The 105,421-nt window shown below is 42.5% G+C and overlaps 3 protein-coding genes across 4 annotated transcripts; all 3 read right to left on the reverse strand.

Moving 5' to 3' along the window:
- Window positions 1-3,772: 3,772 nt before the first annotated feature.
- lin52 (lin-52 DREAM MuvB core complex component) lies at window positions 3,773-14,276 on the reverse strand. The gene is made up of 6 exons (XM_068580849.1): window positions 14,249-14,276; window positions 13,222-13,296; window positions 13,095-13,132; window positions 12,915-12,981; window positions 12,670-12,753; window positions 3,773-4,171 (listed from the first exon to the last, which is right to left on the reverse strand). The coding sequence occupies exons 1-6, from the start codon at window positions 14,265-14,267 to the stop codon at window positions 4,116-4,118; spliced, it is 339 nt and encodes a 112-aa protein (XP_068436950.1). The 5' UTR covers window positions 14,268-14,276; the 3' UTR covers window positions 3,773-4,115.
- Window positions 14,277-15,377: 1,101 nt separating this feature from the next.
- On the reverse strand, window positions 15,378-22,630 carry pomt2 (protein-O-mannosyltransferase 2). Of its 2 annotated transcripts, XM_068581145.1 has the most exons (22): window positions 22,388-22,630; window positions 21,827-22,048; window positions 21,656-21,740; window positions 21,465-21,569; window positions 21,213-21,321; window positions 20,955-21,063; window positions 20,394-20,553; window positions 20,181-20,287; window positions 20,015-20,097; window positions 19,584-19,693; window positions 19,418-19,484; window positions 19,258-19,318; window positions 19,088-19,166; window positions 18,747-18,898; window positions 17,981-18,072; window positions 17,806-17,882; window positions 17,641-17,712; window positions 17,480-17,539; window positions 17,274-17,379; window positions 17,044-17,184; window positions 16,360-16,471; window positions 15,378-15,901 (listed from the first exon to the last, which is right to left on the reverse strand). In XM_068581145.1, the coding sequence occupies exons 2-22, from the start codon at window positions 21,889-21,891 to the stop codon at window positions 15,796-15,798; spliced, it is 2,058 nt and encodes a 685-aa protein (XP_068437246.1). In that variant the 5' UTR covers window positions 21,892-22,048; window positions 22,388-22,630; the 3' UTR covers window positions 15,378-15,795. The 2 variants fall into 2 exon arrangements, with proteins under 2 accessions (XP_068437246.1, XP_068437245.1); XM_068581144.1 differs by having other exon boundaries at window positions 21,827-22,630.
- Window positions 22,631-23,974: 1,344 nt separating this feature from the next.
- On the reverse strand, window positions 23,975-100,518 carry LOC137787476 (latent-transforming growth factor beta-binding protein 2-like). Its single transcript, XM_068579956.1, has 42 exons — window positions 100,503-100,518; window positions 97,482-99,476; window positions 94,803-94,876; window positions 83,975-84,236; window positions 69,836-70,092; window positions 68,718-68,909; window positions 65,639-65,842; window positions 64,057-64,340; window positions 62,820-62,922; window positions 55,502-55,576; window positions 52,083-52,205; window positions 51,833-51,997; window positions 50,126-50,422; window positions 49,346-49,365; window positions 49,084-49,120; window positions 48,545-48,619; window positions 47,604-47,729; window positions 46,947-47,075; window positions 46,621-46,740; window positions 46,249-46,368; window positions 43,834-43,953; window positions 43,536-43,658; window positions 43,295-43,420; window positions 43,075-43,200; window positions 42,762-42,887; window positions 42,455-42,580; window positions 41,820-41,945; window positions 40,751-40,876; window positions 40,361-40,480; window positions 40,064-40,189; window positions 38,221-38,343; window positions 37,430-37,558; window positions 32,039-32,167; window positions 31,651-31,785; window positions 30,424-30,630; window positions 30,223-30,315; window positions 29,789-29,917; window positions 29,500-29,640; window positions 28,999-29,172; window positions 28,639-28,908; window positions 27,822-27,971; window positions 23,975-26,128 (listed from the first exon to the last, which is right to left on the reverse strand). Exons 2-42 carry the CDS (start codon window positions 97,940-97,942, stop codon window positions 25,953-25,955), a joined length of 6,225 nt encoding a protein of 2,074 aa, XP_068436057.1. The 5' UTR covers window positions 97,943-99,476; window positions 100,503-100,518; the 3' UTR covers window positions 23,975-25,952.
- Between the last annotated feature and the right edge of the window lie 4,903 nt (window positions 100,519-105,421).

Below are 105,421 nucleotides of genomic sequence, written 5' to 3' on the forward strand. Positions count from 1 at the left end.
TTGCTCACATAGCTTGCATGTCAAAGTAATAATGCAACATACTGCAATAAAATCTCAATAGAGACATGCATATAATGTAAACTAAAAAAAAGTAAATCAAGAACAATCTGTGCAATCCTGTGCATTATTAACAAGCATTCAGTCCGACTTTATAATTCAAAATATATATATTTATACCATATTGAATGATTTCGTTGTTATACTTGTTTTGATCTTGTTTCGCTTGTTGGTCCGTTTGCACTGCAGTCTGCTGCTGTAATCCTCCAAATTTCCCGCTGTGGGTATAATAAAGGATTATTTTATGATCTTATGACTAATGTAACCTACAAATAGACAAATTGTGACCTTATAGGCACACAGTGCCTCAACAGATCTGCCTTGCCTTATCCTTTTTCATATCAGTGTGAAATGAGCTGATTGAGAAGGAGAAAAATATTGCTGCTGCAATTAGTGGCTGGCCAGTTAAAACTAATTAGGGTCTATTTAGTGGGAATTCTAATGAAGAAATCAATGTTATTAGGATATGCTAATGACACATCAGCCTGTTGGGATCAAGTCATTTATTAACGAGGAAGGGTGTGAGTCAGGATGACCCGTCTATTACAGGCAAGTCACTGCCCCCTTCCACTCCACTCATCGCTCCTGCTGCAATCTATGCAGGCCTTTTTGGTTTGTTGATATTGCAACACGTCTCCTCTGTGTATGGCTTTTAATAATCCATCTCCAATGAAAATGGCTGCACGCTGATTTATATGCAGCAGCGCGGCTGCCTAATAAGGCTGTAGATTAAGGGAAGATCTAGTTCAGTCATTCGTGTAGATTGGGTTGCCCATCAAAGACCTGCAGGATCTGACGGCTGCAGATTAAAAAGCAAACAGCTGTTGGACATTTTTTGTTTATCTGCACCCCCCATCCACCTCCTCCACCTCCCATCCTTTCTCTGCTCCCTTCACTCCTCCTGATTCTGCATGTGTCATTTTCGGGCGTATAGTGCAACATGAGAAACAAAGTGTCCTCGGACCTTTAGAGATGATGTTAAGGGCCTCATAAGCAATGATAAACGTATGCAGCCAGCCTGTAACCTTCAAACGGGTATACCTCTGCAGCAGGTCAAAAACTGATAAGCAGCTCCAAGCAAGAGCCGCCCACTGTAATGAATATCATATCCTGCTGATGTGACTGCTAAAGCTAAAAATGCATTTGTGAAAAGGAATGAGAAGACAACTTTTTCAGGAAGGTCATTGCAGCGGCACTGGAAATACAACTGAATGCATTAACTTAGATAGATTTTTGCACATAAATGAAATATTTCTCATACAGAAACTTATGCAACACGGCTGCACTCAATGTTTCTTTTTTATTGGGTTCATCAAAGTGGCGTACAACTCTGCTTTCTAAGACTAACAGATTGCAAGCAAATGTTTCCCCTGAAACTTAAGGATAGAAACCTCTGCGGCGAGACGCTGGTGGGATTCAGTCTCTGGTGCTGAATCAAACTGTGTCCTCGGTGTTGAAACCGGCTGCAGGACAACTTGATGACAGCACACATGTGGAGCCGAGTCAGGGGAAAGACTAAAGCACAGTCAAAGCCTCTGCTTTCCCAAAGCACTGGTATGATGTGAAGCGATGCCCCCACCTCCCTCTCCCCAGTCCAAGAGTTTGCAAACCCCGCAGCTTTCTCATGGCTCCTCCACAATGGCATGTTTGGTAGCTGCCCGTCGGCATTGCTTAATTAGGCGAGGAGTTGATTAATTTGCACTAATTGACAGCTAATTTAAGGACTCGGGGCACATCGGATTGACGTTTGTCGGGGCACTGAGGCTATGTAAGGTCACGGCAATGCACCGTGGATGGAGGAGCTCTGATTTCTCTCTCTCTCTCTCCATATGGATGACCAGCTCCGTGGGGACTGACCCGTTTCTTGAAAAAGCTGTCTGGCTGAGGGAGCATATTGTGGATGTCAGGTCGCTTACACGTCAATGCTCAGCAGACTGAATGTTCATCAAGTCAGCATCAACAAGTGTGCAACCAGTATAGTGACAGCAGTCACCTCCATCACTTAACAATTACCAAAACAAACCCCTTGGAACTGAAATGTACGTTTTAAGAATGTGCATAGGCCTGCACATCATATGATACACTGTTATGGACTAAACTGCCCAGTGGCCTTTATGAAATATTTCAAATCACATACATCTCAACAGTAACATATATATGCATGAGTAACAATCACACTATTTAATAGGTCTATTCTATTCTGACATAGCCATTTTCCTACAAAAAGATTTTTTGCTACGTAGCCTACATTTTGCTCATAATCCACTTGAGTAACATTTTCAATGCAGGACTTTTTACTTGTCGGCCTAACAGTGTATACTGAATGTATATACTGCCCTGGTAAATTGTAAGTTATGTTTTCACAACCTAAAGAACATGTGGGTTGCCAGGTTTCGATTTTGATGTTTTTGCTTTCCACCTGGTTACAAGACAGTTATACATGTTTGCAATGCATCAATACCAAACTGGGCCTTCACGCTTATTGGCTACAAGACTGCAGTTGAATGCAGTCATTCATAACAGTTGTGTTGATTGTTAACAAATGCCTTTTTGTTCCACAATTATTTTCCAGAGGGAAGGGAGGCTATATAACCATTTATTATTGACATATTATTGATCTACAAAGCATCAGTGAAGGCTTAAAAAGCCAATAACAGAGCCCTTAGTTATTAACTATGTTAAAAAAAAGGGTGCCTGAATAGAAAGTGGTACATATTGTCTCATTGTAATCTCCAGTTTGGCAGTTAAAATGTATAGACATGATTTTGGGGGTGGTATGATATTTTGATCACCTCCAGTATTCACCATGTAAAAACAACGACAACTATGAATACCAATAGTTGCACAAAGCTACAACGAAACGTAACTTCCGGCCCTGATCTTCCTGCCACAGGTGCTTCATTCTTTTCCGGCTCATTAGTTCCCACAAGGTGATCGATATGCTCCTGACCTGGGGTCAAGAAAGAAAGCGTCCAAGGCTCAGACACGGAGAAATCCTCTCTCTCTCTCTCTCTCTCTCTCTCTCTCTCTCTCTCTCTCTCTCTCTCTCTCTCTCTGAAACCCACACAACTGAAAATACAGGCTTTCTTCTTCTTCTTTTTTCCGGAGGGGTGAGCCAGGGTCCGCGTGAGAGGCAGGGGGCGAAGCCACAGAGGCAATGGCGGCCTCTGTCCGTGTGAATCGGAAAGACGATTAGGGGCTTATTAGCGGCCCGGGGAGAAGTGTAGCTGGTTGGGAGTGAGCGGCCAGAGCCGCAGCGACATCTCCAGCTGAGAACAGTCCGAGGCATTGTCCCACCTAATTATGGCGGATGGACTTCTTTTTGTTTCCCTCTCGGCATGCCTGTCTGATTCTCTTTCGGCCCGGCCGCTCGCTCCGACAACGCTGAAGTGTGCTAATTAGAAAAGAAATGGTCCTAGTACTCACGTCAGCTCTCATTAAAGGCGATGACAATGTGCAATATTATTTTTACGCAATGTTTTGTGTGAGGGGACCCTGCTTCAAACGCTCATTAAATGGAAAGCCGGCTGAACGCTCTCACGTCGGGTTTCCTTACGCGCTGCACTTGGAGGAGCAGCAGCGGCTCGACGTGACGTCACCGCCCTAATTAAAAGTTGACCGGTCTCTAAAAGAGACCAAAGTCCGTTGCTTTGGCTGCGAACTTAATTATGCAAAAAAATAATAATAATCGTGAAATGAAAGGCAATCATCTTAATTATATGTTTTAAAACTTTATTATACAACTTCACACATTGCAAAGAAAAAAATGAAAATCATGTTAAAAACTGAACAAATAATAAATAAGGAACATTTCATCAAGGCAGGTCTACAAGCAACAGAGAAATTCAACAAGAAGAAATAAATCATTCTACATTTTCTGTAAATGTAAAGGCATCTATGAGGACAGCAGGTGCACCGAGAGAAGACCTCAGCTAGAGAGCAATTTCCCAATTAATGGTTTGAGAGTAAAGTCTTTGAACTGTGATGTTTATGCATATCGGTAAACACATAGATCTGATTTACCCTGCAGTCACATTCTGTTACTCCAACAAAACATGTCACTTCTTAGGCCTCTCCAAGATGTTCAGAAACTTGCCCCGGGTCATTTCCCTAGCTGGAAGACAAGAAGACACAATGTCACATATTCAAGGTCAACCACTGCTCTCGTGAGGAGACCTTTATTTAATTATTATGCTCGTGAGAGACAGAGACTCTAGCTTGCTTTAACACCCTTCCAACAATCTGTCATAAGTTGGTAAAATCAGCCAGTCTTCCACAACATTTGCCTGCAGCTCGAACCACTTCAGAACTCTTGTTTAGTAATGCAAGGCATGTATTTAATATCTACAGTGTCACAGTGGGAGGTAATTTATACAAACATCTGTTCATTCAGGACACGGAAAACAACATAAAATGGAAGCGTAGCTACCAAAGAGTCTTGTGATTTGCTTGATTGCTGTCTCAATGTAGTGAGGCACAAGTACTCAGACCTACGCATGCATGAAAGCGTGCATCTGTGTGGATGCAAGATGAGTAAGAATAGAAGCAAAATGTCTCTATTAACCTCAACTTGTGATTGTAGAATATGGTCATGTATAAAGTAAGCGACCAATGGCAAACTAAATAAGAATAAGGGAACCGCTTTAAAAGCAACACGGCGACATTCATCTCAGCAATATCAAAGGCTCTAATAAAATATGTTTATTTAAATTAAAACCTTTAGGATGCAGGTTTCTAAATATAAACCTGAGGGGTGTGAGGAAATGATAATAATAATACTATTAATATATGTATATATGTAATCATTCTAAAATTCTGGATAATTGTATTAATTTAAACTGAAAAGATAAAATAAATTAAAGATCAAATGTTTTGTTTTGTGACAGAAAGTCACGTGAAAGATCTAAAAGTTTGGGACCCAACTGATGCTTAGAAAGAAGATATAATTGTGTATAACTGTAACCTATGTGAGATGAAAGAGATATCTTCCTGGACTTTGCATTACAATAAAACTATATAATTGTAATACTGGCTACAGGTTTTTTTCTCAGAGACTATATCCCTAACTGTAAATAAATGTACAAATAATTCAATCAAAATAACGGTTATATAATTGAATGAAAATATTTCCCAGTTTTACTCATTTTCCCACACCTGATTCTACATCTGTGATGCAAGCAAAACAGATTGTTAAAATTGTTAAAGGCCCAACACAAGAGTGTTAACTGTGCCAAAAATAGTCCAACAACAGAGGTTTCCCTTCTGTCGGCCTTTTGTCAAACTGGTCTTGGAACAGCGTTCATGGCTGAAGATTCTCCGTCAAAGAGAAACACTTGTGAGACTGAAGAGACTGCAGAGACGTTCCTGCGGCATCATTATAAACCCTGGAGATGCACCATCCAGGTTCAGTAATTACTCTTTGTTAAAGATGACTAGAGGATCACAGTCTCAGCTGCATTACGGTTTTTATGAGCTGCAAAGATTACCTCAGCGACTCTATTCAGTTTCTACCGAACATTGTACATCACACAAATATAAAAAGACTAAAGCAGCGGAGAGGACGGCTTCCAAACGGGCATTTAGCAGAAAGTCATCCCGCTTCATGATGCCTGCAATAAGAATATGATCAGGATCTCAGCTGGCTGTGTGCTGGTGGGAAGTCGCCCCCGCCCCTCCTGCCCGGGTAATGAAAAAGCCGGGCCAGTTAGTAATTTAAATGAGTTGCCCGGTGTGGAATGATAATGGGGCATCTGGGCGTTGGGGCCACATCACCTTGAGGTGTCCCTCATTAGGTTAAAGATGATGCTAATTGGAATGGGATGGATTCATTTTGCACTTTGCTGTCTCTTCAAATCACTCTAAACAAAGTCATCAGAGGACCCCTGGACATGCGTAGGGTGCTTAAGATTGAAATGAAGCCATCAAAATCATGCAGGAGAAAGCAATTACATTGAGGTGACCCAGAAGCCGCGAGTGCGCCGATGTCACGTTGGAATTAGGAGCAGTTACGCGAGGAATGGTAAAGGGTTTTAGAGGCCATGCCTCTCTTGGCACGTTCTCCATCTCTTGATGAGACAAACTGTAAAATGGATCAAGGATGGCTCTGCCACCCCCGAGACCTCTCGCCCCACTGAGGGTCTTATTAATTACGGTTCAGTTCAGCCTCGCCCTACTCAGAAAGAAATATCATTGGAATGATCACATTAAAGACCCCATTAAACATAAATCCGTGCTCAATTTATGATGTGTGACTCGCTTTATATATAAAGGAAATATGGAGGAAAATGTTCAGCATCGTATTAGAGAGTATGACAGGTGGGGAAGGATACAACACAAAGGAAACTGGGACGAGCAGCTTACATAGTGGGACCAGTGAAAGAGCTACAATGGGACGTTTATATACTGTTGTAGTAGGAAAAGGACACTCGTTATATCAATAGTTAATAATAAGGATGGCTCTGTTCTTACAGAATTACTGTATTTCTATCCTCCAGTTTCTATGTTGCTCATCCAGATATCACAACAAAGTTTCTATGTTTGGCTGGAAAGTGAAAGGTTTGTGTATCAATAAAAGCTAAATGCAATAATGTAAGAAAGCATGCCACTTAAATGTCCTCTGAAACATCCACACCGAGAAATACAAAATTGTGAGAGACAAAAACATCAGATCTGTGTGATCAATCCGTTCTCAAATAAATACACAATAACAAACATGAATGGCATATTTTATATCACGTTTTCCACTTCATTTTTGTTTGTGTGAAGTTTGACTGACACTTTCATTATTATGTCATCCGTGTTGCGCCTTCATCTTCTTCAGTGGTTTAATGACAGAAATATTGCCAACAGCTGTTTATCTCTACCACACAACATCCAATATATGGATAGTAGGTGCTACCGTGCATTCCTCCACCTTTTTTTGCTAATCATCTGGATTATTGTGACAAAAATAAATTTTTAGATTGTCCTACATTTGAATGGATACTTGGCTGAAACTTAAGCAGCTAAATGGAAAATAAAAAAATTATAATTTTCATCATTCACACAAGTAACATGTCAAAAATATCTTGTGGGAAAAAGTTTGAATGAAATTCTTTAGGACATGTTGAAAAGACATTAATGTGATTTTCTTGGTCAACAAATATTTTTACAAATAACTTATTTTTGCCACAGTTCATTTTTTTAAAAATTGTACATAAACAGGTGAGACGACCTCATTTACATAAATATGTGTTTTGTTTTCTTGTAAACTTGTCTGTAAACAGTAAGAAAGCCTAAAAAACCCACGCCCACACACTCACGTACATGCACACGCCCACCTATACACGCACACAGAAACACACACAGTCATACAACGGGGTAGATCAATACTGATTAGTGGGACTTAGAAATTTGTTTAGTTGATTAGAAAGGTCAATTACTAATTTTGTACTAAGTTAATCAGCATCTTGTTCCCACTGCCATCCATACTCAATGACACCTTATAGATTGTGTGGGCCATCTCCTTGCCCTGTTGATTTGTTGCCATCTAATTGTCATTCAGCCCGATATGTGGTGTGAGATTCCATCACAGCTTACCGTGCTAGTTAGTAAACACAGCCACATCATACTGGATATAATAATTTGACCCATATTAAATACTCTACACTGCAATCAATTACCATTAAAGCAATTTGGAATATTTGTCTCCACAAATGGACACAACATGTAAACACAGGTTTCCATCAGAATGAGGTCTGAGGACGTGTTGGCAGAGAAGCCAGTATGGAGCAGATAACAGGAGAGCCCACATCAGCCCAGTAATCCTCTGGCTGTAGATTTTGTCCTGATTAATGCTGCAAAAGGCACATTGCAACAATGGAGATTAACCTATATCTGCCACTAGCTAGATATGCCTCGAGTTGGGGCTATTTAAAATGTTGCCCTTTTCCCCAAAATGAACCATTGAGCAAAAACTACACTGGAGGAGATTCTGAGGTGCAACCCAAATGTTTCTGCAATTTTCTGTTCCGCTCTGGCAAATCATTTTCATTTGGAGAATCCCAGGTGGCTCGAATGTAAATGCGAGAGGAAGCGCGGTGGTGTAACATCTTACTTTCCCCTCGTTTACGGTGAGTGATCTGGGTGTCATTGTCACAGTCCGCTCCCAGCCCCCACCACGACTCCCCTGTGTATAAAATGAGAGTAATCATCGCTTCGCCCCCCCACACCGCTGGCTGACTCTCTCCATGGCACAATCCCAGTGAGCCCCTGGACCCCTGTTAGCTCCAAAGACAGATGACCACCTGGGTTAACTGGAGATCTGGACCCCGGCCCTGACTGCCCCAATTCACTTTCATTAAGAGTTAAGAGGACTTATCTGACCCTCGCTGCCCATCTCTGAGTGCTGCTCAGCTATTACGGGCTGTAAGCTTTATTTAATGGATTTAACATCCTCTTTCACCGCCCTCCTCCCCGGGGGACGAGGGAGACACAGAGGAGGTGATACACACAAGCAAAGAAACACTTGGAGGCGCACACATTCAGCCTACGAGCCCACAGCACCCCCGTCTTGCAACACATACACCTGACGCTCATGTTTGTGTTCAAAATTCAATTACCCACTTATTGATACTTCACAGGGATATTTAAGATGCAGACACGAGCTGTGATTTCCCAGGGGAGCCACTGGTTCCTCTTTATGTCCCAACCGAGAGAGCCCGCCCCTCCTCTTCTCCTCCTACTCCTCCAATGCATTTTCGCCTGGCTGACACACAAACACACACGCACACAGACACACACACACATACACACACAAAAACAAACACATCTGCACCTCCCAACCCTTGCCCCAGCCTATGCCTGTTCAAGAGGTGTCCTTATTAATAGGCAATCAGTCAAAAATCATTCATTAAAAAGCCTAAAAGGTTTTACACTCGCACTATGATTAGCTGGGAAAGAAAATCCAATGAATTCCTAATGCCTTTATGGAAATGAGGTGTCATTTCCGATCTGCTCAGGGATGCGGCAGGCTGGCAGAACCAAGGAGCGGTGTGTGAGAGTGAGTGTGTGTGTGTGTGTTGAGCTCTGCCTGCCTGTGCTTTCACGCAGTCTCGACACTGATCCTGCTTGAGATATGGACCGGCTCTTACAGATACAGCTGCAACCTGCTACGCACATGTCATCCTGTCGTAAAATGTGTGGAACTGCGAAACATTTTTCTAACAATGGACAATCCCTGAAGTAGCAGCACTACTATGAAACAGCACCCCCCAATAATTACAAATATACTTCTATGAGAGCCAATCTGAGGCCCAAGATAAAAACTGAGCTGACACATAAGGCGTCACCTTCAAAGAGACGCATCACAATGTTGCCATTCATCGCAACTATATGCCTGGGGAGACACAGGAGAGAGGTGAACAAACAAGCAGAGTGGAGTAGAGGTGAGGAGGAAGGGTAGTGGCGGTGGGAGGCTTCCCCTGTTCCTCATACCGCTGCTGTCAGCTCCGGCACTTCATAACCGCCCGCCCCGCGGTCAGCCCGCCTGATGGATTGATGGAGGCACATTAGCACCAGCGGGGGCCCAGTGAATGCAATCATATTCAGCAGCGGCAGGCTTCTAATAGGCCGGAGATTGATCCGGAGGGCGAGGAGGAGGAGGCTGAGGTGAATGTGGGCCCATTAGGAGCTGTCAGGGCAGGGCGACCTTCAGTCTCACCTTCACACAGGCTGAAGCAACAGAGGTCAGCCGGGGTCTACACCATGCGGCATCACAACGGAGAGGCGCTCGGCGATGCTACAGGTGGTCCTACTCCCACAATGCACTGAGTGATGCTGTCACTGACATAGCAAAGCTTTCAATCACTGTGAATTCATATGAATTCATATAATTCACATCGTTAGTTCACGGCCTTGAACAGATTTCTTCAATTTAATTTCCGGGTTGATTAATCTTTTAGTATAAAGATCTTTGATTACATGGAATTCTATTTAACATTGTCGTCATTGTTAAAATAGCAGCAAACAACTATCTGCAATTCAGTGATATAGTGGAGTAATGTCTACCCGAACTGAGTGTTTCGTTATCAGAGCTTCTTCTTGCTTTTAATGTTTGTGCGTGCGATCAAGCCCCGTCAATTAGTTTACGGACGGCGCTCTGCTCTCATGCGGCGGTCACAGCCGATACTGCCGCCCCAACCGACGTCGTGGAAGTGTAGCACTCAGCCTCCAGCTAGCCCTCAGTTAAACACTTTTAGCTCTGTCAACACTTTCGCCACAGTTAGCACAGTTAGTTAAGAGCCACTTGCTAGCCTTCAACATCTTGTGAGCTGAAGAGGCAAACAAAATGCTTCCAATCTCGTACCTTGAATCTTTAAAGGGTCAATTCTCAGCTTTAATCCGACCCCCATGTCACTCTTTCAAAGACACAATTCACTTGTACTCTTACAAATCTCCATGATGTATGTATTTCTAAAATTTCTGCTAAGCGATGTTTTGATCTTTAAAAAAACACCAACTTGAAAATATAATCTAATTATCAGAATAAAGGAATTGACTCAAAAATGTGACCCAGCCATACAGGTTCTGTAGTGACTTAACAATCACATTTAGTAATTTGTTGAATGGTATTCAGTGGCCTTGAGCACACAAGTGTGATAGAGCACCATCCACAACTCCAGCAGTTTGGGTCCCAGTAGCCCAGACCCTCCTGTGCATCCCAAAGGAACACTCAGCTTTCAATTACCTCCAATAACAGCGCTTATCAGAGTCCTCATCTTTCCCCAGAGACTCCAGGCTTGATGCCTGCGCTCAGCGGCCCACGACAGGGGCATTCATCACGGGGTGGAGTAACAGCTGTGGCCTGAGGAAGAGGCACGCGTCAAGCCCCTCTGGGACTGGACCGGGCCAGCGTCAAACAGCCATTACTGGGGGTGCTGGTGCAGGAGGAGGCGTAGGCGGAGATTATGGGAGGGGTAGATCCCCCTCCCTTTACATTTGTGTTAATATATATGTACAAACATGAGTATGCAGTAGTATGTGCCGATTACCCAACATGCATGAGAACACTAGCACTGGTAAGGTGTATTAGGCAGAGGGGTAATGGTGTTCTTATAATAATGTTTGGTCCAGATTCCTTTTCTCAATGCGGTAGGGTGGCTGCAGCGGTTTCACTGCTTGATTGTGCTATTCCCATTAACCAGCTTCCTCTTTAATGGTCCTCCACATGCTGAAGGGGGAGGGGCAGTAAATCCTGTTCCCCTACCCCTCTTCTCCACGAAGTCTCGTTTACGGGTACTGAAGAGTGTACAAACATGATGAAAAAGTAGCTGAGATTTACAAGGCCTCCCCTGACAGCCAGGAAAAGGAGAAAATTAAACCAGAGAGCATTAAACAGGCACCCATTACAAGGCTGCTCCGACACCAATAATAACCATCATTGTGTCCCGTCATCCCGAGGTACACGGCATGATTGCGAAGCCCGCAGGCCTGCACCTGTGACAGCTAACATCTTTATACCAGCCAGATTACATGCTTCTGCAGGTTGAAGGGAGTCGGGGAGATGAGACACTTTTACAACTAATTTAATTTGCAATTTGCCGTTTATGCAAATATAAACATGTTACACAATCTATAGCCCGTTGATATCTGGTTTCTTGCATCTAGGCTTTCTTTCACTTCTCCATCTATGTTCACTTGGATATTTGTTTATTATATCATGACATCCCTTGCATACAATCAGAAGGAGAGCTCTTCAAATAATTTAGGATTTTTCCCTTTTGCATCTCTCAAATTTCATTATTTATGTTTGGCATAATATGTACAGGCTTTTGTCTTTATGGAGTTTAACACAGCGGTGTGCTCATTACAAACCACTACAAGCAGGCTGCACTGTCGCACTGTATCCCATCACTTTGCAAATTCCTTTGTGGTATATGCATGGTGGTTAAATGTATCCGGCTTGGAAAAGTAAAAAATCTATCTACACTTATTTATATCTCCCATCCCATTAACAGGAAGGCAATGCCACAATTCTTTATTGCTCTTATGTGCTTTTCCACTGGAGAAATAAATACCCATTTTTCTCTTGGAGCACTTAGAGCTACATCTCTCTAATCCACACGGATTATGACAATGGAGGCTGTGGACAATGGATTAAAAACTAGATTTTGCATCAATCAAATTCTCCAGGACTTGATGTGTGGGCTCTCATGAGCATGCCCTTGTTTCTTACATTTTCCATTTTAACAAGATTGATCGAAATCTATCATTTAAAGACCTCAAAGTCAAATGATTTCAGATGTTTCACAGGAAAGGAGAATTGATTCTAATTTGAAAATTTTGACATGATCCATTTTGAATTAGGATAAAAACTCTAACACCTTTGCCAAGTCAACACGTGATGGTTCTAAAGTAAGAGCTCACAATGATGTTGCCTCAGTAATCCATTAGTGAGCTACAGAAAGGCTATGAGCACCATCTAGTGGGACTAATGTGACTTACTTGGAGCTGAGCATTTGCATACTTTTCAAATATATTTTTAATTAACTGTTTGTTAGTAAAGGTAACAAACAAAAACATTTAAATATATAAAAGGCAAATGTGAAAGGTTTGTGTTGTTCATGTACTTACACTCCTCTAAGCCCAGCTGGTAAGCGAGGTTCTGAAGTCCTTTGACCTTCTCCATCAGGTTGGCTGTGGTCAGACTACCCAGCTCTGCAGAAGGACAACAGGACCCATAATGAAAGCTCGTAAGGGTTTCAGCAAAAAAGTTAATCCATTTGACAGGATTATAGGCCATTTCCAAAATCTTCAAGTCTAACACCAATTTAAAATGTTTAAAAAAATAACACCATTTCTCCTGTTTAGTGCATTACCTTTCAACATTTCAATGTCCTCACTCTCCAGTTCAGCCATCCATTTGGGGGGTGAATTATTGATGGGCTGTGATGGAAGACACAACAAAGGTCTAAGTAGATCAGGTAATATATCACAGTATGTCAAGCCTATTTAATTATCAGTTTATAAATCAAAGCGCCACGGCAAAGCTAACTCACATTTTTACAAGATGCAGCAAATTCTGCAACTCCAGGCACTGTATGAGAGATCACAGGTTGATCAAGATTATTGCAACATAAAACACATTCCCACCATGACTAATTACACAAGAGAATACACACTTACACTGCTCTGGCCACAGGTCTGGTGACGCTCTGTCCAACTTCTCAAAACTCAGCAAAGAGCTCTCAAAATCGTCACCTATCACGACACAAAATGTACTTTTTAATTTATTTACATTTTATATGCAAAAATATACATTCAATATTTGTAAATATAGAAATGGCACAGTTTCAGGAATGATTTTAATGTCCAGATGAACATGTTTTTAAATAATAAATGACTAAATACTGTTCAGTATTTTTTTTGTTGCATGTAGAACTTTGAACAACAAAAGTGGAGTTAAGATAAAAACGTCTCTACAGTACTTAAGTTCAACCAATAGAACCAGTCAAGGATTTAACTACCAAATACTGCAAAAGTGCCCAATGCTGTCTTTAACCTCTGACCCAAACTATATTTTAAAACAACAAACAATGTAGTGCCTTTAAACGTGCATAAACCCATACATGTGTGTGGTTAAAGGCACTTACGTTGTTAAAGATGTATGAAAGTGACCATCATGGAAAAACTAAAAACAACTGTAACAAAGGAGGGACATCCGTGATGGTGGCAAACTGTATGTTATATTATAAACTAAACTTACAGCTCGAGTCTGACGTTGCAGTCAGCAGTAATAACAATAACGTTATGTGCGGTAAACAATAGAGAGTAACGTTATAACTACTCATTGTATTGTTAACAGAAAGTATTTTGGAGACTTGACCCGTTTAAAGTGCAGCTGCAATCTTGCAACATTAGCTATGTTTTTAGCTGCAGCAGAGACTCAGGTCTGAGGGTCAAGCTGACCGACGTGTTTAAGCCGCAGACAGGAGGACTCGAGCTTCCTCACACTACACTGGGGCTAGTGAATGCTTCTGCCAACGGAAGGAAAACATCTCCAAACAGTACAAATACAGCGCCAACATGTCTATTCCGTCGTCTCGGGGGGTTCGTGAAAGACACCATAGGTGTCGTTAACGATTAAATATACATAAACATGTACAATTTACAATTTACACACGGCGTAGCAGGGTTAGAAATTAGAATTTACCTCCATTTGGAGACGCCATCTTCAAAATGATCACGTGATTAACGACAGCCAATCAGAGCAGCCGTTCTCAGAGTTGACGCGTGCCGGTGCAGTTCACAAACACGCCACCGGGCGGCCCAGTGGTTTACTGTCAAGGTGTACAATGCGGCGTCGAGGTGGTGACAGAGAGATACAAATACAATATGTACATTGCTTTTTGGCTGGCTGGGGTCAGTTCCTACGTCAACATATATAACCGCCTCCTTTGATTACATGAATAAGTCAATACTGCTGCATGTCAAGCAATCTATCACGATCACATTTTCTCTATTTGTATGTGTTCAGCAAGTTAAATACTTGTTATTTACAATGGGGAATACATATTTTCCATATGTATACATAATGCAGTGTAGCTTCCGAGAGAACCAGACTGTAATCAGAAATGCACGTCTTAATGGTTTTTATTTAAAGTGACTTAAAGTATTGTTGTTTTTGCCTTTGCTGTAGTATTACACTGACATTATACATGAGGACATTATGATTATTCTCAAGGCGTTTAGTGTCATTAATCTCTTTCACATTACCATATCAAAAATGAGAGCAGTAAAATAAAGGTAAATCACAGACGACAATCAGAAGTCATGTTTTATATTCTCGGCAGTTTTTCGGTTGTTTAAAATGATCTAGGTGCCATTGAAATCTTTTTTACGATAGTAATACTTTTCATCCCTTAGTTATTCTGTGGCAGATCTTGTATTTCTGTACCTGTCTGTAACTCATTATTCCTGCATATCTTGGCCTGAACATTCTTGCAAAAGTGATGTCCAATCTCAAGATGCTCTCCTGGTTCAATGAGGGTGAAATAAAATAATAATAAAACACATTTAAGAGGAAATATTGATATGAACATGAATAATCACAGACTACAAGAATATCATGTTTAATAATCATACTGAAATGTACACGACACAGAGTCAGTAGTAGTCTGATAGAGTTAAAACGGAGGCCAATACTGGACAGCACTGATGTCTAAATACAATATAAAAATACAGGGGATTAAGACCAAGACGAGCTCAAATGAAAATACAGTCTCTGATATATGGAACAAAAAGTGTTTTCTCTAAAACGTACCAACACAGAGATGTAACACTTGAACTTTTCAGATTTATTTCATTACTTCCTTTCAGGCACTTTAGCTTATATCATTGTGACATCCAGTATACACATATAAGCCCTGGATGTAAGATGTGCTGTGAGTTAAGGCAGCTTGGTGATGAAAAGTGTTGAGAACTGTACTCTCGAATACTCAACAACACTCTGGCTTCCATATTGCACTCGTCCAGGTCTGTTTCACGGAGCAACCTTTACACATTTCAGACTACAATACTTGAAAATGTTGAGACACATAAATACGTGGACAGGTAGATTCAATAGCAGTGTGTGCAGACAGCACCTTATGAAAATGATCATTTTATGTAAACACTGTCAAACAATAAGTCTGTGAGACATGATTGATTAAAGTCCCTCATATTCATAATAAAATTAGTGTAATCTTTGTGCAAAGCTGACTAGAACTCCCAGGAGTCCATCCACTTCCGACCGGCCATGGCGCTGCCCGGCTCGTGTGCCAGAGGACCCGTCATGCCGTAGGAGAGCGGATGGAATAGGTAGAAACTAACAGACAGAAAATTGGATTAGTGATTTATACAACGTAAAAGAAGCACTCCTAACATTTTAAATGAGTTAGGAGGTAATTGTAGCGGCATACTTGTCTCTGTCCGGTAATCTCTACTACCCTACTGTTACAGTCTGTGTATGGGCAATGAGCTTGACGCGTAATGCGTCTTCAGAGGCAGTAACTCCATTTTAAAAGGGTTACTCAACACAAAAATAAAGTTACAAGATTCATAGTAACTAACTGTGTTAGTCCACAGACTGATGCACCTCAACAAGGGATAGAGGCTATGACGTAGTCAGTAACGTAACTTAAAGGAGCATTTCAACACATTTTTATCACATCACATGGCTTTTACAGTAATCTACAACCAGGCTAGTTGTCTCCCCCCGCTTCTGGTCTTTGTGCTAAGCTACACACCTGCTGATAACAGTAGTTACTCTGCTGGTCATCTTACCTGTAAAGAACACTAAACAGAAGTCCCATCTGCCCGAGTCTCTGCAGCCAATCAGAATACGGTGAGGGGAGTAGTAGGTCGGTGCTTTTCAACAGAACGTCAAATGTGATTCCTGTGAAAACAAAAAGAATGTATAACGCTGTGAGCAACAGGACTGCTTTGTTTATTCAGAGAAAGCTAACGCAATCATGCTCTCTGATTACAAACTACAGGGGGATCAAAAGTAGGGGGTCGAAACAGGAAGTACACTTAAACCATTGAGTCACTGAGCTGTATACTCACTATTGTTGTTATTTGTCCTTTATTTGTTTACATTATGGCACCTGACACCTATAGAAAGGTTTGATGCAGCTCCTGTTTGCTATGTTCCCATGTATGTCTGGACTGATACTTAAGAAAACTTAAAAACATAATGATTCTCTCGTTCGAAAGTTAAAAGTTCTATCTTTTTTTCTCTAATTTCTAGGTGCATGAATTGATGTTTTATCACAATTGAGAATGATATCTGCAGAAGTCACACATCATCTAAAAATGTGTTTGTGAGGCAAATTGCAGCAATCGGCTGAAAGTACTTGAATTTCATTTCACGTCACGCGGTATATCTTTGCATCACGTCTCTTCTTCCTTCCTCCCTGAACACCTCTAATCAATGTAGTGGAAGCAGTCAAAATGCAGTGAGATCACCTGTTAGCATGCTGCTGAAGAGCATTGCAGGGAAGTAGTGGTGGAAGTAGAGGACACGACCCATTATGAAGAAAGGTGCATAGTGCAGCAGCCAACCCAGGAGCAGCAGTCCTCCTTCTCTCATGAGCACAAGAGAATGCTCTGAATGACAGAGGGGAGGAAAGAACATTTACTTGATGTTTAAATCATCTATTTACTATTTACTGCTGCGGACCAGTCGATAGGCATACCTATTCTTTTTTGGCCCAATGAGAAACCTCTTTGGGCGGCTATAGACGCCACCGCCACCATGACAGGATACAATCCCAAACTGACCAGGTTCATCCACCAGACCACCTGAAGAAAAGAAAAAGAGTGTTTAACCATGAGAGCGTTAATATGCGTTGATCAAAAGAGCGACAACAGGAAACATGAAGCAAGCTTAAGACAGACTTACAGGGTTCCCCAGCAGGTAAACACGGTACTCCGTGTCATTCACTCCGGAAAACCTCAATCCCTTTACATAAATAAACCAACAACACTTGAGAAGTTAAAAGTGCTCATGCATTTAATTAGTTTGACAGAAATACACTTTATAATGTAGATTATTCAAAGCACCTGATAGTTGATAGGCCAGTGCCAGGGTTTTGAGTTCATCTCATTGTCTTTGGGTTTCAAGCCACTGTTACCCTAAAAAGACACATCGCATGTCAATAAATTATTTTGAATGAAACACGTTCTTTAAGCACAGACGGATCCTCAGCTTCTCTCCTCGTTTCTTACTCTTATCATAACAATGTGGGACTCCAGTAGGATCTCCAGGAAATGGGGCTTCAGAACAGACAAACTAATGTTGGGCACTGCCAAAACATATGAGAGGAAAAGGGACACGTTGGTTAGTGTCTGACATCATGAGGTGGAGACAGACGTGGAGAAGCACAAGGAATGCGTTTCTTACATTTGGGGTTGACGTGATCTTCAATGTTCCACTGAGAGCTTGGAGTCTCCTTCAAGTAGGGACTGCAGGTCACCTCCACCTGTTCCCAGCCCCTGGACAGAAATAAGACGTATGCTCTGACTGCCCATGCACATAACCAGTGGTCGAACGTCACCAAGTACATTTCATCAAGTACTAAACTCGAGTGAAAAGTACTTTTACTTTACTGTCATCTTTTTACTGTACTTCCAACTTCTACTCTGCTACATTTCAGAAGGAGACTCTAACAATCTGACAGTGTTAGTTGGTAGTTACTTAACAATTTAAGATTTTTCAGAAAAAACATGAGAAGAGCTTTTCTCGCTATTTTCAGAATTGTTACAAACTAAACAATCAAACGAGTAATGAAGGATATAATCGCGATTTTCAGTCCTAAACAATTATAAAACAATACCAATGCAATTTACAAGAGCAGTTAAAAATCTACCTCAGCCTATTTCAACAGTATAATCCAGCTTTTACTGTAATGCATGAGTGATAATAAATAATAGTTGATCACAGGGGAAAATGTTCTGCATTGAGTACTTTTATTTAAATATTTTAAGCAAATTTTCTGATAATGCGAACATGCTTTTACTGAACACATTTTCAATGGAGAACTTTGCAAAAGTGTATTCTGACAGTGTGGTATTAGTTTTTTAACTTAAATAGAGGATCCTAATACTTCTTACACCACAACATAATGAATCTTGAATGGAAGAGGAGGAGCAGAGAAGACCAATTTTACCACTTTGGGAGAGTCTTTCCAGATGAGTAAAGCACACAGCCGGTAGCTCGGTGCAGAAAGCGGACTTTGCTACGCAGCACCTTCACCAGGTCACCCTTCCGGCCTCCACACACCTCCACCTGCCACAGGTCATTGGTGTCACCGCTGCCATTCTAAGAACAGCACAAAGGTGGAGATGTGTTTTAAGCTTGGGGACATGACGACATGCAATCAGAATGAAATGTTATTAATGTTGAATAAGGCAATTCATAGTTTCACTATGATAATGGTCCTGGTCAAGAAAGCAGCGCTACACTTTTATCACAGAAAAATGCAGAAAACAGAGTATGGTGTCGACTTACAATGCCATAGCCTGTAACCTGGAAGTGCTTCTTGGTCAGAGGAGCCTCATGCAGGTGACCGTGAAGGTTACGGGTGGTTCTGTACCGAGCAGGACAAATTACATTATTGCAAAAACATGCACATAATCTGGATTGGAATGACTTTTAATAGTGAGACGCATGCTACTTACTCTTTGTGCTCCAGTCGAATGATGTCACCATGACGAACAAGGTCAGGTGTCCCAGATTGAGCTTAATAGAGATTAAAAAAAGAGGATCATAAATGACTTCCTTAGACTTAAATATATGACACTGATATCTCTTAACAGTAAATAAAATGCATCGTCTCACATTCATTAGTATCCTGTCTGTGAACCAGCCACACGTTGTTGTAGTCCTTATGGAGATAGGCTGTCACCTGAAGGAAAATAGCAGGGAAAAAATTAATAAAATCATCGCTGCTATTAAGACATTTAATTTTGTTTGAAAATGATTCCCATTGAACCTTTAGCCTAACCTGCTGCTGCCTTGCTCCCACCCCCTCTGGGTATAAGTGCCAATGAGAGTGCAAATAGCCTCCAGCAATACGGAGGTTTTTTATTGTGATGGTGGAGCCATAAGCCAGGTCTACATAAGAGGAACAAGATATTGCCCCAAATTATAATTAAACACAATAAACAATGACATTGAATACAAAATGACTTTTAAATTGACAAGAAACCATCGAAATAGACAATTATGGAACTGAGTATAAAAAAGAAGAATACACCTTCATAGTAAATCTGTGATATGTGACTTTGTAAAGACGGTAAAATGTAAGTAAACGTCTCCGTCCATCAACACTGAGGGAATGCCTACATTTATTTTTGCCCTCCTTTTCTTACAAGTGTTGCAGTAAACACAGCTGAAGCACCCTGTGGTTTATTCAAACATTTGTTTGGGACTCACACTCAGGCATGGAGGCATTGTGGAGATTGTTGCCGATTAAACGTGACTGAAAGGCCGAGCTAAAGAATCCGTCGCCCGGTCCACTGGTGAGAGAGAACAACCATGATGACCCAAACAATGAGGCTGTCTTCATGCAATACAGGCAAAATATAGCAATCAGACACACCTTTTGTTCAACACAACAAAGTGGACGGCAAAGATTGTGACATAGAGGAAGAGTGGAAGCAGGATGAGTCCAACAACCCGAGCCAGGAAGTGCTTTGTGATTTCCACCTGGAGCCAGACAATAAGGCGAGAAGAGCACAGAACAGTAAACCCTCGGGCGCTGCTCATCCACACAATCAGTTCCCACTACCATTCAGAGTGCGCTGCTGTTTACCAGTGAGAGGCTCAGGTCTCCTAAAAGTCTCCAGAGGTCCCAGACTGTGTTTAGCCCCACTAGCAGGATGACAAACAGACCCACAAACTTCACCCCCAATGCCCCAGCAAGGTTCACACCAGTCAGTACCAGCCACAGCCACCAGTACGAGGTAAAAGGCCTGAAAACAACAGCAAACGCAAAGCATTCAAATAAACTGCTTAAAAAGTTAAAGAGTGAGCACATTGCATATTAAACCTATATAGCACCTCGTATAAAGTATGAGCAGACACTAAGTTATTTTTCGAGCAATCAGTTAATTAGTTGGTCAACAATATTTCATGAATAAATAAATCAGCAGTATTAAATGTGGAATGATGTTGAATAGGAAACAGGAACGTCATCACACATGAGTAGTTGCAACCAGCGAAAGAGGAATAATTGATGATTAACTGGTCGACTTCATCAATATAATCATGTATTAACTCACTGTTGGTCAACGCATTGATTAAACAACAAATAATAATGTCTCTACATTATATAGGACAAGGTAGAAAAACCTAAATAAAAGTGGTGTGCTACCTGAATCTCTGCTGGTTGAACTTGACCATGCTCAGCACAGCTGCCATGATGAAGAACAAGAGTATTGGGTCTAACAGGATGTACTGGGAGATGGTGATGCAGCCAGTGTCTGTCAAGAGGAGGAAATTAAGCACAACATCCTTCTCTTTGTTACAAAAGGAAATATGAATGACATTTAGATGCATTTAATTATTGTGCATTTAAATAGATGTTAAGGAGTTATCACAGCTGCTGTTCGTTAAATCAGTGATTACTCACCAAATATGAGCAGGGTGGCAGTGATGAGAGCAGCAGTGTACGACTGAGATAAGTCCAGCACTATGAGGTAGGCAAAGATCGGGAGAAAGGAGCCCAACACGGCACACAACTGTTGGGCAAGAAGCAGGAAAAGCATATCAGCTGCCATAATGTTTTATCCTTTTAATGTTGGGACAAGCCCAAACATATACTTTCAATTTGCATTGTCAACCAATCAGAAAAGAGGGTTTTATAGTGTGGAAAACTACATACTCCTCTCATCCCCCAGTAGTTGTGGTGCTCATATTTATCTCCTGGCTTTCCGAAAGGAAAGGTTCCATCATATCCGGTCATGTAACCGGCGAGACCTATCAGCATCTGCAACAGATTCATGGAGTTCAATACTCAGACTCGAGAGGTTTCCCTGAAGACACGCCATGAGAAAGGATCATCTGTGATCTCACTTTTCCAAGAGGAGGATGGACATCGAAGAAGAAGGTCCTGTTGATGTAGTAGCTTCCCATCTTTCCAAAGTGTGTCTCATCCCAGCTGAAACATCAACACCAATCACCATGTCAAAAATGGCATGCGAAGATGCACAAAATCGACACACACGCGCATGACTTTTAACTCACCACACATGAGGGGGCTCTGCTATCTTGTAGAGGCGCGTGGAGAAGCACAGTCCCACCACCAGCATCAGCACCACTCGACTGCTCTGAGCATCCCGGCTGAAATGTCCTCCGGCAGAAAAGTGAGCAGATGTCCCATTTGAAGACTGAGTGTCATCTTCCGGCGAGAGTCTGGCAGTTTGACTGTGTTTGTCCTTCGACAAGGTTTGGATTGTCTCCGCTGACCTGTCAACGATTCTCCTGTTTCGTAGTGTTGTGGTGTCCCCTGTTGTGTTCAATTGTGTAATGCATTCTTCCTTTGCCATTAGGAAACGATTCCTGTCATTAACTGACCCCTCTCCAAACCCCCCAACGTCACGTCTAATATTTTGGTAACACGACCTAACGTTTGATCATAGATTACAATGAGCTAATGAATAGGTTTCATGTAGAAGATGTGTAACTGTGTTGTCTGGGGAAAATCACATTTAGCACAGCTAACGTGAGATTGAACACGGGAGTACCAGCATTCAGCTCTCAGCACTCTATACATAAAAACAGGCGATATTACAGCGAATAACTCACCTTCCCCAGTAAACAAATGGTCATTTATTACAGTATCTGTTACATTGCAGCCACGCTACACGACTTTCCACCGATAACACACCTTTCCTTTGCTTGCTAACCAAGTGTCCACTCGGCAAAAGGCGGCATTCCGCACAATAATGTGCAACCAATTACTAGCGGCCTCTTTCGCCTCAAATTACCGTTTTATTATTACAATGTGGACATTAGCATCACAGTTCAGGCACGAGAGGTTTGGTAGCTCGAGTCAACGGAACACGTATGAAGCGAGGTGGTTTCTGGGAGCTGTAGTCTACTGTTTGATGTATGTGAGCTTGGCAGTTGAAGGGTAAACACAGTTACCCAGAATCCTTCTGGGATGGTTCCCTGGTTAACCAATGGGGAAAAGTTATAGGAAGAAATGGGAAAGCAGTGATGTGATGTGCTCTGTGGCCACTAGAGGGCGATGTAGCTTAATACATCATTTGGAGATGGAAATAAACAGCTCAAGCCATTTAGACTTATGGAAGCGCATTGCATTCACTGGATAAAAAATAAATAATGCGCTTCCGTATAGACTAAACACATTTAGTTGCGTGCAAAAATGAAAATGCAGCCAGAATTTCCGGTCCCCAGAAATATTGAGTACAATTTGAGGTGCCCTGATGTCTTTCCATTTTGTGTTAAGCACTTCACAGTCAATTTGTCAAAGTAATTTAAAAAAAGAAAAACCTACTCTTGAGTTGATGTTAATGATTCGGAGTCTTTTTTAGTGTTTAACTAGTTTAGTTATTTAACTCAACACGATGATATAATTACTAGAATTGGATGCAATTCTATACATCATTTTATATAGACCTACATTCAACTCTACATATATTTGTATTTGATTCTACATGTATTCATATATAGAATTTTAATCAATTCTATATATAATTTTAATTAACTCTCTACATACTTGGTTCCAACTCCCTCCAACTCCCGTCAGCTCATCGTCCCATAAACAGTCAGGTCACTACAAAATGATGAACAGTAACTCCGGAAATAAAATATTGTACTCTTAACCGCATTACACTCTAGTTAATGCTGTAGTTACTTTTCGGATTAAGATTTAAAAAAAAAAAAGTTATACAACAGTAAAATAAATATCTTTGAATGATAGTTTAAATATTCAACAACAATACGTGTTTACTAAAGCGACACTCTGAAAGTGGGCTCTCTGTATCAGAAATACATTTGATAGCTGAAAGTACATTTGGTGGTATCACACTAATGTGCCCGCTGGGCTATGCATGTGCATAAACAAAACTATTCAAGAGCTAAACTGCTTGAACTTATTAGTAGTCACAGTACACCACAAACTACAAATAACATACTTACTGTTGTTTTAAAACAAATAAACTTTTCAAGCAGTGATTATGCACACACACACACACACACACACACACACACACACACACACACACACACACACACACACACACACACACACGGTAAACGCAAGTCTGTTCGGTGCCATTTTCTTCCAAGTGAATTCTCAAAGAGATTGATATATTTTATGTTTTTATTTTGATGACTGATAGCGATTACAGTCAAGAGGTAAACAAAATGAATGAACATGATATTTCCAATGACCACAGCTTTACAACCAGACATTCATCTCAAGTTATTTTCGGTTTTGAAAGACTTTAAATATTCCAACTTGCTGATAATTTGAACAGCACGGTAAAGTACAGTGGACATCAAGTGGAAACATTTGTAAAACTGTAGGTTAATAGGTTATGAATGAATGTTAAGGGTATCAGTCATGAACTTATAGTCGTCATCCAAAGTTGGAATTAGACTTCTATGTTTCTGCGTTGCTGAGAAGTTCAGTCCATGAGACAGATAATGCCGTTAAACCTGAATATAAAAGACAAAAAAGCTATAAGTGAGAGTTCAGAAACCAAATGAGTCGGCCAATACTGTCTATGATACATTCATGACATTAGGATCCAACAAAGACTAAAACAAATTATGTTCACAATTACTAATATTTAGCCTTAAAGTTGTGACACACGTACGTTGGTGCTTGCATTTCAAAAGCATTGTCTTTGTAATGAACTTGAAGAGACAAACTGTAATTAGAACAGTGCTGCCACTTCCAAAATATATATTTCATTGTCTGCTCCACAGGGCAGGGTATACACACAGTTCCTCTGGTACAGTGTCAGCCACTCTCCTCATACATAAAAAGATATGCTTAAAAAACAAACATTTTTACAGACATGTATAAATCTACAAAGCTATAATGCCAGATATTTCTTACATTTTATGTTTTATGTCAAACAAAATATTGGTTGTGCTATAATGCATTAAGAGAATATGTAACAAAAATAATACATAGTACTAGATCTGTACAAAATATACCAAACCTCTCCAACGAAGCCTGTGTCTTTACATGCATTCAGAGATGCAAACATGGGAATGGTCTGATGTGAGATCTGGGATCATTTTGCCTTTGAGACACTGGTACATAAAGGCTGTGATATCTGAGGATCATTTCAACCTGTGGTTGCAGACGTTAGACCAGAATGTAGCCTGGAAACAAACTTTTATAAGTATAAGCATGTTTTTTACAGAAGTATAAAACAACTGTCGGGATCAGCAACTGAGTCTGTGTTTCTTACTTAATAGCGGGTTTTAAGATAATAAGTAAAATGATGTCAAACAGGAAGGCAGGTTGTACCTATTGCACGTTAAACCTTTTCTTAACATTACATGGATCATCATACACATCTGCAGTCTTTACAGGTCCAAGTGCAGGCTAGCGTAGTTTGGCTGTGTTGACTTCTCACTTCTTGGTCTGGAGATTCTTCATCATGTGGTTAATCTCGAAGAATAAAAAGGCGGTCGTGGGTAAAGTTCTTTAAATGATTGATGTTTATCAAGCCTGGCGTCCATTTAGTCCGAGGCCAATGCTAATAACATGACTGAGGGAGACAATTGGTGAGAGGTTTGACAGTGAGGCATAAACTGATTCATGAGTGTCTAATTTCTTATGACATTGCTTTCTTCTACAAAAGACATTTGTTATCCTCCCCACGCTGTCTCTGAGGTCAATTATTGAGACAAATAAAACAAGAGAAATCAAGTATGTCCTCTGAAATCGCTTTCTATGTTTGCAGAGGCCCGTCAAATGCAAATGAAATAAATAACACAACAAAAAAAAGTGACAGAGAAAATAATGTGGAAAATATATCTGCATATCAAATTGCCCGGGGTTACTGAGTAAAAAAGTCCACAAAATCCCTTTAAGGCAAATGGATATCTGGTGAATACTAAATCCCATGTAATACATTCACTGCACAATTCCTGGTCCTCTTGAACATGTATGAGGGAGTTTGAATGTGATGTGTGCTGAATGTGAGTGTGTGTGTGTGTGTGTGTGTGTGTGTGTGTGTGTGTGTGTGTGTGTGTGTGTGTGTAGGGAAACAAGTTTGGACGTCTAAGCGTTGCTGTTAGATGTTTAGTGCCAGGCCCCTGGGGAAAAGGGCAGAGAGTGTAAGGTGATCTTTGAGGGAGCAGGAACAGCCAGCAGTCGGTCTCAGTTTCCTGTCTCCACAAGCCCAGACGCTGGGATCTCTGGGATGCATTTGTGTGGCTCTGCGGAGGCCAGGAAGCCCGGCAAACAGGTGCACTTATACGACCCCTCTGTGTTGGAGCACTGGCCGTTCTGACACAAGGGCACCTTGTCGCTGATGTCCTCACACTCGTTTATGTCTGCGAGAAAAGGAGACATGGCGAGGTCATCAGCAAGGAGGTTTCACAGCCTAAACATCTGCCTGCGCCACATCTGCTGCTGAGTGGCCTTATGGGTATATGAGGAGTGGGACGCTGGAATGCTACAACCATTAATAATTTTGATCTCATTTTAACTTCCCTTCTTTCTCTTTCCCCTTCTCCCTTTTTTTTTGCTTTTGCTTTTTAGATCTTCATATCGTTCTGTAAAAGATCTGGTGAAAGTATGTATGTGTTTGTCTCAAAATGATGTTGCTGTCTGTATATATTTTTTGACATTTGAATATCAATAATCCTAAAGCTGCAATGATTGGTTGATTAATGGAAAGAGAATGTTTCTGCTACTATTTTGATAATCCATCAGTTGCCAAACCTTTTTTGGTTTCGGCTTCTTATATATGAGGATTTGCTGCTTGTCTGCTTCTCACATTTAGTAAATTGGATGTTTTGGACTGTCGGTCGGACAGAAGAAGACGGTGATTTGCAGAAACAATTAATCGAGAATTCATCAGAATCATCCATGAATCAGCAGATTTGTGGATTATGAAATAAATCGCTAGTTGCATTCTTGTACACTTGCATCAAAACTGGGCAAACTCCACGTCCTGATAAAGATCATGTGATACGATCAATAGCTCCACAACAGCCAAAAAATGAGCTGGGATTGTTGAAATCGTTACGCAATCGTGTGCGCAATAAACCAGAGTGTTTTAATTAATTCCACAAAAGTTCACATTTGGAGGTACTGAGTTTTCACTCAACGGAAACAATATGTTGCAAAAATATTTCCTCTTGTATATCTTTAATCAAACAGGACGTCATGTTGCGTGTCGGCTCGATGGGTCTGAACTTGAATTGCCAGCCATCTCGAGCGCTGAACTGTTGAGAATTATAATGATTAACAACGCATTGTATTTGGTTTCCTCTTGGCCTTCAAGTGATTTTTCTTTCCCTTTATCAGCACGGGAGGTCTGATTGTCATTTCATCGCAGTCCATCTCAAATGACCCTCCTTCTGTTTATGTCATGTTCTGCTGGCGAAATGCTGGTGGTGATATGTATAGAAGGAGGCATGGCACGAGTTGAGTAGCTCCCACATGTTTCCACTGGGCTGGAATTCAATCACTTTCCTTGGAAAAACGTCTGGCCTTGGAGCTGATAAGCTTGTACACAGACAGAATATTGTAACCATAGCATCTCACGACAAGACAGTCTACACTTTCTTACAAAACAAACAAAGTACACTTAAAAGATATAGTATCTCATGTAATACACTGAGTGGCAGAGGTTCAAGGTCTCCTTGCTTTTGGCAGAGTGTGACGAGGGACTTTCAGACCAAAGGGTAACATGATGGTTTTGAGAAGTACACTGCTTTCATTAGTTTCCCATAAAACATAACTTAATGCAAGGTTGTTAAAGTCAAAGCTTCTCCTTGAGCTTGATGATATACTGCATGAGAAGTTACCTCACTGAAATTAATCCAATTCCTGGCTCCAACGGACTTAAACCAGAAGTTCACTGTGGTTGGATTTTGAGACTCAACACCACATTTTAAAACAAGATTAAATGACGTGGTTGATTCCTCATTGAAAGTCCCTGAACATTTTACCTTGGAGCACAGAGCCTACGTGTGGGTGGTCGAGGATGATATCAAAGATGCCAGGGAAGGAACTCACCCAAACAGGCCATCTTGTTCAGGTCAAGTTCGTAGCCGTCGAAGCAGTCACAAGTGTAGCCTTCTCGCACACGAACGCAGCGACCGTTTTCACACCCGTTCAGGATTCCACATTCCTCCGCTCGGAGACCCTCAAAGCCATCATAGCGATCTGATTGGACATAGAAATATGGAAGAAAGCACATGTGAAAAAAAATCTTGTGATATTGTTATTATTGAAAAATGTATTTACCAAACCAACAATTACAAAGCAACATTATCATTCATTTGGAGTTGTCTTCCTGGAAAGTCCAATATTCACTCTCTTTTACTTCTATCTCCTTGTGTTTGTTCTCTACCAAGTACTGAAAGAAATATCAGGCTCTTTAGCTGCTAAATCCTTCCTTTGTCTGTCTGCTGTTTGCTGCTGGTAGTAATGAACAGTGGGAGTTCACTGAAAACAGCTGCCTGCTATGAGAGCTGTGAGAGTTGATACCAGACAAACATTGAGCTGAAAATCCCAAAGAAGCTCCGTGAACAGAAAGATAGGGTCATCTTTTCAAATGTCCCGTTTTACATTGTTTTTCCTTGGTCATTTTAATTAAAACATATAAATAATAGAAACTCTAAGGTTGAGTTAATACTCATATTGTATTGCTTGAATAAACATTTGAATGCAAGATTGTGCTTTCAATGTTGTAATCTTTCATTATGCTATTGCTAATGATGAGTCCGATGACTTTTGCCAATCACTAGTCAGCTACGGCTAATTGATTTGTATTGACCAATGCAATACAACATATATAATGCTGTATATCATACAGAATGCATTTACCCACCAGCATAGGAATCCACTGGCCGTGGCTGCTGCTCTCGTGGTCGTGAGATGGGAACACGGGAAGGTGGCTGTTGAACGCCGTAGTCATTGTCATTAAAGAGAGGAATGCCCTCAGGAATGTCATAGGGTCCTGCAGGGCCGCCATAACTGTCCCAGTATGGAGGAACAAATGGCTCCTCTGGGCCCTCAAGACCGTACTCATATCCCGGCCTCTCTCGCAGACTGTCTGATTCCCCTCTCCGAGGAAGGTTGCACATCACTGCGTAGTCGTCTGAATACAGCAGCACACAGTGGAGTTATGTTTTGGATGTTAATAACAGTCATGTGTCAATATGTTGCCTTATGCGATCCAGCTTCTCACCAGAGTCTTTCCTGGGACAGAAGGCACACTGTCCGCTCCAGGCGATGCCCCACAGGCAGCAGCATTCGGTGTATGTACTTCTGCGTCCCTCCAGGGGTTCTGAGCAGATGTTGTCCCCCTCAAGACGCTGCCAGCAAATATCCATGTGCACATCGTGATCCGGCTCCAGAGTTTCTGGGAGACAGAATGAGGAAGGAGAAGAAGCGTAAACTAAAGAACCAGCTGTTTGTATCCTCTAAATATCGTTCTGCGAAAAGAAAAGTGAACTTCTAAACTGTCCATGACGATCGTTCAACTGTAAGGACCGGACAGAACCCAAACCCCGACCACGACAAAACACTCATTTTAGCTTTGTGTTGATCAGTTAATTCATTATTCGGTTATTGATTGTTTTAACAGGTTTGCTCTCTGTTGGTCACTACCTGATTAATACCAGAAAAATGACATAAACAAATTCTACCACTGTGAAACTTAACATTTCAATTCATTATGTTGTAACACCTTCTGTGGCGTTGTGGCCGATGCAGCGCCGGCGTGTGCTGTCCAGGACTAATGGAGGACTGCAGAAACAGTTGAAAGACCCGGCCGTGTTGACACACTCTCCATCTTCACAGGCGCTTCCAAACCCACACTCATCGTAATCTAGAGACACAAGTAGTTAAAGTTATAAAGGTACAAGATTCAGCATGTTAATCAAAAGAGTAGCCAATTATCTTGAATATAGTTGAAATAAAATTCAAAACTTATAAAGTCACATCCGTTTCAAATAAAAATTTAAATAATTTCTTACCCACACACTCAAGCCGGATGTTGTCATAGTAGAAGCCAGAGCGACAGTAGCAGGTATAAGTAGAAAAGAGATTTGAACATTGCCCATTCTTACAGATGTCTGGTCCAAACATCTCACACTCGTTCGCATCTGAGGGGAGACAGATTCACTCCGTGGCGTTACATAAGTGAGATGGAAAGTAACAGCAGTCAAAACATTGGCATTGAAGCTGTGAAGGCCCTCTATGGTCAAAGTAATTAGTCAGTATGAAGGCAGGTATACCATTAAGCCGTGGCGAGCTATAGTGTGTCTCGTAAATGTCTTGAAAAATGTATGCAGGTGGAAGTAAAGTGGACTGCTGACACCTGCACCTGTCTGTGTAAATTTGGGTGTGAAGTAAAGCTATAAAAGCTCATGGATGTCAATAAAATATAAGTATTTCTGCAAGAAAGTACCTATGTATGGGTGCTGTTCTCCCAGATTCTGTGTCGAGGGAACAGGCAGCGGTAACAATCCACTGCCATGCGGGCACAGCTGGTTATAATCATCTGAAAAAAAGAAATTGGATTCATTAGTGAAAGACAAGATGAAACAATTATAACATGCACTTATCTTCAACCTACTTCATTCTACAGCGTCAATACAGATTATCTCACCTCTTCCTTGGAGAGGACAGGCGTGGATCTCGCAGTCGTCCCCCCAGCCGGCCCCCACCGTGCAGCAGCACTCCTGCTTGGTGGTGTTGCGAGACAAGACGTTGTCGCAGAAGTTTGCGTCATTCAAATTATAGTAGCACTCTTTCCTCTCCTCGGTGGAGGGAGCGGAAGGAGGGACTCGAGCAGCGGGTGTTGGATCCATATTAGCTGTAGATGAACAAAGGAATAATCTATTTTGGACAGTGAGGTCAGAGGTCACAGCTAACTACAAAAACACACTTGTGGAGGTGGCTGGGGTTCGATAAGTCAGGAAGGCAAACAGCTGGAACACAAATCTCCTTATTGATGTGGGATCTCAATGTGTTTAAAGTTACAGTCGCTGCGTCACGTCGGTGGTCCATCATCACAAAGCAACAGCATCTAGTGTCCACGAGCCTCCAGCAGCTAGTGCATTACCCTCGCCCGCCACTGCTGAGCGTGCTCATTTGTCCAAAGGCATGGGCTCAGGCATTTCACCCTTAAGCTGCCGGCTTAGCCAAATGGAAACACTGGCATGTGAGTCAACACACCATTCACTCTCACATGATTGATTAACACACGTCAAAAGCAAACAGCGGAATGTGGCAAAAAGGTACACAGAGGCATAGCTGGGGTTTAGTGCCCAGGCAGAAGAAAAAACATCCCCGCTGAGGGCGCGCCGCCTAATAATGTAAATACACCCCAATTCATGTACACATACGCCTATCAAGATGGAGACGTGATGGTGTTTCCATGACTCAAAAGCCCTTTTCTGTCCTTCTGAAATCGCAATACGTTGCATATCTGTAACCTCGGCACTTAAGATCATTTTAGCGTGGAAGAGAGCGCTTTTAGCGCTAATTGCCAATGGCTACACCTTATTCCTGTTTGCCTTGGTGAGGAAATAGGTTGACACTAGGCACTTAGGTTATTTACTTGTCTCTACTGGAGGAGTTACTTCATCATGTGTTGGAGGGATTAGACTAATAGATTTTTTTTTTCTCTGCAACCCATCCAACCATAACTCGAGCATATAAAACAAATGGAAACAGCCAGGTCAAGAGACGTGGAGTAAGTCATGTCCGCCTCGTCACCCTTGTTTGGATAATGAGAGACGGCTCATTAAATCAGGGAAAACTTCGTCTCCCAATGATGGGATGGAGAATTAAGTCCCGTGGGTCACAGTGAGTGCTAGTCCTGCTCCATTACCCAGGGAGCGGCACTGGCTGGTGATGGGATCAAATTCCTCATTGTCGTTGGGGCAGATGCACAGGAAGCTGCCATCGAAGTTCTCACACAGGGCCTCCCCGCACAGCGCCAGGCTCATCTCGCACTCGTTCACGTCTGAGAGAGACAGGAGAGGAGGGCGCGAGGTCAATAAGATCAGGCACGTACTCCGCACAGGCATGCGCCCAACAAGGTCGTAGCGGGATGAGTTTCATCAGGCTTCGGCTACACAGACGGTACTTATTAGTATGATTAATTCATTGTTAGTTTTGGTGATTTCATAGGAGTTTTAGAAAAACATATAGTATTACGACACTTATTTTTTAAGAAGTAATGCATAATAATTATCTACTGGAGAGCAGTTACAGACCGACACATTTGCTCATGTCTCCTGGCGGGTTGGCGTAGCCTTGGTCACACTGGCAGCGGAAGGCGCCGTCTGTGTTCTCGCAGAACCCGTAGTTCCCACAGATGGTTTCGTTAACACACTCGTCAATATCTGCAGGGTAAAGAGCGCACAGAGAGGTGAGCACAACATTAATATTTACATGTCACTCTCTGCGCAACAGACTTTCAAACCGACTCTGTAAACACGGCGCTACTTTTCCAAAATAAACCTCACTACCATTGTGACCTTACGGTAACAACATAAATCACCGCCATCATAACATGCCAGCAACGCTGTACAGATTAGACAATCATTAAAAGGGTTTTCAAACTTGAATATTTGTCAATCACTTCAGAGAGACTCTCTCTCCACATCTAATCAGTGATCTGGAAAACTGAATAAAATGAATGATCTTGTGTCAATGGATTAAGAAGTGACACTGAGGTCACTGGGATGTTAGCGAAGTGTAAGAGTCGGAGGATTTCACAGCATACAGTCAACATTCAGTATTCACCCAGATGGTTTAGTTGAGCAAAGATGTCTGACATTGCAGGTTTGGCAGAAGGAAATGTTTTGACAGTTGCTTCCCATCCTGATCAATGAACATGCTTAAGCCTTTTTTAATGTGTTTGACGCTGTTGATCTCAAATGGTATTATGAAATGATTCTGAGCGTTGGACCCAAATGAATGTTGGGGATCAAATCTGGTTGACGGCATCCTACGGTAGTTTCTTGTTTGCATGGCAATAAATCATAAAACACTTTTAATAAAACCAGTGAAGAGACCACATGCTGTATGTCAGTGTGAAGGAGAGAGCACTGCTGATCCCCTGCCACTCGCTGTTTAAAAGAAACATTTGTTCACCAAATTTTTATTTCTTGGCGTCTTGAGGAAGCAGAGAGGCCAAAGACTGCTGGAGGGCGAGTCTGATTGTAATAGTTTAAAAAACAATCACAGAGTTTAATGATCACATTTTCGTTACACGCATTTGTTCTCTGGTCAGTTTGGTTTGCCATCTGTCAATGCTAACCTTTTAAATCGGTTTCAGGGTCACGTTTGTTTTTCAGTTGTGCTGAACTGTTCATTGTGTTTACTTGTTCAGTGCATAAGTGTTGAATTTAAATGTCCTATTTATCTGTGTCAATCTTTGGTCTACAACAGCAGCTTTTGACCAATATTTGAACAAGTTGTTCTCTTCACTTCTTTACACAATTAAGTGCATGTATATTTTATGAAAGTCGTTAAGTTGGGAACATTATGACAGACAATTGATAAGAACGGCACTAATGAAATTAGAGGACACACAACTATGTTTGTTTTATAAAAAGCATGATTACATTTTTACTTAGTTTCATCACAGCTCTCTATGACCATTTCATTTTAAGTTTCCATGACTAAGAGACATGCAGATAATAAAATCACAACAACTTAACAGACAAGTCAAGTCCAGTGGCATCGATTACAGCGAACTGGTTTATGGAGTGCAAAGCACAGTTATTCACATATTGTCTAAACGAGTTTTATTTAGCCTCTAAGCCCTCATAAAGGATGTATCAACTGAAGAAAGTGGGCCAGAAAAACCACAAGTTATTTGATTTGAACAGTGTGCTTGGCCGGGGTCCGGTCTCCCCCTCCAACACAGGCAACTACTTTGTCAGGCTTGCTGGGGGACAAGTTCTCTGTCAGTCTTCCTGTCCTGGCTTGGCCACTTCTCTAACATGCCTCCAGGGTCACAGACAGGGACTCCCACAAGCTCATAAAACTGCAGAGACAAAATTCCCTTTGTCATTTGTAAAACCTTTCACGGGAAAGGCTGAAAAGGATTTCTAGAATAGACTTGTGGGCTCAAATGACTGCAAGATGATCGAGGGAGAATGGATGGACACATACTGAAAGCCGCCAACCCATTGGATTTGCATTTTGCAGCGGAGGATTTAGATGCCAGCCCGATGGAGAAGTGTTATTTGGACACTATGAGATATCAGTATCAAGTATTTAAAAAAATATGTTTTCGAGGATAATCAAGATAATTCTCAGAGTAAGGGGAAACGTATTATATATCAGAGTTTGAGCAACATTTCCTCAAGTGTGAAGAGCTTAAGTGGAGTTTGGAATGTTGGAATGACAATAGCCGAAAAGCTGGGAGGTCTAGGAGGAGGGCAATGAAAGGTCATCGCTAATATATAAAATAATCAGTGTCTGCTGGCAGATTTTCATTCATGTGTAACGTGAAACATAATCTGTTGCAAATCACATGTTGTGAAGAGGCGCAATCAAGATCATCGTCCTGGGGAGGAATGAGAGCATCGAGACCAAAACTATTTTAATGGCCTTTGTTTTTCTGTTTAACTGGTTGAGTTTGAGGTGCAGCATTACTTGACCAGCCATCTGTCTTCCAAGGAGAAAGTCAGTTAGCTGATCCCAGCACTAATGGTTTGTGGGAGAAAAAAAATGAAGAATACAAAATGAGAGAACTCCACCAAGAGCTCGGCTCACACCAGCAGGACATGGGGTTACCTTTCTTAGTCTTTTCATGGAATAATCAGTTACGTCAGGACACACGCAGAGCTGTAAATTGCCTCGAGGGAAGAACTGATGCAGGGAAGAGGGTGAGGAGTTCACCTAAAGTGGGCGGAGCTAAGGTGTCCAATAGGCACCTATCCTAATGGTCTGACCCAGGAGGACCTGCTTCCTGGATCCGGTGACGCTGCGGTTGGGGGTGGGCAGGGAAAATGGTGTGGGTCTCTGCGCCATGTGTTAATCTGGAGCACATGGTTGCAGACAACAAGAATATAGAAATCCGTGACTGTTGGCTCACCCTGCGCAGCCCACACGCCCGTATTCTCTGGGCAACCCCTCGTCTGATTGGCCCCATATGCAGAGGTTATTTCACACGCGACTGGGCGAAGATGAGGAGAGTTATTTGTCTTCAAAGAAGCATGTTTGTGCACTTTATCGGATATTAAATGTACCATCTCTGTTGGGTTGGTACAGAGGAGGTCAAAATGTCATGTTACGCATATACTTCGAAGAAAAAACATATACATAGATCTGCACAAGCGTATGAACACACACACACACACACACACACACACACACACACACACACACACACACACACACACACACACACACACACACATGGTAAAGTCTTTACATTTCTATACGTTTAACGGGTTTGGAAGTTAGCAAGAGTGTGACCACAGACAATTTCCGCCTTCGGGCAAGCCTTATTAAAGACGAGGCCTAGCTTGAGGGAGTTTATGAGCATGATGGCGAATTAAAGCTAAAAAACAATGACCTGCAACTACACACATGCTGCCTTTTTCACATGCCAAAGAGAGCTCTATATAAAGCATCAAAGTAGATCTACAGCCCTCACAGCACAGTTGCAGCTGACGAGCTGCTGTAGAAAAAAACCTGTTTTCCCCTTTTGTATTATGGTCTCTAAATATAAACGAGTGCTGCGAGCTGAGCCAAAGACATCCGCTGCCCCTTTGAAGGCCGGTGAGTAAAAATACAAATAAAATGCCCCTCACAGAAACTTCAAATTACAGTGTCTAGCCTCATCTTAAATATTTGATTATTTTTACAAGCAGATAAAATTGCCCCGGGTTAATTGAGCTCCCAGCCTGGGCTTTCATTGGGGTGACGGCACCATCTTTGCAATCATGATATGAAACAAGCAAGTGTTGTGTGCAGTGCCGGTGTTCTGAGGGGGAGAGGGCTTGGTTCTCAATCTACAGGGAATGCTGAGCTGTATAAGTGTTTGTTACAGTTTGTGTCACAACATCGCAGCAGGAGAAAGCTGGTCAGAGTCGGTCATAACTGACCACCCATACACAATAGTTCAACTGGGAGTTTTGTGACACCTTAAGGGACAATGCGAAGCTTTGTCAATCAGGTCCCAAGAGAAAATGTGTAACTCAAAACACAGAACACGGCCCTGATTTTAACTGATAAGAGCTGCTTAGTAGTGTTTTGACTCTGACAGTAAAGGAGCGGAGGTCAGCAGCTGCTTTCAATCTGCTCTTATCACACTACAAGCCTCGGCACTCTTCAGCTGGTGCCAGACAGGCAACACCATGAAGTGCAGTGAGGAGGCAACCACACGTAGCCGTGATCAGAGTGATGGAGGGGGCGGAGGTTTAATCTGTCACCAATCAGATAATTCGCCCCTGAACTCCATCTGTTGATGGTCCAATAAAAACTCAGGGTCATGAGTTTATGTGAAGTCCACCGCACTCCGAGCGCATCTCTACAATGGTTACATTGTAGAGATGCTTGTGTTCCTTCTCTCATACAAACACACAAGGGGGGGTGCAAAACCCACAATCAACCACACGCACACACACTCACACTCACATACGCACACAATCACCCGCAAACACCCACAGCCATCATCTGCAGGCCAGCACTTCATTGCATTCGGATGCTCTCAGACCGCTTTCCTGTCTGAGGCTGTCACTCTCCAGTGACTGTTTGGATTCTGTCTTATTATGCGGAAAATATTTGGCAAAATATTGAAAATATTTATTTTATCTTGCATATTCCTCATAAAGCAGACTTCTTGTTTTATGGTGCAATGAGAGCAACAAAGACGCGAAGTGCGCTAAAAAATGAAAAAGTGATAAACTTAAGACGTTGTGCAACAAACCACATTAATATCTCAAACCCAAGGTGTCTAATCTTGCCAGTAGTTCAGAAATCTTCATGTATTCTGGTGGTTAAGGAGACATTTTATTTGATGTTGGCCAACAGTGGGCACAGATGTAAATACACCTAGCCAATCAATCCAGGTGACTGGCTAGGTTGGTACTAGAGGAGGAGGTAAGGCTCAGACAATCTTATTCTCTCTCAAAAGGAGAACAGTGGGGATAAGGTTTCACTGAGTGTCTCTGCCAGAGACACTCCATTAGCCCCGTTGTCCGGAGGATGAAACCATTATCAGCTGCTGGCCTCACACTGCCTCCAATGACAGTGCACTCCTCTTTCTAAAGTGCCCCAATCTTACAGGCCACTTTTCCTCTTCTTCCCCATGGCCTCTTGTGCAGGACCTCGAGTACCTGATATCTTTTTGATTCACATCAGCCTCTTTGTGTCTGCATACCAAGCAGATATCATTATCTATGCACAGAGGGAGAGCTCTGTAGAGTATGTGAAGTGCTAAGTTGAATTGAGGCTACGTTTTCCTATCTATCTTTAACACAGTCAAAACAGTGAATGGAAGAAAAAAAATACGTAGGTCCATACAATGCATTCAACTTTTCTTGCTCCAGTCTAAAGAAGACAGTTGACCTCTAATCTGCCTGTTTTTTCTTAACATAATTGGGTGTGCTAGTCCTTTAACTGTACGCGGTCTGAGCACTCACCACAGTCTGTGGCGTCTACTCCCTCGATGCCAGGTTGGCAGCCCATGAAGCACCGGTAGGAGCCGATGGTGTTTTCGCATCGCCAGGTACCACACACTGAGCTCCCAAAGTCCTTGCACTCATTCTGGTCTGTACATTGAAAGAAAGAGAGAGAGACAAATGGTTGGTTACTAACAGACAAACAGAGGCACAAACGCAACCACATGTGCAATCAGACGCTAACAAGGACGCATGCAACCCCCGCACACACGCTCATATTCCCTCCACCGCTCTTCTGCTTCAAGTGAAATGGCTGTACAGCAGGAGTCGGCCAGGAGGCCTGTGGTGTGGCTGTCCTCAGTAAACGCAGCAGGCAACAGGAATGGCCAAGAACAATATTATCACAGCAACCGAAGAACTTGTGAAGGAGCTAAAGGGAGACGTTCCAGTGGGAGAAACACCTCCTGCTCACAATGGGGTCATTCATACTTCCCTCAGGGGAGAGGGAGTTCAGGGCTCCAGCCACGTAATCCAGGCACCCCTTACTCTTGAGACCATGGAGGAAAGCCTCTAAGACAGGCTTGGACACTTTCACTGGAGGCCAGTCCCCACTGCCTATAGATAATCAATCAAAGCCAACTGTGCTTCACTGGGTACGCTTAAGCCTAAATGTAGCGTGACGATCAAACTGCTAATGCGGACATGTTGGTTTGCTCAGAGACTATGAACCTCGGAGGAGAGTTAAGGGTCAACATTCACGATGACACACACAACAGAACATCACAAAGGAGTTCTAATTTGTCTTCACAAACCTTCACAGTCCGCCGCGTCGGCGTTGAACTTGAAGCCCGCCTCACACAAGCACATGAAAGAGCCATCAGTGTTCAGACACTCGCCCTGTATGCAGACATTGTCTTTACTGCATTCATCCACATCTAAGGCAGAGAGAGGGGGAAAGAAAGGCAGATTCATTAAGTGAGATAATTGGAGAAAGGGTGGGTCTCGAGATTTGTTACATATTGATTATCACTAAATATCCCCATATATCCTCTGTCCACTGGGAACACCACTCCTTTTTTTAAGTATCACAAAAAGAATGTGTAATGTGTAATCAAGCGCTTGTCTGAGCACAAGAGGCATTGGCCATTTGGCACACTTAACAGTAAACTGGCAAACAGGAAACAAAGGAGGAAAAAAAACATCTACCTCAGCTCTCAGGCTGAGAACATTTCCCTCCGACTCATTAAAAAATAAATAATGAATGCGACATGCTTGATTCGCTGTAGATTGGTGTATAATTGCGGCATTACAACATAACTTGTAAAGTACTTGGATTTGTCGTAAAAGTTGGTGGAAAAGCTAGAAAGTGGGGAAAATTCGTCGCTGGGGAAAAGACTGTCTTCCCTTTCCAACCATTAATATTCAGATGTATCCTTCAGAGACAACAAGGGAAATACCCATTTACAGAGATAGGGAGAAAAAACAAGACAAGAATTTAACAACAATAGCCCATATTTATGCATAGTAAATATATAAACATGCTGAGACTGGATATCTTTGGAGTTAATTTAAGGACTCCTCCTGTAATGAAAGGCGCATAAAGGTCATGGCACAACCTGTTGACTTGGATTACATTTATATGTGTTTCAGTCCTTTATTGCATATATTCTGTATTTGCTGAAAGACTGGCCTGGTCAAGGCCAAACATCCTTTTGGCCCCACCTGACTAAAACCATCTTTCATTCCCATGAACTTACATATCCTCATCCTTCTCCTCCCGCAGGCTCATGTCAGAGGGGTCTGGCTTTTATTGTGTCAGCACTGTACACACAATGGAAGGCTGCAAGAAAATATACGACAACTGCTGATTTATAGGATAATTAGAGCCTAGTATTTGTTGTGGCGGGCAGCCAAAGTACCTGTGCCGGCTGGACAGTTTGCTCAGTCTGTATACGATATCTTAGGCACTCCAAGGCCAAAGCTTCAATGGAAGAATGTCCCAGCTCAAGACTGAAGCTCGTCCTCTACTATAAGTCAAACTTGCCCATTAAAGGACCATGCCAGTGTCTTGCAGGGACCTGGACCCAGAGATCCAAACCTACCGACTCCACATCACAACAGGGTATTTTATTGCCAGACATCCTGTCGTTTACTTGACTTCACCTCTTACTGTACTTGCTCGACACACCAGAAATAACACTGATCCAATTCTGACATCGTAGCCAAAGTTATTTCATGTATTTTGAAAGCAAATGTTCCAGTTTGTTGAAATTAAAATCCTTCCTTAGCTGATGATCAGGCCACATTTTTTCCCCCATCGCTGTGACCAGTGGGTCACTGGGTGCGGCTGGAATAACATCAAACTGATGTCTGAATGGAGATGGAGCCGAGACAGTGGATGAGGCCACGGCCCATTACACAGAAAGGCTGGACTGAGCACCCATGCCAAGTGTCCCAGGCCTGGCGTCAGCACCCAGGGCAGTGAGGTGAGGATACTGTCTGTTACCCTGCCTGCACTCAATATATAAACTTAACAAACAAGGTTGCCGTAAAATTACATTGACTTTGCCTCACCCAATTACACAAAGCCCAAAAAATCATCTAAAAAGTATTTCTCGTTGCTGTTACTGCACTTGCAGCAGTGTGTTACTGTACCTTGGCAGCCAGTCCTTCCATCGATGTCGGTGTATCCATTAGGACAGATGCAGATATAGGAGCCCTTAGTGTTCAGACAGTCAGCTTCTCCACAGATCCCCACGACGGTTAAACACTCATTGATATCTGTCACAAATATACAATCACATCTGCGTCAAGATGCCAGCATGAGGTAAGCCAGGAGAAGCAGTTAACCACTAGTAGTATATATTATGTGTCAGAATGTCAAATGACTCAGAGTGTATGTGTAACTGTGTGACTGTGTGTGTGTGTGTGTGTGTGTGTGTGCGCGTGTACCTCTGCAAGACATCCCATCCACCATCTCCAGACCAGCGGGGCAGTGGCAGTTAAAGGAACCAATGGTGTTGGTGCACTGGCCTCCCACACAAAGGCCGGGGTCCTCACATTCATTCACATCTGCATTGATACACATGCACACGCACGCACGCACACACGCACACACACACACACACACACACACACACACACAGATGTCATCAGTATGACACATTAACACTGGCTGTAAATCACTAGGTCTCACTTCAAATTTACCCAAGTTTCGTCATTTGGATGACGAGCTTCCAAACCAACAGCAAGTAATGACTAGAGAGGGCCATACTAGACTGGAACAGATGACTGTAAAAATCATACATTTTAGTGACCACAATGAACCCCACTGTGTCGTACCTTCACATGAGAGCCCGTTGGGAGCCACTGTGAAGCCTGGGTCACAGGCCATGCAGGCGAAGGAGCCCTCTGTGTTGGTGCAAACACCCGTCGGGCATACGCCTGGCCTCTGGCACTCATCAATGTCTAAGATGCAGAAGAAGAAGAAAAGGTTGGATATAGGTTATCATTTAAAGCAACAGAATCTCCACTTTTTGACCATTCACTGTCTTATCTGTTAAAAAATAGTTGTGTGTGTGTGTGCACGTGTGTGAATCAGCCCAACATACAGTAAGCAAAGCCCTCTTTATTAGATCGCACTGACAGTCGTTTATTAAAAAGGGTGGAAAGATAAGTATGCAGGATGGTCATCGAATACCAAACAGCAAGCTTTTACAGGTGGCGCATAAGTACTGTATCTACAAACAGTCACTAGCTCGCTGTCATGTGATCATTGGAAATTCCTTGAGCTGTTACAGATTGTATTTCTTATGGAGAAGATAGAGTGGGCCATTGTTAAGTGATTGAGACGGCTCCATTTTGCCTTTGGGTGAAAAGAGTGAGTTCAACAGGGTGAGCTCGCTGCAGTACGTGGAAGGCAGGGGAGTGGTTGACTTCATTTCAAATTAAGCCCTTAATATTTTCCATGGCATCAGAGACAGCCATTAAAATCCTATCTGAGGCCGACTTGGACTCAGGCTTGTTTTGTAAAAGGTTTTCCCAGCGCAAAGACACATATCAGTAGGGGATCTTCCTCTTGGGCTACATCCACGCTTCCATTCAAAAACACACCACAGTATATATGACTAACTGAGGCAATGTTTGAATCCATTTAAACAGTCATCCCTTTTCTGCTTCCCATGAAGTCATGACAGATAAAACCTCCCTGGATCTGTCAAAGCCGCCATTTCACCGCATTGATCTCATAAATCACGTCATGACAAATTACTGAGCACAGTAAAGATTTTCTGTAATTGTGTTCTCGGTCTAATGCAGTTATTTTTTACTCTGGTCGACTGTAAGTTTGGTACAATGTTTTCCATTGTGACAACTCAAAGTAGCAGGTAAGTAAACACAGAGGTAGTTTTACCTTCACAACTGTAACCGTCCTGAGACAGTTGCAGACCGGCTCCACAGCTCCTGCAGGTGTAGGATCCTGGGGTGTTCAAACACAGCTGGCCTGGGCACCTGTTTGCCACCAAGCACTCATCCACATCTGGACACAAAGACATGGACACATCATAGCACAGATTACCATCTCTGGCTTCAAGTAAGTAAATGCCCGCCAGTTTTAATCAGTTAGATGGATAATCACTGGAGATATGAATTACAAATGTCGACACATCGATCTTTTTAGCAGAGCAATCCGCAGAACATTTGCCTGACATCATCTTCTATTTGGGGTCTGGCATCTCATTGTGTTGAGCAAGGATCAGATTTGCGGTGCCAGAGGCAGAGGGGTCCAGGATCTAGCTATGATGTGATGTCTAGAGGAGTATTTGGGGATTTTGGAGTCAGATGATGGTTCTTCTGGGTCCAGACTGTCTTACCTGATGCTGTTTAAATACTGCCTCAACCAGCTGGGTAACATGATCAGCAGAATAGGCACATTAATTGGGTAATAAGGTAATGTCCGGCATGGTTGAATAGAAGAGGCAGCTGTGAACACCTGTGCTTAAGGATACAAACACAACATTCCTGCACAAACATAGCCAAAAGCCTCACCATCACAGTGTTGTCCATCGTCAGAGACTCTTAGACCAGGTTGACAGATGATACATGTGAAGGAGCCTTCTGTGTTTGTACATGTTCCCTTCGGGCATGTAGTGGGCAGCGCACACTCATCAATATCTGGCGTAAAAACAACACAGACTGTTAAGACACTCACTGCCGGACAGCCAAGAAAAAAAAAGACCCACATTCCTGATGAAAGGAACAACCACTAACCCACCCAGAGTTAGTTATTTCCGGCTGCATTGTATGCATATGGCGTAATGCAGGAATTCATAAAAGCGGCGTTGAATAAACTAACCTTCACAGAGCTCCCCGTCATATGAGACTCCGTACCCTGAAGGGCAGTTCTCACAGGTGTAAGAGCCTTCTGAGTTCAGACATATCCCGTTTGCACAGGTAGACAGGGACTGGCACTCGTCAACATCTGGGCAAAATACATGCACACCCGCACAGAAACGCACGGACACTGATTACTATAAAGGAATTCATTAGCACAGGGGTTTTAATGGCAACGTGACAAACTATCCAGATGTGTTGAGTAAGTCTTTAACAGTTGTAAAAGTACTAATGTTTTAACTAAATGAGGGATCACAGCTGGAGATTGAATTTACCTTCACACCTCTGCCGGTCTTGAGACACTCTGTAGCCAGCCTTACATCTGGTACAGGTGTAGGACCCCTCTGTGTTGGCACAAACTCCACCAAGACACAGATCCCCCTGGGCACACTCATTAATATCTGGAAACACAAATAACAAGTTCACCACAACTGGCCATGCCGATCATCACCATCTACCAGTTTAGGGTAAATCCTTAAACAGCAGTTTTCATACCTTCACATCTGAGTCCATCAGCTGACGGATCAAACCCAGGCCTGCAGTTCTGGCAAGTGTATGAACCTGCAGTGTTGATGCAAATTCCCGCAGGGCACACATTACCAGTTGCGCACTCGTTGACATCTAATAGAAAGAAAAAAAAATGGCAGACATTATACTGCTGTCAAGAGAGCCCCACAAGCTGAGAAGTATGCAGCGATGAGTTACGCCCAACAGCTCCAGATAATCCTTTGCAGACCTTCACAGGCTGTGCTGTCTGAGGTGACTTGGTAACCATGGTTACAGGTGCATTTGTGGGCGCCGTCCAAATTGACACAGCCGCCGTGGAGACAAACTCCAGGGAGCCCACACTCATCCACATCTGGAGGGAAGACACAGAGGGGAGGAAAGGGGGTCTCAGAGAATAAAGACAAAGATAACTCTTTGTAGCCTTTTTTTATAAACCTTCAATAGACCCGAGAGGCTTCTGTAGTAGCACTGTGCTGAAGTATTCATAGAGCTGTTATATTGGTTATGGATGTCTGACTGACAGTTACCTTGGCAAACATTGTCCTGTGAGAGTTTGTATCCTTGGAAACAGTTGCACCTATAGGAGCCCTCCGTGTTGACACACCTACCGCGACCGCAAGCCGTTTGGTTCAAGCACTCGTTTACGTCTGAGGACAGTCAGGAAAGGACACAACAGATGTATATTAGGAGGAGATTCAAGGTTTTGTTGTGCCACAATTGCAGTATGATTAAAGGGTCAGTTCACTCAAATTAAAAGTCGCACTTACTGAACCTCTAATGGTATCCGGCATCCTCCCCACACCCCAATACAGGGAAGCCAAATTGAATTTCACCTCTTGTGCTAACAGCATTAAAAAATAACATTGAAAACATTCAACAACAACCAGGTGGCAACCTCCGAGTCTGAAAAGTGAAGCTTCTGAGGAAATGTAATTGTATGGAAGTCTAGGAGAAAATGACTCTCCTAAGGGTAATTGGGTCATTGCAGCAGGAAACAGCAATAAGATACAGAACATAACAAAATAAGGGTTGCATCAGTAAAGAGAAAGCAACTACAGCATAATGTATGTGCTAAATGATTGTAAAAAAAGTATTATTAAATTACATCAGTGGCTAATTCATGAGGGCCTTTTACTATTTGCAGCAGTAGCTGTCTTTTCCACTTCGTGTGTCAGTCGACCCAGGAATTACATTTGAGGGAAAACCTTATGCAGGATTAATGTTTTATAGGGGAAGTGTTAACAGTGGCACATTTTCAGCTTCGATAAAGATGTGGGGAGAGAAAGTCTGACCAAAAGAAAAGGAAGGAAGGACATGTAGAGAAGAACGTAGATAACGTAACAGATGCTGAAACAGAGAGCCCACACAGTGAAAATACGTCTCGAGAGTCACAGACTGGGTTTTGTTTGCCGAGCAGTGGGCACTGCCAGACGTCTGTCAGTATGACCCAATGCTTTGTTTCTGCAATCATCCCACATCTCTCTGGTCTCCGCGATAAACTCTGACAGGGGAATGGAGCTATTTTCTCTATCACACCAGCAATTAGGCTTATCCACGATTCGGCCAATTGGGCCCAAACCACTTCGCTCATGTCAATTGACTAAAGCAAATACTGGAAACCCAGCGCTCATGTTTTATGTGACTCTCACAGCGCCAGACGTAAACTCTGGGCTTGTTAGTGCTGCCTTGGTGGATGTTCCAAGTAAAAATATTTACCTCCAACGTTATCCCTCATTCACAGGGTTCTTCTCAGTTGCTATTTATACACCTCATCATTAGACGACTCACAAACAGAAATAAACTGAAGTGGAATTTTCTACTTAAAATAAGCGCATCAGTTGTTAGACTTACTGAGAAATTGATTAAAAAGAAGAAATAAATGACCACTCAAGTTCATTTCCATATTTTCCATCATTTTGTCTTTCAGCTTTTTCACATTTCTGGAATACTCACACCAGAAAATCAGGTTTCCAAACAAATTAGTGGGGTGCAAGGTCATAGAAAGGCGATGGGGTAAGTAAAACCAGTCAGGCTTTTATGTAACAGGGCCACTTTCACTCCACAAATGTAGTTTGTTGGCCATTTGTGTATTCAAATCTAATAATAAAGAGTTTAACAGCGGCCCTTAGACACTATGGGTGAGTGAGAGAATTTATTTGTGTATCGGGACCTCTTCGTTGTGGGGAATTGATCCTTTGACCTTCTCATACATCTCCTTTGACTCTCACCTCGCCCAGCAGTGGTAATAAAGCCTCCGTTGGGCCCGACAGTACAGTGGCCAGAGCTCTCCAACAATAATACGCTGTTTGTTCAAGGCTGTGGCCAAGAGAAAATATTTGGACTCTCCCAAATTGAAGTATTCTAAACAATCTTTTTTCGGAGGCCAGTGATATCAAAGGATCAGCAATAACACAGTGAATGTGTTTAAACAATAGTGGGGGATATGCAGAGGCTGCGAGGTGGAGGAGTTGAACAAATCTACGTGGAAACATAGAATGGAGAGAAAGGATGGAGGGTTGTGGTATAATGCTGTCCTATGGGCCCTGTAGTGGTGCACATTTGATATTAAAAACCTAATGTAAAGTATGTAGAAGCATGAAATACAATTTCTTTTTAAAAACTGTTTGTGCACATCAACAGCCAGAGTGCCCAAAAAGCTGCAATTCAGTGAAACTAATTCAGCTTGTGCTGTTTGGCGAACTGTACCGCATCATGCGCTGTCAGCAAGTCATTAACGGCGTGGCTTGTTGCCGTGACGCTTCAGTTATTTTTGGTGATGCCAACTGGGAGCAGCCGCGTTTGTCTACGTAAATGTTCACTAATACAGGAAGCGTTTACAGTGCAAAAGGGAAACCCAGCTTCTTTCCATGCAGCGGTCGGAAAGCCCCGTAGGAGTTTGGGTCGTGGTGGTGCTGCTATGATCGGATGTAGGGTTGTCTTACCCACACATCGCTCATCGACCGGCTTGAACCCCGGGCCGCAGCCCTGGCACTGGAAGGAGCCAAGAGTGTTGACGCAGACACCATTGGGACAGGAGCTGGGATCTCTGCACTCATCTACATCTGCTCGGAGGGAGGGTGGGACATATAACAATTTGAATTAGTTGTTACAAAAACAATATGCACATGCATGGGAATAATATGTACAAACACACAATCGCTCTTCTGAGTAGAGTTTCGTTCCTGGCCTTGACTCGAGGGAAATATATGTATTTTGTTACACATTAACTCATGGCAGCAAACAAATAGGCCTGGCTAGGATTGTGCTGTTATATGAACTGAATGTGTGCGTAGGAGCTTGTGCATGCATGTCACCTTCGCATTGGCCTCTCCAAGACTTGTCGTAGCCGCTGCTGCATTCACAGGTGTAAGATCCTTCTGTGTTGACGCATTTGCCGTTCTGGCACTTGTTGGGCATGGTGCACTCATTAATGTCTGCCAGTTTGAATGAAAACCAAGGACAACGGAAAAGAAAGTCACTTTTGTGCTCCACAGCATTAATTAAGGCTGGATGCGTTTCAAATGAACAGCGCTGACAGACAAGAACCTTAGGGGCTCTAGCAGAAAGTCTAAAAAGCCTATGGTGACTTTGATCCATTGGAAACACTATGTCTCCTTCTGTCATTTGGGTTGCGTCTTACCTTGACAGAACTTCCTGTTCTGGGTGATCACCTGGCTGTAGCCACTGTGGCATTGACAGATGTAGGAGCCATAGCTGTTTATACAGCGGCCCTTCCCTTCACACGGGTCCTCGTCACATTCATTCACATCTGCAATGGGAGACAGGGAAAGAAATTAAAGGCAAAAGACATAGAAGAGGAGAACCAGAGACCGAATGGGACATCGCCTCTCAGTTCCATTTCACCAGCAGAGACTGTACACTTTCCAAACCCTGACTATGGAGCTCCTCTACTACGCAGGCATTCCTCAGTGATGGCTGGGCTTGAGCCCAGCCGAGTAGAGCAGAGGCTTCAGCCAAGGCTTTGACCGTGAGGTAGAGAATCACAGCACCGTGGCAGCTCTTTGGATGGCCTGTACGCTGTGTCAGGCATCACGGAACAGGTCAACATAACCAAACTGATCTCCTTCATTTTGGCTCGCTTTATTTCTCAAAGCTTCTGTGCCGTGTAATGTTTGGTGTTGAGAACTTGCTTGCACAGAGACGATGATGGACAGAGCCCCTGGGGCCTCTGGTGTCAGCAGCGTGTGTGTTTGTGGGCCCCTCTTTCCTTTTATGTGTCCCACCACTACCCCTGTCCAGCTCCCTCAACCTCTCCCATTCTCCCATTGTTCCTTACCGATGCAGTTGGTCTGCAGTGCACTGAGCTTGAACCCTGGCTCGCAGTGGCAGGTGTAGCCAGTCTGCACAGGAATACATTTACCATGGCCACATATGGCGGGGGCGTTGGCACACTTGTCAATACCTACAAAAAAGCCACAGAGATGTGCACGGTCATAACTCAGAAGGCAGACAAGAGTATTTTTCACCTAGGGTTATGTAACGTTACAGGCACTGTTAAAAAGAAGAAAAAAAAAGAAAACTGCATTCCACTAACACATGTTGTTTTCCATGGGAGCCAGTCTTGCTGTTTTATAGGTGATGTCTTGGATGAGGGGACAGGTTTAACAGCACTGTAGTGATCTAACAGCTGGTATGGCGCTCTCACAAAGGGGTCGACGAAAAGCAGGTCATGCACAATAGAGCCTGACATTGGTGTTTTCTTTTTTCTGTCTAAATGGATTGTGTTAAAAACAGACAGTGCACTGGGCCCCTGTGTTCTTTTCTCTAAAGGATTATTGTAAATTCTCCTCTTCCTCTCACTGTCTCTGTCAACCCAATACACACTTCAACCCTGCCGTCCGCTCTCTATTTTTCATAAATCTGGCCTGTGTCAGCTTCGGAGAGATTCCCCTTCCAAGAGGAACACTCTTGGTCTCTCGCCCTCTCACCCTCTGTGCAGCACGACATCGCCAAGCCAAATTGGCTCTGAGAAAAGGGGTCAAATAAAAGCATAAAACAAGCTCTCCTCGGTTTAACTCTGGGTAAGCCTGAACAAATGTCTTATGAGATGTGCTGCTGTCTGCCAGCATTTGACTGAAAGCGTAACAAATGAGGAGCCTAGCTCTGTGCTGCTTTGTGCATGATCTTTCCACCTGTCAATTTTACATTGGTGCTTTTATATTGAGTGCTTTAAGAAAGCCCATGTGTTCAATATGTGTATTCTAAAGTATATTTTACCTGCGGCTGAGTCTGTGTGGGTTGTGTCCTCTGAATTTGGCCTGAGGTTGATGATGGAGGAGTCTGGAGAAGACTCTGTGAAGACGGATTGAGACCGGGTGAGTGCACACACAGTGAACCACTAACACTGTGACACATAGTAAATCCTTATTGTTTACAAGCTAAACGAGACACTCCCTGGTTTTCCCAACCACTACTGCCTCAGCTGTCACTCACTGGGCAGCAATATAAAAATGATCTACGCTTTCCTCCAGGCTAAAAACAGTACAAGGACCAAAATGAATCAAGTAGACTCATTGAATGTAGTCAACCTTTAGACTTGAATGTCAATGTTTTTGCTGGCGTGAGGGTAGTCCAGAATTGAGACTGCCACCGGAGTGAGAAATTTATAGAAAACACATCACATGTCTGTGCCTGACTGAAAATTGGCCTTTGAGCTTCGAGGGAGCCTAAAAGAGAGGCTTTGAACAACAGCAATGTGTCACCTGTTGACAGTGATCAGATAGTGTTTTATGATCTGTATGATCAAAGACAAATACCTGGATATTTCAGTGGTGAGTCAGTCACAACAGCTGGCTAGAAAACAAGCAAATATTTCATGTCAAAGATATTCATGTTCATACAGTTTGTCTGCTTTTGTAGTCGCATTCTGTGTAAATTAGGTGTGTATTGACCAAAATGTGGTCTGAATAAGTTATATAATCATAACAAACCCTCCAGCTGAGATAGCTAGAGCATATCGGTCGAAGATAAACATTTCAAAAATATTTGCCAAGAGGTTGACGGGGAGGGAGAACTTACCGGGCTCAGAATTTCCACATCTACAAGGAGAAGAGGAAAAGTCTATCAGTAGCAAATACGTTGACATTCTGTTCGCATTAACGAGTATGATTATGGTTACACTCAACATACACAATAGCCCATGTTCTTTTTAGACACTTCACTCGCAGCTTTGGAGGTCTTTATTTCTAATAAAACAAAGATTATAGCACATTTATCCTTTAAGCCAGACTGGGAAAGTAGAATCACAAAAGTAGTGCAGACTACCGGCCATGGAAAAATGCAACGAGAGACAAGAAAAAAGATATCTCAGATAATAAAGACAAACATCCCTAAATATTTACAGAATTGTCTCCTCATATAAATCAAAATGTTGTAGCTCTGCCATTTCAGGAGCATTAAATCAGGAAGATACATTTACAGGAAATCCTGAGGATTTAAATGTATGTCCAATGTGGATTACTTGGGTGCATTGCTGGGATGCTCAAATGGGTTTCACTCTGATGGATGGGGTACTTAAGTACTACTCCAAATATGTTCAACATTGGATCAAGCATTTATTTATATTTGGAGATAAAAACATCCTGTTGCTGTTTGAACCATCACAAAAAAAGCTGATCTATTCGTATACTGTGTGGAAAATAAAATCAGATTGTGTTTACCCAGCTTCCCTGCATTGTATAAGCTATGTGTTGTGGTAAAAGTGAATACCATGTTTGGATAACTCCAGTGCATACTATAATTTCCCGACCTTACGGTCAGCTTGGCAGAAATATATTGTCCCAAACATGTTATTCTCACCTTCCGGCTGCATAGGTGTCTCTCTGGCTGTGTGAGTGGGATGGAGAGGCTGCTGTGGAGTCAGAGGGTACCGGGGTGCTTCTGGTGTCTCTGGGTACTCGGGGTATTGGGGTACTTGTGGCGGCTGGGGCAGCCAGGGCAGAGAGGATGGAGGCTGTGGGAAAGTTGGACTTTGCTCCTCTCGTGACACTCCTGTGCTCTGCAGATCCTCTTCCTCCAGTTGTCTCACAGAAATCTGTACATCAGAGCGTGAGTAGGTGTATCCATGACCAGCTGGGCAGATCTCCTTGAAATGGTCTGCAGGGTAGGAAACACATAGCAGCAAACAATAGGCCAGAGTGTAATTGTCCCTCATATTTCTGTCTGATATTCAGAGCATAACTATAAGCCATCCGTGTAATATTGTTATGTTGAGCATGCTGTGCTGTGAGCGAGGGGGGTCGGGTTTCGCTCGATCCGCAAAACTAGCTATCTGGCATGCCAGTGACAGCTGTCACAGAGGGTTACCAGCGAGGGGATTTGGAAAGTTTGGGGGATATCTGCACATTCAAACAGACACAGCCATGCCAGAGGGTAATGCTTCCAGTGGGGGAAGTAGAAGATCATGTAATACTGACTGACCTTTGAACTCTTCGGTGTAAAGACGTGTTAGTGAGAGGCTAATGAAGGATTGGCTGGCTACATAAAAGGGCGGAGACTGCATCTCTTTGTGTCTGAGCCCAACAAACCTCAGCAATGGTGAATCCATTACAAGTGAGAAGCACTGTGTCCCCTACCTGACCTGAAACTAGCAACTCTACGCCAAAAGAGTCTGGAATAAAGATATGAGCAGTGACAGATATGTGGTTGCTGTAAATGCAGGAAATGTTGGTATGAAAGGCTACTGAATGATGAATTTAAAGTGGAGGGAAATGGGGCTACATATGATCAAGAGCCACATCAGAACAACTGCAGTAAATACAGAATTATAGTCAACTGGCTCCTGTTACCAAGTAACAAGTAATGAGCCTGGCTGCTTGGTTCAGAACATGGCTCTAACAGCTTGTCAGGCCATACAAAGCCAGCATCCAAAATAATCAGAGGCTGTGTGTCTGTGTACTGTGTCAGTCCTGGCTGAGCAGCACCATGGAGGTCTGTGTATGTGATATCTGATCTATGACAATCCCAATGAATCACTGGCCAGTACAGACACTCCATACAACCAGCCTGTTTCTCTCAGAGACTTTGAAGATTAGATCGGGAAGGGAAAAAAAGATGACAACTACTTCCCATGTTTCACTTGGCCGAGCTGTTTATTTCTGCTGTGAAGCTTCGCGGTCTATGAGGAAGGTTTCTCCCTGAGGGTTGGAGTGATAATACAAGACGGACTCCCACTATTGAAAACTGTAACGTCTTTGGTCCTTTTCCACTCAAAGCACATTTGGTTATTTTGAACTGCTGTACACGCCTGTCAAAGAGCAGAATGGTGACTGAGTGGTAAATATCTGCGGCCTGGGCTTTCACTACCATTGCAAGCTCTTGCATTAGATTACGTGTGACATTCTATATCTGCAAAAATGATTAACCCTGCAAAGAACAGTAAAACAAGAAATGGAAGATTTAGCATGCAGATGGACGAGGAATTAGGTCTTCTATATAAACAGTCAGTGTAGTGTGTAGACGAATTTGGCACAAATGCAGCAGCGGTGTGACTTTTGAAAGCTTTACCTGATCCATGCAAAGGACAGCGATCACACCCAGGGCCCCAGGCTTTGCCCACACGGCTGCAGCAGCAGATCTGCTTGGTGATGTGTTGAGCAAGCGGCAGAGAGCATGTGCCTGCTGACACCGATCGGTAGCAGAATGCCCTCTGGTCTGACACAGCCTTGTCCGCTAGGGAGAGAAGTGATGGGTCTTCCTTATTCGAATGCAATACATGAGACAATGCCCACAGCCTTAATTGGATAGTGGTACTTACAGACACAATGGCTCCTGTCAGCATCCAACAAGAAACCTGGTTTACACGTGCACCTGTAGCTTCCTTTGGTGTTGAGACATTCAGCATTCTTACAGAGCCCTGGCAACAGGCACTCGTTGATGTCTGTGAAATATGGAGATACGTCAGTATCTGTTCCATTCTCATTATGGAAATATCATAAAGTCGTGTTTTCCTCTGACAAGCGTTTTTTATTTATTTATTTTACTCTCAATAAACAATCCATAATATAACAGATTTGTTGTACTGCATTTCTCATTGAGTACAAAGAGGCAGAGCCTTCATACTCACAGACCAGCAAAGATGATGTAATACTTTTAGAGATCATGTAAAGCAATTATACCTTAAAAGGTGACAAAATATTGCAATAGATCATGTCTTTAAAACCACCCGCTGCAAGGATGAGATGACATACGGTCACTTTCAGGTTTCACAATTGTATGAGAGCAAAAAGGAGTGATGACATGAGGGAAGCATATAATACGTTTGACCAGTGTAAAGCAGAATGCACTCAATCATGAACCTTTCTAAGATGTTATAAACTTTCAGGGCCGTGGCAACCTTGACTTTGAAATCTGCACAATCACACACAGGAAATGTAAGAATCATGTAAAAGATTGTTATCTGCCTCAGCATCTTTCCATCGCAGTGTCCAATAAGGTCACAGCAACCCTCGCTTACGTCAATTTTTCCCTCTCTGACTCTGAACTGTGTGCTGGAGCGATGCAGTGACCAGAGGAGCTTTCTTATTGGTCCAACAGCGCAGGAGTCACTAAGCCAAATGGAGGCAAGCAAGCCAGTTAATGTGCCAGGAGCATAGGGGGACATATTTTAGGCGCTTAGTCATGCGATTGCGAGCACACTGGGAGCAGGCAAAGTTTGTTGTTCTACCGTGTTAAACAAAGAGCACATCATTAGGTCTTTTCCCATTGCTTTGACGACTGGAACCCGACAGCCTGCCACCACAGATTTTCCCAATTCTAATTAATCTGCTCATGTTTTCTTGTTTTGCTTCCTGCTGGAAAACATAAGTTTATAAGGGATTTCTGATAAATTATGTTGACTCAAGCAAATCCAGAGAATGCCTCAACGTTTTGTTTGTTGTTTCTTCTTTTCTATCTCGGTTGCTCTTTTGTTTTTCCATTCCTTTTCTTTTCTGTCTCTCTTGAGAGGAGCTGGTTCTAATGCTGACGCTGGGCCTGTGATGCCAAAGCCGCCAGCCTGTATGTTATGACAACGTAAAACAAACCTGTGTCTCTGTTGGCAAAAGCGACCTGTTTGGATGAGCGAGGATGAGGCACAGGCTGTGAAGACAATGAAGCAGACCACCGATGCCATGCCAGCCTGTGCTGAAAGACACACTCTCCAGAGCCGGAACAACAACACTCTCATACAGGTACTGTGGGAGCGGTTTAGTTTAAGCAGCATGCTATCTGGTCAGAGTTCAGGTCAGCATTGGGCTCAGCCTTAATCACATGGGGTCTTTAATCCATGGTTCGGTTGAGTACCAGATTAGTGCTATTGTTACAGTCTGCTGGTGGGTTGATTGGGATTGAAACTGACTTCTATGACAACCTGTCATGATCAGCACTAATCTCAACATCTATTTTGAATATATGCTTGGTTGCTCTTGTTGACATGTTGTTTTTATTGTCCAATGATACATTTGGATGACTTCAACTGCATCTTATGTCAGCCAGTTTGCTGCGACCTTGCTTGACCTTAGCTACTCATAACTTCTGGAAAAATCAATACGCACATAAACACCAGCAGACATTGTAAAGGAAATTGGCAGCATTACCCTCTTTAATATGTATTGGCTGTTATGGCTAAAGGGAGTACCGAGTGACTACTTTGGAAGTCTCAAACCAGACATTACTTATGGGGCCAGAAAGGCATCCGTTCAGCATGCGAATAGAAAATACAGCCAAAGCAGCTATTATTGAAAAAAGTACATTTTCACAAGCAAATTCCTGCTGTATAACCTAATATATATCAAGGCTCCAACCAGTTGCAGTATTCAATACAATAAATGTCAAATGTCAGTGTTTTCAAATTGTTATTAACTCTTATTAAGTTGATTCATAATGTCAGGAGAGTTACGTAAGACTCTCATCCTCTCATGTGGCCTATGAGTAATATGACCTGCTACATGTACCGATCCACCACACACAACAGAGACTGCATCTATGTTTGCCATTCATATAAAAAGCAGTTACAAATGGCCAATTTAGATGACCTAGTTTCTTACAAGCAGATTCTGAAGATAAGGAATCGTCTGAAGTCAGAGAGCATTGCACGGCTCTGATGAGGCATCCTATCGTAGCGTGGACGTCACTGAAGGGTCGGGGGCATGCAAGCAGTAAATCATGCCAATTACTGAATATGAGACACGCTCTACTCTATTCCAATAAAATATAGTACAAAGAGCCCAGACTAGGAGACCCAGTTTGGCAAGCTGGACGCCATCATGATAATAATGAAAAATACGTTTTTTTTTCTTCTTGGCAGTTGCTGCGAAACCTGAAATTAGAAATAATTTGGGGGAATGGAGCAGCAGCTGAATGGGACAGAGACTTTAAAGCACTTCAGTAAATATTGTGGGTAACTGTCAGCTTTGCTTTTTGGGAACTCAAGAAACAAGCAACTGAAAGGGAGGAACATCTTGAAACAATCACAAAAGACAAGCATGAATAATAGAAAGATACATTTCCACATGTGTTGGCTTGTTGACACTATTGGAGAATAAGTGATCCACGTCTTTATTTTCATTAAAATATGTTTCCCAGCTCAGTCTTTACCTGAAAACACCAATGGGCCAACAGTATTGCACTGTATCAGAATACATGGTGAACTTGCTGAACCAGTGAATGATTCATGATATAGATGGAGACAAAGCTGTCCACTGGACCCGAGCATTGTCCTTTGGATCATGACACCATTAATCAAGTCATTGATACAGCTCAGGTAGAAGCTGCATTTGGTTATTGGAAGTATCAGTGACTGCCATCAACCAAATACTCAGAGAGCTACATTTAGCACTATCACTTTCTTAACTAAGCACCCTGAAGACCAATTTAACACCAGCCGCAGGTGCTTATGGGCTGCTGAACTCTGACCCTGGACCAAGGCTAATTGTAGTCTTGACCTGGTTCCCATATGGGCCAGACGTACAGCAAGCAATACTTTTATAGGGGTCCACAAGGTTCCATGTATGCATGGAAACATGGAAACATATGGGCAGTCCGTTTTTTATCAGATCCATGTTATTATATTTAATATGAGCTACATTTTTGTTCTTGGTAAACTACCTATTAAAATATGTGGTGGGTTAAATAATAACATAACATTCAGAACATATTGAACTTCATACATATTCACCAACTTATTTTAAAGCTTACCTTGACAGTGAGTGAGATTCATCCGTTTAAAACCTTTGGGACATTCAACTTGTCCATTTGCAATCACGGCATATGCTGCAAACAGAAAGAGAAAGCAAAGCTTTAGAAGAGCAAAACGATCTGTGAGCGCCGGGCCTTTCTGTCACAACGCATTGGGTCCAGCGCGCAGCAAGAAGAGGAGCTTGGCTTTAGGAGGGGACCATATAACTTACAGATGTGAGCATCTTGGCAAGAGGAAAAATGAGGGGACCCACAGCTGGGCCCCATGGGACTCCAGAGTGAGTGTATGGAAATGGATACTCATCAACCACGTTCGTAAGACAGCACTGCCATCCAGCAGAATGTAGGGATAACACTCGACGTCATCTATAATCATATTACATATAACTCTCCTCAACCCCGAGGGACACGTAAAGGAAGTGCTTACATCATAAATATGTTGGGGAAGCCTGTGACAGACCTGACCTTTATCATCAACCGCAGTGCGAATCTACTTAAACAAAAGACTAATGCTTTACTGTGCACACTTGGAAGGATGATTAATGTACGGCTCAAAGAAAAGTGATGAGCTCAAAACTTCTTGCTTATGTTCCCAAAAGCAATGGATGTTTTTGCTGTGTACTCTGTCTTCAGGTGTGTACATTAGAGGTTCACAGAAGTGATGCAGTAAATAATCCAGTGTGGCCATAGTGACAGAGGTCTGAAAACATTATGTCATTACTCTTTTGGCATGCAGTCAAGCAGCCGCGTGCTACGTTAATGTACAGAGAGGTCATTGTGATGATCACGTGTTTTTGTTTGAGTGTGTCTGAGTGTTTGACAAAGAGAGAGAGAGACAGGGTGATTATTGGTAGCAGATCTTTCCATGACATAAACTGAGATGAAGAATGCTTCATACCATCTTGAAAGGAGATGACCCAACCTCTGATTTTGGAGGGTAAAATGTGTGTTTAGGTGAGGAAAGCTTTAAGAATAACGACATGCTTATTAGTATGACAGAACTGTTTCTCATTGTTACAGCCTAATCAAATTACAGTCATAAATCAGACACCTTAATGCAATGACTGTGCTGTAAATTGCTTCCTAGCCATGATTTGCTTTAACACCGGGAAATATTGTTTCTGACAAGATTTCTATATATATATCTATATATATATATATAGATATATATATAGATGCATCCAATTTTACTTGAATCATCCAATGAGAATAAAGTGGGGATAAGCAGAACGAGACAAGATCAAATCAGCTACCTACGCCAACAGACATAAGCAAACAAAATAATCTAATTCATGAAATCAAAATCAAATCTCTGTTTAGAAGCTCGGTTATTTGTTATTCGTTAAGTTGGTTAATGGAAAGAATTAGGTACCATATGGTAGAAACCTTCAATATGTACAGGATACCAATTTAGCAATCCTGTAAACATCTACCGTCAAAACACAACCCAGCAATCAGTCATAAGTTTGTGTCATTTTCCCAGGAGTGACTGGAATGTGTGTCACATGGAGGCTTTGGGAACACAGTCCTGGAAGCTGAGTTATGTTTTTGTCCTGCTGTGACCCATTGGACCAGGCAGGGTCAATGTACCTGAGGGTTGACAAAGCAGAAGTGGGTCAGCATGAAGGGGGCAACGAGGAAAGGGGGAACTGTGTCAAAGTGACGCCCCTGTTCCTGTCGGCCCACCTCCTCATCTTCCTCCGCATCCTCCTAATCCCCCTTTCAAAGTAATGAGCTGTTGTGGTAGGGCGGTGTGCATGCCCTCCTGCAGCGATGGGATCAGGGAAAGTCTGGCTTGAGTGACAGCAGGGCGCACATGCCAAGGGAAGCCCAGTAGGGGAGGTCCGGGTGTCTCAATAAAGCTTATTAGCAGGGAGGTGAGGACCTCTGCAGTCAGTAACAACATGAATCTGAGGGAGACAGCACATTTCAAAACCTGTCTTAAAATGGCGTGAGAGAAAAGATTGAGATGTTGTAAATGTCTTGAGCAGCCTAATTATGTCAGTACTGCGCAGACATTAAACATTATGTGATGTAAACTTGGCATGTTTCCACATGTACCAGACACATTTACAGTGTATGTTCATAAAATTTTATTTGCACATAGGATCTAATTTGGTTGATTGTGCTCAACATTTTTCTCATTCGCTTCCTGGATCTGAAAATGCTTGTTATCAGAGTTCTTTCTAGTAGATCTTTATTGTTCCCTCAGGGCAATTTGTGTGCTGTCAAGTTTAAGTACCAGATGTTGAAACTCAGCATACAGAGGTTGACAACAGCCTTCTATACATACAGCAAATTCTGGTGTTTATTACAAGATTCAGAGTCTTGGCTGCTTCATGTATTAATTAATTTTGCAATTTTAGAGCAAGTTTTGATAAATCATTGTGTCTGAATCCTAAGTTACTGTACCAGCAAACCAGAACTATGTCTTCTGAAGATTCGCTTCAAGAAAAGATGGCGATCAGCAGAACTAAAAATCTGTGACAGCTTGGCACTGCAAGTTTCGTTAAGAACAAAAAGCTAAGAATTATGGTATCCTGAAGAGGATTTAATTATGTGTCTGTTTTCATGCTTGTTTCTACAGCCACTTGTGTAGAAAACGTGGCGGTACACAGGCAGTGGCTTGCAAGAGTGAGCTCAAGCTGCGCATCATTAGTGTCACCCTGGGTTACAAAGACTGTCGACCCAGACTGCTCTGTATCCACGGAGGGTACAGACAGCTTCCAATTGTTGTATATCCATTTAGCCCTGATTAACAAAAGACGTCGTCACCCCTTACTAATTTATTGTCTGTCTCCATTCAATGGTGTTGTGCATTCCACTGGCAAATGTTCAATAATATTTGCTCAAATTTCCTGACCTGAAAGTGTAATTCAAATTCCTTGGAGCCTTGTGATAGACGGTGCTGTCCTAAATTCAATCAGAATTAATCTCTTTTTTAAACATGAAAGTACAATTTACTCTGCACAGGGCCCTGCTGAGGGTATTCAAATGAAAGGACGGCTTATGCAAAATGAGAGAGAGTGTAAAGAGAGAAAAAGGCAGGAGGCTGAGAACGGAGAGAGTTTATGGTCAGATGGGCTCCTCGGCTGTACAGAAATCTTCAATTGCTAATTTGGTGCAATCACTCTGCAGACCACCCGGTCCGGGGGCTGTTCTTTTAAGACGATTGAAAGGTCTGGTCCATCAATCACAGGGCTCAGAGCCCTATACCAGTTTCCCCAGGGATCTGCCTGGGAGGCAACCTCAGTGTTGGGCTTCTCCTATTAGCTGTCTGGAAAACCTGAGAGTGCGTGGGAGATGGAGGGTGGAGGTAGGAGGGCTTGATGCCATTCACAGGATGGGAACAGGAGACAGTCTTCCTTTCCACTTCATTGGCTGTCAATCTCTATGGGAAAACAATCAACACCAAAGCCAAGTCCTCTTCAAGATCCTTTCCAGCAATTTACTTTCTGACATGACGCCACGGGAAAAACTGGTGCCGCTGCAGAAAAACTATGAGCAAAGAGAGCTCTTAAATCACCACAGAGAGTTCCGAAACTTCTGAGTCTCTAAGATGGCAAAGCCTTCTCATCTTGGCCTTTGAGCCAATGCTTGATTGGAGCAAACAGCTTAAGGGGAAGTCATTTGCTTTGAAAACAGAAGGACTCCTCGGCACGCGCCACCTTTTGCCATTCTTGCACGGTCCATATCACGTGCCCTGTAAATAATGTGTCCCTGCCAGGGGAGCAAAGGCTAATCAGTTTGGACACATGGGACTAATATGAACATCCTCTCACAGATACAGAGATTACCATTACCATCCCAGAACACATGTGAAGTAACCAAAAGGCTGCGATTGGGAAATTATTACATTTTTCTGCAACAAATATACTTTTCATTTTTCCTATTCACAAAAGTATGTATTTTTTATCTTTGTTTGTAGTTTGAAAATGTAGCTTAATGCCCTTCTCCAAGATGAAGGCAATGGAAACCGCATCAAAAGAGACCCACATTCCTCTTTAATCTCCAATTTACTGCGGTATAGTAACCACCTGGGCTGGTTCCAAAAAAAGGCATGCCACAGTACATTCCCAATAAAAATGTGCTTAACTTCACTTGTATCCAATTAAGAAATGCAACACAAATTTCAAATCCGTCTGCTTCTGACAAGGATTTATGTCTTGTAGCGGTTGGTTCTGCTCAGCACTGATTAGCCGCACTGCTGCCCAGCTAATCGATTCCATCATTCTAGTTGTGAAGGAATAACACTAAGTCTACATCAATGAATCAAAAGATGTCAAAGATACGTGACGTCTGTATCTAATCACAATGAGAAGCTGCTGTAGAGCTGTTTCCAATGCATCTGTTCTCTCGCTGTCTATCTCTGAGGCCAAAGTCATTGCATCTCTGGTTTTCGTTGGTAATTTAGAAGTATTCATGTTTGATCAGTGCTAATAAAAAGTATTAAGCGCAGGCTTTGGCCGCTCGATGGATGTCAGATTTAATGTCTGGGAAATAGATGGGAGATTTGGGCGAGTATGAGTTCATGTGGGACAATCTGCGGAGCTCTGTGGGCCCCCTCCTTCTTTGCCTAATCTGACTTTATTGATCTAAACCTCATAAAGAATAGTGTCCTTGTAGCAGAGAGACAGAGAGCAGAAAGGAGAGAGCTGAACGACAACTCCCAGATAGAGGTGTGATAGAAGGCGGCGCGAAAACATAGGGCAGTGACAACATGATGACCTTGATGGCCCGGGTACGTAGAGTTAGAGGAAGCCAAGGCTCCTGTGGGTGTGCTGGTTACTTTAAGCCCCGGGGACGTCTCATCCGGCTCCCTGGGAAGCCTCCCAGCCTCACAGACGATGAGAGTCACAGAGAGGGAAGCTGCCCAGCAATGACAGATTGGGAGACAAACGGCTTGTGGAATTCCATGAGCAGTGAAACTCACAGGGAGGGAGGGGCTGCCAGCACAATTATAGAGAGTCATGCCAACCCAGCAGTATGGGTCAGACTCAGGCCGGAGAAAATGGCCTTCAGTTTGAGGACCTCAGATCATCCCCAGAGTTGCACAAACAACACTACCCTGCTGCCTCTTTGCTTTTCAAGGATAGACTTCCTCTCAGTTACTGTCATGAGCTCGTTATTGGACCTGTGCATCCACATTTCCTCCTCATTTTCACTCTCACTTGACTCATTGGTTAGCTCCCATACTCAACGGCAGTTTTGACAAACTCTATATGGGATATAGAGAATCCAAGATTGAATCAGTTTGAAATTGAAACAAAGGTCCAGTGCTGTTTGTTTTTTAATGCCACCCTATCATCAGAACCAGAGGGATGGAGTTGACTACAGCCTCTTCTGGTTGATCTGGATCTCATTATGATCCAGGAATCCTCCACATGTGATTTTTAGAGGCTCTGGCTCCTGAAGGCTTCGGCTCCCACTGAGTTAGAATGCAGTGGCATTCATGCCCTCGTAACGTCAGCCCTCCTTCACATACACAAACAGACACACAACGTACAAACACACATAAAACCGTCCCTTATTTCCACAACAGTGACATAAAGTCCTTGGTGCATGATAATAACAAAACAATAGCTTTACAATATCACAGCTGTGCTGAAATGTATACTTTCAGATTTCATAAAGAGACCCAACCAAACAGCAATACATTTTGAGTAAAGCATTGTGCTGATTATACTGTATCCTTCACTATATTGAGTAAGACTGAAGCAAATATATTGACTAACTTAAATAAAGACTTACTAAAACAGAGGTGAACATAGTGTGGTCATGTTGGCATCATCTATAAATGTATTAAGGAAATAAAGTAGCTATTGCTTCCTCTCAGTCAACAGTGCATTTTGTAACCTGCTATAAACTGAGCAATGGTAGCATTACACCCCTAAATACAAACTGTACTTTCCCATCGTCATCGTCACATACTTAACAAGAGACACAGGAGGCTCTTAAAAAGCTATATGACTTTTCGCCACACTGCAAGCCGACAACTTACCCATTGAATAAAATATATAATAAAAAGGACTGCTGTCTCCAGGTTATATATTATTCCTGTTAAGCGTAAGAAAGAATCTCGGCCAGTAAGAGAGTAATGTGTAAAAACATCTCGGCATGTGTCTATACTGACAGAGGAATTTAAAGTATTTACTTATTAAAGCTCATTTCAATACTTCTGGGACATACATGACTTCATTTTGACTTCATTTTCCCTCTCTTTGCTTCTCTCGATCTTTTCTTCCCTGCGTGTGTGTAACTTATGACCTTAAGATAACAGTATGCTGCCCCTGAAACAACCACAAAAAAGAGCAAACCGGGTATTCACTCCGTTTCTGGCCACAAACTTCAAAGGAGGGAGCAGGGGAAAACATCTGGGAGCCAAAAGAGATCATACCGGGTACTAAGGAATCTAGCATGCCGAGGGAGATAGAGAGTGGGAGAGAAAAGAATGGATCGGCATCTATGATGGATGGAGGAGATAGAGAGGGATGACGTCTGCTTCTGATTAAGGTCCAGTCAGACATTAAACATGGTACGATCACTTTGACAGCCAACTAACATCTGGAGGCATGGCCCTAATATGATTGTATGTAATGTATGTACTGTCCCTCCATGCCACGAAAGCTGCTTCCCAGGAGGCTCTCCATGTAACACACAGACCTGTCAGGACGAGTGAGAGTCTCCATCTACAGTGAAGGGTGTCACCACCCACCCTGCCTGGCGATGACGGCGTACAACCACCCAGTTGCTGTTTCTCAAACCTACCGCAGTTCTGGTTGGGAAGCAGCTGAACTGCGGGTGTTCATTTCCCCCTTCAAGGCGACGTTGGCTAAACCAGCCCGCAGGGTGGGTGGCACTCCTGCCAGGCTCTCATCTTCCTGCTAAATGTGTTTTCATTCACTTCCCGGTTTTGGTTTATTAAAAAAGCAAAAACAGCTTCAGTCTAACAATTGGAGTGCAATGTTGAGTCACACAGCCATCTCAGGAGGAGTGAGTAATAAAGTCTGCTACATGCTAATCCTAATTCTCATCAGTCATCAATTATAAATGCTGGAAAAATTCACCAGGCATAAACAACTGCTGCTAAAGAATATAACAGGCATCCCTGACTAAACACCTTGATATGCAGCACTATGGAAGTCGAGCCCAACTATGTCTTGTTGTTTTGAACTGATGTGAATAAACAAGAATACCAAGAGATCAACATACCAAAGGCAGAACAGAAAATAATACCAACAGAATTAGACCAGATTAGAAATAGATTAGCTTTAGTTATGAAATGGAACAGAGCGGAACACAAGTCAGAAGGGCTTACCTGGTTTGGTTGGACACTTTTGGCACTTGTTGAGACCCCAGGAGGCGCCGACGCTTCCACAGCAATCGTCCTGTTTGGTTAGGCCAGGCAGAGGCTTGCCACACTACAACAACAGACATCTGCGTTAAATCTAAGAAACAAGTTCTTATAATGAGTGTTACATATTTGTGCATGCATGCTTGTCTGTGTTCACATGCATGCTTGTGTACCTATCTGCAAGGACAGAGTGAACCAAACACATCTGAGACTATTTAGTCAAAAGAGGACAACACAACCACTGAGTCTCCGGAACAGCTATGAAGCTCCTGGCAAGCCTTTTGAGGCACTTGGCTAATTGTGAAGATAGATTCCTATCAGACCTTATTGATTTTTTTTTGCCAATAGAGGTTTACGAGACGAAAGAGGACATTCCTTTGCAGAGCACCAAACTGGCAAACTGGCAGGAGAAGAGGGAAAACTACCGACTAAAGCTTTTGTACTCTCCGTCTCTGCAGCAGTTCTATTTAGGTTTTGAAAAATCATTTTGACTGGAGGCTTTGATTTCAAAGCTCTCTATGAAACCAGAGTAGATAAAGTGGGAGCTGCAGATCAGCACAAACAAACTTGTTCAAGGAATAATGCTGGCAAGACAACTCTTCTGCAGATTATTGTGTTGTTTCAACTGCAAAGCAAAAAGCTATGAGGCAAACATAGCCCTCTATCACAGCCAAACAAACATATGCTGTATTAGGCTTCAAGATTAGTCAAACTCACACACCACCACTGAAGTATTTCCCTTTCCTAACTTTCTCCTCCCTTTGATGAATGTCTGACATTTGTGCGTTATCCCGATCATGCAAACTACAATGAATCTGTGGTGCATGTCATACTGTATGCATGGTACCAAACACATCATGACTGAGGGCTACCTGCTGTGGCTCACATTGTCACAAGTGAGCCACAAAGAGGACCACATGGGAACACATCCAAACTCACAACATGCCTATGTTGGGGAACTGGTGGATGACATGTGTGGTCAAAGCTCATAGATCCTGGACATAAATCATAGCCACAGGCCCACTTCCTGTTTGAGACAGCAGCAATCAGAGAAGGGGATGGGAGCGTGACGGTACCTGTGGTAAAACAACATTTTCACTCACTGGTGTCGACACCTGCAATGGGCTAGGACACGCCAGGTGGCTTACCTCAGCTAGTGATGACAGTGTACATAGTGTGTTTTAATGACTTAACACAATACCTGTCCGTCAACTGTCTCTTGAAAGCATCTCCCAACATGTCCGTTCTGATGGTTGTGCGTTCTGGCATGGTTATTCTCGTTTCCACTGCTGTGTGGTTGCCTGCTGCTATGGTCATTGGTAGGTTCATGTCCATTCCCAGGCTGGGAGCGCTGCTGGACCGAGTGAGCCCCATCTGCGGTGGCTGGTCTCTGTCCTGGCTGGACCCGAGCTACTTGGTGGATGTGGACTTCAGCATCTGGAGGGTGCTGAATGTGGACGTTCACCAAGGATGGGTGGAGAGACACTGGAGAAGAAGAGATCCACAGTTTGTACAATATAGAGGAGAAGTTATAGCAGTGACACTTGATTTACGACCAGCGGGCCGGATAAGGTTCTGGGTGGCTCGCCGAACATTTTATAATTCACAATGAAAATAAATTGATCACAATTGCATTTATATTATTTTAAAACATAACATCAAAATAGACTAATAGAGCTTGGTTATCAAAACAAAGTGCCAGTGGAGGATCCCCCGGACCCGCCACAGTGGTAGGGGCTAAGCCCTGAATGGATGTGTTCATTAACTGGCCCCCGCCCTTGTGTCCTTTTGTAAGAATGACCCCCCGGCAAAACAAGTCGCCAGGGGTTCAAACCATTGGTTTATTGAATTTTTGGATAACATAAATGAAAGCATCCTTAGTCAAGCGATAGAAGCTGTACACACTTAGCTTGCTTCATAACCAAATTATGAGCTCTACATGGGGAATTTCTGGCAATAAAGACACTATTAAAAAACGACCAAACAACAACACAAAGACTTTTAAATTCTTAAATCAAATCATCATAAAGACCAAAAACAGATTTGTTGAGTAACTGAAAAAGATGTTGAAATATGGAGAATGAGCTCTTTTGTCCTCTTCACAGAAGGGAAGCATCTATCTTCAGGGAGTGCCAGGGTTTTTTCCCAGAATCCTGACCCACAGTCATGAATCAGAGTTGCACAGACAGATGGCAGGGAGAGTCCAAGGAGAAGATGTAGACGTTGTTAAGAGCCCTGTATGTGAAACTCAGCGTATATATAAAACATACAGACGTGAAGGATCACTTCTTTGTTGTGACATGACAATTCAGACATTGGACACATGTCATTTCATATTATTATTATTATATTTTATTCAAAATGGAGGATAAAAGACTTCTGAGTGGAATTCTAATGATCTCAGGCTAAGCTTCTGCTTGTTACTGATTTAAGGACGCAATGAGGAAATTGGAAATCAGAAGAAATAGAAAGTGAGTTAATCTTATTTCCGTCTCATCACTTCATGATGTGGTCTTGCTCTGCTTCTAATAAACTTCTGTTTGATAAAAACAGCATTGTGTAGACAATATGAGTGCTTCAACTAAGTCATCCATTACTTATTCTGCTCAAAATAGAGTCTGACCTCCACTGCCGGCCAGCAATGGAAAAGTGTTGAAAATCAAGGAGTTGTCTTTTTGCATAAAAAAGTGAAAAAGGATGAAAGCGCCTATCCCTCCAGCTTTTCAACATTTGAACAGTGGCCAATGGCTGCCCTCCCATTGGCCACTGTGGTGGGGGATTACCTTGCTGATTGGACAGTGGTAGAGTGTACATGGAGTGGAAGGGAGATTTCGGTCCCTTGTGGCTGGCATCCTTGCTGTGAGGGGTGGGTCTGGCAGGAGGCGGGGCTGGCAGGTGACAAAACTTCCCTGTTGAGTTTGATGGACACCAGCACAGGTCTCTCCCGATGCATCGGCCTCCATTAAGACAGGGTATCTGACAGAAGACTGGACAGAGGACGAAGAGCGAAAACACAGGGTTGGGTGATTCAAAGGAAAAGAGAAAAAGATAAAGAGGTTATCTGAAGGGAAACACTCGTTAGCATATACAACACGCCACATTTAATTACACCGATTTATGCATCCTCATGGACAAGGATCTGGTAATAAGAAACAGAGGATTTTCCTAATAGAAAGGGCATGTGCTGGGGCTTCATGTGGACAGGCTTTGTTTTCAAATGGTTAGCACATTTTAATGCTGTTCTCTATTTTGGCCCCACCAGTCAACAGTTTCAACTTTGTCCTAAGGCCTTCTGGTGCACCTCCTTCATTGGCATGTTTGCCTCACATTAGTTACTCCTGTGCAAGGTGATGAGTGATGATTCATCTTGCAATAATTCTGAAAAAATAGCAAGTGCATGGATATCTGTAGGGAGAACTTGCTTGGTGAATTTCCCAAACTATCATATATTGGACAACATGTCCAAGGAGGGCAACTGGCACTCAACAATATAAGTAAATTGAGTCACAAAACATGCTCAGTCTATAGCTCGATTTACAGTTTGAAAAATAGCATAGGGAGAGAAAGAGAGAAAAGGCCAGCACTGGCCAGATGGTGTTTGACAGCACTGCTTTTACAGACTTTTCCTTGGCCTTATCTTGTATCATACAGGATGGGTGCCAGCCCTGCACACTACATACTTGGGCCTACTCCCATCTACAGATTTGATCTGACCTGACCTCCCCTAACTCAAAACATCAAAGACTATCAAATGGAGAAAAAATATCTCCAACCGTGACAAATAAGAAAGGGAAAATGCTGTATTTGTTGGATGGAGGATGAAAAAGTGAAGCACCTTTCTGGCTCAGCAGCACTACGGCACCACAAATAGGACTACTTTACAAGGCAGCCAAACATACGGACGGCCCACCCTTATGAGATGAAAGATGACGCCAGGGATGGAAACATGCAGTGAACTGCATCCTTTCTGTCTCGTTGAGACAGACAGTAACGCGCTAACAGGGTGCAAATAGGGAACAGAGAGAGATGGAGGGAATGAGGTCCTTGGCTCATAGCATCAACAACAGTGAGACTAAATGAAGAAGGATGAAACAGATTGAAAACAGAGAAGATGGAGAGAGAAGGAGAAAGATGAGAGAGAGCAATGTGAGGATAAAAACATTAAAAAACAGACAGCGAGAGAGAGGTCCAGAGTTGGTGTCAACAGACACAGGATGTCCTTCAGTGATTAGACATACTGGCTAAATTATCAAGTCAAGGAGGCTTTTAATTCCTCTCAATGTGGTATTCAGGCCTGCACTGGTCTGTGTCAGGCCAGTTCTATACCGACACGGAGCAGGAACTATTCTTAGAAAAACAACCTACTGTCGACTCTGCACATGCGCTCCCTGTCTGCCTATCTGTCTGTCCCTTTAACAACCTCTAACAAGCAAACAGACACACAGACACACAGACACATAGACACACAGACACAGGCACAAACACACACACACACACACACACACACACACACACACACACACACTTCTCACTCAATAAACAGACTTCTACCAAATCTAATATCAGGCTTTAAAGTGAGTGTTGTACACAGGGTGCGTATCAAAGGAGCCTGTTATAATTATCCAGGCAGATTTTACTACATCGCGTAGTGAGCATAACAACAGCATGAGATAAGTGTTTGCTGTCCACTTGACATTCCTTGACGAACACGCACACTCAAGCAATAACAGGATGCTAGCCTAAATAGAAAGCAATCTCCTTTTAATTCAGTCTTTAACACACACTTTTGCATAACGAAGGGAGAATTCTAGAGAATGAAATTGGGGCATAAAAACAAACCCGCTGCTAAGGAAGACGTGGAGGTGCCAGGAATGTAATCGTGGGGAGGTTCCTCTGCCAGGACGCTGAAGTGTTTGGAATATCGACGCCATGCTCTCAAACCCCATTAATGGGCACATAAATCTGCAACATCAACCTGTTTATAAATTCAAAGGGCAGCTAAGCCCTCCCCATCGAGCCGAGGGCCCTTAAGTGAAGGTTGGTTGCATGTTTGTGTGTCTGTTCGAGTTTGCATTTATGTGAATGAGAGGACTTGTGTGTGTGTGTGTGTGTGTGTGTGTGTGTGTGTGTGTGTGTGTGTGTGTGTGTGGTATGTGCACCCTCTGATCCACAAGTAGTAATTAGTTTGAGCCTTAGCTGGACCCTTAAAACTGATGAGAAAACTAAGAAACATGCCGGAGTACGACCTTACCCTTGGCATTGACCGCCCCTTCCCTTCCCATGGATACTCCTGTGTGAATTTGGAGCAAAGCCCCCCGGATAAATAGAAGGTTTAATGTAATCCCTATAAAATCCTGTTCATGCTGCTACTCTTTCTCTCTTTCTGTCTCTCTTTCTCCTCTTTCATACGTTCCTGCTCTCCCAGGGAGCACGTAAAATGGTTAACGGCAGGGCCAACCGCGAGGTGTAAACCGCAAAGAGATGGGGCTAAGTGTTGGGAGCGTGGGACCACCAGCTCCACGTGTGTGTGTGCGAGGGGGAGATTAGCCCCCTATTAAAGGGCTCGCTTTTAATCTGGTCTACCCCCATCTCTCCAACTTTCCCTCTCTCTTTCTCTTTGACAGTGAGAGTTTTTAGCACAGCTCTCAGCTTTAATCTCTACCACTTTGCCTCCTCTTTGAGGAACAGACAGCATGCCACTGGAAACCCATTTTTGTCAATCTCACCCAATAAAAAAAAAGAATGAGACAGAAGGATGGAGACACAGGGGAAGTGTGTGAGAATCAGAGAGCAGAGCAAGAGTGACAGAGAGGAGAAGAGAAGACAATGGATGACAAGAAGAGTCCCAGAGTTGACACTCACAGAGTCGGAAGCCCTGGTTCTTTGGCGGCTGATGCTGATGCTGCTGTTGCTGCTGCGAGTTCTCGCTGTAGACCGTGGTCATGTCCCCCTTCTCACAACTATTGTAGCAGTGCCCGCCGCTACACACCCGCCGGCACAGCATTGGCGTAAAGACGATCTTAATGCGGTCCAAGTTGGAGGTGAGGTTGGCCCCTGAAAGACACACATACACCTGGGTGAGAAGGATCAGCAGCAGAGACCGGCAGGAGACGAGCTTCATCCTTCCTCCTTCAACCTCACTGTGACACACTCCCTGTCTGGGCAAAGGGAGGTTTATAAGTGTGCGAGGGTGTGTGCTGGGCAGTGGCACGCTGCAGCTGAATGAGCGATGCGCCACAAGCCAGCAAATGGGGGAAAGAATACCATTAAGTATCGGGCCAACCTCTAAGCCCTTTATCTTTCAGAGAAGGTGTTTTAGATGTGTGTATGTATGAAGGAGACAAAGAGAGCTTGAGTGCAAGTTAACATTGTGTAATGTTGGGAAGCTGTTCAACAGCCGTTGCCGTGGTACACGGCTAAAAAAAGAGAAGCTTGAACAGCAGACAGCTGTGTATGCTGGATGTTGGATCAGAGGAAGATGAAGTAGTGAAGGCAGAATACAAATTAGGAAAGACAAGATCACATTTCTTTTTGTTGTGGGTAGAGTCGCCAGGGTTCAACGCCTGTAATGTCAGAGAGGTCACAGGAAAGATACCCAAACATATCAAAGCATCCACACACAAGAACACACAACAGATTCAACAGATTATGGACGTGCAGAGCACACACACACATGCACACACTGTGTGCAGCTTTTATATCAAATGTCTGTCTGTTTGGTGTGATGCACACCACAGAAAGGGGCGGGCGGAGTGGACAGTGGGAGAAGGGAAGTGCAGCCTGGGACGATGCCAAGTCTTTTCTTGTGGTTAATGTTCCATCCATGAGTACGTATGTGAGCCAGCCTCTGTTAATGGAGCCAGAATGATTGTGTTTGTTTTTACGTGGCTAAGGAGAGTGGAAAAGTTCAGTGTGAATGTAAAGATATAATTTTTGTGATATTCATTTCACAGTGTAATGGACATGCTTTTTGTTCTTACCTGCCGGTGATAATGCATTGTTGAACTGCCCGTGCAGCTGGCTGTTGCTACCAGGCCTGTGAGTGTTTAAGTTGCGATGCCCGTTTCTGTGTCCATGCCAGTTCTTGTGTTCACTGCCGTGGCCGTTGGCGTAGCCGTTGCCGTTTGGTAGAGCGTTGGACGTTATAGGCCCAGAGGATGATGGATAACGTTTCACAGTGCGGGAGGTCCCAGTGTGTTGAGGGGAGGAGTCAGGGGGTCCTCGTCTCACTTGGGTCCTGTCATTCACATCATGTCAAGACTATAAATATATGACCCTTAGATCCCACACACACTTGTGTGTGTGTGTGGGGGGGATATATCTATATAGATATATCTATATCTATATATATATATATATATATATATATATATATATATATATATATATATATATATATATATGTGTGTGTATACATATACATGAACAATCAGCAACGTATGTGAATCACTGTGAAATCCATTTAAGTGTGTCCAGTGTCTGCAACAGAAAATTATATTCCTGTGAGACGTCTATAATCTATAAAATCAATTAAGCAAACCTATGATCTCAGACATGAGGTCATAGGTTTGCTTAATTGATTTTATAGATGAGCCACAATGATTTGGAAGTCATTTTGTTTTAATCATATTAATACTACCATATCATTCTTTAAGCACCTAGGCTTTCTAAACTAACATCGGCTGTTGAGTCACACAGCCGCCACACTCCGAAATTAATGAAAAGATTCAGTTTTACATTTTTGAGAAGATTTTCAGGCAACCAAAGGGAATAGGACTCACAGGTCCGAGTCTGTTTGTGTGTCAGTTTTCCTCAGAGAAAAGTGTGGGATTAAACACATTAGATCTTTCCACCAGGACTACACAACCCATTCCATCACCCACCGTGTCTGCTTGACTAGATTATGAACTGTCTGACTGTGGCCAACCAGGAAGTAACATCCTGAGTGTTGCACCGGGCTAGAGGAAGCATTAAAATGAGGGTCGAAGAACAAAGCTTTTCCAGGCCGAAGAGGGGCACTTTTTTTTTTTTTTTTTACCGGTGAGCATTTGATTTGGGTCAATTACCGAGTCTGTGTTGCACGACCTGGAAGCTGAGCTCATGTGAGCGACCTGGGGGAGGCGCGTGCCTCTCAGACAGACAGGCAGACGGGCCTACCTTGGCTGCGGGGCTGTAAGAAAGCTTGGGGAGTGCTGGGATTCAGCCCTGCAAAAGACATCTGGATCCCACTGATCTGCCCAGACAGACAGTCAGCAGAGCAAGACAAAGATGAACCGCCGTGTCGGGAGATCAGAGGAACAGTTCTACAAAGCACACCTGTGCCCTGTAAGGTGGAGACTGTAATCACATCCCAAATGAGGATATAAACCATGCATTAACATGTATTACGTGTAGTTTTTAGCGGCACACCACATATTTACACACTAAATCAGCTCAGTCAAGCATACGCACGATAATCAGGCAAATAAACACGTGTGCATGCTGCACAAACTACGTGTACAGACACACACACACACACACACACACACACACACACACACACACACACCCTATCCCAGCTGTGCTAGATATAGCACAAGCCAATGCATGTCCCTTTATTCATGATCCACATTCTTGCTGCCAAGGGAACAGGACACTAGATCAAAAGAGGAAAAGGGAGACAAACATTTGATAATGGTCTCTCACGTCATCTTTTCAAAAGACAACAGGCAGCAACAATAGCTGACAGCTGCTGACCCAGATCCTGAATCTCCAGGGTGGGTCCCGGGGACAGGATGTGACACTGGGAAACAAGAGGTGCTGGTGTCAAGGTGGTAAGGCTTTACAGGAGGTGGCTAAGCCAGCTACACCGGCCACTATGATTGGGTTTTTCCATCACTAACTGTGACACCTGGCCTGCAAGCATCCTGCTTTACTTCCTGGGCCTATCCAGATGTTACTCTTTCTGTTTCTCTGACTGTCCACAGCAAAGTGACTTCCTCCCATCAGGAGGGGCAAGCGACTCACTCCGCACGTTTGATGTCATCATTAGGAACTTCAAGGCCTCAGCGATCCAAGGAACCCTTCCCCCGCCTTGTTCTGGGTGACTTGAAAGTAATTTGAAGACCTCTGCCAAGATCACATGGAGCATGGTTTGGATGGGACATCGGATGGGAAAATAGTTTTGGGTACCAAATGATGGCCGTACAGTTTTAATTAAATAATCTATGGCACTGATAGGAGATCTTCTGAATGAGCATGTGGGACGAAGATAGAATTGAGGCAAAATAAATAAGTGATAGGAGAAATATGTTGAATTTATCAAATGTGTCATTCAAATCAGCTTAAGATCTCTCAGAAATAACGTGAATGAAAGTATTTCCAAAATGTAGAAGAGTTTCTTTGTGAAAATACATTAGCAATGGCCAAATAAAAAATCATCATGAACACATGTTGAAATCATGAGACCAAACTATTTTGACACTTTGATTACATTCGGGAGAGTCCCTTGCATACAATGCAACGCCTAACTGGGTTTAGTACATGACATGCATTATTTCATGTTCAGAACATGTGCTCAATAGTTACATTCAAAGAGAAGCAATCAGTTCTTTTACACCGATAAGTCTCAGTCCAAACACTTGATCAAAGCGTATATATCTGACAGCAGCGGAGGCCTCCAACAAAGACCTAAAGCCCTTGGCGCTGTCCACGTCCACTCATCACTCATGTCACATGTACGGAAAGCCGTTAGAAACAAACCTCATCACATTTGAGGAAATTACAAATCACAGTGATGGCCAAGAATTGACACTGTACATGAATCAACTGTAAAGAGTCCAATGTGTTGCAAAAGTATTATTTGGCACTCAGTTGCTACATATGTTTGAACTCATTGCGGCAATACGACATGAATATTCACGCTCATGAAGGCATGACAGGCAGCATCATGGCGGTTCCAGCCGACCTTATGACCCAGATGAGCTTGAGAGGAGGCAGTTTTGGAGCACAAACAGCTCACAGTCAAGCCAGGACAAAGAACTGGAGGATAGTTAAAAAGGCTCCAAACCCTCTGATCTCTGGGCATCTGCTGATGCTGAATTACACGAACACTGGCGCTTGGAAAACGCCACTAGCCATCATCCAAGTGGTGACTGTCTTCTTTCTTATATAGACAAAGAAATTCCGGATTTATCTGATAATCCTGTTCACCTAAAACATTTACCCACACACGCACACGCCCAGTGACCCAAATCCTGAGGAATTGTTTACATCTCAAACCATCTCCGTAGCCCACTCTGCATGACGAGGCCAGAACAGTGTTTATTTAAAGCACTACAAAGTAATGTATGGCCCACAGCTGATTCATTCACCAACAGTTCAGTCTCTGAGGTGCTTTCATTGTCTTCTCTCTCTATAAATCTCCATAAGAATTAAAGTATATTTGTCAGTTACAACTAATGCGTTTCAGACCGAGAGCCTAGTTTTTCTGGGCTCAGGATGCCAAGTAGGTTGGAAAGGATTGTGAAATTAAATGTTTTTTCACCGGCGCTCTCAGCACTTGAAGCTCAGCACAAGTCTACCTTGGCAAAGCTCATTTTTCCTTTTAAATTGTTCAAGAGTACCAAAGTACGAACCCGCATCTAATAGCTCAAATTGCTGGCTTATGGCAGCTAATGCAGAAAATAGCCTGATATGAGGAGCTCGTCTGGTTGTTGGATGTTGCCATCTGACTATGAACAGACTGTCTAAACAAGACAGCCTGACAGCAGGCAGAGGTGTCTGCATGAGCGTCCCCGTCTAGGTCAGACTGCACAACCCGATAGCTCCCAGCCTTGTCACTTTGTCCCGTCTCACTCCTCTATGTGTTGGACTGAACATGACCTTCAGAGTGACGAGTGGCAAACCTCAGTAGGTTTACGACCAATCAACACAAGAGTCTCTTTCGCCTGCAGCGGAAAATCAAGTCATTATTCTTTTTATTTAAACAAAATGTTTAACGGTTCCATTTACGTCTTGCCATTGTGGAGCGTCAGCCAAAAGGCCCTATTACATCAGAACTACGCGTAATTAGGCAATTTGAAGGCTACTCGGTAAATGAGAAAGTAAATGACAGTTTACACACATTCATCTCATTCACAGAAAGCATTGAAGACTAGTGCTCATTTTAAAGTTTGGACAAGCAGATCATCAGTCTGACTCTAACTGGTGGGAACGACAGCTGCTGAAACAATGGAAATGTTGTGCTGCCCAACTGCTGCAAACACCATTGGCAACAAAGGAAGAGGAGATTTATGAGTGCATTTGAAAACTGCAGTTTTGCAGTCAGAGAAAGAGAGAAGCCTGTGAGCGAAGCTGAGCCCTGTGTACACACCGTTTTGGGATGCAACAAATCATATTGTGACTCTTCAAATCCATTTTAAGTGTTACCTACCAAATGACAAAGCAGTTAAGAGATTAAGAATAACCATGCAGCCCAAACACTTTCCAAAAATACTATATTTTTTAGAAGTGTCACTATTAAACTATGAAACACCTTTCACTGGACAGGGATTATATATATATATATATTTATATATATATATATATATGTATATGTATATATATATATATATATATATATATATATATATATATATATATTTATATATATATATATATATATACATATACATATATATATATATATATATATATATATATATATATATATATATATGTATATGCACTTGATTTAAAATTTATAGAGAGATGTTTTTTCAGAATAAAACTCAACAACAGATGGTGCTCCACATTTCACAGACTAAAGCTTACAGACAAGGAAGGAGAGTGCAAACTGTTGAAACTAGCCCCACGAGATGTTATTCTAGAACATTAGCAAAGACATACACACTTGACTCTTGTTCATGTTTTGCTATCCAAAGCCCAATAGTGTTATAAATCTCTGTGACGTCGAAGACATTAACTATAGTGTAGCTTGGAAAAGAGAGAACAGTCCAGATTAGCAGCAGAGGTATTGTCAGTATAACTTGTTCGCTACAGATATTTGATAAGAAATTAATTATTAACTTGATATTTTAAGTCTTTTTTGTTCTTACTCTGAGAGGAGTTTTTTCCCCATGATTGATCTACCTATCATAGACCACAGGCAAAGAAGGAAAATACTTAAATCAGAATTTGGTGTATTTCAGGAGGTGAAAGAAGTCTCTGCGGGCTGAGAAAGAAATAATCCTGCACCCAGTTAGTGCACCAAACCCTCTGCACCACCAGTGGTCAAACCCCACTGTGGTCACGCATCTCATTCCTCACGCTTTATGCAGCCTCATCCATTCATCATTCGTCACTGAGGTCCCTGTGTATTTCTTTCAATAAATTCCTGAGGTTTGAACCGCTTAGCAAGCACCAATAAACATAATATCCCACCCCAAGGGCATTTTCATGATGCTGTTGCTGTGTGTTCTTCATAGCAACAAGGTCATGCAATGGCATGGTGGTGAAGTGTGTGTATGTTGGGAATTCAAAAATAACACCAGCCTTTGTCATATTAAAGTCACCCGAAATGATATCTTTTCGTGAATCTCCAACAGTAAATGTTTAACCTTTACTGGCTACTCTTGCAACTTGTTGAGCAAGATAATTGTGAAGATTGCACATTAACTTGGCATCAATTTGTTAAACTCACTAAAAAACTCCTGAGATTGATTTAAAGAAATAGTTTGACATTCTTCACTTATCTTGCAGAATGAAAAGAGAACATTTATCATAAGCAACTTACATTTTTTCTATACACCGTAGACACAGCAACAAGGAGCAAGTCAGGGTCAAGTTTTTTGCTCAAGGACACATCAACATGGACTAGAAGATCCCCTGAATGAGAGACAAGCATGCTAACCACTGAGCCATAGTCACGAATAAAATGACAAAAATGAGAACAGAATATGTACTGGGACACATATATGTGCTCAGACCAAAACTATGATTACACATAAGAGATAGACATATTATTTTATTCCTGGAAACTTGAAAAATAAATAGTATATGGTCAGAATGGATGAAAAATACAAATGATGACATTTTGACTGAAAGCTCCATGGAAATGTAATTCAACATTGCCAGTAGTGCCAGTAGTCCAATGCGTCCAATTCTACGAACGAGGAATACCAAGAAAACACCTAGTCACAAAAACATGTGCAGCACTTTAACGATAAACCCCTTTCTCCCGAAACAAGGACATGTTCTTCTCATATACGTAGCTGCATGCAGCCAAACATCAGTGAGCAATTAAGGCCCAGTCTCTCTTTGATAACATCTCCAGTCATTATGACTTGGATAATTGTGGGTCCCGGCAGAATATTTCCCCTTGTGAAAATCTGGGTGTGTCTGAGGGCTTATCGCACCAGCCACTGAGGGTGGATTAAATAATGTTCTCTCTGTCTGGACGGCCTTCCAGGAATCCCGCTAGTAGCAGCCAGACCCTGAGTGAAATGAATTACAGTGGGGTTGGATTGATTCAGAAAGCTTTTTTTTCTCGTCCCAGGGGAAAAGGCTTATATTAGAGCAACAACTGGGCATATTACAGATTTGAAAGCAGCAAAAGTACTGAAAAGAATTATTTAGCAAAGACTATTATTTGGATCAAGAGCTACACGGACAAATGAAGAGGTCAAGTTCCATTTAATTGTATAGCTTTAACTTCCCTTCCCGCCTGCCTGCCTGAAAATACATTTTCTGAGTTTTCAGACACTACGTGATCAAAATGTATGACTACTGCCGTCCACTCAATCACAGGCCAAAAGCTGTGAAATAAACAGTTTCCTTTTCATCTCCGGGGGGCCAGCAGCAGTGCCAACCTGTCTGTTTTCACCTCAGCATTTATAATGTGGGCTTTTCAAACTCTAAGACATCCAGAAAAGCTTGATTCTGGATGGAAGCAAAGCAGTGTGGTTGCTGTGGTTTAGGAGCCAGAATCAAAAGGCCTGGAGACATAGAGAGCTGAGAGGCTATTCAATACTCTCCAGTTTATTGTAGTTGCTCTGATCATTCACTTCGCAAAATGCCACAAGACAGGTCAGCAGGAAGAGCCATTAAATAGTGCTGACTGAGGCTATGCCTGTCTGCTGGTCAGGGTCACATGTCAGAATGCTCTGACGATAAGCCAGAGAGGGATTCCAATAAGAGGTGTGATTACTTTGTCCTGATCTGCAACATTGGGTTTGAAAAGCAATGCAACCTTTACAGAGGTACACAGGGAACATAAAGGAAAAATGCAGACATAAAGAAGGCCAAAGCAAAGTTGATTTTTGATGTCTGGATATTAAAGAAGAAATTCACATGTGATGTCTATGTTTACCCTTTGTGGAGGTCCCCTCCACTGCTCGGCCCCTCAGGAACCCTAAATACTGACATCTGACTAGCTTAAGTGGTGCCATGCAACATGGAGCCATACTGCTTGCTTATTTATGCTTTCAACCCCATGCCCCATATCTGGGAGATGAGTCTGATTGATGCGCTCTCTATCTGTCTCAGCTCCGGAGCTGGAGTGCATTCGGGGATAGTCTTCCTATGGCTGCCGTACAGTATTTGTCCGTACGACAGCTGCATCTGCACAGCCCTGCCTGATGAGAAGCATTTGGCTGCAGACGCCCAGCCTGTTGGCACTGTGGCGCGGAGAGCGTGTTTCGGATGGGGCTTTGGAGAGTTGGGATGGAGGGAGAGAAAGACATATCTGTCCCACGCTGAGTTCTCTATGGTCCTTTGTTCCCTCTGGCCTAGCAGGAAGCCGAACACTCATGGGACTCGTTTGGCTCTGTGTTTGTAAAAAAGGAAACACACCAACTCTTCCTGGCCTGGATCGGTCAATATCGTTGTGTTAAGCTTGCTTACATTCACAATTCTCAATTACATTTAGACACACTTATTACACAACATATGCTAAATGAATCTTGGTTAATTTGCTACCATCATATATGTGATGCAAAAATCCAACATTTCTTTGCCTTTTGTAGCATGGGGATAGTTCACCTGAGGACAAAATGGCCTCCACAGCTGAGTTTGCACTTGACCTATTGACCCACAGTAGCAGAGGCAACACAATAATTCCCCTCAAAACTACAAAACTGTGGCAGAGGATGTCCAACCGTGCTTCGGAAAGCCCTATCCTAATCATATCACATGTGAAAATTCACAGGGGATAAGGGATCAAGGTAAAGGAAAGGTTTCGCAGCACCAAAACGCAACACAATCACGCATGCAATCCATAAGCAGAAAGCCAGTTAGTCTAACCTCGTTTAAGTTCCTTCCCAGTCTCCCAACGCAGGGATACAAATCACAGCTCGAGACACACTGTCATATGCCTGGTTTAGAAGAGAAATAGAGCTCTATTCAGGAGAGTGCACTACATACAACCTGTGGGAATTACCCTGCACTTTAACCCCTCTTCTCTACCTCAACCCGACTCCCCATCTGCAGGCCTCCTCTGTTTTGGCAGCGAAAAAAAAAGGGAGACAGGAGGATGATTCTGGACACGTCCTCTTTGAGTAGCAAAGCAGACCAGGTGGTACAGTGGGAAAATTTCCCCAGGCAGAACTTTAAGATATATATTTGAGTCTTACAAACACACATATCTGATCAAAGACAAAAGCATCACAATGATTAAGAGATGGAAAGCTACTGTGGGATTTGTGCTACTCTTTTAATTTATTATCCTCTTAACTGAGTTACGAGAATCTTGTTGAGCGAATTTCCACCCGACTTTCAACTTTTATGATCACATTCTATTAAAGCTCTGTTACAGTCAATACCTCTGATTTTTTATATTGATGGTGAATGTAAAATAATATTTTTCTGCAGGTCACCGAGAAGATTCCCGTCAGCGCCGGTGGTGCAGTAAAAGCAACCAGTAATCGATGATAAACGCGGAGAACTCCCACTACGACCACAGTTTCCTCTGAGAAACGGCTGTGTGGCTATGTGCAAAGCTTTGAGTCAACAAGCCACATAGCTGCCAGCCCTATTAGTCACCCGGCAAACAGTGAGGATATAAGCACAACAGTTAATGCAAAGGAAACACGTTCTGCTCCACGTCACTGGGTGTTTTTGTTTTTCTTCAACAACGCAATATGTTACTGGGTGTGACCACATTTGTAATCAGCCCTGAAGCAAAGTTTGTACAGAGCAGTGACCTTAATGGGCCGAGGCATTGGACTTACATTTGAAATAAAGGACCAGTGGGGATAACCATCAATCCAATGCTTTCTCTTCCAATTCAATACCTCATCTGCTGATACCGACTCGACTACCTACCCGATACCAATGCTCTCTTTTCCCAAAATTCAAATTCTGTGGACGTCACTGCGTGGACTTATTACTTCACATCATGACCGTTTCCAGTTGTAACATCACACTGAGGAACTTTGACCTTTGTGCTTTACCAGAACATAGATAACAACTCTAAAACTCTAACCCGAGACTAGACTATTTCCTTCTCTTCATAATTTAGTTGTACAAATCTACTGTGTGCTTGAGTTCTACTACACAAAATAAATGTAATCAGAATCTCAGTGAAGCTATATTATCCAAGTAGCTGCTGCCAGCGGTCCTTAGTGTGATTATGTAACAGAGAGAGATGACCTTTGGAGGGATGACCTGCTTACTGCACACATATCCTGCTCTGCCCTGCTCAGCTTCCTGCAGTGGACCGATGTCAGAGTGGGGATGGTGTGGCTATGGAGTTGATATGAAGGACTCATAGGAGGTGCTGAATACTTCCTCTGTGCATTATCACTGGTCAAGCTTAGCCAAGAGTGTGCACGGCTAGCCCTGACCTTCATACTGGGAGCTGACAGACTCGCTGTGATCTACAGGATCTGGTGCTGACAGCGACAAGCCTTTCACTGCTGCTGAGCTCAGCACCCGCAGGAAACACTGGTTTACAGTGAATCGTATTTGGTCAGAGGAGGAAACAGATATTTGTTTGCCAGCTGCTTATAGGATGTAACGCTACCTATTTTAAATTTTACGGTTTTAATCCAACAGAACAGGCAGCTGGGACATTTGGGACACAGTTGAAATGGACAGAGAAGAGGTGGAGGAATGGAGACAGGATTACAAGATGAGGTAAGGCGTTGTATTCCCATGTCCCACAAACCCACTGGCTCCTCATATGTTTTGTCCATCCCAACAAGACTTTTATTCCAGGCTGTCAGTCATAAATGTGCTGGATTCATTCAGGAGAACTCTTCAGGAAATAGTTTTTTTCTCTGAAAAAAACTTTTCAGGAGGCAGCTGTGCCCACACAACTGACTAAATACACTGACTAAAATCTCATGATGACTGCCATGTTGGCAGTCATCATAAGATTTTAGAGAGAAAAATTTCATCCGAGTATGATGGACAGATTTGTCACCGAAGGTTTGCCTTGAGAAAACTGCAAATTAACTACATATATATATATATATATATATATATATATATATATATATATATATATATATATATATATACATATATATATATGTAGTTTGGACAGGAAAAACATGATGCGATATTTACAAATCAGATACAAAATACATATGGGGGTGGTTTAAAATGCAATTACAATTAAATCTGAGTTCAAAGTGTCTTTCATGTCATTCATAACTCACCGGCCGCCTCCAGCACTGACTTTATCTGGTGCAATTGAGGAGTTTTGCACCGCGACTTGACCGCACAATTGTTGGGCAGGCAAAATGGTCGACCTCCAGTTCTCATGCTTTCAAATCATGGCCAGTGTTACCTCTTAGTTCCTGATGCACTCTTTGCTTATTTGGTTATTGAGTGAATAGTTACAATTGTCCAAAAGCTTACCTTATCTTAAAAAATTTAAAAAAGCAGGGGTTAGAGGTGCTGGCCAGTTTAAAATTAAATTAAGTATAATAAGAAAGTATCCTTTATTAATCCACTTTGGAAAATTACTCTCTGCATGTAACCCATTCTTTTTATGATGGAGCAGTGTGCTGCCCTGAAAAGAGCCTGGGGAGCAACCGGGGGTTCAGTCTTGCTCACAGACTAGTGATTGACCCGGCTAACTTGTGGTTACAGAACAACCACTCATCCCCATTAGCTACAGCCACTCTTCTTCACTGAGATGTTGAGAATCCTCTTGAAATTGACCACGGACACTTTCCTTGTCTGCCGCCTGCTGTGCTCACAGCGCACAGCTGAGAACAACAGCTGATGTCAGACTATGTCCTGATCACTACACCTTGCTCGGCAGAACAGATTACTTTCTCTTTCCCTAATTGATGTTTTCTCTTATCATGATTGTTTTTGTTCCCTCCCTCCTTGTCTGTCCCATGCCTTCTCCGCAGTATTTCTTGTTCTTGGCGCCACTTGACAGGCCGGGTCAGTAACAGGGTTCTGCTGACATAACAAGCCAAGTCCACTCCAAGAAAGACATATACAGTACCTCACACCTTCTCCAGAAGAGAAAAATTAAAGGACACTGGAGCTGCATGTACAGGGTGGTTTTTCCTCCCTTAGTATTTTAGTGACCAACATGATCTATCTGTCTGTCCTCCCCGCTCCTCTTATTACTCCTTAATTGAGCTTTGGCACTGGTGTTGTCTCTCTATCTGAACCTCACTCTCTGTGACCCTACATTGCTGGTGCTTCCCTGGCTTTAGGTACAGTGGAACTTCAGTCTGACACATGAAACCGATAGTTGCATCCACCACTTCTCCAGAGAGAACAATGTTCCACCCCTAAAAGATCATTCCGGGCCGAGAGAATGCAAAACATTTGCAGCAGTTCACGAGGGCTGAGCTTCATATGTGAATTACACAAGCACTCAAAAAGCCTTCTGGATGTGCCAATGAAATAGAGTAAAGTATTAAAATCATTCTTTGAATAACTTAAAGAAAGACATTTTACTAGTTTGGCAGAAGCTTTTATTCTGTCCTGCAGATTTCAGATCTGTTGGTTAGAAGAACAAATAATTAGATTAGGCTGAGCTGCATGCTTGGAAATGTTTCACTTCACCGGAGGGAAATGGCTCCTATTGAACTTAACAGCACCTCTTAGTCAGTTTGGCAAAAACACACGCACACACTCAGTCACAGTGCAGGGCATATGTGACTCAGGCACACTGTCTGCCTCTTCACTGTGTTGAACCTGCAGTCTCGTCTCTTTTGATTTGTCCCAGATCTGTGACTCAGTACCCAAAAATGTCCTGTGAGTCAAGAACAAAGACAACATATGCATCGCAACTGTGCAGTCCTCAAAGGTCCTGTGTTGATTAGAAGACTTACGACAAGTCCAATATAATTGTTTTGGGAAGGAGGACATATACAAAAACTCTTTCAAGAGCATCTGCCAAAACATTTAGTAGACTTTCATTGAGCTACCACAAACATGTGGATGGCTCGGCCAGCGTAATTCCATAACACCAGCAAAAGCACAAATGTCACAAGAGACCCTCACAATTAGCACGAGGAGCACCATCAATGTCAGATGTAATTGAGAATGTTTAAGTGGTCTGGTGGAGAGAAATTACCCAGATGACAAACTGGCTAAAAAGTGAACGATGACCTCAGTGCCCAGACAAATTATTGCACTTTAACAGACTTTGAGCGGATTAGAACAACACTGGGCCTGAATCCAACATGGAGCAGGATTTGACAAGATAAGTCTGAACCTGTAAGCAATAACGATCCGTCAAAACTCCTCCCGGAAACAATTACTGCCTTTCAACATCCTTGATCAAGAGTATACTGTAATTCTAGCCATGATAAAGCGATTAATCAAACCAAAAAGTTATTCCAACACGATTGGAACTAAAACAGTCAGACATTAAAAGCCAAGAAACTATTAGGCCTGTCTGATTAGCAGTCTTTGGAGAGTTTGTTGAAAACACTAAAAAAGGCCTTCGTCTGAGCAATTATTAGTTGGTTACATTATAGTCACAGTTATTTCAATAAATCAAAGAACAAAGTGAAAGCCTGAAGAAAGATATAATCCTCCAGTTCTATTTTCATAGCAAATAGCATAGGTTAATACTCCTGTCTGGTAAATCAAGTTATATTTTCCTACATTTCACAGATTTACCTTAATACCTTTTCAAGCATGGCAGCAAATTACAGAAAAATGCTTATTTGTTTTACTTTGAGTGTATTAAAGACTTAACATGAACCCGTTCATCTGGTTTGATTTATTGCAACAATAAACAGAACCACCATTGAACAGAAGCTTAATGAACCACTTTGTTCAAGAGTATTTAGATCAATTCTAATAGTGAGGTTTGTCAATTTATTTGTATGTGAGCCCTCCTGTGTGACAGTAATGGGAGCATAACAAAAGTTTTTTTTTTTTAAAGAAACACTGCTAAAAGACATATTTACATATGTTGAAATGTACAGTAGTAGATCGGCCTCAAGTTAGTTTTTTTGGCCATCCATCGACATCATTTTTGCAACCCGAAGACACAAGAGGGTGGAATTACACGCTGAACAAGAAACTTTAAGGCAACCAGAAAGGTTCACATTGAGGTTTATAAACTGAAAACATACCATGAAAGTGTTCAAGTTGTTAGACTAAAACACAGACAACTCCCAGACCAGTCAACACTTTGGTAGCTTTATCTATTTTATTCTAAATGGGACCATCATTTACTAAATGAACATCATTCTTTATTGAAGAAGACTTGAAACTACTGATTGAGACCATAAACTCACATTCACAAAATGTACTTAGGTAATAAATCAAGTAAGAAGTAGGCTCATTTTCTCATAGACTTTTATACAATCTGACTTCTTTTTGCAAGTGTAGGAGTTTCTCCCTGCTGGCCACCAAAAATAATGCAGACTTTTTTTTTAGAACACAAGGTGAACGCACGTATCACTAGCTATGTTTGCTCTTTCAGCAGGAGTGACAATGTGGAGCAGGAGATATAAACCCTGCTCATTTTCACAAGTTGTATGTGCAACAGATTAAACGTTGATATAGTTGATTAAAGAAACAGCTAAATTAATTGATTTAAATGTCTGAAATTTAAAGTTGATCTTAGATTTTGCTTGAAATCTTTTGACCCATCCTTATTTGGCAAAGCTATGAGGCTCCTCCTGGCTATAAAGAGACGAGATAGGGAATCACAGCTGTTCACTTACACAGGTTGTCTGGTGGTCGCAGGTCGTGGGGTCTGGACCTTTGTGGTATCGATGGCCTGCCTTTCCGAGGGCCTTCTCCGTGGTTGGTCTTTCTGGAAAGGGTTGGTCCCCGGTTGAACACGCTTCAGGGCGCCTCCATCACGGATGTACACCTGCTCTGGAGTCACTTGCTCACAGCGGAGCCCCTGGAAGCCTGAGCGACACACACAGGTCTGTGGGCGGCTGCAGGAGCCACGGTTCTGGCAGGGGGGCTGGCAGTCAGCTGAAGAGAGAGCACAGATGGAGATCAAGTTTTCAGCAGGTCATGTTAGAGCATGTGCCCGCCTTCTATGAAGAAGCAGTAGTACTCGTAGTAGTAGTAGATCCCTGATCTCAAAACCGGGGCTCACTTTAAATTGATTCAATCATGGGGCCATTAGTTTCACTTTTCAACCCCCCACCTCTTGTCCTTTTCATTCAGCAGAGAGCCTGGAGGGGCTGTCATGTTTAATTTTACTTGAGTCTTTAACTGCCCTGTTTAGTCGAAATGTATATGATCACTTACATTAAATCCTTATCCAATTTCTTGCCGAGGTAAAGCCTATACTCCAGGTTCACCTCTAAGTTTAGTGCTGCCGGTGTTTCTATACGGAGTGATTTCCTAAAAATATCTTTCGTCACTGATCTAGAATCCAGCGTGTGCTCTCACTGTAACACAGGAAGCTTAAAAAAGGTAATAAAAGTAAGAGGTCATAAAAACATGAGCGAATGGGAAAAACTGAAGGCCAACTGTAAATAGCTGACACTTCATCAAAGAAATGGCTTGTATATTTTACTTGAAAAACAAACTAAATTTGAAGCGGCTTACTGTACTTAAAAGATGAATGTGTGCATAATATGTATCAATAGTCTACAAATACACAGCGCTGAGGTCATTTTGTGGTCATGGAAAAAATTATCGGTGTCACTCTACAAAACAACCCCCCCACCCCACCACACACACACACACACATCTTCACATCACACTACAGAATCTGAAAGACCTGCGGTACGCAAATTAAAGTAAACAACCTCTCAATCTTGTGACACAAATGTATGTCGTAGACGGCACTTGAGGATTTATGACATTGTCCTCAAACAGTAAATCAGGCCACTGGTCGGTGGTGGCTAAAGCAAACAGCGGCACTCTGTCAACAGGGCTATGGAATGCTATTGACACAGATGCTGTGGACACTGACAGATCGCAGGCAGGAACGCTGCCACAGCTCTTGGCAGTGAAGAGCGCTGGCAGTCGAAGAGGGACCCACTGGGTGCGAATAGCGCTCTACCTGCTGCACGCTTCCTGTTATTGCCATTCTGCTCAGACTCTGGGGCCACTTCATGTTTCTTTTGAGTGAAAGCACACTGGACCCTGAAAATGCTGCTCCTGATGACACAAGCTCAAAACTGAAGTGACACAAGAAAACATGACAGCGCTGCGTAACAACTGGAGCGTCAGACTTTCATTTCCACAGTAAACCATGGAAGCCAAATTAAGCTCTGTGTTTTACTCTTCTCAGATCATGATGTATGCTAATTGAAAGACCACGACATTACGCGTTGTAAGCCTGCTGCATAATGAGAAAAACCAACAAATTGAGGATTATATACCAGACGATCTCCACTCTCTTCTGCTTTATGGCGAAGCAAACCAATTCACTCAAGCATTTCGTTTTAACTGCTCTGAGGAAAATGTAGCCCCCTTTTTTTGATGAAGCATACACATTTAGAGAAATGTGGTTGTGGATTTGTATAACTTGGTATGTGATCCGAATTTTCCATCATGGGATAAAATAGGAATCGCCTGAGCTCTGTTTGGCAAGGAGTAAAATCCATCATCTAACTAAAGTACAGGCTGGCTGGGTGCCACCGCCTTGTCCGGAGTCTGTTCAACTTCAAGTTTGGGGATGAAGCCGTGGATCAAATGGGCCACAGATTCCTGTGACATTATGCTGCAGGGGAAGAACTCAGTAATGTGTGAAACTGCATTCTTCAAATAAACTGCCTGAAATGAAATGAGAAACAGCGCAGGGCAGAACAATAACCCAATAAATGGAGGTTCGTGGCTGGCTTACGCTGGAATACGTGTTCGATCGAGTGACGTGTGACCCGTTCCCAGCTGTGAGGCCCAGAACTGACACCAGACAAACATTTGGCCTGCGCTGGCGTTAGAAAAGACAGGTCAGTGACTCTGGGCCAGACATGTGCCCCACATGAAGCCCTCTGCGTGGCCGCGGCACACACTGCCACTGCCTGTCTGTGTTGTCTCTGGGCCCTGCCTCTGGGCTGTTGAACACATTGTCACAGTAATTGCTGTCATGCAGATTTGTCTTGCACATCATTAAAACTAATTGGCTCACATTCCATCCATTTCACAAATATGCGCAGCAATTATTACTTTGCGAGAGTAATAATAAAATGGAAATCCATTGGAAATAAAAGAGGAGAAACGGCAAACATTCCTGGCATTGACACTTCAGCCTTAATTATGACTAAGACGGACTGGCCAAGTTTTGGAAGATTGTGTTCAGATCCAGTCATCTGAAAATAGGAGACTGTAGTTGGCAGCTTTGAACCTTCCAAACAAACATGCTGATCCAAACCAATCAGTAATAAAATACTATTAATATGCAACTAGCGCTTTCTTTGGGCTTAGCAAAAATATCTTCAACCTCATACTTGAGTGAATTTGAGGTCTGGGTATTTTTTCTCCTTCCAGTCCTGTCAAAGTTAAGATACATAAGGACAGTTTAACAAGGTCTAAATAAATGCCTGACTGCAATGGTTAAACCAAGAAGCCATTCTTTTCCAAAAAGCATTCACTTGGGAGCTAATCAATCACTTGTCTAAGTTATTACCATCGTCAAAGTTCTTGGTTGGACTTGAGGCAATCACACAGTCATTCTGAATGTATATTAAAGTAACCCCAGGGTCTTTATTGATGTAAATATTGTCCATCATTTCTCTAGTGGGTTACAGTTAGCTTCGGCTTGCATGTGAGTGTATATCTCGGTAAAATCTCGCCCCCCCTCCACTGGACTCTAATTTCCAACTTAAAGCTTGTTTCCACTACATTACAATCCACCAGAGATTAACCTTCCCCTCTCTCTGACTCAGAGTAACACAACCCATCGAATCTTTACAGTCTTTTCATTCAAGAAGGGGAAACTGGAAACCAATATCTGACATAACTCAAACATGTAGAGAAATCTCCTCACTTTACGCAGGTCAACAGTGCTACCAGGGGTAACTTGACATTTCTGAAAATAATATTGACAATGAAAGCATAATCGCAATAATCTTGGAAAGGACTCTCTACATGCTGAGCTATTTGCTATTATGAGATTTAGAGGCTGGGAGCTGCTCTGAAGATTAGAATTCAGTAGAATTTAACAAAAGGCTCAACTAAAGGCCCTTTCAACGCTGTAACTGAGAGACAAGAAGTTGGGAAATAACAGTGAAAGATTAAATGGCATTAGAAATTATGGTAACAGTAACTGGCTATTTCAGTGTGGTCATTTCTGAAGGTCATAATAGTGTGATGCGGGAATGTGTCTAAACCCTGGAAATGAGTTAGTATTTTTGTACCTCAAGTTACCTTGTCTTAAAGGTAATGTTCTTTTAAATGGGTTTTTGGTTAGGTGCCTGAAATAAGATCTGTGGTTAACACGTTTTGTTCTACGATATAAAATAAGTCAGTAAATATCCCTCTTGGGAATTTGAACGCTTTAATGTGTCTGAAAAAAAGGCTGTTGCTGTCAGGTGGCGAAATGATACTAGAAAGCGTCCGTATGTCAATTATTCCGCCTTGACAGCCTCATTGTGAATACCTGCGCTCATGTGATTGTGATGTGGTTTGTTTATAGTTTGAACCTTTGATAGTACTTATAGTATACTATAGTTAAGCTAACAATTAGTTATAGTTAAAATGGTGTTCATCTTTAAAGATCATTTTCCAAAACAAAATTAGTCGGCATCATACAACTGTGTTTGCCAAAGAGCAATAATCCAAAACCAATGAAAAAGTCCCATTTGCTTTTTGTTGAGGGAACCAGTGCGGTGCTAAAGTCTGGGCTGGCCTCCAAAACATCATCACTGCACAAAACTATAACGATGTTAACGCTGCAGGTAGAATGTGTGTCTAAATATGTGAATGCAATGTTTGTCAAAAGCTTAAAACCTTAATTTATTTTAAAACAGGCTAGAAGAATTGCTGCAACCAAACTACACATAGATAACTGTAAAAGACTGAATAAGTAGTCTGGTAGACGTCCTGTGATGACAGCAGGAGCCTCTTTTTAGGAGTTACCACAAAACCTGACAGATCTCATGAAACAGGTCAAGTGTTTAGGACCGTGGCAGCGAGGAAAGACAAGCTGAGAAATTCGCCGCTCATCCGCACTCGCTATCCACTGAAGAAGTAAGAATTGGTCTATTGAGCAGTTAATACAATTGCCTCTCAATGCTAATCATTTCAAGTGAGTGTTAATCTCTTTACAACATGTGATTTCCACATGGTTGCCAGTTCAAGTGCTATCCTTTCCTGCTGCCTAAAACCAAACTTGAGAGTGAAACTTCTCTATTGTTCTAATCAGTACCAGAAGGGAGTGAGCCTGACGCTGACTGATCCTTTATTTTCTCTTTGTGGTAAATCTTACAAGGATAATATTTCACCAGATTAAGGTGCCGCTGTCATTGATGCACATTTTTCCATCAGTGTGGGCTTTTTGGTCCAATACAGTAGTTGTAGTTTTTATCCTCCTAACTCACCTCAGCTCCGTGGGGGCCTTTTGTTAACCTACAGCTGACCCATGACACTGTGTACATTACTTTCAGACACGCTATACCGTGCCTCCATGCACCGCACTCCTCAGACCCCTACATTCAACTTCTAATGAGCCACATGCTGGGTCGCTCTGTGGAGAATATCTGGATCTGGGGGCGTGCGCCCACAACTTGTAAAACTGACTCTGTGAGACGTGGTGTTCACCAGAAAGCCACAAACCCCATCCTCCTGAGGGATCACATCCCAACAACTTCCATATGGTCTTTAAGCAGGAGGGTGCCATGATATATGGTGGGGCATGGGCTGCCTTAACAACACTGTGGCCTCAGCGAGCGTGTGTGTGACTGAAGGAGAAGGGTGCTGGTTGTTAATGTTGCTTTGTAAGTGTCAATCAAGCCAAGTCTTGCTTTTTAGGCTCACTGCTGAGAGATGTTCTTTTGTGCATCATGACAGTGTGAAAGAAGTGTTGTTGAAAAATAGCTTTACTTGGCCAACTGCAATCTACTTCTTCATTATCTCTGTATTATAACAGCTCATGAATGAAGAAATTCAAATAAACAAAAAGAAAAACTACACAGAAAGACGTCTTGGTCCAGACGCTGATAATACATCATTTTTACCACATTTTCGTCTATGGTAGCAATTAGAAAAACATGTGGCGCACGAGGCCTAAACAGGACCCAATAGCAACCTACAAACAGACACACCAGCTGGAGTGGAGAAAGCAGCACTTCTGGTTTTAGGGAGACAAACGTTGAGCGAACTGTCCAGCATCTATGTTAATGATGGCTTTTGGGCCAATGGGGTGTGTATTGATTACAGGGTCTGTCTAATGGGCCATAACTCTCTGCAGGGCTGCCCAGGGAGTGTTATGCCCCTGAACTGTGAACTGTGCAACCCCCACAAATCCACACACGACATATAAAGCTGAGGAGAGCTCTGTGGCTGTCTCTGCAGCAGTAATTTCAACCCTGGCTCAATGAAGTCACCAGAAATGCTTGCATTTATAAAAAAAACAACTCCTCCTGTTCTTGTAAAACTGAGGACGCTGCTCAGAGGGAATGGTTCTCAAGGGTGTTCTGTCTCTTTTTCTCTTTCTTACTTTTAACCTTTGGGAACATAGTTTTTTTTGTGATTTGAATGCCTCAATGCTGAATAATCATGACAAATGTAAGATTTAGTTTGTGAGATATCATCATAAACTTAATCAAATAAACTGAGAAGTACACTTTGAGAGTCTGTAGATAAAAAAAAAAATTGCACATTTTCCACAGGCTATAGACTCATCATGCCTACAGTAACTCTGCTGAAAAACTGATGCACTTAGCACTGCTATGGATGTCCTGGTCACTCAGTGGGTCAAGGTGCAAACGCTGCATCATGTGCTTGACTCTGGCTCATGACCTTCAGCTGCATGCATTGCACATCAGAAGACGAACAGTACAGTTCATTCATTCACTTGTTATGCACAATAAATCTCTTTTCTACCATTGAAAACATACGCACATGACTAGGGTAGATAAGAGTGTAGAATATCTCTCACTGAGCCAACTTCTTGCCACAACTACTTGCCAAGGTTCAGAATGAGTTTTTGTCTGGAAGCAGACAGCAAATCTTACTTGATCGTGTCCAATGTGGATATTCAGTTGTGTGTCGGGGAGGTTAACACAACGCAAACTGAGACGGCTTGTATCTATTAGGTGAAGATGGTGAACCTGCATTTTTGGGTACTGTTTTGGAGGTCAGAAAACGTTCACACATGTATGTCCTTGATAGTTGTCCAGCTGCTTCACACATGTAGGAAAAAATGAGGATGAAATGTGTTCCACACTCAAGATCAAAAGACTAACTGTGAGATAGATTCAACAAATAACCTAAAAAAAGGTGGATTTTATACATTCGCTAAGATCATACTGTTATTTCATTAATTAATTAACAAAACAAAGTGAACCGTCAATTTCTGAACAGGACTTACTTGCTTCTTCAGCACTGGAGGCCTTCAATCATACTCAAACTACACTGGTAAGATAATGCAATGAACATGCTACATGCTATATATTTTGTTTAGTAAGAGAGGGAAAGTTACCTTGTGATGGAGAGGTAAACGGTAAGCGCGACAAAGAGAGAGAGAGAGAGAGAGAGAGAGAAAGAGAGAGAGAGAGAGAGAGAGAGAGAGAAGAGATTCTCTACATGATGAGTTATTTTAGGATTGGGATGGGGCCCTGAGCAGCACAGCAGGCCAAAAAAAGCTGGAAGGCAATCAAGAAGAAACTCCTCTCTACCGCATTGCACTCTGTCAATCACCGCTTAAAAGATCACTGCTTAAGAGACTGAAAACAACTGTATTCCTCCATGTGAATGATGCACCTTTCATCTACACTCTCTCAGACAGCGAGGGGTGTACATCAAAGGCCATCCATGGACTCTTTCTTGAGGGTCGTGCTCTCACTGCTGGCTGCAGCAAGTTGCCATATGTATCGCGTGCTTTCACCAAATTAGCGTGATGCATAGCGTGGTGAAATGAATTCTGAACCTACAAGCGTGCACTTTAGGGAGCACTTTGAGCTCAGGTTAGATGTAAAGCCAGTTCCTGTCTGTGCTGCAGGGAGTCTGAAGTCCCCGTTAAGAGGTATTCTATATTATCCCGAACACTCTGTTCGCTCTGTGTGTGGTAGACCATGCCATTAATCCAATTACTAAAACAGCCATGTCGACTGGAGAAGCCAGAGCAACCCAACATAACTCTGATGTATAGTGACCCTGGCAATATGAGCTACGCTAACACCTAGCATTGTTTTTTAGACATGCTAACATCATGGGGTTTTTAGTGACATAACTATTGGACGGATTTCCAGATCTTTATGTATCAATTTGTCTGATAAAAAACAAACGGCACTCCTCATCATAATGTGCTCATATTGGCCTGCTAAACATTAAGATGCTAAATATTGTAAACATATCTGCTGAACATCACTGTCAGCATTGACATTCTAAGGTCGTTAGCGTGCTAAAATTGATATTTTAGCTCAAAGCAAAACTGTGTCTAAAGGAAGCACAGCCTCTTGTTGTAAAGCTAAGAGGTATCTTCACTGCAGCTCTGACTTAAGCTGTCTCCTGATAGCCGATCCAATAATCCATTAACAGCTCGGTATGAGTTGAAGACACATTCTAAGGTGCAAAGATCTGAGTGAAGCCTTTGAAAGCAGATACAAAGGAGAGCAGATACAATTCAAATATATTCTCCAGTAACACTGGCTTTAAGAGGTCTTACTTTAATTGCTTTTTCCAAGAAATGTTGTAAACTAAAACTTCAAAACAGTAATTCTACACTGTACTCTGCACCTTATTGGGGGTTACTGTATTTACACTAAAGCAATTCAAATGTTCATCCTAATTACACAGCTAAGCAACTCAGTATTTTGTAAACAGATTTCTGCAGTGATTTGCCAATGGTGCATATTTACCGTAACAACTTGCTGTTTTCTCTTTTTGGCAATTACTGTCAGGTGTACAAAATTCCCACGGCCTGCTATTACTGCCATTGAGAATGAATGATGGGTTTGATATCTTGGTGACACATCTTCCGTATATTACATGAAAATCTTATGTGTCAAGACAGTGTTAACGGTTACTGTAACGCAGCTGACAGACATTCTTGTATTATTAATCAAGAAGAGACTACTGGTGTGCTGGGACGAGGCAAGGCTACAATATGGCCACTTTCTGCTCTTCATCCCTGCAACAATACTTGTTGATGAACAGATGTGACTCTCAACACAGGGGAATAAGTGGTGAACAAAAAAACAAGACGCTGCATTCATCTCGACGGGAGCTCCTGCTTGCAAGTAATAAGATGGAAATAGAGCCAAGCTAACACCTGGCCTCACTTTACCAGCAAAACACAACACACATATGCACACACACACACACACACGCACACACACGCGCGCACACACACACACACACTTGGTTCCCGGCCACCATTAATAAAATCAGTATTGGTTGGGTAAAACCTATGAACGTGTATCTCTACTAACAGCTGGTAACTTTACTAGAAGAGATATAAACACCAGCAATGTTCTTCTTCATGGATCAAAGCTTTTGATCACACAACGTCGGCTATTTTCAGCACACAGAATTTACTTTGACACGCAAACAAGTCTGTTAACCATCCATCCTGAAGTAGGAAACAGACAGTCGGTTCCAAACCTTCCGGGACTTGGGCAGAGCGGAGGCTTCAGAGAGCCAGACAACAACCTCCAACCAGACCCGCAGAGACCCGGACGTAGACTGTTTTATAAACACATTTTTAAAGACGTGTAGGCGCCCTCCCTGGACAACAAGTGATCCAATTCCTGTCATATATTTGCTCTGAGCTCAACCCAATTGAACAAGGACGTATTGTTAGGAAGCCATAACTGTAGACACCCAATCCGGCCTCGCGGGTGAAGCCTGCAGCTGACACTTTTAATATTGGACACTACTTCAATCCCTTCAGCGAGAATTTCCTAGACGCAGCTCAGCCGTGATGTGTTTTTACTTTTGCTTCCAGCCGACACGTTTGTTCCTTTTCTTTCCCCCACTGTGAACATGTTTTTTCATGCTGCCATCTAATAAAGCAGCTTGGCCCTCAGGCGGGGACAGAATAAAGATAGCCTGAGCCGGTTTTCCTCCACGGAGGTCTTCTACGTGGGGGCTTCGAGTCCCAGATCCAGTCTGGGACCTTTGTGTTGGCACCTTGCCGGCCGTGGGGCTTCACTCAGCTGATGATAGCATAGCCTCCAGTCAGACTGGGTGAGGGCCAAGCTGTAAGAGGGTCCAGATGGTTGGACAGATCCCTGACCTGCTCAGATGCACTGCCTTGTTTAACACAGGCATGTTAAACTGGACCTGTTACTTTCTGGCAGATTAAAAGTATTTACCCTTATAATTTGAGTAACTGCAGCTCCACGTTAGATGTAATTTGCACCTTGGTAAGTGTGTCTTTAGCTGGGAGTTGCGAAAAAAATGGAAGAAGGTTTTGCGCAGGGCAGGAGGGAAGGAGATCTAATTAGGAGGCTGCTGGGGCCAATCAGCTCGTTGTGTAATCAACTGGCTGAAATGTGTGTTAAATGTGTGTGCGTGTGTGTTTGTGTGTGTGTGTGTGAGTTTGTGTGTGTGTTTGTGAGAGAGGGACATAATTAGCAGAAAGAAACAGAGAGAACAGTAAACAAGTCAAACAGAAGTTTAGCTAGCTAGCTGCTGGATAGATAGATAGATGCCAGCTGCCGTGTGGGTTTTACGTCACTCGTAAAATTTAAAGATAACTCTCTCAAAAAAAGCTCCAATTGCAGCCTGTTATTTCGGTCTGCAGCACACAATGCTTGTAAACGTGAAACTGAAACAAGACAAGTAAAGCGTTCATTTGGTGTAAGTTATAGCCATTTCTGTATGTTGTATAATGTATTTTTAATAGTATATGTCTGCAAAAAAGAACCACATAAAAACATTTGACTTTCTTACTTACTTTCTGTATTTAATTTGCCCCTTATTTAGAATAGGTCAATGTTAAGCCCTGATAAGACTGTTTAAAGAAGTGGCCAATTATTCATATTCAGCCGGTGTCTTCTATTTCTCTTTTAATTATCTGGCAGCGATATCCAATTCTGCTGTGGTCAAATAAAAGAAGCAGCTCCACCCATACTTAGAGAGCTAAGTGCTAAGCGATGACAACTTAAATGTAAAGATTTTAAATAAAAAGAAAAGGCATGGGGACAATAACACCCTAGGAAAACTTTCATAGGGCAATTTCACGTAACGTGATAGTCATTAGTAGCTATTTACTGTGTTAGTTTTCAGTCTGTGTGTATAATATTGTAAAGCCTCTGTCTGAGAAGCTTTCTAGTTAAAAAGCTGTAATAAACATAATGCACGTTAGTGTGTTTGTGTGCCACTTTAAGACTTCCCAATCATGTATGATCTCAGTTTGCAAAGAATAAAATTGTTGCCCTATCTAAATGGGATACTTAAGTTTTTAGTACTTACGTTTTATGCAGCGATTGGTTCCTGATGCCAAAGCCCAGCCTGAGCAGCACTGCTGACCCCCACAGACATTAGGGCTGAAAGGAAGGCATACACAAGAAAAACACAGTGAAATAAGACACTGACAGTACTTTCTCAAGTATCCATTAATAAAGAGGGCCTCTCCATAATCCATAGAGAAATGGACCTTTGCATGACAAACTGATCTGATTGCAAAGGCTGTTTTAGTTTCAGATCAGTCTGATGTGGCTGGCCTATTGATATGAACACTTAGGAGATTATGCTATAATTGCATTTTATTTGATAAAAATTTCAGGGCAAGTCACGAAACTCTATCTGAATGTGGACCCACAAGTCCCTCTTTCTGTTATGCGAGAGTCCAGAGGGAAAACAAATGCAGTTATCTGAGCCTTGAAGGGATTATGTGAGACACACAGGACATGAAAAGCACCCTGCATCTTCTTTAAATCACTGAGCAAATGAAAGATGACAAGTTTTAAACAGTTATAACTGGATTCTTTGCACTCTTTAATCCGCTTTTACAGCGCAGGCCAATTCTTGCAGTGAGATAGATGAAAAGGCACCAGACCGCAAGAGTAACTTCAGGGCAACAGTCAACGCGCTGGCATGGAGCTGTGCCCCATCATCTTTTCACAAGATATTACAGTAAGTGGATGTCTGACTCATGGTGATTTGAGAAGATAACGGGAATTGACTCATTGACCTCGGACGGATTGCGCTCATTAGATACTGCGAGCCTTACTGAGGCGTCACAGGGATAACACGCAGTTGTTTGGGCCCTCTGGCAAGCTTAGCTTTGTCATAAATCAAACACATCAGGCCAGGCTCGTGCCAAAGACATCAGTCATCACATTCAAATTCCATCAAGGGATATATGTATGTAATGGAGAACTTTATACAACATAATAAGGATCATGCCCCGGGTTAAAATGTGGATAACACCATGTTCACACCTAGTTATATTTTTCTTTAAAATCAGAACATGAGGCGGTGGAGTATTATTTCACCACTGAACTATCTGAATCAGACAAACGTCTGACAGGTGCACTGGAAACAGAAGGGGAGTTGTACTGAGTCAACATGAATGTAAAGGAGAGTTAAGTGAAGCCAGTGCTGCCAGTGCCTCCGGGTACAGCAAATAAGTAAGCTGAGTGGGAACTCCAAGAGAAAATGTGTCATGAATGCACTTTCTCTAACAAGGTCCGGATGATTCATTTGAAGCTCATGAATCAAAGTATTAAAATCACCGTGCAGACTACTATAAGTTAATGTTCATGAAGAGCTATGTCACACCACCTTTATGCTTCTTTAAAACTCAAAGAACCCCATTCATTCAAAACTGGGATTTGTTTTTCTTGGCATTGTCAAGAAAGGCAATAAAGCTTGTTGGATCCAATACTACAGGCAGCTATTTTCTTTATGCCCTGCTATAAATAGACGGCACGTCAAGTCACAGTGACGGGTATAATAAGAAATGTGGCTTTTAAGGTGTGTTGGATCGGGGCTTATTAATGGTGTACAATACATTTACATCATGCACAATGCAGATGAAGGACTGGACGACATCCCTATCCATCGTTTCATTGGGTGTTATTGTGGTTTGGGCTTATATAGTCAGGTGAGTGCACTTTATATGCATGCCTATACAGATGGTGAACATATTTGTTGAATCCCCCTATTAAATGTTAGGCGTCCCCCAAGAATTGCCCATATAAATAATCAATTTCCTCAAGCCAAAGGCTTCTTTTATGACACACAGAAGAGATATTGAATTAGAAATGTCAATGTAACCCACGTTGAGCCATTACAATCCCCCTCTGATTATTGTATGTGCAGTGTGCATCATTCTTTGTCCCTGTGGAACAAAAAGAACTGACTGCATCAGGGTTCAATTAACAAAAAAGAAAAGTGATTTAATATGGAAACAACCCATCCTCCTGTTTGGAGTTTAACAGACACAAAAAAATGGAATTTGCAGCTTTGAGAGAGGGCCATCATGGAAACAGGTGTTTGTGATCACTAAGCAAATTCTCAAATGCTCACCAGCCAAGGCTCTGGTGGAACCACTCACAGTGCATGACCACAGGCAACAGCACAGAACTGGGGCACACACATTGAAGTAGTCTGCAGCCACTCTCCTAACTCTAATTTAAATATGCTGCTATGTGTAATGGAAGGAAATGGTGATAATGCAGTGTTGCATTAGTCTCAAAACAGCTCAACCCAATCATACAGATGTTCTGTTCATTATAAGTCTCCACTATTAGCCCCATAATTAGCACAGTGTTCAACCTCAACTATTATTCTATGTCCTGCCATGACCCTGATGACCAAATACATATACTTCATTAATTGATGTGCAGCTATTTCACCTGAATGACAGTTTCATGCACTACATCCACACAGCTTTGTAATGATATGGAGCAACACACTCTGCCATTTCTGGGGGGCTTTATGTTACATCATGACTTGGTTTAGGGGAGATTCTGCTTAAGTGGGCCACCACCACTTGACAGTAAGCCACATGGACTAGTGTACTGTAAAATAGCCCCAATAAATCCCTTAAAACGTACTGCTCATGAGGTGAACTTGAACAGCGTGATAAAGCAAAGTAAAACACTTTATACAGTTGACAGTGCAGGACTTGGCTGCCATTCTTACCCAGCGAGTCTCCTCGTGCTGATAGAGTGGGGCTTGCTGCTTTGCCTGCGGTTCACTCTGTCTCTGTGCTGCTGGCTGCTCGGGTGTCTGGCGGTGCGCAGCGCACCATCCCGTGGCGGAGAGACGAGGTCTCCCCGGGAGGCGTCTGCAGCATGAGCCGGCCCTGCTTTGAATATGTGCTTGCCGTCCCGCTGGGATGATGTGGCCCTCGGCACGCGGACTAGAGTCCTAAACGCGTCGGTCCCGGGAAAACTTTCCCCGGATGGTCCAGAGGATGCACCGTCCTCTGGTCTCCTTGGCGAGTGACCTTGACTCCTCACCCGGGACTGCTGCTGGCTCCAGACCGCCCGGCCTGCCGCTGCACCCGCTTTCCTCCCACCTGTTGTGTCCTTGTGACTGTCACCGAGTCGCAGCAGTGCAACAGTCAAAACCATCAAAACGGCAAATCCTGCACGGTCCATTTTGGATGGTTGCGACGTTTTGAAAGTACCGCGTAAAAGGGTAGATCGCGTTTAACCGTTTTCTGGAGAGCCACTAAAGTTTGAGCAAATTAAATAAAAGTCCGCGATTTAGCTACACGAACTCAGTAAGACGGCATCCTCTCCCAAGACTGAAAAAAAAACCTGGATACCTCTTCATAATGCCCAGGTAAGACTTTGCGCAGAATGTCTTCAGGTTGTCAAATCAGCACCTAACTGCAGTCCAAAGTGAGAAACTGTAAGCTTATTTCCCCCCCTTCCAGCGTTGAAAAACTGTTATTTTAAGCAAACATTATTCCATCTGTTTTAGTTTATGTGAAACCAAGAAAGAGATCGAGGCGCAAAGAGAGGAGAGCCGCGCGCTGGCTCCAGGGCTGCTGAAGCTGTCCTGCTCCAAGTGAGAGTTTGAATCGTGCTCCCATGAATATCGCCACCTCCTTGGATCTGAAGTCACCGGAATTTTTTTTTGTAGGGATTGCATGCGCTTTGCAAGAAGAAACTCCCCCTCGTCGGCGGTATTGTTGCTTCACTCACGGCATCGCTCGGTTCCACGTGCCCACACGCACGCTCCCTGCCAAGTTACATCATGTTGCCGTGTGTCTTTCCCGTGATTACTTTGAACGAGACTATTGGAGTTATCTTCACGGCAGCTGCGGTTATCGTTACCTTCCATTTAAATTTGAATTGGCAGGCTACTGCAATATCATAAAACTGCACAAACCAGATGTTTTTCTTCAATAATCTACAGCACTGATTGCTGGATAATTTGAGTTAATGCAGTCTCTTCCATAATTATTTTTAATTAATTGAGTGTGGATTTATTATTTAATTTATAGTGGGAAGGCACAGTGTGACGCAATTTATTTGCTGCATCTCAACTTTCAGAAGACTACATCATGCAAAACGTGCGTCCTGGCAACTTGAAGGCTTAGAGACATGCTTTAATCTATAGTAAAAGGTAGGGAAGCTCACAATCTTGGAAAACAGGTTATGTAACAGATCCTATTCATCTTGCCCTCTCATTCATGCTGCATCATCACTTTCCCTCTGACTGTCTGGAAACAACATATTTCTCTTCTCCCATAAGATCTTAAACAACCCTAAAAGAGTTAGCTCTCGCCTCTCATTCAACCCACAACGATGCACGCCTGTCTCTCTCTTGAGTAGTCCCTGAGCTCTATGCATAACCACTCACAGAACTGCCATCCAAAACACACAGCAGCAGAGAGTAAGACTAGTAGTCTGCCCATTCATTCTCCTTTTCAGCGGAACTATACAAACCTGTCAAAACCACTGAAACTGTAGGTTATTGGATGAACACTTTAAAGAGACAGAGGTGTTGTCTGTCAGATCTCCAAGTAAACGTGTGAGACTTGGGCTGAGTGCCACGGCGGAGCTCATCTTCCAACCATGAGAAATGTAGTTTAGAAGGAGGCTGTGTTTGTCACACGATTGTCCAAAAGTCTCACTCCACCCCCAGGCATGCTGCCTTGCTGGTGTCGATGACCCCGGCATCCTAGAAGGTGACAAAGGCACACACGGACAAATCTGTGCCGTTCCACTCAGTGACCTGTGTGAGAAAGCAGCTGGCTGCCGCTCAGCTGTTTCTGTTCTATGTCCTCAAACAGAGCCTTAATCTGTTTTCCCATGTTGTGGTCTACGTGTGTAGCCAGAGCACTAGTATAACCGTTTTTTTTGTTGGCAGATGAACTTCTAAGGCTCCCACAACACTGTCATGTTCCAAGTGTGTTCATTTAAACCGATTTTTACCTGGATGTTATTTGACACAAGGCTTTCAATTAAATAAAGTTTGAGTAATTATTATTTTACAAAATGTTGTCAATTTGTTCAAGTTTGCATTTGCACTACTTCTTTCTTTGTAATGGCAGTAACAGGACCTCTCAATGTATCCATTACTTTCACTATATACACAAAGTAATGCAAGTACATTAGGTAAAACGAGCAAAACCCTGTAATGTAAAGTAAGCATCCATCATGATAAACACCTCCCTAACGAAAACATAACCTTGAAATTTAATTTATTTTTGGACTAATGTATTAGACTGCATTTGTTTTAGCTAGACTATTTCATCATTTATCCATTACTTTTAGCAAACTACTCCTTTCAGAGGGTGGACTATTTCAACGGTTTATGGATTACTTTTCTATTTCAACCATGTATTCAATTACGTTTAGCTATTTCAACTAAATCCATTACTTTTAGCTCCCTATAGGCTAATTACATGTATTACCCCTTGCTTTTAGCTTAATACCCCATCGTATAGGCTAACTATACATTACCTTTTACCTGCTGACTATTTCCACTGTTTACCCTTTAGCTTCAACATTGACTCCCAAACTGTTTATCCTTTGCTAGCTAACCTATCTATTTCTTCTATTTATCCAATACTACTAGTGCTAGCTAACTGGTTCTACTGTTTAATGAAGCCAACTAGCTAATTTAATATTTCATTATTTACTTGTTACTCCCTTGTTAATGTACCTACATTTGAGTCAAAGAGACACTGTTCACGTTACTTACGGTATTACCGGTTTCTTACAGTAAAGTGTGGGTTGATGGGAAGTCGCATTAGTCAAGTTTGACTGACGTTCACTGTTCACTGGTGGGATCTGGCTGCTCGCTCCTGTTCATACACCCTCTGGCCACCTGGTGGCGTATCGAAGTGAACAGACACAATAACCATTACGTCATTCAGTGTTGCTACTAGGCTACTTTTGATTGAGTTTGATTAATTTTAGAAATATTGAATTGACATATGGGTTGTATTTAATTGATGTTACGAATAATGGAGGACATACTTAATGTGACGTCATCATCATTGATAGCGATCACTGTGGGTTGTTACCGTTGTGACAGCGTATTTATTAAACAGTTTATCATCAGTCATTTTGATGGAAATATGCTTAGTATTGCTTATATCAGTTTTACACTGCAATTATGATGATTATTATTGAATCGGGCAGGTTTAAAGTTGTCATTTTAATAAACTGGCAATATGATTTGACACTAGTATTCCGCTTGCTAAGACCGAACTGTGGATATCTCATAGTGTACTGTGGGCCATTTCATTCGCCATTAATCTATCGGTATAGCATGGAGCTATTCAGTCATGTATGATCATTATGTAATGTGTTTATTTAACTATTTTAATGTTTATGGGATTCTATGTGAACATAAATCATGGCTATATGTATATAAATAGGGTTTACAGTCCCCATGTAAACTGTAAAATTGGCCAAACCATGGAGACCACCCGATTATACCGATTAAGATGTATTGTTGTCAAATGTACAGAAGAGTAGCAGAAGACATTAAGTTGCATCCTTATCCATGGGATTTATATGTTACAATGCGTATATTGTCTATGAGCTTTAGATGACACTAGGCAGAGATCCAAATCAAATTATTTCCCTTATTCCCTTATATTGCATCTCATTTAGTCTGGAATGGAAATATAAATATGTTTACTTAAAGTGGATTTATATTCCTTAGCTTTTTATTTGTCAAATGAGACCAGAAACAGGCATATACGCCTGAAGGATGAGAAGCTATTCCTGATTCCTATTGGGTATGTTATTTTCATTGTTTTTTCTTGAGACAAGGGCTAGGGTTTAATAGATAAAGTAGTTGAGCTACTTAACAATCTTTCACAGACCCCCTGGCAACTGCAGAAGTACCCCCTGATGCACATGAACCCCTGTTTTGGAATCATGAAGATGTGTGGTGCAGCTATCAGGGCTATGAAAGTGGGCTTTAACGTGGCCCAATTTGATACAATTTGCAGCATCTGGAGGAACTCTAGAGTAAATACCAGGAGGATGTCTCTGGCTATGACCAACGCTTCAACACAAAGAGTCTTTTGAAAACTCTGGCATGACAAACCAAGCCACTCCTATCATCTTTCAAATGCAGAGCAGAAATATAACTGCATTACACAGCACAGTTTCATACAAAGCACAGGGTCTAGTAACAATAACAATCTCCAAGTCTTATGATCACACTGACGCAAACAACTTGCATGCATCTGCCTGTTTGCTGAAGAAAGCTCAAGGTGGGTTTGACTTCTATCCAGATACTTAACGCTGTTAATTGCACACATTCCTTGATGGTTTTCAGTGTATAACTGCAGGCAAATGCTATGAAGCTACTGAACACACCTTTGATAGATTCTAATGAATTCTATCAATGAGAACAAACTCCAGTCGTTTACCTGTCAGTTTGAACACCCCAACTGAGACACATTTGCATCTATTCAGTTGAAAGTGACTGCCTCGTCACCGTTGTGCGAGTGAAGGGTCAGAGTTCAAGTGTACCCATTTAGAAAGCCAAACAGTATCATTACACCGAGAATGTAGGGCTCTCATTATGAGCAAGTATCAACAGAGTATTCTTAGCCTCGCCTCCAGAATTTTAAGTGATCTATGTGAATCGGACTCTGTGATGACTTTCAATGGAGAGCACCAACAAGGAACGTCAATCACTTCGCGAGCTACCTTTTTGCCATTTGTGTCAAAGCCCTCAGCTCTCCTTCCTCTTTGCCCAACAGCTAACATAATACTAACATTGTTCAGACTGGGCCTCCGTGAGGACTTGGGGAGGGGGGGATGCGGAAAAGGGAGGTTCAATTGGCAGGGAACCGCTTAATAAAAGCTGAAATTATATGCTTTATTAATGTAGTTTTTTCTCATTGAACATGACATCTTTTCCTTTGAAGGAATGTTACAGACGACCTCCATCGGGCTTCGGAGCAGATTGAGCAGTGGACATTAAACAGGCATTCACATCACAAAGGGAAACGGTTGAAGATAGAGAAGGATATATGTAATGTGCTTGGGCCAAGGACTTCAGGGTCTCTCCCAGCTCCTATGAATGAAGTGCTGTCAGAGTTGTAATAGAAGTAGGTCAAATGGGCGTTATTTAAGACAGGCCTTTCTACTTCGCCTCTCATGATATTCATACTCATTTTCTTTTAAATGGGCGTTGCGAGTGCTGACTTGAAAAAAACTGAGAACTGAATGTGTGTACTTAAAAGCCATGCTGTACATGTAAGCTTTACAGGACATTGTTATATATTATTGAAGACAAAGCGTAAATATTCACCATCCAAGCATTGAAATAGGGAAGCGATCCAAAAATAAAGTCCGACAGATTTTAGCACCGTTGGCTACCATAGCACTGGCAATCCATCCACCATGCATTCTTCATGGCTGAATGATCGGCTCACTCGTTTATGGGTGTGAGTTGTTAGGTTAACAAAGGCTTTAAGCTGCCTGGGATGTGAGTACTAAAAGAAATCAGCAATAAAACTGTAACACAGATTGGATTAAGTACTTCCCTTTTACAAATTACCCTTCTGCCCCCCCTGAAAAGCCACACCAGAAGACAAGCGGTTTTGGCTTTTGTACAGGACTCATTATATCATTCATTGTAGCACAGTCTGGGATATAGATGGACTCAATTGACAAACCAACATGGTGCCAACTGCATCAAATGAAGTCCAGCCTCACGTCACAAGTCATCCTGGAGAAACAGAAAAGACTAAATTCATCTTCCTAGGGTTTGTTGTTGTACTGAATGAGTCTACCGTGTTATCAACATGGTTCTGTGACCAGGTCAAAGCACAGTTTTCTGCCTGACTTGATGGAGGCTAAATTGTCTTGTCTTGTTCCTGATGTTTACAGTAAGTCAGTAGGGGCTCGGAGGACAGATTTGTGTGTTTTCTGCTGGTGCTATAAACTGTGTAGTGAACAAGGTTATTGCCTGGGCTGGTACATGAACTCTCCTGGAGATGGTACCCTGAATAGTTCTGCTCCCTGAATATTTGAGTGGAATATGTTTCCTGAGAGAAATTTCAGAAACTCGAGCAAAAAGGCAGATGCTGCCCTCCTGCTTCCACCGAAGGCCTAGATAAGCAAAAAGTTAACCAGCTCTGTTATTTGAAATGTAATCCAGGAAGCTGCTTCACATTATAACCAAGAAATCTGGTCACGACCGTCCAATTGTCTTCCCCAGTAAATCAAAACTGAAATTTGTTGGACCAAGGGAGTTATACATACTGAGAGAAGAAGATTCCTGGAGATTTATTACAATTTCTGGTTTTGTTTATCACATGTAAATTGTTTTATCGATGGCAGCCTTGGTGGGCTGGCTAATGTGTTAGAAAATCTACTTTTCAATTCTGTAAGTGCTTTCTAAATCTACCTCTTCAGCCTTGATTTTGTGATGTGGTCCTTCTGTGTCTTGAAGTTTGATTTAAAAGTGTCTCCCATGAACAATACATAAAATTATGTCACACTACTTGCATGATAGATGCCACTGGAGAGGACACAAAGGAAGGATCACGCAGCCAATTAGGTCAAATAGGAACTCTCCAGAAAACAAAATATGAAGCCCTTTCAGCCACATTCAAAATCATAGAAATCAATTACAATATAAATCAATACAGGCCATAATGTCTATATAACTGTGGGGTGGAGATTGTGCCCTTGGCGAAATACATTCTTGTAAATTCATGAGTATTGAGTCGTCGTGTTTTCTTTGGCTCTCAGAAGAATTGACAAAAGAAAAAGCAGCGGGAGAGGATTGTGTGTTTGATAGATCATCCTGGCGGTTCACCCAGAGCTTTCTTTTTCCTTCTCCCCATTTTTTCTCTCCCCTCCCTTTCAATTTTCCTGGCCCATAACCATTGATTCAGAGTGCCTCTCGCCGCCGGCCAGGGCTCAGTGGGCTCGCTTCCTTCTGGTCCACCAGGCGGTGACCCGGCCACAACGCCTTCTGGACCGGCTCTGCCGCTATTTGGCCTGAGCGGGTGATAGATGGGCAGCTTCAGTCCTCATTCACGGTGTCTCGACCAACCCACTATGGAAAATCAAGGTCAAGCATTTTCCACATTAGTAGCTTTACCAGGATGTTAGAAATGGATATCTACTCCAATTATCTACATCCTCCTCTACCCAACCACCTCAGGGAAGAAAAAAACTGCCTCACACACTTATCCCTCAAAAGTACTAACTGATGGCTCTATTCAACACAGTTTCATAAAACCCAACATTAATGATGCAGAGGCAATATTAGATGGGATGTTTTAGAAATTAGGGCAAAGGTAAGACAGGCCTCTCTGAGTTCATGCCAACTGTCTGGCACCAAACTGACAATGACTTTCCGGTAGTTAACCATTTAAATACGATGTTTTTTAGACATGCAACTGGAATTACTGAAGTTACTGTGGTCACACTGTAAAACAAATTCCCAGTTTTACCTAGTCAAGAGGCAACATTGTCTTGATTTCATCATTTATATTACTTAACTTTATTGAGTATCACATAGATCTTCTAAAATGGGTTTTATTTTTTAACCAGGGTGTGTAAAAATACTGTTCACACTTACACAGAAAGTGCTAGATTCCACTCGCTTGACTGCTAAATTGCCTCCAGACAGTC

This window comes from Clinocottus analis, unplaced genomic scaffold (assembly GCF_023055335.1).
Source record: "Clinocottus analis isolate CAN_PGR_092001 unplaced genomic scaffold, fCliAna1.0.p SCAF_17, whole genome shotgun sequence".
In the NCBI taxonomy this organism is placed as follows: Eukaryota; Metazoa; Chordata; class Actinopteri; order Perciformes; family Cottidae; genus Clinocottus; species Clinocottus analis.

Excerpts from the sequence above, each read along its gene's own strand:
- LOC137787476 (XM_068579956.1), bottom strand. The coding sequence starts at position 97,942 with ATGGACCGTGCAGGATTTGCCGTTTTGATGGTTTTGACTGTTGCACTG. Across the intron at positions 31,786-32,038 it reads AGACATGAGCAAATGTGTCG|ACGTGAACGAGTGCGAGATG; the intron begins GTCTGTAACTGC and ends TGTCTCTCTCAG. Across the intron at positions 28,909-28,998 it reads CTGTCCCAGGAAAGACTCTG|ACGACTACGCAGTGATGTGC; the intron begins GTGAGAAGCTGG and ends TGCTGTATTCAG.
- lin52 (XM_068580849.1), bottom strand. Across the intron at positions 12,982-13,094 it reads TTGCTGCATCTTGTAAAAAT|CCCATCAATAATTCACCCCC; the intron begins GTGAGTTAGCTT and ends CTTCCATCACAG. Across the intron at positions 4,172-12,669 it reads CCAGCTGGGCTTAGAGGAGT|CTAGGGAAATGACCCGGGGC; the intron begins GTAAGTACATGA and ends CTTGTCTTCCAG.
- pomt2 (XM_068581144.1), bottom strand. The coding sequence starts at position 22,128 with ATGGCAAAGGAAGAATGCATTACACAATTGAACACAACAGGGGACACC. Across the intron at positions 21,570-21,655 it reads TCCATCCTCCTCTTGGAAAA|ATGCTGATAGGTCTCGCCGG; the intron begins GTGAGATCACAG and ends AATCTGTTGCAG. Across the intron at positions 20,288-20,393 it reads GAGACCTGAGCCTCTCACTG|GTGGAAATCACAAAGCACTT; the intron begins GTAAACAGCAGC and ends GTCTGGCTCCAG.